This window comes from Struthio camelus, chromosome 11 (assembly GCF_040807025.1).
Source record: "Struthio camelus isolate bStrCam1 chromosome 11, bStrCam1.hap1, whole genome shotgun sequence".
Lineage (NCBI taxonomy): Eukaryota > Metazoa > Chordata > Aves > Struthioniformes > Struthionidae > Struthio > Struthio camelus.
Window position 1 is genome coordinate 11,029,795 of NC_090952.1, and position 106,628 is coordinate 11,136,422.

The 106,628-nt window shown below is 36.3% G+C and overlaps 2 protein-coding genes across 16 annotated transcripts; one reads left to right on the forward strand and one right to left on the reverse strand.

Moving 5' to 3' along the window:
• Positions 1–6,005: 6,005 nt before the first annotated feature.
• Positions 6,006–43,905, reverse strand: XIAP (X-linked inhibitor of apoptosis). 8 transcript variants are annotated; one of them, XM_068957779.1, is made up of 7 exons: positions 43,520–43,905; positions 13,857–14,748; positions 12,219–12,318; positions 10,242–10,320; positions 9,547–9,580; positions 8,004–8,207; positions 6,006–6,565 (listed from the first exon to the last, which is right to left on the reverse strand). In XM_068957779.1, exons 2-7 carry the CDS (start codon positions 14,713–14,715, stop codon positions 6,372–6,374), a joined length of 1,470 nt encoding a protein of 489 aa, XP_068813880.1. In that variant the 5' UTR covers positions 14,716–14,748; positions 43,520–43,905; the 3' UTR covers positions 6,006–6,371. The 8 variants fall into 8 exon arrangements, with proteins under 8 accessions (XP_068813880.1, XP_068813874.1, XP_068813877.1 ...); XM_068957773.1 differs by lacking the exon at positions 43,520–43,905 and adding an exon at positions 32,731–32,781; XM_068957776.1 differs by lacking the exon at positions 43,520–43,905 and adding an exon at positions 28,992–29,104.
• Positions 43,901–106,064, forward strand: THOC2 (THO complex subunit 2). Of its 8 annotated transcripts, none has more exons than XM_068957765.1 (40): positions 43,901–44,127; positions 50,731–50,789; positions 53,319–53,410; positions 56,844–56,895; positions 58,987–59,057; positions 60,669–60,790; positions 61,365–61,498; positions 62,628–62,794; positions 63,352–63,444; positions 65,942–66,097; positions 69,621–69,793; positions 69,943–70,138; positions 71,999–72,040; positions 73,910–73,951; positions 75,836–75,966; positions 76,066–76,167; positions 78,197–78,281; positions 79,201–79,294; positions 79,805–79,885; positions 80,129–80,225; positions 82,067–82,184; positions 83,002–83,181; positions 84,144–84,308; positions 84,993–85,268; positions 86,266–86,407; positions 89,349–89,506; positions 91,019–91,147; positions 91,718–91,849; positions 91,931–92,115; positions 92,820–93,004; positions 93,323–93,425; positions 93,808–94,244; positions 95,108–95,166; positions 96,593–96,709; positions 100,556–100,693; positions 101,035–101,104; positions 101,183–101,340; positions 101,979–102,055; positions 102,152–102,199; positions 105,195–106,064. In XM_068957765.1, the coding sequence occupies exons 1-39, from the start codon at positions 43,931–43,933 to the stop codon at positions 102,177–102,179; spliced, it is 5,043 nt and encodes a 1,680-aa protein (XP_068813866.1). In that variant the 5' UTR covers positions 43,901–43,930; the 3' UTR covers positions 102,180–102,199; positions 105,195–106,064. The 8 variants fall into 8 exon arrangements, 7 of the variants coding, with proteins under 7 accessions (XP_068813866.1, XP_068813868.1, XP_068813870.1 ...); XM_068957767.1 differs by having other exon boundaries at positions 96,674–96,709; XM_068957769.1 differs by lacking the exon at positions 65,942–66,097.
• The last annotated feature ends 564 nt before the right edge of the window (positions 106,065–106,628 follow it).

Genomic DNA, 106,628 nt, shown 5'->3' on the forward strand with positions numbered 1-106,628 from the left:
ATTGCTGATTAGGCATAAAGCTCTTTATGAACTTACAAAAAGGCTAAATTATGATGTACAAATGGATGGTCAAATTAACGTTACTTTTGGTACATTATATTTTGCAATGAACCAAAAAAGACATTGGAAGCAACAGGGTTTTTTTTTTTTTTTATGGCTTTTACCCTATCAACAGAGTTCCCATACTGACTGCACAAGGATGTGTGTCCTAACGTCACAAGGATGGTAAAGTCAATCCTAGACTCAGAAGCTAAACTTCTTATGCAAGACTTAAAAGGAAGAGACTATCGTAGTTTGACACCCACTTTTGAAAAGCTCATGTTTAACAGATTAACTATTTGGCTTAAGTGATGAATCTTGTCATACTGTGCAAAAATAAAAAAGTTACATAAGAGAAATTGTGTCAGATTTTTACAGCAAGATTAACTTCGTAAGATTAAAAAGACACAACATATGTAATTTTAAATGCTCTCTGCCTTGGGAATTTCTTGAGTTTAGATTAATTCATTCTCCAAAATTTGCACATGACCATACGCACTTCTAGTAACCTTGACTTCTCAATAATTATTGCAATTATGCTCCTAGATGTTTTCACAGCAGGACCTGCAAAAATGTTTTCATTTTTCAACGGTAAACTTAATTTTGCAATCTAAGAGCAAAATCCTCATTCAAATATCTCTCCAGTACATTTTTAGCAATTTTCACTTAAGAAGTGTTTTACCTCTGCCGTCTTCAGTAGCTGCCCAGGGTGTAAAAGTGTAAAAGTGTAAAGTGTAAAAGGTTGTTTGTTATTATGGGTCATTTATCTCCTTACAGAAAGCCACATAACAAGTGTGTCTTTGTGCAGCAGCGTCAGTACCTCTCTTCTGAGGCGACGTGACACAGTGACATTCACAAAGATGATGAGATATTTTCAGCCACCTGAAGTAGCGTGAAGGCAGGGCAGGGTCACCAGGGATTGTCTTTGTCAAATCTGCAAACTACTCCGGAAAACTTACACACATAAAACACAAATATGGGGATGGGGAAAAAAGTATTCACTCATACTTCAGTTCCATGAGGAAAGATGATCTCACTAGACAGGCTCTTCCCATTCAGCTACACGAGGAAGGGAGTCACCCTTCACCAAACAGGTTCAAGAGTTAAGGACAATCCAGCTGGGTGTCTGAAAAGCCTGGGGTGCAGCCACAGGAGCGATTCCTATCATCCGCTCCGGCCTGCAGTCTTCTCCCCTGGGCTTGCCGATAGGAATCGGTCTCCGATAAAGCAGAGGATGAGAGAGGAGCACTGCTAAACAGCTCTCTGTTCACGTACTGGTCTCTGCAGGAAAGTATCATGAAAGTCAGTGAAACCTACAAGTCCTTTCTTACTCTATAAAGAATTGACCTTCCTTTTGGGTCGGCCATATACATAACATACTGAAACTTGTAAACCTGGAACACACAATAGATTCTCTTCTGAGTAGTTATTCATTATATTATGGCAATATATTATATGACGGCAGAAAATTTCGCTCCTCCTTGTAAAGGTTAATCCTAGTATACAACACTTCAGCTTGAAGTTTCACGTGAATACGGTAATCGGATGTTTGCATTAACCTCTCATCCAGCTATATTTCAATTGTAATAGCCTACTATATTTAAATTTTGATTCATTTTAATAAAAATGAAAATAAAAGCTAACTTTAAAGGCCCACGTCCTAGGTTAACAGAAATGCTTTGGGAACTTTGACCAAGTATTTGCTCTATACCTTCAGGCTGCGCATACAGCCAAAAAAAATTAAACATTTGGGCATGCATTATAGTTACAACTAATCATGCAATATTAAGAAAATGTTTTAAGCATTCTACTTACAAAGGGAAGTTGATCCCAAAAATCCATCATCAATAAAAATCTCTTCATTTTGCAATGGACAAAGTTCGGATCAAGTCCGAAACAAATTAAAGAATATGGACAGTTAAGTCTTGGGAGGGCTCTTCCTACTGGCTCCAGCATTCCATGGAATAAGTCTATATTACATTTCAAGCCCCATACTTCAAGGCACTGAGGAAAAAACCTAAATGTGTAATAAAATGGTTGAATCTATGTTTTTTTCTTTATTTTATCCTTCTGTTGCTGAATTGGGCATGCAACGTCCATGTTTTCTAAAAAGAAAAATTCCAAAATATGTTATGAAAAAGCTGTGGAAAACTCCCATGTATCCATAGCAGCAAATAGTTCTGCCACTGTCAGTAAAATGGAAGAAAGAATAGTTTTACTTAGAAGCCAATAAAAAAAAGCTACTGAATGCTTGAATATATACTGCTGATACCCATATTTGAATATATTCCATAGCTCTTCCTTCCAAGTACCTTTTTTATAAAATCAACTTCCAGGCATCTTTGTCCTCCTACGAATTGCCTTTTAAAAAAAAACTTGTGCTTCTATTCCACTTATTTGCACTCTCCATTTCTACCCCATTAAACATCCAGCTCGGTATCGGTCTCCATGGAATTTCTCCTGTTTCTTTAAGGCACTGACAATCACAGTAATTTGGAAAAAAAAAAAAAAGCAACTTCCTAACTCAAGCTGTCACAATTTGATAACTATGCTAATTATTTTCTCACATTTAGTCTGAATAGAAAACTGTGATGATAGCTTTTGAAAAAGCTAACCTACAGAGCAGTTACTTTGCACTAACAGACTCTTAACCCTTTAATATTCCTAGGAATGATTAAAACTTGAAGTGCTATTGCTGTCTTCTATAATATTTATCTAAACATTATGATAAACTTAACAATTCAGTATACTTTTAAAAAGTTAGGACTATGAAGCTTTAATATGAAGGATTTTACTTACTTGGACATTATTTGGATAATTTGCTTGCTTTCCATTTCCATTTCATAAAAGGTACTGCTTGTAGCCTATTTACTGGCTTTTCTTGAACAGTTTACATACTTTATTTACACCCATAATCACCTCCTTACTAGGAATTAGTTTTGTAAGACAATTCTACACAAAATTTGGTCAATCTCTTTCCTAGAGAGGGCTTTGTCTAGTGCTCATTCCTAAATTTTCAGGATGTAAGTTAGATCCAACCCATTCACATAGTCTCTCTCATATGACTAAGGCCAGGGTTGGGTAATAAACCATCTGCTTAAGCAAGTCAGCAAAACACGGCTTGCACGTAGTAGTTCTGTTAGGCAACGTTAACTAAACAAGCTATTTCAGGCAAGATATACTACCCCACATGCAAACACAGCATACCCATACTCCTCTAATTTCCCTTGAAAATTAAAGAAAATCTTGCCCACCAGTGAAAATGGGAGCTAGAAGCAAACCTACCAGTCTGTATCTGTCCTTTCCCCCCCCCCCCCCAAAAAAAAACCCTGTATGCATAAATTGTCCCAAATACTAAAATCTTTGCAAAGGTAGAAAAAGGCAAAAATAGAAACTTTTCTTAGCAGAATAGGACAGAGAAAAATCTAATATTCATTTTTACAGAAGAGGAAAACAAATGCAAGTGCTGAATTACTTATCAAATTCTAGTCATCACCTATTCCTAAGAACCAAATTCTACCTAATATATTACAAAAGTTAATAAAACTAACATAAGCAGAATATTAATTCATACAGACCCTAGATTTTATTTCTTCTCAATTTAAAATATATTTATTGTCCTTACTAACATTCATTTAAAATTAGTAACAGCTGAATTACAAAACCAAAAAGCAACAGAAAACAACATACTTTTTTTTTTTTGCATGTGAGAATCAAATGTGTTACTCAAGGAACAAATGGATTGCACTTTATTATAAATATTCACAACTTTACAGAAGAGCAACATGTCAGTTTTGTGAATGCTCATAAAAACCACAGCAAATATTAAAAAAATAGACATTAAATTTCTGTATATTGCATTTCAAGGTTTTATCACGTGAAAAATCTATATTCTGTATAAAGTATCAGTAATTAAATATATTATGCAGTGCATCTCCAAGATAAAATTTTTATATACACAGAACATGTATTAGTAGTAGCTCCACAAAATAAGTCAGTCACATAACTGAGTAGAGTGATTGTAAACCAGCTGTACTTAAATACAAAGCTATGTTAACTTTTCAGTTGGAGGATGCAGGATTAGTCTGGTATGAAATATTGTATTAAGTCTTTTAAGGTGACACTAGCTAGAATAGTTCTTAAATTTTTAATTGGAATAATGCAAACTGAGCTGATAGACTGACAAGAGGAAAAAAAAAAAAGAAAGTTTTCTAAAACAACCTGTGGACTAAAGATAAAAGAAAGGATTTTAATGGAGATAAGAGAGTTGAATCTTCTCTTAAAAAAAAAAAAAATCCAGAAGCACCACAAGGTACTAGCAGAAAAATGTATTAGGAAAATGCTAAACATTACAAGCATGAGGGAAAATGCCTCCAAACAATTAACACCTTTTGGTGTTCATAGAGAACTTAAAAACGAGACAGCTCCTTTCACGATCAAGGGCAAAAGGTCCATGAAATCTCCTTCACTTCTGCTGTGTTCTCCTTTAAGCAGTTAAATTAACATATACTTCCGTATACACATGGATTTCTGTGAAAAACTGAAGGTGCACTGAAGCATATTTATACAGGTTAAACAGGCAAATTAAATGAGGAGACAGGAACTATATATCAAAACACAAGCTTATGAAGTATAGGGACAAAAATATAAGGTTAAATTTTCAGCAGCTGGTTTACATATATTCTCTGAATTATGTCACAACTAAAGTTAAAGAATAGGGTAACATTTTCAATCATACATAATATTTTTGTGAAGCTAAAGCCTCAGATACTATATACATGTCAATAAGTAGGTGAATTTTTACAAGTAGCATATACAAGTTTTACATAGTGCCTGATTGCATACACAAGGGAAGGAACAATCACATAAATATAGCTTTACATTACTTGGATTTGCCAAATCAGGTTCATGAGATGAACTTACAGAAGATACATATTTGCCTTCTATTACCAGTTTTTACATACAAAAACTCAATTAAGAAAATAATTTAAAAAATGTTAAAATATACGTACGTAGAGCTGGACAGCAGAAAAATCTAAGTAACGTCATACGATTACATCCCGGAATTAACTGCATTTTTAACGTTTACAGGCAGCATACACAATGAACTTTGGAATGAGTGCTCTGATTAACATGATGACACGCATCAATTAAAATTTCTTTCTTTTGTTAGTCACAGCTACACAGAGGCAATTATGATTTTTTGAAGGTTCAGAGTAGTTTAAAAGGGGTCTTTTAATTATGAAGGTGTTGCTAACTTGTCAGTCCAGAAAGAAAGAAATGAAAATCACAACTAGAGCTATTCCTTTCTGTGTGTTGCTTATGTTTGTTCAGCCTGTTTGTTCATGATTATTTGGAGACTGGTTATAGAAGTTTAAAAACGTAAATATGAATGACATGAAGATAGACATGTTTTAGTGGTAGTACAGGCATGTAATTAAGGATCTAGGAAATACCACTTCTGTTGTTTTTCCAACAACAGAAGTCAGTATAGCAAAAGCTCTTACTGATATTCTAGTAATATAACACTTAAGTTGTGTAAGAGACAAGAATAAAATTAAGAGAAAAATATTAATCCATAATACTAGGCTAGAAGGGGATGAGACAAAACACCCTCTTTGGTGGAAATATAAATAGCATCTTAATGAATCAAAAATAAATGTAACCCCAGAAAATAAATTCAGACATTAAATATTCAGAAGAACAATAAAAATACTATGCTAAAGCAATTTATTTCCTTTCATTAAGATGTTTTTATCCTTGACTCCACAAAAAGTTAACCTACTCTATTTTTGGTAAACGAGAGCTGAGCAAGTGACTATTAACAGAAACACAGCCTATAAATAGATAGCAGAAGAAAAAAAAAAATCTGCTTTTCGCTCAGCACACTTTCTGAAACTTGTCAGTGAAACAAGCAGTGCAGGATTAGCTTCTACTTAATCAGAACACTCAGTTTTCCCATGCCATTTTATGAAAGAATATTTTTTAATTCCTGCATTTTTAGTACATTAACACAATTGTGCACACTCATACAAACAGAAGATCTGAGACTACAGTAACAGTTAATTTAGGTTACAACTTCAATTGAAGTAAAAACACAAAAAACTGAAGAGCAGCAATAAGTAGGCAGTTGAATATGGGTGCTGTAAACAAAACACATCTAGCAGCTTCTGACTGTCAACTCATAGATTTCAAGGTGTTGATTAAAGCTTTATTGTTTACATTATCCCTAAGGTGAGATGCTCCATAAATGTGTGTGCTAGACTGCTGAACACCCAACCGTCTGTGATTGTATTACACATATTTAAAGCAATAAAGCAGGAGACGTTTGCCTAATACATAAAAATTTTCTGTCTTTTTATAATATTTGTACAACACAGAGGGCATTTATCCACTGCTTCAGCACATTCCTTACAAGCAACTAGGTGACCACAGGGAATAAGGACTACTGATATGTCTTTAGCCATGCAGATTTTACAAAGCTTTTCTTCCTGTAAACGTCTCAGCTTCTCTTCAGTACTAAGATCTGAGGAAAAGAAACACATAGAAAGGAATTAACATACTTTATCATAGCATCTAACCTCATTTCTTTTCCTCCCCACACAAGCACTACGTTTTCTTCATAAGATATAGAAGTCACCCCTTTAAAAAGAAAGGGAAAAATACAACAAATAGGAAACTAAGCTGCAACCTGGAATTCCTTGTTCACCATTTTGCATCCCATTACGTCTCCCAGACCAGTACAAGCAATATATGTATATGTGTGTATACGTGCAAGAGCTTAAAATGTCTATGGAATCTAGGATATGCGTATCTCAATCAGGAACCAATCTTTTTAGCCTTCCCACTGACAACTTTCCCAAAACTCATAAAGAAGGTGAAAGAAAAGCTCATTGATACTGGTTAAATAACTTGAATTTCACCTTTCCAGTGAGATTCCTCATTTAATTACCTTCCATGTGATTTCCTTCCACGCATTTTTTTTGAATGTCATACTTCAAGAACTTAAAAAATTGTAATATAGAAAGAACCAATTTTGCATTCTACATTAACTCTATATTATTCTAGTATGGTGTATTTGAAAACACAATCTTCAAAAGGCTTCTCCTCCCACTTGGAAAAAGCTCCCTATAGCCACAAAAATAATGCCTATCTTATTTGAAAATTCTTCGCCCCCCCCCCCCCAATGTCCATTTAAAATCATCTTAAAAAGAGTAGGCTGGTAAGATCTCTGTCTATCATGTCAAACAGATGGCCTGTTCCCTCCCTATGAAATCACCCATACGCATACAAGTCTCCCGAGTCAGAAATCTTTCTACTGGCACAGCGTGTACCACAATGCCTTTCTGAGCATGACTTGTGTATCCTAGCATGGCTGGAATACAAAAAGTTGAAAAGAAACACCACCTAGAAGTACATTATTTCTTACTGACCAAGAAGGAAAATGCTTCTATTTGCTATTACAACTAATATTAATTTTTATACTTGAAAAATCTTAGCAGGGTTACTACATGTTTTCAGGTTGCGTATACTGAATATTTGACAGCATGCTACTAAGCCTATTTTACTTTGCCACCAGAGTTGCCACGTCTGTAGCTTATTTTTAGTTTTTAAAACAACGTGTAATTGTCACAAAAATTATGACTTTTTAATATGTATGATCTTTCCAAGAAGTATGTTAGACTATTACTTCAACAATATACAGTTCTGCAGAATCAGTATTATTCTGTTATTTTGTAGGAGACAGAGTACTTGTAAATGCTAAGCTCAAATATTTTTAACACTTTTTTCCAGCACTTTTTATGTCCAAAAATACTTTATTGAACTTCATGTTACAATATTGTAACTTCACATTAAGCACTGAGTCAGAAGGTAGAAAACTAACTACAGGATATAGTTTAGTTTACAGATTACAGAGCTGTTATGAAAGTATGTATATATGTTTCGTAACTTAAGAAGTTCACCTTTCTCTACTGGGCTTTCATTTGATTCTTCTTCCTTTTTATTTTCCTTCTGAGCACTTATTAAGTCTGCTACTAGATCCTCAACAGACATATAATTTTCTCCAGACACCTGCACTTTCTTTTCCATAATGTTCTTAATCTCAGACAAGCTGAAACCCATGTGTACGGCATTCTGTACCAAACGATTTTGTAAGAGATTATCATCTAAAACAAAGAAGAAAGAAAAAAAACAATTTAACAAGAATCAACTTGAATATCTGACAGTATTCACTAGTCTGAGACACCTCTACAGTATTTAGCCAAGGCAACTACATTTCTGATTTGAGAATTTTGCTAGTTGTAAAAACCGCATTGTAAAAATGCGGAAAACTGCAGATTTGAGATTCCTTCAATACTAGTTTTCCCAGTCTCCCTTAATCATTTATAACATAAAAGTCCTCCTAGATTAGCTATTCAAATCAACTACTTCAACATTTTCAGTGTAACTTCGTAAAAAAAAAGTTGCCTTATTTAAATTAACATCACAAATTTGTAACTGCATGTTAATTGAAATTCATCCAAAATCCCAAGGCACAATAGATACCTAAGTATTTGGTAATGTCACAAAAACTTGTGTCCCCCTGAGGCCCCCCCCCCCCCGAACTTTCATGCATATGGTGAGATAAAAAAATAAACTGAAATTATAAAACCAAAACACAGCACAATAAGCAATCACGAAATGATTTCTGAAGTAAGTCTCTCCATATTAATACACAGGACTACTTCGGGAAACCTTTTTTTAAGTCAGTTGTACCTCCTCCTCCCTTTTTGCAATGGAATTTTTTGAATAAGTTTGTCAGCCGTATGCCTTATTTCCCATTCTTTTGATTGCATGCAAGCAACTAATTTCTTCTTTACTTCATGAAATTGTTCAAAGAGATAAATTTTCTAACCTAATTCTCTCACAGGCAAGCACCGTTTGAGAACTTTCTAAAATAGGTTTTGTGTAACCACCTTTATTAGCAACAGCTGTCATGCCCTATGATGAAGCTGCATGGTTGTCTTCCTGCTTTCCCCTTAAATGTCTTGTCGTTTTATTGTTTCGTATTTGTGAGAAACGTTGCAGGAACCTGTAGTACTAGAACACAAAGCAAGCTATTTGAGCTTTCTCAGCATACTGCCATTTAACAGACTAACTCTTCCTTCCCTCATGAAAAGCAACAACGATTACTTCATGTAGGTGTTCTTTAATATTCATCCCACAGCACTACTAACTCAATACTTGATGCATGCTTATTAGCTATAAAGATAAGTATGCACCCTACTGGTACTTCTTTTATGGTTTACAAGCTTTACTTTATAGTATTTATCTATCCGTGCAACACTACGTTTCCTCTAAAAGAAATAAAATTGCAGTTGTTGAGAAGCAAAGAAAGAGTATCATTCAACAATTTACTTGCCACTCTTTATTTAAAAATGTAAAATGGTTATCTTTGAAATTAACTATTTCCTTTACTATCCATGTAAATATGGGTAGTCCAACATAGATTTTTTAAATGGATACCTTTAGGAAGTACTGTCAATTCAGCAGCTTCTATCTAAAAAAAAAAAAAAAAAAAAAAAAACCAGACAAAATTACAATTCTAGGGAGCACAGAAGGAAAGCTACACAGTTGCAAAGACAGAAAAGAGCTATTTGATCTGTCACTTTATTGAGTATGCCATTATTAAGAACAAATTCAAAAGGGATCAGTGTTTTGTTAGCTGTCTTTCATACTGTTTTACTTAAATTCTCTTTTTAACCCATCCTGGTTATAAATAACATGTATATGATCTTTGCCTACTGAAGAACTCTAAAAAAAACAACAGATTTATTTTTAGTGACTGTATACAAGTCTAACAATGTTCTAACTATCAACAGGAAATAAAAATGATCTATTACACTCAAATCAGGAAATTATCCATTCTTAACCTTTGGATCACAGGCTGCAAAAAGTACCATTTCTTCAGTACTAAATATACAACATATACCAGGTATCCTATCTCTTATCCACAATCTAACTAGGGAGGACTATGAGATCTAACACCCCTGAAAAACAGAACTGAAATATATTTCAGTGTGCTTCCTGTCAATGATAGAAGCAGTATGATGTATGATACTCAGGTGATTAGAAGAGTGACTTCATATGACAATTATATGTTATTAAGGTTTTTTTCTGTTTTCATAAAACAGTATTTGGTTAATAAGCAAAGCACTTACTGTGGGATCGCTGCAGCCATCTCTTAAGTGAACATTATTTATAAATTCTTGTCCCTTTTCTTGTCTCAGAAACCTGCATCTACAAACCAAAGTATTTAGTTATACTAAAGCTGCATAAGCAGCAAACAAAAATTGATTACATGATTTGAAAAGGTTCTATACAATTCCTGCATCATACAGAATCCTTGCTTTGAAATCTTCTCTAACTGTTTAAATGACATTATTGATGTTGATTAAACATTTCTATAAAAACCTTAAGTGAAAAACAATTAATCACTTCAGTCGTATGCATCTCTCTCACGTTTTTAGTGAAATGGAAAGCTAAATAGCTGTTCTCCATGGCATCTGCTGCTACAGGTTTATAAAAGTAAATACTCAAATGAAAGACTAATATTACTTTAAAATGTTGGTTCTTTTAGTTTTTTGTAATCAATGAAAAGCAGTCACGAAAAGCAGTGCCTTAGCCTATTTCTTTTGCCACTTTCCAACCACTGGGCATGGTTCTTCCCTACCAGAAGATTAAGAAATCGCCATGACTTCTTGATAGTAGCTTACTAGCTTCAGCAGTTCATGGACATACATAGCGTTCTATGAGACTCTGAAGCGCTGCTACTGATGCTGATATGTAAAGAAATAAACTCCATGAAAGATAGTTAACGATTTGAAAGGAAGTGATCAAATCTGGCATCATTAAAAAAACATTTAGGAGTAGTGAAATGTAGCAAGAAAATTTGTCTTTTAACCATCCGCAACACCAAGCCAAAAACTTGGAACGGCGTATCATTCAATTGGAAGAGACTAATAATTAAAAGCTGCCTGCATCACTTTTATTTAAAAAAAAAAAAAAAAAAACAAGGACCAGCTATTGCATAAATATTAACTTCCAGAGAATCTTTCACCGCAGAAGACAAGTTTGGCAACTATCACTAAGAGAGATCTTAGTGATCTTAAGAGTTTCTCATCTTTTTATACAAGTAACTAAAACTTTGCACTTGGCCAGTTTTTATTCACCTTTAAGCAGCAACAGCTCTCATACTATTCCTTTTCTTCCTCAAGATTAATTTAGTACGGAACAAGCAGGCTTTCTAAAAATTACTTCTAGGTCTAGAATCCTCATTCCTTTCAAATTATTTAGAAGCATATTTTGAATTCAATACCACTACTGGCTTCTTCAGGTTTGCTTGAACCAAGGCAGAAGTTTAGTCATTTCATATCCCGAAACAAATTAAAAACTTTGGCAAGCTATCAGAATAACAATTAGAATATCTTGTTTGGATAATGAGACAAAATCAGACCTGTATTCACAGAACTTCACTATTCTGCTGGATGAGATGGCAGTAGGTCCAGACACAAAATCTTCTCTGGTCTTTAATAATTCCTACAAACAAGCTATAAATACAATCCTGACTGGCCATAAATATAATACTGGCTTAAAGGTAAAGAATTTTAGAAGTTACTTTTTCACAGCAACCTTTCACCTCTAAAGAGTTAGTTGTGCCTTCAACCTCTTGAGATTTATTTCTCTTTCCCACACACATTAGAAGAACTCTCACCTACCCGTCAAAGATGACATTCAGTTAATGGCCTCTTCTGAGACTGCCAACATATCACTAAAGGATATATTAATGCTTATATGTATAATAGTAGGACTACAGCAAGGTGGAACACACAGAATAACAAAAATAAGGACCCCACGCAAAAACTTCCCTACAAGCTTTTCTTAAGAAGGAAAAACGTAAACCACTGAAGACGACTGTTATGCTTTGGGTGCCTATGTGACAAAAATGAAGGATGAGAAGAGTGAAAAAGGCATGAGAGTAACCAAAAAAAAAAAGTAAGTTCTTTTCATAAAGCTAAACAATGTTAAGCCATAATCAACCTTCTGCAGTCCTTATTAGTAAATTCTGTCATTAAGATATAGTATACTGTAAGTGAGACTCAGACATGCAACAAGAAAATACAGTAAAAATGTGTTACCCAGGAAACCATTTGGCATGTTGATCCCAGGGGTCTTCATTTTCCTTCCACTCTTGCAATCCTCCACCACAGTAGAAGCAAGCAACATGATCACCATTACCTGAGCAAACATCCAAGGAAAAAGTTACATGCTTCTAGTATGCATAAAAATGATTCTTCAACTAAAACTTTACACTGCTAAGAAAAAAGCATTTATTTTAATAATTAGCAACTACAACTGAAAAGAATGGTTTTAAATGAGAACATTATAAATATGACCTGAAACAAACGTTCAGAAAAACCTTGTGCTTAAAAAATTACAAAATAAGATTCATAAAGTGTTTCTGAATTCTATTTCAGCAAGTAATTATACAGATAAAAATAGAATGCTAAAAATATTCTATTATCAGATAGCACATTCCATTGGTAAACGAGCCATTAAGTAGTCTAACAATTTATTTGAAAGAAATTAATGCAACTTTATCTGTCCTCATGACCAGTCTTCTGTTTTCTATTTAAATCACAGTTAAGCAAGAGTGGAAATTATTAATAGAAACACAATTCAAAGAGATGCTTGTATGCCTTTTTGGTCCTCCATTTCACTGTTAAGATTAACAGACTCCACACAGCAGCAACACAACTGGCTGAGAGGACGTCAGAAGAAATTGCATTCTCTCCGTTCTAGCACCGTGCATGCTGCAATCAAAGACTGCATCACAAACTGTTTAGATATCGTGTTTAATGAAATGAGAGAAGGCTTCAAGTATTGCCCATATATCACCCATACAAGAATGTATCAACAGTTTTATTCAGGGCAACAAGTAAAACAAATGGAATCAGATGAGAGTTCTGAAAGCTACTAAGAGTTAAGCCAGTTAAGATGAGAACAAGAGATTATCCTGGATAATCCCCTTTTCTTTGTGACCTAATAATAGTAATACTTTGCACTTGTACAGCATCTTTTGGTCAAGAATTTCAAAGCGCTTTATGTGCAGTTAAACCTAATACAGAGCCATTACAAAGGTGTCAGAGTCTTATTCCAATTCATACACTACATTTCTAAGATTAAAGCCTCTCCCACTCTAGAGTCATTTTCCTCCTAAAGTTTTTACAGTGGGTGATGACAGCATTTGCTCGTTTTAAGTGTTAGGATGCTATGATAATACAAATGCATAATAACCAATTAAAATGGCACACAACTGGACTGTCTTGTTCACAGGCCTGTATACGAACCACAAGTCCATGTTCTGTTTCTTAGACCTGAGCACAATATCTGCAGGACAGCATTTTAATTTTTCTAACGTTAACTTCAATAATTGTCATTGGGAAAGATATCTCAAGAGGGTTTTGCAACAGGCAAGGAGAACACACTTTAAAGTTTTAATGCTAACAAATAATTTGCGGCTAACTTCACATCAAGTAGTTTTAATAGCGAAATATGATATATGTTATTTTGTAAGAGTAAAAATTATGAAAATAACTTCAGGCAAAAAAAGTAGTTTACAGAACAAAGATAAGCAAGTAAAATGACTTTCAACTCTTCACTAAGAGTTAAGTTTTGGCAAGTCATTCAACATTAGAATTACAAAATGCGTACTAAAATCACGTCATATAAAGTTTTTCTTGTAAAAGTATTACCAATTTTCAGATTTGGCTTACCTATGCTATAGAACCCAGCTTTGGCAAGTTGCTCCTTGTTAACAGGGTATCTCCAAGTTAAAAAGGTTTGTATCCGTCTTTCATATTCTGCCATAGATGGATTCCTCGGATACTGCACATCGTTTAGCTCAGCACAGACAGCTTCATTTGGAACGTTTCCAACATCCCGGCCCAGGACAAAAAAGCATTTGGGAAAATGCCTCTTGTGTTCTGACCAAGCTCTATCACTAGGCTCCCAGTTTTTCAGTTTTCCACCACAACAAAAACATTCCACTTGATCACTAACACCTGTATAATAAAGTCCAGCATTAGCTAATTCCTTTGGTGTCAACAGGCCATAAAGGGGCCAGTTATGAAAAGACTTTAATCTAGCTTCTTCACTGCACATTGCAGGGTTTTTAGGATACAAAGTATCTGACATATCCACAACCTGCCTAGTTCTCAAAAGGTAATCAGCTTCGACATTAGATGAGTCATCTAAAGCATAGGAGATGGTTGAATCGCTGGAACAATTTTCAGTTCTACCTTGGCAGTTCTGGACAATAGGATGAATATTATTTTCCAAAAAAGTAGATTCCGTAATAAATTTGCAATTTGGGGAAAGGTTTTTATGTTTTTCAAAGGCAGAATCTCCATACTCCCATCCTTCGATAGTTGCATGACAACTGAAGCACTTCACTTTATCACCTTCTCCAGTATAAACAAAGCCAGCTCGTGCCAGTGCTGATGCAGAAACTGGACAATCAAATGGAAATTTAACAAAAGTTGCCAGTCGGTAGTGTTCCTGTGCCCATTCCTGGTCACAACCAGTGTCTGAAGTGGCACAAGCTTGAGAGTTTTCTGGGCTGTTACACGTCATCTCTTCGTAAGCAGAGTTCGCCTTGCGGATGCCCTAGACAAAGCATATACTTTTTAATTTCACATACAAGAGAACCCATTATACACATATGCAAGTCTGGGAACTGGCTAAACTAAAGTAGCCATCCTTTATGTATTAAAAATGTCTTCTCCTTTTCACTACCATCTCACCCTCCTCCTCTACCCCACAGAATAAATAACAAGGGGCGGGGGGAGAAAGAAAATGGAGTTTCCCACATTACAAAATCTGACCAATAAAAATTTACCTGGAAAACATACAGGTGATATGTTTATAGCTTTAAAAAAAGTGTTCTATTTCTTAACAAACATTATAAGAACAGAATTAACAAATTATTTAGCAAAAGGTCTGAGCAAAGCCCTACAAAAAGGCTTTGAAATCTAAGATATGAGGTAACTGATTTTAATATACTGATCTAAGCCACACCACATTTGCAAGGTTTTACAGCTCAGTTTTGACACTTCAATTTTTTTCCACGACCACCAGGCCCATCTTCAGACCAGTGCCTTAACTGGCCATATCATCATCCAAAAGGAAAAAGCTTTTAGATCTGTTTTTATTTTGTAACGACCTATACCTCAGCCTTCCTTTTAGCAAAGCATCTGATTAATTGAACTAACAGAGGATTCATTGGAGCACTTTACAAAGGCACTGTGGTCTACTTTTAAGATCAGTACCCTGTCTGCATGCTCTGTCAAAAGTACTAGTTCCCTTGCCTCTGCTGGCACCTCAGCTTTTCTTCTCCCTCCTTCCTGCAGGGAGCTCGTTAGCCCTACCACCCGTCCCACGTTCCTGTTTCTGCCTACACTTTGCCAGTATGAATACTGCTAGCCCTGCCCTCCTGGGCCAGAGGGCTAAGGCTGTGCAAAACAGTGAAAAGAGCCCCTTCTTTCATAAGGATGAGAGAAAGCAACTTGGTTCCCACTGGCCATGTGCAAGAACCACAAACTGACAGAGTCATGACCTTCATCCCAAGATGGATAAAGTCGGAGCACAATAAAAGCTCATATCTTGTTCTGACAAGTGCAGTGATACTAATATTTATTTTCTTAGGTCTCACGTAAAATGCAGGCTACTACTGACAGGCATCTCAAGCTTACTCCTTTATTAAGTGGTAAAAAAAAAAAATTATGAGACTGCCCAAATAAACTCCATTAGTACAAAACAATAATTAATCACTTAGCAAAAAAAAAATGCATATAAGGAAGAACAGAAGGTATTTTTCTATTTGAGCGTCTTCCTCAGTTTTCTGTATGAATCCTGAAATACCTCCATTTCCATTCCTCACCTGTATGAGGTAGGCTATCAGGCACACATTTTGCAATGGCAGTAGTGCTATGGAAGTAATAGCACGGAAAGTTGGAAAATTTGGGAAATAGTCTCAAAAACACTAACAGTCAGTCTAAATCAGATCTCTAGCACTGCTTGGAAAATATAACTAGAAAAGATTCATTATTTGCTTATTTGTTTCATTCAACAGAAAGAAACTGCACTCATTTCTCATCTATAAATGCTCCATAGAGTATATGATACAATCAGAAGCATTATTGCTCATATAAAGCACTCAAAAAGTCATGATACTGTAAACCATAAGACTGCCCTAATATTACATAAAATCTTTTATTAAAAACTGCAGTCTGGAAAGAACATGAGGAAAAACATGAACTTTCCAAGACTCTTGATTAACTACAGAATTTGTAGCGAGAACATACCTAATCTTGTGATATTATGATGTGGCTAGAAGTGGATATGAATTTTCCACTGAATGAACCAAAGCACAGGTCTGCAGATACATCCAGACAGAAAGTGAACACACTATAAGTTAGTGCCTTGTGGAAGAAACAAGATCTATTTAACAGCCAGGTCATCTGGGCTGCCTTCTTCTGTTCTTGCCAGGAATATCTTAGCTCAGATATTTTGGGCAAGGTGATACCCATTTTGGCAAGGTGACACAGTCCTTAAAGTTAACTGTCATAACAGTTAGTGCCCAAGAAAGGAAAAAGATACTGTTAATATAGCTAATGCAGCAAGACAGTCAGAAAATCATATTCTGTTACAGAACTACTATTACTTAAGTGTATTACTTTAATCAGTAACATGCTTTACTGACAAAAAAACCCTACATTTCTCAGAAAGATAAATAAATGTAAAGAGATAAAGGCAGCATTGCAAATCAGAACTGTTCCCTGCTATGCACTGCTGAATAGTTTAATCTTCAGTAGGGGAGGATCTCACTTACTCTGGAGGGGTCCAACACAACTTATCAACTGGAATGAAAAATTCAGACACCTAAATTAATTCGGTTGCTTTTCGTTTACAGCACCCTTTGCTCAAGTAAACAAGGTCATGTAACCAATTCTGCCATTGTTTCAGCAAATGCTGCCCAGGTGCAGAGCTTGAACTAGTAAGAGAGAAGAATTTTTTTCAGGTACAAGTCAGACTCAAACTTCTAGAGTTGTGGTTTCTTGTCCTACATACTTTGAAGTCCAAAATATATTTAGAAAAAAAAAAAAAAACGAACATCACACAAGTTTACCATTTAATAACTACAATTTTAAAGTGCTAGATCCTAATCCTAAAAATACTTACAGATATGCTTAGCTAGCTTTACTACCAGTAACGTCATTAAAACCAGCAGATGTCTCGTACCTTTGCTTACTTTTATTCCTGTAAGTGTCTGCAGGATTTAGAGCACAGTCAGGAAACAAATTATAGTTTTAGTTCCTCTCTTAAAGGACATACTAACATTTTTAGCACCTTACAGAACCACTGTTTTGGTAGCAGTGCCATTAAACTGCACAGAAAAAAAAAAGACATAATGCCACATCAAAAACAGCATAAAATACGGAAAACAGTACTACGTTTATTTTAAAAGTTCCAAAAATATGCCCAGCAATAATCTTTGCACTAAGCCAACCACAAATTCTGTAGGCCAATTCCTCTTTTAGCGGTACCACACAAATACATGACATACCAAATCATCACATTCTGTGGTCAAAGGACATTTCTCTTCCTTCAATAGCTTCCAAGCTACCAGTGATTTATTTGAAAGAGCATAGAGCGCTTACAGGACAGCCCAAGACTAGATGCAAAACTAGCATCTGATCCTGAGACTTTTCACCAGAAAATTTCATATCCCTTTAAGTAGTTCCAGCTGCAAAAGTATTGCAATGCAGTCCCTCCATTTGAGGGAAAATACTTAGATGAACATCTAAATAACTTGTAATTGGTGGAGCTTCACTAAAAAAAAAAAAAAAAAAAAAAGGCCCACTGCTACTTATGCCATTACTGGTCTGTGTTCTATATCAGTAAGATATATAAAGCAAAACAAAAACTGGCCATCAGTATCATATGCACTTAACACTTATCATTCTACAAAAACATCTTCCATGTTGTCAGTGGTTTTGGTCAAAGATTTCAGTTCAATGCTCCATCACCAAAAAAAAAACAAACTTAATCCTTTATGACAGCTGCATTCACTCAAACAAAAGTGCTCACCCTTGAGATAGTTAAAAACATAAAAATGAAACAAAAAAACCACCTTAAAAAAAAACTTAACTCTGAAGACATCTAAAACCCAGTATGCCTTAATTCGGCTATGAGTTTTGTTCTCACTCCTCCTTCTGCTCAACACCTGCATTAACATTGATTAAACTTTCTGTAAGATCAGCACAGACGTTAAAATTACATTTGCTTATATAATACCAGACTTAGCTGCCACAGGAAGAGCAAGATCTTTTTTAAAGTGCAGGAGGGGGAGGGGGGGGGAAGTACTGTGCATGGCAGGATTACTGCATCCTTTGCCAAAATGACACAGATAATTAACCAATAAGCAGGCTGAGAAAACATCATGTTAGAGAACCAGCATGTTTACTTTATGTAATCATAGATACGTGACTACACTTCTCAGTACCAGCTTTAATTATTTGTGTAAGTCATTTAGAGAGTAATGTAATGACTTACAGCGTGCTTTTCTGTTTAAGGTTTTTAGTTTTTTTTTAAAGAGCTTAGCAAATTAGAAAACAGCTGTTGAATAAAATAAATCGACAGACTCACAAATCTGACCTAGATGACTGTTTTGACTTTTGAAGGGCAAAATCAGTAATTACACGTAGCAATATGAAAACTGTTACACTACATGTACTTATATATGGAAAATTAACAATTTTTATAATACAAATTTAAAAGTTCATGTTTATTTCTTTTTAAAGTCTTACTTTAAATCCTCGAGCACTGTTTCCGTGAAGATCTCAAATGACCTTATGAGATTATCATTACTACTACGGGGCATTCATAAAATAATTTCACCCATATAGCCTTCGCTGCACACTAATTTTCTTTTTCGCGTGCCTAAAATATTTTCCATTAGAAGACTAACAAAGCCTACTTTGCATCTTTCAAAGCTCAGAAACTCCGTTCCAACATGTATGTTGAAAAAACAAAACAAATGCGTATGCTTTGAATGTACGAATAGCAGCATCTTTATTTCTATTTTACTCACAGAGAAACAAGTTGGGAAACAGTGCATAAAACACAACCCACCCCACTGAATAGGATTTGTATATATTAAATTTTTGGTTTATATTTATTTTGAAATCAGAATAGTGCAGCATAATGCCTCTCTTTTTAGTCTCGGCATACAAAACAACTGATGCAAATCACAGATGATCTACTCAGTCATTCTCCGACCTTAGTGAAAGAAGTAAAATCTAATCGGATTAGGGTTCAAGTATGACAGATCTCAAGAATTCACTGGAGACACAGAGGTCCTCCCTTGGTTTCTGTTTCTTTTTTCCATACATGTTATTTGGTGACCATATACTCCAATGATAAGTATGATATATCAAGTTACAAAATAAACAGTTAAGAGATAAAATTAATTATGCCTATATTTCTGATAAGCTACCTACGTGTTCTACTTCAAGCACCACTTTTTAAAGCACTGCATTAACATAACTCATCTTTAAATTATTCCATTCTGGGAAAAATAAAGTCTGATATGGCAGTAAACGTATTGAAGGCAGAAAGTTCTTTCTTGTTATAGCTTTATGCTGGCTTCCCATACATTGTATGTTTTTATAAACTGAAAAATTAAGAGTTACACAATCAATGGAACACATGGAAGTTCCACTCACTCGCACGCTAAAGGTAAAAGAAAGACTTAATCCAGCTATTCTCAATCCATAGATCAGACTATGGGAGCTCGGTCTCACCGTAGTTCTCATCAGCTGCATGATTTCAAGATCAGCATTGTTCTCTGCATGGTATGCTGATCAGCAGGGGAAAAAAATAAAATACATTCATATGCACCAGGTTTGAATTTGATTACAACATTAACGCAGTTGCTTACAGTAAGTCATAATTTTCCATAAGCTAAATAATATATTACTACTAAAACAGTTTGAACAAATTTTCTATCTTGAGTAAAGCCCAGATTATTCAATGCCCTCTGTCGGGGGTATCTCCGATTCATATTCATGCTGCAGCATCAAGCTTAGGTCCTACAGTACTTCTAGACTCTTTCACTGAAATTTCTCCCCCCGCCCACAGACATCAGAAAATTCATGAAACTTGATCAGACATTTCTCATTAAAGAAGCTGAAAATCTTGAGAAATGGTATTTGAAGTAATTGGCAAATATCTACTTTTCAGAGAATTTCATTCCAAGGACTCAATTTCTTTTAAAACAGGCTGACTTTCAGAATGCCTATAAATACATAAAGTTCACTTGTGCATTTTCTCCTCTTCCCCTGAAATAACTTATCATCTTGAAAAATATGGGCAGGAGAACTCTAAATATCACTGCTTATATATGACAAACTTTACTAACAGATATAACACTATGAATTTTAAACTATTATACAAATTGAGTTATTTCATTGGTCCTCTTGGTATTTCTTAGGAAGATGTGCGTGTTTTAATGACACTAAGGAATTGAGAAGGAAAGACTTGGGGAAACACACAGAGAGCTAACAGGAAAGGATGAAGATCAAAGATTGAACCAAAGTATTAGGATGGAAATTATATTCAATTAACTGACATATTATTTTTCAGTTTTATCATTTCAGCTAACTGTGACTAATTTTAATTAACTGTGAGTGCTAGATAAAAATAAACCAGTAGAACTACCTAACATTCTGCATTACCTTCAACTGCAACAGAAATTACACAACGCCTAACCACAAACTGCAGCAGTATCTAAAGCAGGCAAAACCTCTAGGTTCTGTATTGAAACAGTTAGAACAACTGAGGGAAAATATGATTGTAAATAAACATTGATAAAGTGTTCTGAATCAACAATGCAGTCACTCAAAACATCAAGACTAATATCTTTATTCTTTCAAAAAGTATTACTTTTCTACAGTGCTATCAAAACTTTATGCACCGTGTTTACCAAAGGAGCATTAAAAAAAGCATGTCCCCAACACAATGCTAATTAAAATACACGTCTGCCACATTTAGATTCTGTAGATATAAGCAATCTGTCTAGATCCTCACAATCAAAATAGCATGAAAAGCACACAGCAAAATATCAATAATTAGTATTGATAAAAGGTCCAACCACCACAAATCATTTTTTAACATGAAATATCTATTTTAAATTATATCGACTACATTATATAATCTTGATCTTGCAGCAAAAAGATTCAAGCATCATTCTAGAAGCCCCTCTAACACACCTCTCAATACGGCAATGACAGAAGCAGGACAAACTGCTCATAGGTATCAGCCAGCCTTTACTATGCTCCATTCACATCATGAAGCCCTTTCATTATGGCATCTCCTCTAACACACCCGTTTTACATCTCTCAGTGTTGTTTTATCTAAGAGAAAAAGCCATTCATAGTTTAACATTAATATAATCTGTTAAGCAGCAAGCCAAGCAATTTGTTTGTGCAAGCTTCTGCTTTAAATACATTAATTATTTCTATTTCAAACCTCTGTTAAAAGTAACCAAAGTATAAGATTAAAACCAGACAGTTGCTTAGTAATCAGATTTCTACACACTTGTTAACATTTACCTTACAAATTTGTGGGAATAATAATTAAGAACAGTATCTTGCACCGTAACAGCATGCAGACAAACATTAACTGCAGAAGAAAAATAACTAAAGTAAGATCAATTTGGAACAGTTTATTGCTGTGAAACAAAAATTAAAGATAGTAAGCAGCAAACTAACATGCAACACAAGACTTCATAATACATACCAGTACCAAGTCAGTTCAGGGAATAGACTTTATGTGTATAGAAGTTATTTGAGCTTTTCTACATTTAGATTTAATTAATCCCATACTAATTAAAAATAGAAGAGCCACAAATTTTAAAGTTAGTCTTCACTCGTACTACTTAGGAGGGTTTTTTTTTTTTTTAAACATTTTTCCCCCACTATTATTGAACCACTACATGTCTTCTTATATATGCAGTGAAGAAACAAAGCCTATTTCAGCCTGAAACACTTTCAGAAGCCAAGTTTAATCCTGCTTTTAAATAGCTGAAATTTTTTCCACAAGACACCTCTCACTTTCCAGCTCCAGTATCAATTCACAGAGTCAATTGATTAAGTTTCAATAGAAAAAATAAAGACAAACATTTTAAGTAAAAAATTTATAAGCATATAAGTAAGAACTTACTCAAAAGGCAAAAAAATGTAAACTGTGGTTTTGCAAGTGGAACATTTAAATTGAGATTTAAAAATATTAACAGGTATGATTTTATGTCAAAATATGATATCATCACGTTACCAAGAACTGAGATGCTTCAAAGTAAAAGAACTGCTTTTTCTCTCTCAAGTATATTTTATTAGACACGGTTATTCCCATCCTTAATCCTAAATCAGATCGGCATTATAAGGAGTTATTTTTAATTCTTCTCCTTTTCCACACGACAAGCATGGCAGTAACCTTCAAGTCAGATACATACTTGCACTGCCTCACGTTCCTGACCAAAGGGTACATTAAGCAGGGAGCTGCTACTACTTGACATGCTCACTATGAGAGCAATGTTAGTGTTTATTGTTGACTTGATTTTGAAATGTGAGAGTGGTGCAGCAAGTAAATATCAAACAGAACATATTGTACCAGCTGACACACTGATTATGCATATGTCACTTCAGTGAGGTTCTCTTCGCGCCTGCTCAACTGCAATTAGATCAAGGAGGACACGATACTAACTGAGAATGTATTTATTAAGCCTTATACTTACATTTTCAGTTAGTAAGCCTTATAACATATAAAGCATAGGATTTATTTAAATAGTATTTACAAATCTTAGCATATTTACATTTAAGTATCAACAGCTATTTTAAGAAGTATTTTGTTTGGAGAGAGTGCTTTATTTATAAAATGGCTATGCGGTTACACAAAGCCCTCTGATTCAGTACCAAATCTTACATAAATGTATCAACAACACGACTTTCACTTTCTAGGGAGGAATGAGTCTAGCAAAGCTTTATTTGCCTGTTTTTCAAACAGGTCCTACTCAGCTTCCCATCAAGGTTTAATGTGATAACAAGTCAGTCAGTCAGCTGCTCAAGGTTATAGAAGATTATGAGATCCTCCTACTACTTGACATTAGCCACAAGGATTTTTACATTCTCGCCGTGAATCTCAGAAATAAATATAAGCAGGCCAACAGAAACGTATCATTTTGAGACTGATTTTCACAGGATATTTTTCTTCAGGAATAAATCATATGGGTATGGGATAAAGCAATAAAAGTGAAGAATGAATTCATAGCGGTGCTCTGAGTAGGTAAAAAGCAGGACAAATTTCTACCTGCCAAAGGCAAATATTTGCATTCGTCAGCTTGCAAGATAAATGTCTTGAGAAGAATTTTAGCTACATGTATGAGGAAGAAAGAGTAAATATCAGCTGCTATAGAAAAAAACAGCATGACCTAGACGAAGCATAAGTACGAGGTCCTACAGAGATGTCAGAAGACAAAGAGAAGACACATCCAATTACAGTCCTTAATGAACGTGTCATCCAAAGTTACCAAGGAAGAGGAGTGAAGGACGGTCTGGAGAAAACTATTTTAAACCCTCCTGCACCTTGCTAGTGTCTATCTACCACACAGTAAAATATGGGAGAGAGGTTGGCATTTTAATTAGGACAGGAAAAATCCTTTCTAAAGCAGAGGTTTAGACATGACAGTTGCTGCCACAGAAATTAGCTGCCTACAGATGACAGTACTTAAAAATAAGGCAGAGAAGAAAAAAATCCACCAAAACCCAAACCTCAGGCCTACTTAAAAACAGCTAGAAAGAGAGACTAAAGGGGAAAGTCAAGAGCAGGAGACAGAATAATTGCTAGCACTAAGAGCACAAGGTTTCAAATAACTATAGATCAAAACAAAACAAAAAAGGAGTAGGTATCCTTCAGTCTCAAATTTGTCTGGCAGTTCCACTAGGATGAATGTTTTATTGGTGGCATAAGCAGGAATATAATGAAATACTTTTCATTAAAGCCATTGTATTCTAGCAGATCATATAGAGGTCTATGATTTAGCCACCAATTTTTAATTAGAAATTCACTTGATTTGTGCCATAAATGTTTAACAACATACTGTAGGGACTGTTCGTAGGTGAATCCTATGGAAAGGATAATTTTAACATTTCTGGATTTTTTTCCCCACTTTGAAAAATCAGCCCATTAGTTTTTCCATCCTCTTTCCCCCTCCCCTACCAAGAACTATATTTGCTTAAATATTTTACTGTTCCCTCCCTTATAAAATGCTTCTTACAGCAGTGCTGGCAAAAATACATTTCAAATTTTTTTACTACAACAGAACTGTTGTACAAAGGGAAAACAAAAAATATCAACGTTTTTCAAATGATTCTTTCTTTTTGTACTAACCATATTTTAGAAGTAGAATTCAAATGAGTCTGAGTTTTAATTTGTTTTTATGTTTTACTTCAGAACATTTAACTCCTTAACTATGGTATTGTAAACGAGAGTTTGATTTAGCTTCAAATTCTACCTCAAAAGAAACTGGGATTAAACTTCCTGAACCTTCCCCTTTAATAGAAAACAGCTTAGAAGCTGTATTTAATACAATTTGAAACTATCTTCCACCCATGAAAGCCTACCCACACATATGTTTTGGGGGCTGACTTGTTTTTTAATGACACTACTGTAAATTAATGTAATCAATGCTAGCAGCTTCCAAAATGTGCTAAAAAGACTGCAGCTCTTTATAAAGCTACCATAAAATTCCTTAAGGAAAAGGATACATGCAGCTCAGCTACAACAAAACAATTTAAACAGCAAGCTATGCAGCTCCTACCCATGTAAAAGTGGAAATCACAAGCTAATTTCATCAACGATGAAGGAGATGAGCTACATATAACTGAAATACAAAAAAGCATAGTTCTGTGATTATAAAGTGTATCACTACAAAAATGCAACCTCTGAAAGTTGAGCTACTGCTCTTTTTGTTAAGAGGCGAAAAACTATCATTCAAGGGGAGTGCATTAAGTAAAATTGCCAATGCTGAAAAATATCTAGCAAAAATTGCAGTGCATTGGGATGCACCAGCTCCCGATCCTTTTACTGTTTAGTTACAAATCATTCCAGCTTTGCACTAAAGAAAAAAACGGAGAAAAGAGGACAGCTTTCATCAAGGAGATATAGTGAAATGGGACTTCAGCTATAGAAAAGTGATTAATGCCACAGGAAAAATGCTAGATCATCTGGATTCTAAAGAAAATAGTAAGTTATAAAGCTACAGAAGCACACGGAGCCTGTGATATCCTGCATTATCCATTCGTACAAACAGCTCATTTCCCTCACAACTACTACTTCTGAGCATGCGAGTACAACGCCAGTTCGCTCATCATTCACAGTAGTTTAACGGTAGCCTGACAGAGAAGCAGCATTGTAATAACTTCTTGCATCGTTATCATGAAAGCTTCTCCATTAATAAATGTGGTGTATTTGTGTGTCATTTTTTTAAATTGGATATGTAGAAACACACAAATCTTGTAAATTCAACTTTAAAATGTCTTCAATTATCTTCTATACTTTAACTCGAAGCCTACCAGGAAATTTGGATGACTTGAGGATTAATTCTAATAATAACGTAATATTGTACCAGAGTGATAAATGAAAATTGCACTTGTTGACAACACTTAGCTTTTCTATTTAACAGAACCTCTTCAGAGCATAGAAGGGGAAAAACAAACTGCAAGATATGTGCAGCTTCGTTATACATTTTACATAATATGAGTGACATCGTTCACTATTGAGAATGGCTTCTTAACTTAAACAACAAGATCCCATTAAGCAAGTTTAAAATAGAAGCAGCTCTCTAGTAAAGAAGATTTTGGATAGTCTTCAAGTCCCAAATTAACAAGGGAGGCAGACAGGTTCTCTTGCAACAATTTTCTGTTGTAGGCTTGCAGTATTACAACTTCCATTTCTAAAAAAGGAAACGCTCCCAAAATTAGATATGAAGAAACTCCCTTTATGAAATGGGCTACTGTCCTTCCTCACCCACTCAAAACTACAGCAACACATGGAGCACTAAAGGTCTTATTGTTGTTATCAGCTTGACAGCTAAACAAAGATAAAAAAGGCAGGAAGAAATATTCCGTCACACAGTTACAGCAGATTCGCTATTACGAATTATCACCAACTCCTCCAGCATTTTGGGTCCTGAAGGACAATCCAATTCAAATTTTGTGCCATGTCTTCTGCAGTCTTAACATACCTTCTACTTTCATGCACAACTAGATTTTTTTTTTCCCTGAGGTTCAAAAATTCTTCTGTTTCTGGGGGGAGGAAGGACAGGGGAGAGTGCATCAGCAGACAGAAGAAGATCCAATGATTCAGCCTTCTCTTTTCCTTCCCAGTAAATTCTGTATTAGATTATGAACTGGATTTCCTGAAACTCTTCCTCTTCCTGAAGCTGTCTCTTTCCCACCCTGGGAAAAGGATAGCAACAGACATATTGAATCACTGTTATGGGCATACAGATGCCTGAAATGAAATCCTTCAACTCCAAAAAGTTAGATATGAACACACGTTTGCTAACTGTTCTGATAACAAATGATAAGCCTGCCTCATACCAGTGGGAGCAGTCAAAAAAGCCTACAGAACTTCTTTCACTTTTGCTGCTGGTTACAAAGGGCAAGGTCAGAGGAGTCACAGAACTATCATTTAACTTGTTTCTTTTCCCTCCCTCCTGGCCAATGCCATAGGTGCACAGTTTTCTAGGAAAGAAGTACTTGGGTACTCTTTGAAGGGCCTCAAGAAAACTGCAAAGCATTCAGGTAGATGGCAATAGGAAGCACTTAGGAAAAATCAAAAATATCCAAATAAAAGCTTAACTGAGCAAATCCACCACTTGAAATTTTGTTTTTCTTGGAGCCTGTAACTTTGTCTTCCATGTTATGTAGCAACTTAGTTCACGATGCACAGAATAAATTAAGTAAAGTCTATCCTACTTGCCTTTATTACGATACTGAATAAAAAATGTATTTGACATTTGTCTTGATTAAAAAAAAGTTTGTTTTTTTCCCCAGTCGGTTGTTTTCCCTTCCAGATTGGTCTCGTGTAGGAAGGTCTTGTAGTTTCTGATTGTTTGGAAAACAAAATATTTCCACCTAGCTATATGAAGTATTAAAATCATATTATGAGTTTAGGGTAATCAAAGGATAATAATACAGTACTGTAAAGTTATCTAAAACCAGTTTCAAGAGCAAATCTAGACTTTTAGAAAATGCAGGTTTAAGAAGACAGTTTAAGAAACAGAAATCATCAAGACCTAAAACAGTTCTTACATCCGTTTATATGGCATCATGAAGGCTATGAGCATCGCACAGACAATACTACAGAAATGGAAATATACTAAGCGTTAAGAGAAAAATATTAGCATGAAGATTTAACAGTTATACAAAAGAGCACTGTAAAAGACGTCTGCCAGTACTCACTGACCAAGAGGATTAATTTCCAACTAAGACAAATAATGGAATCTGTATTAAGAAAGGCTACCAGTGACAAAAAATGTGAAGATATTAGAGAGAAATACAATGGAAATAGACAACACAAACAACGGAAAATTGCTTGAATTAAAGTTTGAATTACAACTGAAAAAAATTCAAATCATGAATGAACAATTTTTCTGCAGAAAACCTGAATGAAGTTTCATCTTTATGAACAAAAACCAGGAAAAGCCTCCGAGAAAGAGATGAGTTTAAAAAAGTGGGTAAGGGAAGAGGAGACAAGGTAGTTTTCATATTTGTCAAAAGAATCAATAAGGACCACAAAATTGCATGTTATCATAAATGATTCTTCCTTACTTATGTAAAGGAAACACAACATTATATGTTCTATTTAGAGAAAAGTCATTTGTGCAACCTTAGGCAGATAGTTCTCTGACTTCACATTTTAACCATGATTTTAACTGTCTCAAAACACAGTCTCCGAAAAGGCAGTCATTCAGTTGCCAAGACTGCAGATGACAAGTTGCCTTGCCTTTGCTCCATTAAAATAGGGACACTCTTACACATCAAAAGACAACCCCTGGCCAACAGACTTTGTCAGATCTGTAAAACCTCAGGAGGTTTAACAGACCTCACAGACTTTTTCATTAGAAAAGTAGGAGTCTTGGTACACTAGCACTTTATATGTGCTTATTTTGATTGCCCCACAATAACACCGAATTTTGCAGGTCTTTCTAAGAAGTATCTGCACTACTGTAAAGCAATGCAGGTACTTAAGAAAAAAGAAAAGAAAGAACAGCTCGATGGCAGCACGAGTGTCACGAAACCTCGGCGCAGCTCCAGCAGGCAGGGCGGCACCCCCGAGCGAGCCCTTCCCTGCACGGCTCCCAGGGAGCCCCAGGGAGCAGGGCAAAGCAGAGGCCAACGGTAGAAGCCAGACACGGCCGCACCTGCGGGCGAGGCCCGGCCCGGTCAGTGTCGCGGCCCGCTTCCAAGACCCGCTGGGCGGCCAGGGCAGGCCCGGCCCGGCCCGGCCCGGCCGCGCTCCCAGGCCTTCGGGCACACGACGGAAGGGCGCGGCCCGCCCCCATGGCGACGCCGCGCGGGCAGCGGCGCCCCCGGGGATCGCGGCACCGTGTGCGTGAGGGGCCGGTGGTCCGCGGGCAGCGCGGCGGCAGCCGGCGCCCCTGCCCCCGCGCCGGGAGCCCAGCCGAGCTGGCCCGGGCAGCCGCCAGAGCGGGCAGCCGGGAGTCTGCCTCGGCCGCTGCCGCGCCGACCTGGCAACTCAACTCTACTCACCTCGCCTCGCCTCGCCGCGCCGCGCCGCGCCGCGTCCCCTCCCCGGCCAGCACCGGCTCCGTGAACAGCTCAGCAGCAAGGACCGAGAAAATGGCGGCTCCCAGCAGCCTCTGCGGCCCGCGCTCGGCGGCAGAGGGGAGCAGCGCCCCCAGGCGGGCTCGTGGGCGCGCGGCAGCCCCGCGCCCGCGGGCGGCGGGTGGCACCTACCGGCGGCAGCTGGGCAGCGCCGGGCCGGGCCGGGCCGGGCCGGGCCGGGGGCTCCCTCTCTCGCTTAAGCTTCTCGAGCAGCCCCTGCACCTCACTCTGTCCTGTCCAGGTGCTTTCTGCTTTGGATCTCGCTAAAACCAGCGCTCTCATCCTTCGTGCCCGCTGTTAACTGCTTTTTCTGACTCAAATCTGTCAAATATGCAGGAATGGAGTGGGAAGGAGAGTTCCCCGCTCACGTTTTGGCTGGGCCCTTCCAAGCCTCACAGATGCTGTCACCAGCCTACTCACAATAAACTCACAAGTTGGATATAAATAAAGCGTGGCTAATTAAGACTGTGGTTGCTATTTTTGATAGGATCATGAAGAGTCATCCTATAGGGAAGGATGGCATGAAAGTGCAAGGATTTATTTATTTTGAAATCCATAGATCATTCTTAATTGGTTGCACAAGGGAGCTGAGAAGTAATCTGCTAGATGCTGATCTTTTAAGTATTCACTGAACATATGAGATGCCTACTGAAGATACTTAGCAGAGTTTGCACTGTTATAACTGTTTCTTAATGTCTAATAATAAATCATGAATATTGAAACATAGGTAATATGAAAGCACAGGTAGTGCTACCTATTAAGTTTGCCAAAGACTTGTCTTTTCCAGACTGCTTTTTCTGTAGCTATTAAACCTGTCAAATTTCATATATCCGGACCAGAATTTCCCAAGTCAGATAGATGCCTCAGGCTATTTTCTTCAGTAGTTGTAACCAAAATCATTTAATCATTTCCAAGACTAAGACTGTTGTTTTGCAATATTAAAACATTCCATTAACTTTTTTTTTTCAGAAACTCGATTGCCCTCATGGTTGATGCAGCAAATTTAATGTAGCCAAAATAGTTGGCTTTATGTAGGAGACATACTTTCTGCTATCCTCAACAAAAGCCAACTAATTTGAGAAATGTTCTCACACTTTGGTGCTTTCCCATCGTGCATACACTCAGTAGAGACTTAATTTTAACTTTTGTATCTTATGCCTCTGAAGATTTAGGGCAGAGCGACTGGGAAAAATTCAGAGGCAATGAATCTAATTACATAACATGCAAGAATGCCTCGCGATTCCAGGGCTTAGACCGAAAGCCCTTTTGGATAGGGATTGTTTCTCACTTCATGTTGTCCAGCATTAACTGAGAGACCCCAATTTTGCTTGAAGCTTCCAGTTACTACAAGTAACAACAGTAACTTCCGTTATTATAAGTAATGAAATCTTAGCAGAATCCTTTTGGTTAGTTAGAAAAAATCATAATGAGTATTCAGTAATCAGTAACAGTATAAAATTTGCTTTGATAAGACTTCTGGTCCAGAAAAAGAATAACCCCAAAACTAAAATATTACATTTACTGATAGTAGCCTAATGGTAATTCTGAGCCTATAAGAAAGAAAGAAACAAAGAGAAAAAGAAAGAAAGAGGGAAAGAAAAAAGAAAGAGAAGAAAAGGAAAGAAAGGAAAGAAGGAAGAAATGGAAGGAAAGGAAGGAAGGGAAAGAAAGGAAGAACAGAAGGAAGAGAAGGAAGGAAGAAAGAAAGGAAGAAAGAAAAAGAAAAAAAAGAAAAAGAAAAAGACTTCCCTGGACTAAAGGAAAAAATGGTTCAAAAGGTCTGAGGCTGTACTCATAAAAACAATCACGTAAGATATTACTGCTGATAGATTCTAGTTAACATTTCTCTATTAAGACAAAAATTTGATCGCAGTCCTATAAACTTTTTGTAGTTTGATACTGCAAAGATGTGCAAAGTTTGCATAATTTTAGGCAAAGTAATCTATTTAGCTTACAATATAACTGAAGTCTTGTAGTTCTAACATTTCTTGTTCTGCAAAAATAAAATTTACAGTGGTTCTTGAAAATAATTGCATCATTAGACCTGACTCTATATTTTTGTCATCCAGTGAGGTTACCATGGCACACAGTCCCTGATGAGAATAAATAATTTTTACAGTCCCCTAATTTTAATCTTTTGGCTTCTTCTAAGGGCTTTGGCACTTTTCTTAATTTGAAATCTTCAGAGTCATCTGTATAGAGTAAAAACAAGAAATGGAGTGATTTTTAAACAAGAAAACCACCTGTACTGAAAACGCAGGTCACTGTTCTGGGAAATACTATAAAATATAAGTATTTCAGGGATTTCTTTAATATAAATAGAAATGACCCCAAGAAATATTCTAGGAAAAAGATTGCTTTAGACACACAATTGTGTGAAAATTTATAAAGCACACCTCTTAAATAGTTTAAATCTCTCTCTCTTCTATAATGTATGCACATACCATTTTTATTTTTCATTTGTACTCTGTACTTCCTTAAAATAAATCAAACAAGAGTAAAAGGCTCAAGCATTGCAGGCACTATTTGCGCAAGCCAGACATAACTTGGTTACCTAAAAAATTCTGGTATGATAATCATACACAGTCACCTATCTGCTAAACAGTTCTATTTCAGTAGTAGAAATTCACATCAATCGAAACTCACCTCACATCAGTCCAAAGTAAGGTTATTTCATGATCTTTGATATATTATGACACAGTAAGATATTAGTACCTTAATATTGCAATGTGAACATGAATATTTAGTCTTATAAATATCCTTGTCATGCCTCATTGGTAATAGTTTTATCAGCAATGATTTTCACAAATGTCACTGCTTTGCTGAGGTTTTCATACTTTTCTGAACAAAACAGATTGTTTTAGAGGTCACAAGGTGCTTTTACTGTGGCCCATTTACAGGTTTTGATCTCTAAATCAAAGCCTAAAAAAAAAAAGAAAAACTGTAACATGAGTAACTAGAAGAATTGGAAGATAAGAAATCATAATGGAAAAAAAAAATTCCACAATAAAGACAGTAATGCTCCTAAAATGTTTATTTTCTATGAAAGCTAGTTGTTTTCTGGTAAGTTTAACCAACTTAAATTTTAGTTTGAAGTAAAATTTCAAATTAGTCAACTGCACTGTAGGCCAAAACTAGTAATGCCTTTGGCAACCTAACAACATTAGAACTAATAGTATTAAGGTACTTTTCACTGTAGATGAAATTGTAAAATGTTAGCTTTGGCCTACAGTACAATTTACTGACTTTCTATAGCGGTAGTCTCATTGGGCTTTTTTGCATGGTTTTTTGACTAGAGAGTAATTCCAGTTGTCCTTAGATTAGTTTATTTATCTTTGTCTTACTCTTGTATTTTACTCTGAGATGAATTGAGAAAAAAAGAATTGAAATTTTACAGATATGAAAATAACTTTTAGTGAGATAAAGAAAATCTTCTTACGGTGTGGCCATGTATGGCTGCCCTAGGTACCTGCATGCTGACCATATAGGTTTTTTTTTTTTTTTAGCCCATATGCAATTTATGCCATGGATAAGTGACAAAACAAGCAAGTTAGGTTGAAAATTGGATGCTATGTAGCATAAATGGTGATACCTTACATACTGTTCTCCCAAACCCAGTTTTGCACATCACAATGGGATATTACTGGCTCATTTACTCCGTATCAGGGAAGTAACTTACATTAGGTATTATTGCATTAAGGTTGATGTTATTCATCCTCTTGTTTAAATTGATGTTCTTCATTGAAAATCCCATTTAAAAAAGGTACCTGCAAGGCAAATGAGGAATCTCAAGGTGGATCTGCAAATGGTGGTTTTGGCTGGATCTTATTTGAAGAGGTATGTTTGCTTAATGAAGGAGTAATGCTTAGATACAGAAAGAGGAAAAGGAGCACCACTGCATGTGCTTGACCCTAAGGGAAGTCCAATAGGTGTTTTTGGGGGGATTTTATGCTAATTGAAAAAGATTTGAAGCCCTAACTAAAAAGATTCTTTGGATTTTGATTTCTGCTTGTTATTTGTTCCTCATGAACATGAACATTTTGTAATGTGGACAACTATGGCTGTTGGGAATGCTACAGATCATTTCATGTAAAGATGACCCAATATCCTCTGGGGAGAGAGGAAGTTGATAACATTTCTAGACTAATTTGATGTATCTTTAACTAACATTACTAGTAAAAAATACATTAAAATTCCTTTTAAAATTACTATTATAAATCCTTAAATAAATTATTTTGGAACAATGTGGAGAATTTTAATGAAATGTTACACAACTTTATGAAATTCAACAAGGACAAACGCTGTTAAGGTGGGGGCAATGCCTGGGCTCTCAGCAGGGACAGATACACAAACTCAAGAACACTATGGCCAATACTGAGTGTTTATTACCTCTACACCTAAGCAGAGGTTCCCCAACAATTTCCTGATCAAGGCATTAATGGAGCAGGAGAGTCCTTGGCACCGCCGAGTGTCGGTCCAAGGCAAGGAACCCCGGGGGGGCACTACATGAGTTTTTATGGACTACATACATGCACAATAAGCATAGTGAGCTCATCGCAAATCTCAATTCAAAGCCTAGGTGTAGCGCCACACTGGCATGGGCTCAGCTGCCTGACTATGGGTCAGCATGCCCTGAAGAAACTCCTTTTCCCATGGAACGGTCTGGCTGGCTTCCATTGCCTATCTCCTCAACATTCTTCCACATTTACCTGTACAAATGCAAACTCCCGCACCTGGAAAGGAACAACCCCTTGCAACAATACACACTGGGGACTGACTGCCTGGAGAGCAACTCTGCTGAAAAGGACCCGGGATCTTGGTAGACAGCAGTGGACATGAGCCAGCAGCATCCCCTGGCAGCAAAGAAGGCCAGCAGCACCCTGGGCTGTACAAACAGGAGCAGAGCACCTACTGATCGAGAGAAGTGATCACCCCCCTTCACTCAGCACTCATTAGACCACATCTAGAAGACTGCATCCAGTGTTGGGGCCCCAAGTACAAGGAAGGTGTCGATCAACTGGACTGAGGTCAGCGCTCCTGGACCAGCAGGATGGTTGGGGGTGGCCAAGGGAATGGCACTTGGCCTGGAGAAGAGATGGCTTTGAGGGGATCTAAAAGCAGCCTTCCAATACCTGTAAGGAGGTTGCCAAGGAAGCAGAGCCAGGCTCTTCGCAGCACTGCATGGTGGAAGGATAAGAGCCAATGGACATAACTTGAAACCACAGGTTCCTACTGGGTATAAGGAAAAGATTTTCACCATGAGGACAGTCGAACAGTCTCCATCCTTGAAAGCTTTCATGACCAGACTGGATAAAGACCGATCTGATCTCATGGCTGACCCTGCGGAAGGCTAGATTAGATGATCTTCTAAGGTCTCCTCCAACCTGAGCTATTCTATGATTTTAAAACACAACAAATTATTGAAAACTGAAAAATCAAATAATACCAGACACTAACCTCTTTGAAATATTGTTTTTAACACAATCATGTTACAGATTTTAATTAGCTTGAAGCTTTTCGAGTCAGATAAATATAAATTAGACTTAGCAAACAGTTCATTGACATGAAGCTTTTGATCAATAATGGGTCATGAGTCATGGAGGTTCATATGGGAATCTCTGTTTGTTGACGTATTCGCCAAGAAATTAATGCAACTTCTTATTCCCTACTAATCCCATTGACATAGGCATTGTAAAGCCCATTGTGATTGTGATGACCCTAAAATGCTAACATTAATTGGTCCATTACCATCAGGTTAATGAACAGAGTGAAAAAAGCTGTGCAATGCAGAGCTAGAATTTCAGAGATGTAGTAGAGAAAGAAAATCAATCAAACAAAAAAATGGAGACAAGCATGAGAGAAACAGTAAAAGAACGATGGAGAAAGGAAAGGTCCAAATGACAGAACGGTGGCATGACATGAAACATTTTCTCATGAGTATGACAATAAAAAATTGTCTGTTTTACCCATGCATTCAATGTTTCTGCTGCCCCAGGAGGAAGAGATGCAGTGGTTTGATGGGAACACAAAAGCTTTGCATTTTTATGCTGTTCCACAGAAAATCAAATCTGACTCTCTCTTCCAGATGAGTTTGAATGGGACAACAGAAAGAAGAGGAACGCTATGGTTGACAAGCATCTCCCTTTTATTTGATCACTGTGGTCATTCATTCTTCCCACATGTCTTGTTGATGATGTCCAAAAATTGTTTTATGTGGGGGAAACTCAAGAGGGTTGTCCAGATCTTAGCAGGCAAACTTTCCTGTAATTCACAAATCCTTTGCCTCATAGGTAGAAGGTTAAAAGAGATAGTCGCATATCAAAGGCAGGTGTATTTTATACATACATACATACATATATATATATATATATATATATATATAGACTTTGAACTCTAGTTGGAATCAAAATACCGGAAGAAGAAGAAAAAGCAGAACAGAAAAACAATGGACAAAGTGCTACCAGAGTACTTTCTAGTTTGGGACCAAGAATGAGGGATCACGGTTGACAGTTTCAGAAGTAGCTTATTTGAGTGCCTGATGGTCTGCAAACCCCAAGCTTAGGAATTCAGGTTTTCTCTTACATGATTATCATTAGTCACAGACACACTTCCCTGTTAACATACTTGATATCTGGGGTACACAACCCAAGTGAGTGTGTGGACCATGCTGATAATGTCTTATCAGCTTTAGGATTTACCTTCAAACCTTCATATTCTCTTGATGCACTAGTACTCTTACCTCCCACAATAAAATGGCATGAGGTAACTGTGTCCCAACTTTTACTTCCTCGTACGTGTCACTGGGTAAGTGCCTGTGAACTTCAGTAACAGTCAACCCAGTCAGCTACCGCAAGCTGCAGTTACTGCCCATCCACTGATAAGCAGTCTGTTGTTTGCAGACTTTGCCTCCCTATCCTTCCTGTATCATCAATACCCAGCCAACCCTGAGAAGATGCTACAGTCATCTGGAGTTTTCTCTGGACACATCCCAGACAAGAGATGGGCAAAAGCACAAACTGTAAGCGACCGCTTCCTTGCAGATGCTTAGACACCAGCAAATGCTGCCTGGCTCTCCTACCACCAAATGGCCACTGCCACAGAGCTGCTCTGCCGGACCCTTCATACACACAACTGCAGACTAGTTATGTGCTGAAGTCAGCAAATGAATTTTGTCAGCAAAGTGCAGTTAAGTCAAATACAATTTATTGTGGGATGTATGTAACCCAAAAGCCATAATGATGGAGGCCTGTCCTGAAGACTATCCAACTATTCTGACTCATTGCATGAGCTGTGAGCAAGTTCAGGAATACCTGCTTTACAAGTTGTACTCTACCTTTCTGCATTAGTGAACTCAGGTAATGCTGCAAGTCTCTAAATTGCACTGCCAGTGAACCTGTCACTGCTCACCTTATAAAACATGCAAAATTCCTAGTTTTGTTCATATTTTCACACATACTTTGATATAGCACTTGCTAGGAAGGTGTAGGCACCAGAAAAGAAAAAAAAAGCTTCTTAATAGCATTCATCATTTTTCCATTGTGCCTCCATTCTTGAAGGCAGGCAAAGGGGAATCATTATTGCTCTTAATGGTTGCAGCACAGGCTTGGAGCATAGTGCCTCAAAACAGCTCGTGTCTCCATCCTTCAAATAACTCACATCAGTAACTGACTTGCAGACCTCCACTTCAATTGACTATTGGTGAGACTGGGAACTGTGCAAGCGAACTGTGTAGACGAGAGCTTAATTTGTATTTCTGCTTTCCATTCTTCATCAGCAGGTGCATCAACATAAACAGAATCAAAAAGTTAAGAAGAAGAATGATGCTGTTCCAAATCCTTGACCAGAATGCTTCCAGGCCAACAGGGTTTGGAACCTGAACCTAAATCTGTGGCTGACTCTTGCCTACATTTGGAATTGGGTAAGAAAGACAAACAATAAACAGTGCTCACTGAAACATTCCTGCTTTCTGTGTGCTGAAAACAAACCAACTTTTCTCAAACAGCATGTTTCTCCACAACCAATTACCTTAATCTGAATTCTAGAAATGTAGAATTTATTTTATACGTTAGGATGATGAAGTAATACTTTGTTTAGCTATGAAAAAAACAAAAGTTATAAGATTTATCTGGCAATCACTTACCTGAGAACATTTCTCCTTTCAATTACTTAGCTTAACAGAAACAGCCGGTACTAGCTAATGTTTACGATTGTTACTTGTCTAAACAGCACTGACCAAATGGAAATTGTTTGGAATATGTGGAAACATGCCTTCTTTGTACCATTTTTCTTCTATGTGAGAGCTTAGGAAATGTCCCCACAAAAGAAACAATCACCAAAAATGACAGATTTCAAGAAACAGCATACATTTTAGGAATTTAGAGTAAGATAATTCTTAAAGATACATAATATAAAATCTAAGTATTAAAGGACATTTTAGTCCAAATAGCCACTCTTGCATGTCTACACAAGAAAAGTAACGCGGTCAGCTGATGTTTACCCCTCAGACCAGGTAGTAAAGTTGTGCCTGGTCACATGCATATATACAGTAGGATAATACACAGGAAATGAGCTGTTCAGATACATTCTGCTTTTGTACATTTGCAGCTCTCATAACTGGTGTCTGCAGTATTTATTTAGAAAAATCAAGAATAAATATACTTCCATAAAACTAAACTGACATTAACACTAATTTTTTGCTAATTCCATGTGCTTGCTGGGTAATATACTATAACCTTGAAATCCTTATAGTTGCATTTAAGCTAAAAAACTTCCAACTGCTATCCAATTGTTATCATAATGCCCACTGAGGCGTGTTCTCTATTGTAGTTGGGGTAAAACATTCAGATTGCTTCTTACTCAGGCAGGAAGCACAGCAGGTGACTTACGACTGTGGTGTGACATCCTGCAGCTTTGCAGCCTTTGTGATTTTTCTCTCTTTTCAAAATTTTATTTTATCCAAACTTTTAGAAATGTCAATTTCTAAAAATAACCAAAGGAATCAAAAGCAAAAAAAAAAAACCTCTGAAGCAAATAAATATTTTCATTGAAATGCAAATCTATCAATTTTCGAAATGAGAGAAAACACTACCTTAGCCTTTAACAAGGGTGTTTGACTCTTTTATAGGCATCCTAGGATGCCTATGTGCTTTTTCAAGCACACTAAAGCCTCCTGAAGAGATAGAGAACAAACCAAAAGGTTGTTGTGTAGAAATAAAATATATATCTCACTTTTGAACCCAGTAATTTGTCACACTTCAGATAATAACAGTTATTACTGACAAAGATATGCATCACATAAGCAAGTATAAAACAAACTCAAATATGATTTTTTAGCCTAGGAGTGAGAGCTATTCTGTGCCAATAACATATTTATCTCAAGATGAACAGGTGCATAGTTATTTTCAAAATGTTTTGCTTGGCCTGTAAGTAGAGCTTATCAATGGCCACCAGAAGTCCTTTACAGCCTAAACTATTCTATGATTCTATGGACTCTGAAAGCTGTAAAAAGTGTAAATGACTAAGCAAGGAGGAAACATATAACAGCTAAACTATCTGCAAGAGAAATTCAGGAAGGCTCTTCTAGCTAAAAGTTCTCTATTATATGACAGGGTGGAGAAGCTGGAAGCAGTTAGACTATCAGAGCAGGAATACCTCCACAGGAAGAAAGAGGATTGTGTCAAGATGCTACAGAAATTCTTCAAGGAGCATGGACAAATTTTATTTTGCTTTCTAAACAGGTGATGATCCACATATCCTTCTAATGATAAAGTTATGTTTCTTTATATCTATATGAAATGAGAGGAGATGTGTGAGAAGCTGGAGAGATGAGACTTGGAAAGTCATAGGGAAAAAACAGCAGTACTCAGAATGAAGTACGATTAGTTACTGCAACTATTGTAGCACGAGCACATACAGGAGTTATTTCGGAGGAATGAAAATCAGATCTGAAGATAAAGGGTATATGGAAAAAGGAGTAGAAGCAGAAAATTTTGTCAAAGCTTTCATTTATACAGGCAAGAGAAGCAGAAGGAAATAGAGTATACTGAATTGTGCTAATTCATATCAGTAATAAAAACTAAGCTACAAAAATCTCTCAACCCTGTAAACATAATGCCCACCTAAAATATATTTTAGCCAAGCGTTGGAAAGCTTCTCTGAGGTCCCTTATAAAGATCTATATCTGTTTATTGTCTCATATCTATCTTACACTGGAAAAATACAACAGCATCAGTAAAATTAATGGAAACAATGGAAAACAGACTGAGTCCGGAATAAATATCTCTCTAAAACACAAGTATATTTGGAGTCATACTTTTATACATGCTCTCCATTCCTTTTTGGATGATGTAGTTCTAAAGGTGAAATTGGAAATATGTAGTCCTCCATTTGATAATCATTTCCGGAAAAAGATTTCACTTCCTGTGGACTTACAAGGAAAGTGTTTAATAATACACTACCTATAATTATTTAATAGTCCAAATTCCTTTTATTAACAACCCGAAAAGAATAATTTGGAATTGAGAATTACAATGTGTTGAAAAGTATAAATAATTTTGAGCTACAAATCAATACTATTACATACAAAATGAAACGTAATGCATAAGGACTTGACTTTGCAAACCTTTATATAAGGGAAAAACTTAACTCATGTCTAGTCTGTGCAAGTCTCAGCAGGTAAAATTACTCATCAGCATAAATTTTCACAAGAATAAGCTCTAAATGGATTGTAAATAACTGACAAAGTATTTACCACACAAAAGAACTCCCATATATCAGCACTCATAGCTAATATGTTTCCTTTACTGTAAAAGTTGTACCACTCATCACAATTTAATTATATCATTTAGTTAGTATAAATAAAATATACAGACAATATAGTAAATACAGCAATGCTGATTTGGTAAAATTGTTTGATAATCATTTATTGTAATTTAATCTCAGGTCTAATTATTCCATAAGTATTTAAGTATTAATGAACCATTTAATTAATAGCCCAATTCTTACAATAATGACACACTTTCACTGAATCACTGTTGAATGGTTGATGTAAAACACTCTTCTAGCTTTTCTAAAATTCGTTTCAGTGACATTCTCATTGTGAAGCTCTAGAAGCCATGAAACCACATAAAACTCTCATCCTAAAACTACGAAGCTATATCACACTTTAATTATACTTTAACTGTATATAGTCTAAGATTCAGCACTCCAAATATATTTGTAGGTTTAAAGATGTAGGCAGGTGCCTGCTAGGTAAACGTATCTAAATGGGGTAATTGTAACAGACCCATTGAAACCCATGGGAGCCAGGCATCTAACCTACTTTTGTAAAATCTTTTTATGGGCCCAGTTGCATCTTTAATATCTTTGAAAGTCTGCCCTCATATTATTAACTATCATGATCACTAGTTAAACTGTAAACAGTATACAATGCCACTCATTAATTAGGGCTACATGGCAACCTACTACTGTAGGAGGCCCAGACCCACAGGCCAAAGCTACAAAAATCCACAGACTTTAAGCTAGTAAAAATGTAAGTAAATTGGCACTGTATGAAGTAAACATTTAAATATACGTGTGTGTGTGTGTGTGTGTGTGTGTGAGAGAGAGAGAGAGAGAGAGAGAGAGAGAGAGAACACAATGTTCTTTAAAAATAAGTTAATTAGCTCTGGCCAAGAGAGAAGACAGACTATTTCTAGAGAAATTGCTGTCAATGATGGTAGAGAGAGCTAAGTATTTGCAGAAGCAGTCAGTATTTTGCAAGACTATGCAACATTGAACAGTTAAGTAATCTCTATATCTGGATCATTTGTATACCTAACTGAAAACCTAATTCAATTGTGTGAGCACATATTTGGGTTCACAATATTTTAATTTGTTTCTGTTAGCTTTCTCCTTGTCAAATTACAAACTCCAACTAAAAGAAAAGCTGGAGTTTTGCAATGTATAGTTGTGAAACTGTTGCTGCAGTGTTTTCATTATCATATGAAGACAAACATCCCAGTGTTATAATGAAAATAAACATGAAGTTGCTATATTGACCTGAAATGACTTTTCGCATACATATAATAAGGTAATCTTGATATTAAAGTGATTATCTTCCAGCAAGAAACATATCAGCAAGTGTAAGTACATGCTTTTCACAGATTTTATAGAATATTAGTTATTACTGTAATATACTCAATTATATTTTCAAATTGTTTCTGTCGCATGAATATTTATATTGCATGTAATGGCTACCTTCATATTCAGCTTGTTCCAGTGTTAGCATTATACTTCACAAAATAAGTAGTTTAGTTTCCTTGAATAAACTTGGGATTTAACCTTTCTGTTGCTGCAGTGACTAGACTGCTTTATTCTTCTGTATTTCCTCACTAACCTCCTTTCATCCTCATCATGAAATTAAAACTTCACATTTGCAAATGTGCAGCTCAAATTCAACGTGCAGCTGTTCTTCAGTTTTATCACGTTCATGAAATGATTTATATCCCAATAGAACCATGTACAAGACTGAGAAGGCAGACAAAATAAAGACTTTACAACTGACAGGTAAGAGGAATTTATGGAAGACTAACCATGTGTGCTGCCTGAGCAAATTAAATATTTCTTAACTCACATATCCCAATTAACAATCAAAATAAATTAAGAACGGCTTTGAGAAACTTGCAGAGAAGAATAACACACAGTGAGACGGGCACATGTATTGGGGATGATCATCAGAGGAGAACATCCATACAGCTGTTTACATTTTTACATCTGTAATTAAGAGGACACACCAAGTGAAAAAAGATCAAGTTTCAAACATAGTACAATATATCACTGATATTTTGAATTCCATTGAAGGCCATAACAGAATAAATACAAAATACTTCTGTGGAAAGCGGTGGCAGAGTGCAAAACACTTAAATAGTACATTTCACTTCTTAAATGGTATGTTGTTGCTACTGTAAATAATGACCTCACTAGCTCAAACCACATGATTAAAATATATGCTTAAATTGATGCCCTATAATCAATTAGGGAAGTGTGTACTTGCAGGTTTGGGGTTCACTGTTGTATCTTATTTCATACAAAAATTACCTTAGAAAGATGTTACGTTAGTGTGACTGTGGTAGGAATGCCAGAGGAAGGGTAATATACACTAAGAAGCAGTTTCGATTTTTCACAATCATTTTCACATAACACTTAAAAAAATTATTAAAATAATTTACCATATTTACTAACTTAATGAATTTAGTCAATAACATAATCTATTAAAATAATTTGCCCTGACTTGTCAGGGAGTAATGAAAATTATTTTAGTCTTCACAATATTATCCAAATTGTTATTGAAAATTTGTTTTGATCATTTATTGGTAGAAATGTTGTGCCAAAAGAGGAAGAAAATCTGCTTTTTATTTTGGAAGAAAAACCCTCTTCATCTTGCAGCATGGTTCACAAAGGATGTGGGGAGAGCTCATCAACATGGACAAGGGTCTCTGAATTTTGAGTGATTATAGGATTATAATGTTTTGAAGCTCCACATATTTACAACAACTGAAGACATGTGCACACTCACACAGACACACTGATTCCACGAAGACTTTCCAAATACACTGAATTTTAAAAGCAAGCAAAATACCCTGAAATACTAGTTGAGTGGCACATAACCTTCAGGTGCACTAGGCTCTGAAAAGTCATACCTAAATTTTAAGTCTATTTTCCTTAAATCCTTTCCTTTAAATGCTTTCCTTTACTTTTGTGCATCAGCTCTCAGAGGGTCAGTTAGTCTAACTCCCCTTTTTTCACTTGTGCAACACACCTACACAAAGCTATGCGCTGCTCACATAATGTTTCGCTTTGAGTCCCTGTGAATTAGAGGAAGAAGTTTCTTACGAGGAAGGCCACATCCCAGAAGTGGTGATATGTTTTCAATCTAGCTTTACTGGAGGAGCGGATCAATAGACATAAGCGTATAACCTACTTGTACTCCGTGTTAGTTACTGTCACTCTCATGTACTGTCTCCTTCCTTCTGGAAAGCACTGACACCAACCCACAGGTTGTGCACAACTAAAGGGTCAGGAATGTTTTCTGGGCGGTGAACAGAGATGCAAAGCAAAGTGGGAGCAGTTAGTAGCTTTATTCCTGTTCTAGAATCTAAATTTTTTTTTGAAGAAAAATTCTTACTGCTTGCAAATAACGCATCTGGAATCTGAATTCCGAGGCTAAGATTTGAAAAGTAAAAGAACTGTTACAACTGTTCTTCAATGAGCTTGGAATACAGATTACATACCGTGTCACATTTGCATAAAACACGTTTAACATGCTCAAACGATCTCACTTGGTGTGTTTCCCGCCTCGGCCGGTTAAAAAAAAATACTCGAATTCGCACTATTGTTACAGATGTGTGGACCGAGAGCCGCACAGTGAGGTCATAACCCAGTCGGAGGGCTGACTGTTTGCTGCGCAGCCCGTTATAAATTTAAATTACCTGAGGAGGTTCCTCGAACACGCGCAGGTTTTAACCTGCGCGTTGGGTGCGGGGCAGCCGGGAGTCGGTTACCGCCGCGCAGAGGCGAGGCGAGGCGAGGCGAGGCGGGCGCGCGCGGGAGAGCGTCACTCTCCCGACGGGCGGGCGGGCGCTGGGGCCGGTGTGTGGCGTGTGCTTGGGGCCACTCGCTCGGCATCAAGGCAGCGCGGCACCGCCCGCAGACAGTTCCTGGGTGGAGCTAAAGCTGGGCGGTAGCGGGTCGGCCTGCGGCTCGGAGCGCTGCTAGCGGCTCGGCTTTAGAAGGGAGCGAGGAGGGTACACCGGGGACGCCGCCGCCGCGGTATTTAGGGGGCGGTGGCGGCGGCGGCGGTTGAGGCGGCGGCCGCGCGGGGGGAGGGGGAGGGGCGGGCCATGGAACGGCGCGCGCCGTCTCCCAGGGTGCCGCGGGCCCGCGTCCCGTCATGCCTCGCGGGCCGCTCCGTCCCCTCTGACCCGAGCCCGTCGCTCCCCCATCCGGGCTCTCGGCGCCACACGGGGAAGATGGCGACGGCGGCGGCGCTCCCTGCCGAGTGGATAAAGAACTGGGAGAAAGCGGGCAAGAGCGAGTTGTGAGTGCGGGGTCTCGACGGAGGAGGGCGGGAGGGAGGCCGGCGCGGGAGGCTGGGTGAGGGGGTGAGGAGGTGGGAGCGGGCGGGGAGGACGCAACTCGCTGTGCCCTCGTCGTCGGGCCGTAGAGGCGAAACCCTGGTCGGGCGGTGGGCCCAGACCGCCTTTCCGTCCACCTCGGCCGCTTTTGTCGCTCCCTAACGATCTCCGCCGAAACTCGGCCCCGTCGCTGCCAGCTAGGCCTAGTTCTTCTGGCTGCCGTTGCCCGGGCCCGAGCGCCCCCTTCCTGCCTCTGGGTCGGGTTTATCGGGTGTCGGGTGCCTTCTGCTCAGCCGGGCCCGTGGAGGTAAGATGGAGCCTGATGTTTCCTTGCCTCGCTGGCTTCTCAAAGTTGACCTTTTCGGTCGAGGTCTCGACCCCTGTCCCTGCTTTCTCCTCTCCGAGGTGTTTAGCGCTGTCTGCTTTGATCCGGGCTAGGTAGGATCAGCTAGTCCTCCCCACTTATCCTGCAGGGCAATGTTTGTGCTCTAAAGGGTCTCCTCTTAGCTTCCCAAATCCATCCAGGTGTGGTAGGGACTTTACCGTTCAGGGTCTTGAATATTTCTGTCTTGAGCAATTTCTAAGCTAGCAGGCGGACTGAATGTGCTATGTGTTATGTTTCGGGAGGTTATCTACCAGTTTCTCAAATTTAAATTAATGTGTTAGCTTGGATGTGGGTGCCCAGTTTCCTATCTATATATTTGAAAAAAATTTCTCATATTAATTTTCCATTCGCTTGTGCTTTTTATTGTAACAAAAAGTTTGAAATAAAGATATTTGGGAATCATTTTATGAGTAAGACTTTTTAATAGTCTTTCCTTTATTATTTCTTTTTGTTCCTATATATTAAAAGATTGTGCAGCTGTGGTAATCTCTGTGCATGGAAGAAAAGAAAAGGTAGTGAGGTACAGAATAGGAAACATAGAGGCTCCCTACTGAAAAAAAAAAAAAGTTCTACCTCCATTTTTATAGTGAAAAGTCCCCCCCCCCCCCCCTGCTTTTTTTGGCCATGTTGTTATTGTCCTTGAACGGTCCTAAAGCAATAATCGTGTTAGCACATCAGGTTACATGTTTTGGTATATATTATGAATAATAAAAGGCCAAGGAAGAGGTGTACTGTAACTACATTTATGACAATGATAAAGTATTCAGGAGCCCACAAACAAAGATGAGGCTCACATTGCTTTTTTTAATCTCCTTCTGCTTAAGATTATATGGCAATAGCTGAATTTGTATCCAACTGAGCAATGTTTGTGATAAGCACTGAGGCCTTTTTAATGAACTTACTTTAGAAACTTCTATATGAATAACAAAGACTAAAATGTACAAATATATACTAATTGATACCTTTTGAAAATGCACAAGTGGCAATAATAAAATATAAAATATTGTCTTTTTACATAAAATGTTGCTATTTTTTTTTCCTGTTGTGATACTTAAACCATTTTTGCCCAAAGAAGTCATATATGCTTACAACTTTTGTAACTTGCATGATTACTGAGTTTGTATGAAACTTGCACGTGGAGAGAAGTTTCACAATTGACCGTGTAATGGTTGCTGCGTTTTTTGAGTTCTCAGAACTTTGCTGTGGGAAGAAGGGCAAGTTAGCTTAATTTTTGATCATGATAAAGCCTTTTATGATTCTCCTCTCCCCCTAAGGCAGTATTTCTTAAATGTGACTGGGAGGAAAATATTCTAGTTTGCTGTGGGGCCAATAAAACAAAATGATAGGTTAAGTTCCTATGTATGTGGCGTTTCCAGTTGATTTGCTTTCCAAAAGGAAGAGTGCTATTTTTTAAATATTCGTAACAATTAAAGAAGGAACAAAAGCAGTATTTCATGTTTTTCTTTGAATTATCTACGAATCTCCCCAAAATATAAATCGGGTATTCTGCAAAAGGCATGGTGGGGAGGAGAAGGCCATAAATGGACAAAACGGAGAGTTGTAGCAAATACGGGCTTTGCAAAAAAACTTGGAATTTCATTTTCTATATGGAGGCCTGCTCTAATAAAGCCAATGCACAAAGTCATCCATTCCCTCTTGTATGGATATCTGTTTTTAAAACTGGTAGGCTTAGTCACCGAGAGTCAAATACCAAACTTCACTGAAAGTCAAAGATTGCAGAAGAAAACTTATTGTAAGTAGAAAGAAAAGATTAGGTTATATGGGAAAATACCTATTTACTGGTATATAAAATGACTTATGGGATCTGATCAGATCAGCCCAAGATTGTATTTTGAGAGTTAGTAGTTACCTAAATAAAACCTAATTTTATGTATTAGGGAACGTGAAGATTGCTGTATTGAGAGAAGTAAATGGTAGTGTCTTTATCTAACACTTCAACTTCCGCTGTGGTTAATAATGAGTGCTTAAGATGATCTATGTTTTCTTACGTGATCTTGTGTAGTAGGGTGATGATCAGCCTATGTCCTAAAGCATGTAGGATTTGTAATGTTGCTGTAATCTGTAGGAGTTGCAATTCTTTAAGAGAAAAAACTGCTTGTTTATCAAACAAAACAACACACAGTGAAGTTTTAAATCCAGTAATGAAGTCACTTTTAAAATAACGATTTATCTATTTTTTTGAAGTATTATGAAAAATACCAACTTGAGTTTTGCTCATGTGATCATTATGTCAGCATAAGACCTTATTGTCCAAAAACTGGAGGATAAGGGTTTTTTTTCGCATATCCTTAGCGTCGTTATGTGGGTTAGTAAGGCAGCGTAATTAGAACCTAAGCAGTAGTGACTATAGACTTCATAGAAACTTCTTTTAGAGCCCTTATTCATAACTGTACACACGTTTAATTAGCTCAGCTACTAGTGTGTAATATCTAATACATATATAAAAATGCACATTTTATTCTAGGTTCAACTGTTCTAAGTAAGGTCGTTACCAAAGCCAGACATTGGTCAGGATGTGGTGCTCTTATATGTCTCTCATTTTCTTCAGATTCATCTCTATCGATATACACTTCGAATTATGTATATTTGTTTTTCTACTGCCAAATACTGTGCACAGATTGTGCTGCAATCTGTGTGCTGCTGCTTAGTGTGTTGATTAGTCTGTTGTAGTCCTATCTGTGTATCTGTATACTCTGCACTTAATTTTTACGTTCCTCTAGTAAGGAGCTTACCTTGTTCTTTGTATAGTGTCTGCCACAATAAGATGCTGGCCTGTGACTATAGCCCATACATACTTGATAATACTCCTATACTGATGAAAAACTTAGAGTGATGCCTTTACTTCTTTTGTGATAGACTTGAACATATCAAGGAGCCTTCAAGGGAGAAGTATGGCTTTAATAATTTACGTGGCTGGCAGTTTATGTAATATGTTAAGCTTCAAGATAAACTGAAGGAGCTTAACATTCTGTGAATGTGAAATTTTGAGACTCAATCTTGCAAGCGCTCTGGATGTGTTTGTTACTTTACTTGCATAAGGAATACCATAGTATTAAGTAGGAGATGAAGGACTGGGAGTCAGGACATGTAGCGTTTAGGAAAATGGGATTTAGTTGTAGTTGTGCCATCCTGACTGTAAAATGCAATTGCTCGTGCTTTATCTCAACAAAAGACCTACCCACATCAGTTAAACTATGCATATACTTAAATATTTGCAGGCACATGCACTTTGTGATAACTACTGCCATATACTGTGTGTAGGAGTATAGTTGAGAATATAGGACATTGCATATGAATTGGAAGCCTTGGGTTCGGTTTCTGGCTCTGCTGTGTTTTATGACTGTTCAACAGTCCTTAAGAATCTATCTTCATTATTTAAAAAAAAAAAAAAAAAAAAAAAAAGCTATCCCATCTTAATCCAAAACTAATTTCATTTTCACCCCTTGGTTTTTCAGAAGTGATTCTGATTTTATATTTTTTAATTTATTTTTACTTTCTAGCTTATTTTTTTTAATTTTATTTCAAATTTATTACATTTTTACAGTGAAATGAAGGGAGGTAGGTTGTAGTAGAACAGGAGAGTTACTTATCCATCCTAAACTTGCAGTAATGAAATACAGGATTAGAGTAATAAATGTTTCAAGAGAACTTTTAATGTTTGTATTTGTTGAACTGAAAAGTAGGCCTAATAAATTTTCATGGGCATTGTTTAAGTGGAGAAGTGTTGTAGTGGCCTTTTCTTGAGTTTATTAATCATACTAATACTGACGCTTTTATTCTGATGAAAGAGCAACAACTTTAATTAAAGATGTACTCAGTTGAGACTAGAAGAATTACTCTAATGGTTTATTGGTATTGGAAGGGAGTGCTTCTACCTTGTCTTCATTCCTCATGGTTCCCTTTAATCTGGTGCTTATCTGATCTCCTGGTAAGCTGATCCAACTTGCAAAGTTGGCAAAAAAAACCAAAAAACAAAAAACAAAAAACTTGCTTTTTGATCAGTTTTATGCCAGGTTTGTCAGGTTATTTAACTGACACAATGGCTAGAGCTGTATGGCCGAGAAGGGAGGGAAGGAAGAGATGAAGTATAAATGAAATTGTCCCTTTGTGCAGCAACAAGCTATTAAATCAGCTCGGCTGCACTGCCTGACAGCACCTTCAGGAAAGGTCATCCTGTCTGGAGAAAGAGCATCTATCTGGAAGAACAAGAGCACAATTATATTAATTTAGATCCAGATAGAACCAGCACCTTCTTTTCTTACTAGCAAAATTTCCCATGTAGACCCTCACTCAATGAAAATAAGTACTTTTTAAAATTTTAATAATTTAAGAGGTTTTAATGGTAAATAAAAGCAGATTGTCTTACACACTGATCTTCAGCATGGTTTCTTGATAAGATTCAAGTCTGTTTGATCGACGTAAAGTAGTATGAAGTTGATTTTTACTGTTCTGGTATTGTTGAAATGGGAATTGGAAGAAGCTAAAACTCACTTTGTATTGGATATACTTAAGTGATCTCTTCAGTCCAAGCAGCCCATGTGGTTGCTGATGTAGCTTGTTTGATGACATTACCTTATGACATAGGGGTCAAATTGTGTGTCTCGGTGGATATTTTTGTAGGATTTCCACTTTGCTGCTATTTATATGAAGCACTTAGAAATGATCGCATATAGGATAACCCCTTCATGGAGGGATAGTAATTAAAACGTAAGAAAATCTGCCTTAGACCAAATTGGTATGTTCTTTGCTGATAGCTGAAAATGTCTATTATTGGAGGAGGTGGGAAGAAGAGAGAGAGAGAAAACTAGCATATTCACCATTAGTGGAAAAATAAAATAAATTATCCATTCCTCTATTTTGACATGTCTGTTCTCGTTATGTCTAAATATATTGTATTCTGTTCAATAGTATTAAGAATGCCTTGGGTATACCATCACTTTTTATCGCACTGGTATATTTCTACTGATTGCATTTTATTTGCATGTCAAATTGTCCATATTCCCCTTGTCTTTAAAGGGTGTATATATACCTTGTAATTGCTAAATATAATCCTTTGACTGGTGGAACAGCTGTTTGGCCCTGATAGAGGTAATAATCTGTATAGGATGCAAATAAAATGGTAACTGATTGCTATAGAATCCTTTTTTATAATTACTTGTTAAGCATCTATAATAATTATACATGCGTGCTGTGTAAGAGAATGCTGTTAAATTTCTTACATGGGAAAACTGTAGCCTTACCTTACATAGTATCCGAGCTGCGTGACATCCCTGTCCTCAGTGTCTACAGATCATATTTCATCCAAAAATTTTTTTTATATATGAAACAATTTTGATTGAAAATTTGCAAGGGTGATGGACACTCTTGGGATATATATTGATGGCTATAATAGTATAGGTATATATTTACCTTTTTTGAATACTGCTGCTTTTAGATGTGAAAAAAACATTTTTAGTGTCTCACTTGTACAGGAAAAAGGTTAAGGGGGAGAGAATCTCTGTAGCTTGGAAGGATATCCCTTTAGAAAACTTCAGTGTAGTGTATTTAGAATTTTTTTTTTTTTTACATATGGGTAATTTGATTGAAGGAGACCTCAGAAGTGGCTATAGGATATAAACACGACTGGTCTTCCCAGCCTACAGTGAGTTCTTTTAGTGATTAGAGTATGCACTTACCAGTAAACTTCTGTCTTTTCCATGCTAAGACTGTGCATCAAGGAATCATGCACATGGTTTAATGTTAAATCTGTAGGCCAGAGTTTGAAAATGGTCAGAAGTCGTATAGACAAGCATTTGCTTATTGGCTAACAGTAGGCTAATGTTAGCACTTTCATGCCTCCTTTAATATCCTTACATTACCTTGTTTTTTCACTTTTCTGTGCTTAAACAAGAGCAATGCGAGGAAGCGTAACTTTTGTAAGTATAAAGGTGCTATTTTGTATATTGTAAACTGGGAGTCCCGTATTTCTTTGCTGTGTAACCTCTCTGAATTAATGTTTACTCTATGAGAATTAAAATGCAGACAGGCACTTAAACTGCCCAAGTTTAAAGTTATTTTAGCCAGGAAAGAAAGCACCAAAACAGAGGTGTGTGGAGGACTGTTTTTGTGCTTTTTTACATTTTTGATTAAAATTATATAAATGCAATTTCTTCCTTTACAGTTTGCAACTATGCCGTGCTCTCAGTGAAAACAAAAGCCATGATAATATGGGTTTCAGAGGTAAGATTTTTTTTCTGTTTGTTTTGTGGTTTTTATCAAACAAAAATAATATAGAAACAATTGATTTAAGACTGCAAGAGCTGGGCCTGTTCAGCCTGGAGAAGAGAAGACTGAGAGGCGATCTCATCAACGTGTGCAAGTATCTGAAGGGGGAGTGTCAAGAGGATGAGGCCAGCCTCTTCTCCATGGTGCCCAGCAACAGGACAAGAGGCAACGGGCAGAAACTGAACCACAGGAAGTTCCCTCTGAACCTGAGAAAAAACTTCTTCACTGTGAGGGTGACAGAGCATTGGAACAGGTTGCCCAGAGAGGTAGTGGAGTCTCCTTCCCTGGAGATATTCAAAACCCGTCTGGACGTGATCCTGGGCAATATGCTCTAGGTGACCCTGCTTGAGCAGGGAGGTTGGACTAGATGATCTCCAGAGGTCCCTTCCAACCTAAACGATTCTGTGATTATAGTGTCTCTGCATGTATTTGCTTGGAATGGTCATATGCAGTGACAATTAATGCACCTTAATGGAGAATACTGTAAATAGCAAGACAACGCAAACACCCACAGCGAGGTTTGTCTTCAGATGTCCAGTTGAGAGAGGTTCTCAGACAGTAACAAACAGTGGTGGAGTCGTCCATTATCAGCTCTGTTCTGTGGAAAATGCAATTCTACTTTGTGAACTCAACATACAACGAGGCATATGGAAGACTTAACTGTTTACCACTTTGTGAAAAGCTAGATTTTATTCTGAAAGCAAGTTATGTGTAGAAACCATTGATGTATGCAAATATAACTATCTACTACAGAAAGTAATTTTTTTAAAGAGTATCTGAGTTACAGACTTAATTTCTTCTTTATTAGTGAAATGCATCACTATCTTTAAGTTTTTGAAATTTTTACTTTAAGAAATCTTCTAAGTTTAAAAGAAAAATAATTTTAACTTGCTATGCAGAATCCATTGGAAGAAAAATTTTCATATGGTTTTAAGATGGCAAAACAGCTCTGCTGTTCAAGTGTTGTCTTGGGTTCTTGCTAAAATAGTCATAATGGGCAACTATAATAGTAGGGAAGATAAGTTATATTGAAATGATTTAGCATATAAGTAACATTACTGAAGAGGAAGCATCTGTTGCTCAACAAAGCAAAATCTGCTCTTACCAAAGCTTTCTAAGAATGGTCATCAGATGGTCTTTATTCTAGACGAAGGATGACCAATTTTTATATGCTGTTTTCTTTTTCTGGGCCTTGCTGCAAAGATCTAACAGATCCTGTGGGAATGACTGTACGCTCAGTGGTCTCTTTTTGAGGAATTAATAGAGGATAAAAGTGGTTGAGGTACTTCAGGTAATGGAAAAACCCTGAAAATATGGGTGATCTGGGGTAAAGTACAGAGACGTGGACTGCTAAGAATTTGAGTTCACGTGACCTGGCTCCTAATCTGTAAGACTGCACTGGCACTTGCACAGTGCTGCCTTGCCCTTTAGTTCCAGAAGATGTTTTGCTGAAGCATAGTATGCCACAAGTTTATGAAGGCAGGTCAGGTTTGGCAGTGTGCTTGCGTAACAAACTCTCCACCAGATGGAGACCACTCTTGCAGAGACATGTATGAGGCTATATTTGTGACTAGTTTGGTTTCATCATAAATTATTAAAGTGGGTACACAGCCCAGAACTACTTTGAAGTAGTATGAGTATGATTTACATAAAATGGATGCCTGAACCAATCCTGCTGGATCCAAGCCTTGAGGAATTAGCATAACCTGTCCAAATTTTAAAATGACTTACTTTTAATGGCAGCTGTGGTTGTCTGTCGCCACCAAGTTACTGAGTACATGAGGTTTTTGTGTTTTTCATATACTCCAACGTATAATGACATTGCAGGCTATTACTTAAGAACGGTTCTTTACAAGTTTACCATAGCTGTTTTTGCAACCTCTGTATTTAACATTCCAAGATTTTTCTCAAATGCAGTATTTCTGTTCCATGGAGCAGTGAAGATCTCATCAGTTTAATGCAAGCTTTTGTAAGACAACATTCTTCAGTTATAGAAGACTTTTCTCAAGAAATCCTTGTTGGGCCCTTTTTTCTCTCACTTAATCTTACTTTCTCCGAGAGAAATGGGCTTTGAAATCAAATATATTGTGGGATATGATTAAGGAGAAATACTATAATAAAATATGATGTTTATGTGGATCACAAGTTAAAAGTTTGGGTTTTGTGTTTGTTTATTTTTTTAACTATTAGGACTCAAGTTTTTATGCTCAGGGCTCTTGTAATTTTTCATCCTATTTTGCTGTTCCATAAAATCTCTCAGGGAAGTGGATCATCTTTTACCATCTGCCTGTATGATGTCTTAGACATTGCAGTTCAAATTCTATCTGGCAGTAGCAATAAAAACTATCCCTTTCATTGTGAGGAGAAGCATATCATCTTTACTTGTGAGTGTTTGAAGTCTACAACATTATTGTAGATATTGCTTTAAAAGTTAAATGAAAGATTACCCGACATGTTCCTTAATCATCCATCATCTTTCAACAGATATCCAACAGGCTTTGTATGAGCTTGCATATCACGTTGTAAGAGGAAACCTAAAGCATGATCAAGCTTCTAATGTTCTTGGTGATGTTATAGTAAGTATAAATTTTGAGTAATTGTGTACTTATTAAATTTTTTAGTCTCCTGTGAAAGTCTGAATAAAAATCAAGCAGGGCAATAGTCAACAGGCTTGGTTTTTCATATCTAACACGATATTGTTAATGTAAAGTCATCTTTCTTCACTTGCATGCAATTGAAATATGTAAGTGGTCACGTTTTCTATTTAATTCCCACTTCTTGGGGAGGAATAAATATGTTAATTTTACCATAAGTTGCAAACTAAATTTTTTAATGGGTCTATGGAGACTGAGATTTTTTCATACATGCTAAAATAGATTTCACTTGTTATTGCAGTGTGAATGCAATGCCACCTACTGGTTTTTCTAATGACGTCCATTTCTTACAATGTAACTGTGTTTGTCTACCATTTTACTACTGAAATGCAAGTCCTGTGACATCTTTTTCTAATTGCTCCAATGCCTTATTTTAAAAGGTGATTATTCAAAGTATTCTTAGAAAAAAGTAGGGAAAAGCATATTTTTCTCTGAACTTCCAAGATTACCAAAATGTTGAGTGTATTTAAAAAAAAAAAAATTGTTTAAACTAATTTTTTCAGGAAAAAAAGTAGCTTTTATAAAATGTTTGCCTGTTCTTTATCAGTTCTTAGATTAAATATCTGTAGAACATTAAGTAGAAAAATAGCTATTGCAGAAGTCTTTTCTGGGATAACTTTTTTAAGTTTTCAAACTTCAGCCTTGTCTTCTCTCAAAACCAATGCAGAATTACCCCTTGCTCTTGGGATAGTATCTGATAATGTTTGATCTCTAGTTCCTGGAGGACATTTTAATATAATTGATTGGTGCCTGGGAAAGTGTAATTTACTATACAGGCTGATGCTGCTCCTCAGACAGAAAGTTCCGTTGTGCTAGAGAAAATACGCTCCAGTCTGCTGCATTGTGGGTTTTTTGTATGTAGTTGCTTCACTTTTAACTATTCTATCCTATAGAGGAAAGAATCAATAATCCAAGTGATGGTTTGAAAATGATTCTTGAATTGAAATCTTTCTTAATTTTGCCATTTGAATGTGTAGCAAATAAACTTTGACATTTATTGTTTTTAGACTGAGGGTTGCTGGAAGTAGGAGAACTGGATGAGTTCTTCTTGCCTTCTTGTGGATGGGTGGGCCCCCCCGGGGGGGGGCTTAGTTTTGGAAAAAAGTTGGTTTTATGATTTTTTTCTTTTTTTACTGTGTTGTCAAATTATGTTTAAAGAAGATTAATTGCTTACTTGGATTTCAAAGTTGTCAACAAAACATTGTGTTGCATTATATTTGGAATATTTAGTCAGCTTATTTTGTAATGGTTAATATTCCTGTGGTTCTTTTCAATTAAAATGTCCATATGTTTTAGTTTAAATGGGTTTTTTTTGAATTCATTTTTTTTAGTTGAATTATTTCACTTAATTGTTTTAGACTGACTCTCTCTGAAATAATGTTCATATGTAAAGCTCTAGCAGTTGACGCCTAATATTTGCACAACTGCGTGAGTATTTACACGCATAACTTTTTTTCCTTGATTTGTAAAATTATTCATGATTTTCTCCAATGGAAAATTCATGTTAGCAGTACCTGTATTCCTAATGTCTGCAATACTAGGCAGTTAAGAAATGTGGTATCTGCTTTATATAAACGAAAATTATTTAAAGGCAGTTTAATTCTGAAAAACTTGCGTTAGTGCTGACCGATTTAATCGGGAGGAAGCTGGATAAAACTATTCAGAGAGAATTGGAGGAGAAGAAAATGGAAGCTTTAGCTTTCCAGTGCTTTATCAAAGTTAGAGAGGTATATTTGATTTCATTGTTGACACGGGTAGTAGTCAATAGTCTCTTACAGTTTTATTTAGTTAGTTGTAAGCAGAGAAGAGTATCATATTGATACTGCAACACTTGACTGTAAATAACGTACTAAGATAGCTGGAAATCATATGCTAGAGTTAAGTGTCTTTGCTGGAATTCTTTTAAGATTTTCTAAAGCTAAGACCAAATGATATTAATGGAAAGAAAATGGTGAAAAAGTGAAGTAAGGAGCAAGTACTTTAGGAATATCTTAACGAGTCGTAATGGTGAACACATTTACCAATTTGTGTAATTCCCTTGTCCAGTTTAAGTTTACGCTTATAGGCATCACAGAGAACAACAATTGAACCATTGTATATAATAGCAAGTAAATCAAGGATTCCAGAAGAGAACTGCAACTTGTCCAACTATAAACAAGTGTGCATTAAATCAGTTTAGATTACTTTTTCGAAGTGTTGTGACATGGTCAATTCATTTAACTGTTGGAAATGTTTCAAGCAGATAGGATTGAAACTTTTGTGATGCTTGCATTCTCCTGTTGCCAGAGGCAGTACTTTAGCACAAATATAGTCCTGCGTGATGACAAATCTGTAAGTTTTCTTAGTTTCTTTCATATGCCTAGAATATGAGCTAATCCTTTAATGCTTTGCATTGGTATATTTATTGTAGAAGAATACTGGATACTTGAAGTTGCAGGAAGAAAAATAAGTTCTCAGCACCGTGCTATATGTTTTTTGGTTAAAAGTTTAACTATTCATTTGTAATTTAAGGAAAGCCTATTACTGGTTTGATGCCAGGTTTAATACTATGAATCTGTCCCCCTTACCTTGTATGTTAAGGGGGAGATATTCTGAGGTAGGATGCTATTTTTAGGGTAACTGCTAGTTGAAGTCTTTTTCCTAACCATACTTAAATGAGCAGTCTGTGTAAGAGTAATTGTAATTCTGTAATTGTAATGTGTGCAAAATAAGTGGTTGTGTATGTGAGTATAGAAAGATGGATGTGCTTGTTATAGGGAACAAAACTCAAGTTTGCATTAATAACATGATAGTTATTTTACAGCCTTGGAGTTTGGACATTTAAGATCTCATTATCATTGTATCTGTTATTGACATATGCAAAGAGATGTATGCATCAAGCTGTGTAGGAAATAATTGCAAATTCTTAGAGTCTAGACTTTTTACTTTGGTGTTCCAGAATGTGAAAAAAAGCCCTTTGGTAGGGGAGTGCTGTATGTTTCTTTTTTCTTTTTCTTTTTTAAAATAGGTGCACACTTGTGTCTTTCTTTCCACAACTCGTAAGCAAATGTGGAGAACTTGTTTCTTGAAGTTGATTGCAATATACCTATAGAAGCACCTGAAACTGTGACTAGTGATAGAAGTACCCTTTCAGGTTTTAACAGCCTAAAATGCATATGCAAATTCTTCTAGCCTGAGATTATTTCGGGTGTTAGTCAATATTTGAACTGCTCCCTTTACTTTATAGACATTATTAATTAATTTAAACTTTTTTGATCAAGGATGTGTTTATTTGATGCAATTGAATAAGGATTTTCTATATCTAGATACTGGGATTTCTGCCTTTACTATATGTGATCTTCTCTTTCCTTGTTAGGAATTTCGGGAAGACATGCCCTCCATCTTAGCTGATGTATTCTGCATATTGGGTAAGTTGTGTTCCCTCCCTTTCAGCATTGGGACAAATCTGTAGAAGTGTGTTTTATGCATTTGCTTGTTGACTTCTTCAGGCAATCTCTTTACATCTATGAAGCATGATTTCCCTTTACAAAACCTGTTTTGATTCTTTCACAATGTATCTATATCTTAATTCTTAATGTCTTTTAATTCTACTTTTTTCTATTACAGTTTCTGTATGTTTACCTATGTAAAGGTAGTGGGGATTCATCTGCCAAGAGAAGCTCAAGGAGCTAGCTTGTAAGAATGCTGAGTGTTAGCGAATGTAATCAGTGCCTTACTGTAATAACTTTTATATACTTAGGAGAATGGTTATCTAATTAGTAGATGGATCTTTTGTTCTCAGAATGCGTTTTGCAAATATTTTGTTTGCATAGTCATTGTTAGTGAAGTGGAGCTTGTACTAATTGACCGAAATCTCGAGGCAGCTGGCACTGTTTGCGAAGTTATGATCTGTGAACTGAGAAAGCTTTAAGGATCTGTAGTTCTTACTCTGGTAGTAACCTTTGGTGGGTTTTATGTTGTAAAATGTTGAACTACAGCTGCTTTTTCCTCATGCTTTTAGAACTTTAATCCTGCGTACTTATTTCTTGCTAGGTCATACTCTTAACTACTTGCAATCCATGTCCTGTTGTCTCTCTCTTTAGTCTTTTCAACAAACTTCCAAAAATTAATTTGACAGGCCATTTGTCACAGACTGTCCTGTATACTGAAGGAGACTGGGGTTCCCTAGAAAAAATTATGAGCGTGTGTTGTGAGGGCATATGCACAGAGAGACTCAAGTTTGCACGTGCATCCTCAGTTCTGTATCATCTAATGAATGAATTTGACTTTGTTTCATTCTGTGTACTTGTCACTTTGTTCTAAAATCAGTTTTTGTAGTGGTGTTAGACTGATACTCTTCTGATTTTTCAGCTGATGTAGAAAACTTAGATCAGTTATTGCTTGAGCTACTGGTAACTTGAAGTAGTAGGACTATATTTGCCCTTTTCTGCAAACTGGTACGTGGTCAAATGCCCTGCCTCTACCAGGAGCAGAAGAATGGTATGAGGAGCTAGGTTTCAAACTCTGGGGACAAATGGCATTGAGATGCGTTTTTGGCTGTTTTTCCTGAACTGCCTCGTCCCCTCTAACGTGTCTTACTACTTTATCTCCTAACCTACGGATCTTTTTCTAGTGTGCTCTTTCAGCCAGTGTGTCTCAGTGCATCAGAATTTTTATTCTTGTCTTTATCCGCTCATCCATGTTTCCTAGACTAACTTTTTTCTGAAGATTCTTCATGGCCAAGAAGCTTGGGTGCTAGGGTCCAGACATCTGGCAAGTCTGCTAACTGGTTTTCTCTGGTATCCAGTCACTTCCCAGGCTCCCTACATCACTAGGCTCCAGTCTGTTTGGGGGTCTACTCAGTGTTTTTTTTTCTTTTTTGGACGTTTTCTCCTTAGCTCTAACTTGTGTGTGTGTTTTGGGTTTTTTGTTTCTTTGTTGTAAGAGAGGCATGCTTAATTGGCCATTGTTTTATGGCCTCTTTCCCCACAGAAGTGAGTTGCCATGAATTGCTTTTAGTAGTTGACAATTCAAAGAAGAATGGAAACATGGAGTTAAAGCTGGTAAAAGAGTGCAGACCAGGCAGTAAACAGTAGTTAATCTGAAGAGAGAAAAGATACTAGAATATCGTTACAGTAAAGATAGGATTGTTTTTTACAATTCATGTTTCTTTCATTTCCTGTTATAACAGATTCTTAATCCTTGCCATAAGCCTCATTCTGACAAGAAGGGCAAGAAAAATGATCGTTGTGGCATTCCTCTAGTGTGTCAGGTCTACCTTTACGTGAGACTTACAGATGTGTAAGAATTGTCATCAAAATATGATGTAGCTGGAATGTGGCAGGGAGCTAGCATGTTGTAAACTGCTTTACACTGTGACATTGTTAGCAGTTATTGGAATAGTTATAAAAGGATGAAACTTCTAAATTCTGTGAAGATGTCTGAGAGGAAAACTTCAAAAGTACTGATTTTTTTTTTTTTCTCTCCTCCTTTCTCTTCCCTGTCTTCCTCTGTTTTAGATATTGAAACAAGTTGTTTAGAAGAAAAAAGTAAGAGGGATCATTTTACCCAGTTGGTATTAGCCTGTTTGGTAAGTTGCATTTATAGTTTTACCTAGCCAAAAAAAAACCACCTATATTTAAATCTGACAATGGGAGAGTTTGAGTGCTTTTTTTTTTTTTTTTGAAAGCTATTACTGTATGCTTTAATATACCACTTAATTTAGAATTAATTTAAATATTATGATTTTTACAGAATATTATAATTTTTACAGATTTTTAGAAATAAATACAGTTTTTACTTTAATATTAAAAAATACCTTGTTACCTATTTTTAAATTATTTATACATTTGGATGCTTGTTTCTATTGTCTGTAAGAAATGGTGCAAACTGAGCAATCTTCAGTCTTCCAATTAAGCAAGCATCAGAGTGGTAGACTGTCTCATCAGACAGGCAAATCTTTGGGTTCTTCATGTTTATGTTTTAATGCAAATAAGTTCTTGAACTTGCTACTTTATCATTGCATAAAATGATCTGTTAATTAGTTTCAGAGGGAAAAAAATTTACGGTTTGTCATTGATAACTGTGGTTATGACAGCATTCAAATTACTGTGTGTTTGATAATCTTTTATTGCAGTCGTTCTGTTTCTGCATATGGATTGGAAAAATTTCAGAAAGGACTATCAGACTTTTCATTTTTATCTTCTGTGTTGCATTTACAGTTTGGGTAGGAAGATGTCTTTGGGAAGTGTTAGCTTTATCCATCAAAGAAAAATAAACTGGTTATGCATTCATTTCTTTTTTCACTGTTCTAGCTGTTGTCCCTGAGGTTAAATAAAAATTAAAGATGCAGCCCAGCTTGTGGGAAAACTTTACTTGTCACACATACTTGGAAAGCATTCATTTTTTGTTTTAGTATTATAATAATATGGACCAGCAATTTAATCTAGATGAAGACTATGAGCTGCAAAGCTGCTTGTGTTAGAATAGTGCATTTAGATTGCTTCTACTTTTAACCCTATCCAAAGCATCTGATAGCTTTCAGAAGTTCTGTGACCAAAGAGGCAAACTTGTCCTTTCTTTTTTTTTTCGTTTTCTATCTGTTTTAACTGATCTAATAAGAGTACTTTCTACATATCTTTTTCTCACATCTTTAAAGCGTTGCAGTAGACTTACAGTATAGTAGTATAGCTGTCCCTTTATTTTGAGAGAACTTAACTTCCTCCCCCCCCAGTTCAACAGAAATTTTGCTTCTAAAGTATGTTTCCATTTGGGCTTCTTGTTCATGCAACCTTCTCTATCTTTAGAAGTGATACTCTTCATTGTGTAGAGTAAGCTTTAGTTGTAGGAAACTTGCCTTTGTAAATACGAAGTTTTTGTGGTAAAACTGGAAAATCCCTGGATCCTAGGCAATGTAGACTTGGTAACCCATAATTTAGATCATAAAGCATGTTTATTCAAGGTGTTCTGCTGGTATAAAACGCACACTTTTAAAATCTAATTTCAGTTAAGTAGGTTCCCCCTCCCCCTCCAGTTTGGGCCACTTCAGTGGTGGAAACAGAATGCATGTAGTATGATGGTATATCATTGTGTGTGAACCTCCTTTTTCATTAACATACCTATGTAGCCCAAAATCGAGGTTAGGTGCCTCCTAGGTTTGTGTAATTGAGAAATCTGATGCATGTTTTTGGTGTTTTTATAGTATCTTGTATCTGACACTGTCCTAAAGGAGCGCTTAGATCCAGAAACATTGGAGTCATTAGGACTTATCAAGCAGTCTCAACAGTTCAATCAGAAATCTGTTAAAATAAAGACAAAATTATTGTAAGTTTTGGGGTATGTTTTTTTTTGGGGGGTGGGGGTGGAGGTAGGAAGGGATGGTACTCTAGTCTAATAACTGTTAATAATATTTGCTAAAATAACATTAAGTATTTTATTTAAAGAAATATTACAGACTTTCAGAAAAGTGTTGTATGTGTATATTTGTTTGCCTCTGTGTCTGGAGTTTCAGTCTCAATATCCAAGAACAACATTTTAAATTAAAATAGGTCCTCAGAACGCAATCTGGTAAAGTGCTGAGCACTTTTCCAGCAAAGCATGCAAGAGCGAGCTTTATTAGTAAGTAGAGCTGTAATCTTACTTTTAAATGGCCTGCCTTTGAAATTAAAGGAGAGCTGGATTTGTTTGGAGAATGCTAGCTACCTTGCAAGTGTTTAAAGGAGGCGTGTTGTACTGCATCTTTTAATTTATGCAATAGTGGAAACAAATTACAGGTTCTTAAAAATATATTTAAAATCGACAGTTTGTATACAAAGTTAATATTGATAGCATCAATAGGCATCACTGTAGAAATATATTCAACTGTATATCCAATTAATTTTTTTTTTTTTACTTGCAGTTATAAGCAACAGAAGTTTAATTTGTTAAGAGAGGAGAATGAAGGTTATGCAAAACTGATTGCAGAACTGGGGCAAGACTTATCTGGAAATATCACTAGTGATTTAATCCTTGAAAATATCAAATCTTTAATAGGTAAGGAATATGCTGAAGAAATACGGATATAGAGGTTTTCCTACATAGTCTTGTGAACTACAGAAAGTGACTCTATGCTGCTCCTTGAGGTTGTTTGTGGATCAAATATTAGGTGATGCAAGCACATCCTCTGGTAGTAATACATTATATTGTAGACCATCTTTGACGCAATTATAAAATTTGGAAGCTCCTATTTCTATAGAAAAATAATTTTGACACTGTTGTGTAGTTTAATCTAGATACTGAGTTTGTAGTACAGCCCCATGTATGCCAGCTATGACCTATTCATTTCAATAGGTATTCCAGAATAAGATTATTGAGGATGCACTATTCATCTCTTAGTGTCTCTTAGAATGTAGCAAAGTAATCTTTTTTCCATTTTAAGGTACTCAATTCAATGCATGAGTCGTCTTGTATTCTTAAAGAAGTTGAATAAGTGATATCTAATGAAGTGGCATGAGTTCTCTTTTGTGGGTTGTCCGTATTACTACTTATTGCTTCTGGGGTTTTACTGGAAAAGGTTAGATAACAACATGAAAAATGTTGGCTTAAATTGATCTAAATCCATACTCGCTCTTAAAGGAAAAGTGCTCACTTCTGTCCTCCTTTCTTCCCCCAGAATTAACAAACCCTTCTTCCTAATGCTAGCGGTAATACTGAATTGATGGGACAGTGCAAACAGCTAGATTAGAGTCTAGCTGCAAACCAAGAATACTTCTTGGATATAAGACAATTAATTTCCTGCTGGATGACTTTTGTGGCTGTGTGAATGTGAGTGCTAGCACAAGCGGAGAAGAAGCTGTCCATCCCTTTTGGTGACAGAATTGGGATTAGTGAGATTTAGGTTTTAGTTGTTAACTGGAAATTACAGTCTTAAACCAACATCTTTCATTTAATCTGAATTGAAAATCCTGTTCAGTTTCATTGCCTTGTTCAATTTTAGGCATGATACATGTCAAAATGATTGGTACTGTATTTGCAGCTTGTCTAGATTATTTTGCTTTAGATGACTGTTTTGTGTTGAAATTGAGCACGGAATTAACCTTAATTAATGCCTTTATTGTAGTAACAGAATGAAAGTGAAAAATAGCTATGTTCAGCTTTTCTGTTGTATGTTCTTCTCCACTAGGATGTTTTAACCTTGATCCGAACAGAGTTTTGGATATAATTCTAGAAGTTTATGAGTGCAGGCCTGAGTATGATGATTTCTTTGTACCACTGATAGAGTCCTACATGTACATGTGTGAACCTCAGACTCTTTGCCATATCCTTGGGTTCAAATTCAAATTTTATCAGGTAATGTATTTTTGTTCTGAAGCTTTGTTTTTGGTGGCTGTTCATACTCATTGTTGAAATGAAGTGATAATAGGTCTTTGCTGCAGGGTTGTTTATGGGTTTTTATTGTTTTTTGCATGTGTGTGTGTGTATATATATTTTTTTAAACACAGAAATTAGTTTAGGTCTTAAAAGCAACAATTTCATGGTTTCGAATGGAAGTCTAACATTTAGTGGGGAAAATTGTCTGCTAAGGTGTCATGGTTGACACTTGATACAGCACTCGAGCTTGCTTAAGTGTAGGAATAGGAATTGTGTACAAGCACCATAAGGTGTGGAGATAACTGAATCTTTGTTTCTAAAACTTCTCATTCTGTATTCCAGTTTAGTCTAATAATGAGGCAATATTGCATAGCAATAGCAGTAGCACTTAAGTAACATGGTAGGAGAACTGTGGGAATGTGTTTCCTCTCAACTTCAGATAGTTTAGTGCGTTTTGTTTTGTTTCATAACCTGCTGTGGTGGCTTCTGTGCTTCCCTCCCCCCGCCCTAAAGTTTGTGGTCTTGTCTTTTTTTAGGATCCAAGTGGTGAGACACCTTCTTCTTTATACAGAGTTGCTGCTGTCCTTTTGCAACACAATCTCATTGATTTGGAAGATCTTTATGTTCACGTAAGTGCCAGTGCTACTCTGTCAAATGCCAAAAGTCAGAAAATAACTTAAAGCCAGATTTTGTCATTCCTAGAGCTTAAGCCTCAGGGAATATCTTGTAATACCTGTATATGTAGATTCACGTGTGTTAAATTTCTCAGTGCTTACTAAGGCCACATATTTAAACAAACACATACTGAAATATGAATGCTGATGTGATGTCTTTGAATTATCCGTGAAGTATCACCAAATCTTTTACAAGTAACATACAAATAGCTTATGTTTTAACTTTACATACAATTTTTAAATGCCCAAATAGCTTTCCTTAAGAGCTAGACCCTGTGAGCTTTGTAAGTTCAATTTATAGGAAAAAGTAATAGAACAGTCAGCCTCTAGCACTCTAAGTTTAATAATAGATGCCTTCCAGAATTTGAAGGGTTACTCAAGATTATGTAAAAGTTAAAAACAAACAAACAAACCCCCTAATTCTACCGATAAGAATTCTGACCCTTTGTTAGGTTGAAAGGAAAAACTGCCTATCACACTCGGATTTAATCTGAGAAGGATTATTCTCTCTAGTCTGGCACTCTTATCACCCAAGCAACATACCAGTTTGACAGTTGGCAAACAGAATGTTACGCTTACCAAAGTATTTCACGTTATACACCAGTCTGTTAAATTTCAGAATATCAAAAGATATTTTAGGAGGTTTAAATCTTCCACTGAAATCGAGGAAATGACCTCTAATGACAGCTATAGAAATCCTGGAACATAGTCCTCGTGCCATTAATTTGCCTGGCAGTCAATAGCAGTTGTCATCTGACTTGTCAATTACTGGCTCTGGCTTTGTGGTGGTTTTGTTGTTTGTGGGGTGGTGGTGGTGTTTAAGAGTGTCGGGTGGAGCGGGAGTGGGAGTGCATGTGTGCAGCTTTCAGATGATCAGTGTGGAGTCAAACTGCATGACAATAGCATGAGATAAAAGCATGACAATAATGCTGTAAGTTAAAGAATGTTAGTAAGGTTATGAAATGAATGCTCAGACTCTGATTTAAGGTGGCCTGTGTAACCTCAACTTAGACCTGTGTAAATCTGTATGTGCGTTATGATGATCTCATGGCTAGAATGTTCCCAGTATTCATTTATGCTGCCTGCTTGTGTTATGCTGGTTCTTAGTCTGCTTTTCCTTTTTCTTTTGTTCCAGAGTTTCCCTGCTAGTCTATGGTCTTATCTTTTGACTTCATATTTATTCTCCAGCCTCTCTACTTCCATTTTTTTGTTCTAATATTTTCTTCTCTGTTCAGTCAGACTTAATTTCACTTGCTATGGGAGTTTCAAGAAAATTACTGTTGTGTAGGTGTTCAGTCTTAGGTGGCATATATTGTGCAGATTCTATACTGGATCAGCTGTCAGGACTGCGGAGAAAGCTAGTGCTTTACATAAAGAATTTTGGCCTCATGTTAGGAGAGGGGAGGAGCCTGAAGTGGGTATGGGTGTATGTGTACATACCTGTACATAGATATGTATGCATGTATATCTATTAGAAAAAAAAGTTCTTCCTTGTCCTCAATTTCTACAAAGTCCAGAAATTGCAGTATCTTTTCTCTGAAGAAGTTGATGCTTAGTCTCTCCTTGTTCTACTGTCAGTTGTTTTGGTGGGAGAAAAAACATAACAAGGGAAGCTTTTTTTTTTTAAACAAATAGAAGAAAATATTAGTGTATAAAGAGGTCAAAACTCTGTAGTTAGTTATTTGCAGTTCAAGTTTAACTATGACTTCAGAAGCAAAATCTGAATGAAACTGAAGCTTAGTTCTGTCAGGGGAAAAAAAAATCTTCTCTTGACTCACAGTTTAAACGCCCGTGTATAGGGTTATCCTCCTCAGGCTGTTCATTGTCAAGTACAAGACTCTGCTGAGGTTTTATCATAAATCAATATTAAGTATCATCTTACTAAAGCACATATATATAGCACTTTTTTAAAGGAATAGATGATATTTAACCCACAGCAATCTACTGATAAACTGGAAGCACTGGTGAACTTTTAATGGTATTTCTTAAAACAGAGTGAAATCAAAATGTGTATCTAAGCTGGTTACCTGGTTTTCCTTAGTGATGAAATTGTTTTTGCAGTTAGATGTGCTAGTGAAAATATATGAAGGTCTTGAATATTCACTTTGCTTTAAGGTGTTGAATTTCGTAAATGGTATCATCAAATATGTGTGTAGTTGTAACCGTGTGGCTAAAGATTAGTTTTAAATTGGCCAGGGCATAGGGCTTATGCAGCTAATGGTTATGAGGAAAACATACAATATTATTCCTCAGCTGTTCTTTATTTCAGAATGGTTTGATAATAGCGTATTTCCTTTTGGAATGATGGTGGCAAGGAAAGGAACCTTCTATGGAATAAGTTTATCTGACTAGCATAAGGAAGGACATAAGTTCGTCTTGGAGCTCAGGTGATCAAAAGTAGCTGTAGGTCACTTAAATTTTCAGAAATAATGTGTATGTTCTGTCATCTTAGCTTCTTCCAGGAGATAATGCCATCATTGAGGAACACAAGCGAGAGATAGTAGAAGCTAAGCAAATTGTCAGAAAACTTACGATGGTTGTCTTGTCCTCTGAAAAGACTGAAGAAAAAGAGAAGGAAAAAGAAAAGGAGGAGGAAAAAACTGAAAAGGTGTGTGTGTGTGGTGTATACAGTTTTTTTTTTTTTCAGTAAAACCTAACATAGCAAGTACTATGAAAACATTTTCGTATTTGTTAGAAATACAGATATACAAGTATATCTCCACTTCTCCCAGCATTCTTGTCTGTCTTTTGATGGCACTTCCTTTATGGTGGATATGCTTCATCTCCAAAGATGTGTGATTTGTTATGGATTTCAATTAACAACTTCAATTTTAAATTCTTGGTTCTGTGGCTAACTCACTTCATCCTTCCTTTTGACTTTTATCGGCTCCAGTATGTCCTAGCACTTATATGCTGTACAAACGTCTAACAACCACGCTTTCTAGGACTTCTTATAGTAGAATCCTAGTTGACTTCTTAAAGAAGCAGACATAGTAAGAGCATGTTCTTTATTTCCCTCAGTCTAGAATTGAAAATTTTGCCATGCTTGTGTAACTATCCTGCATTGTGAAAAAGATTTTCTTTGTACAGTAGTCTGCTGTGCTTTCCACTTCATCTGTTCCTTTGTATATGTAAGTGGATACTTTTTATTAAAGTGCTACTATGTCAGATCTCTTTTCCAATGCATCGTTCATGTTGCCCTGGGTCTAATTTGCTACAGTGTGTTCAAGCCTTACTTTAAAACAAGATCATTTAATTTCTGGGGAGCTTTTCTGTGGTGCTGTTCGTTTGAGTGTCTTGAGTGCTACCCAATGTCTTATTTTCACAGGTATTTTTAAAATGAAAGCTTGTTATTTGCATGTTGTAAGTGGGGGTGCTAAGGCACAGAGTGTGTATGTGGGGGAAATCCATCAATCTTGACAGCTTCTATTCTTAATTTTCCTTATGTTCCTAGATTTGTTGTGCGCATCTGTCTGCTCGTTCCCATTTGTTGTACCCCACCTGGGCTTAGTCCATCTCTGACCTTCCTTCCTCCTTCCATTTTTCTAGCCTAGCTTGAAAAATCTAATTTCATTCTCTTCCCTCAGGTAGCTGATGCAGTCACTGCTCTTTGGCTCTCAACTCCAGTCACATCTGCTGCTTAAGCTGGTTCTTTTCACTAGCTTTAAGTTTCTGACCTCCCTCCTACTCCTTAGATCAATATGCCTTTTTCCTGTACCACACTGTTTCGAACCGTTTTTATACAGTAAGATTGGGCAGCTTGGTACTGTTTGAAATATGCGGGTCACAATATTCTGATGGAAAACTTAGATTTTGGTGAGAAGTGGGGAGCATATATATTGCAAGTAATATGAGAAAAATTAGAATGTTTTCTGTCGCTAAGTTTTAGAATTAAGAACTGGGGAATTCTAGGTTTTAGCAGAAACTGCAGCGTTTTTCTGAGATTACGATGGCAAATAATGAAGTCTGTGCCTGCATGATGAGAAAATAGAGAGCTGTACTTAACAATCAAAACCAATTTCTAGGACCCTTTAGGTGCCGAGTTATGGAATGCATGCCCTTTCTTGAAAGGTTTGCTTCTGTATTAGCATTTTAATATGTGATCAGCTATGCAATTCATAGTGATTGATAGAGTAATTGTATCTAAAAGCTGTTGACAGTTTCAGTTTGAATACTTTGTAAGCTGTATGCAGTTTTAACATACAACTTTTGATGTAATACCATGAAAAAATGCCTGGATAAGGTAGAAAAAAATGCTGAACCATTATTGGCTTAACCTTTTAAAATCCATGTAATGCTGTCTCTTGTGATTAAAACTTATTATTTTGCTGTGACTCTGTAATATAAATAGGTTAGTGTTAGCAAATGCATCTACTCTTGCCTTTTGAGATGCGTTTAACATAACCAAATAATAGTGAAAACAGGAGGAGGGGGGAATCAGATTTTTGAGAGATCACAGAAAACAGCAGTGTAAGTAGATCTGACCACAAGTCCAAAGTGACTCTTCTGTGCTATGCGTGCTTTCACTAATGGAGAGCATGTTCCAGAAGAGCCTGCTTACCTAAAGGGAGGGACAATCAAGCAGGGTGTACGTGTGAGCAGTGACTGCTTTGGAGATGTAATAGCCTATTAACACAGGAGTTCCGGAAAGACTGTGCGTTTAGATATGCGGATTCAACTAAAGTTAGTGATCACTCAAAAATGCAATTTGATGTTTAGTATCAAACCGTAACTAGAGTGTTCATACCAATTGCCTGATTATGACTTGATTTTTCTGTAATAATAAACTTATTTTAATTATATTGCACTGTGGATTTCAAGCTTCCTATTTATGTTGCACAAGTAAAGTTTTTAGAAACTTCAATAAAGAATCAGCGTACCCTTTTGTTCACGTGGTATATATTGACTTAAAAGAACAATCCGTGGGATCAGAGGAACTTGCAAAGTGCTACATAACAAGGTTCCTATGCATTTTAAAAGTTTTATAATTTGTGGTAAAATAAGATTGGCACATGCACTTCTGTTCCCTTTTATATGTATTTAATCTTTTAGAGGCTGATCTTGTTCTGATATGCATATGTATCTTTTTCCTAAGGAAATGATGACACTTTGTTTTCATTACTACATGATTTCAACATTAATATTGAATTGATCTATGCATGTTTCTGTTCTGAAACTATAATACAGTGCCATGCAAAAGAAAGCTTTGAAAATAGAAAACCATCTATCAGAAAAAATACAGCTGCCAGTGCTATAAAGTAGTTTGAAAAAGGAAAAAATATCCACATGAACCTTAGAACCTCAAGTATCTTCTTTTGTCTGTGTTTCGTTTTTGTTCTTACCAGTCTATCTTGTCCATTTGCATCATTTAAATTAAAAATTTTCTTGTCACCTTAAAATAGTTAATGAAATATTTTATCCTAGATTTGGTAATCCTCCCTTCCTCAATGTAAAAATTATCTTAGCATTGTAGTTGCATACAGATAGATTGAAGCCAGTCTTCTCCTCCTTTAGTCACTTACTGATAGACTTTATGGGGGAACAGGAAAAAACCATTTATAGCAGTGCAGTGTATCAATACCATGACCCTGCAAAAATGCTTCAAGACACAATCTTAACTGTAAACTCCTATTCCCTCTTCTACTTAATTTGCGAATTGGGCTATTTGGAAAACTTCTGGTAGACTTACCTTTAGGATTATATTATTCTAGAATAGGTACTAATATGAAAATTATGGTACGCAGCAATCTATAAGAGACAGATCTTAAAATCTGGTTCTTATAAAATAAATTCTTTAAATGCAAGAAAAACGTACATCTTTAAATCCAGATGAAAGCACAATGCAAAGTATTTTTTAAATACTTGCTTTTGTCTTACAGCTTATTTCTTTACATAACACTTTATGTTACAGGTTTGCTTCTACTTGGATTGATCTGTTGTTATTGAAGTGTGCTTATTGTACATGTCTGGCTGATTTTTGTTTTACTTTTTTTTAATTAATGTATCGTTACATAGCTGCAATAACGTTAGTTTTATCTCCAGCTTTAAGTTACAGCTGCATTCTGATTAAGAGGAAATATTAGCAAGACGTTGTGAAAGCACTTCTTTACTAGCTGTTTGTTGTCTTGCAGCCACCTGATAATCAAAAGCTTGGTTTATTGGAAGCTTTATTAAAAATTGGTGATTGGCAGCATGCACAAAGTATTATGGATCAGATGCCTCCATTTTATGCTACTTCACACAAGCCTATTGCGATTGCCCTTTGCCAGCTTGTACATGTGACAATTGAACCTCTGTATCGCAGGTAAAGTAAAAATTAGAATTCTGTTGCTGAGTGTGGGAAAACTACATAACACTTTTAAACATAAATTCACTCGTAAGCTTGATCATATTAACACTTTTCAAAGATTTTCACATCTGCTTCATGTGAAACTCTGTTCATCTTATTTCCAGAGTTGGAGTACCTAAAGGGGCTAAAGGGTCACCAATTCCTTCTTTGCCAAACAAGAGAGCACCAAAACAAGCAGACAGTTTTGAAGACTTGAGAAAGGAAGTGTTCAACATGCTTTGTTACCTTGGTCCTCATCTTTCCCATGATCCCATTTTATTCGCAAAAGTGGTGCGCCTCGGAAAAGCATTTATGAAAGAGGTTGGTAGCAGAAGAACAGTTTGTCTGAATTTAGGAAATATCCAGATCCTTCTGATGTCAGAAAATGGTATTGATTCTTATTAAATATGTATATATCCAAGTACTGGAACATAAGGAACTGAAAAATTAAAATAAGAATCTCCAAATTCTTACAGCATTTTTTGTCAGGTATGGATGCTTTTATGAAAAGCTTAAGCATATTAGGTTTATAACCAGTAACATATAGCAATAACTAATTTCTCATTAAAGTCTTCATATTGCCTCTACTTACAGACCACCTTTATTGTACTATTTTTGCAACGTTCTCCTTATATAGATTTTTTTTTTTTTTTTTAAATGAAGGTATGATATTAATTGCATGGAAACTTTTGCATTTTTAGAGTGACCCTGAAGGCAGTGGGGAACAGTAACCTGATACAGAGCCAGTACTCTAAAACTGTTCTTTAATTTCACCTGTTAGGTTAAATAGGCTATGTTGCATCTTTTTAATTAGTGGGGTGTCCCTGTTGTTCCAGTTAAAATGCTACTAATTTTGAACTTGTATCAGTGACAAGTATACGCTCTCTGGAGGTCACTAATGATGAGTTCAATGTGGAAATCTAAGATACTATATAAAGCCTAAAGTAGCAGGCTTTAAAAATAAAATGACCCCTTGAGGTTTGTTATTGTTTTTGACTATAACTTTCCTATGTAAATGTTGAAGGATAGGTAGTTATTGCATATTGAGCTCCCTAAAATGTAATCAGTTGCTCAAATTGAGGCCAGTGAATTCTTTCCTGCTGTGTTTTTTTTTTTTTTTTTTGGCAGTATGGTGTTTGACTAGCAATTCTTATTTATTCTCTTCCCCCCCCCCCCCCCCCCAGAAGTAGTAAGGTTTTAAAAAAAAAAAAAAAAAAAGTGGTTGGGTTTTTGTGTGTGTGTGGTTTTTTTTTTTTTTTAATAGCAGTTTGGACAGACTCTGGAATTTATAGTCCTTGGAATAAAACATCTTCATTGTTACTTTAAAAAAAAAAAAAAAAACTTGAAAATCACTAATTCCTGTTTTCTAGCCCTTTATTATAATTTTTAACAGCAAAACAATTGAAGAGATGTGTTGGTTGATCTAATTATATTGGGAGGGGTGCTGCAGTTTTATAACATTTCTCATAAAGTATCTTCAGTTTTGACTACTGCTAGTATTGGAATGTTCAAAACTTGTATTCTAAACGTACCACCTGAGTGGACGCTCTTGTATCCAGCTGTGCTTGGTGATGCAGAACTAAAAACACAGGTGCATCTTGGGACTGAAGATATTTCTTGTCAAGCTTCTGGATTTGGGGCGAGTGAGTTTGGTCTAACTCAAAGTTACAAGATGCAATGATCAGGTGACAGAAGTTACACTAAGTTTGTTTTCCAAGTACTGGTTGCAGTCATGTCATGGTAACTTTGAGCATTTCCTCTTTCACCTACTTCCTCACTGTTGTGGGAAATGTAATTTCTTAGCATCTTTATCAGAGCTATGAGATTTCCTGGTGTCTGATTTTCCTACTTCCATAGCACACTTACTTCTTGCTGACCTGTGAGAAGACTGGTATTTGAATGATATAGAATTTTGCATTGACAATACAGTTAATTTCGAAATTATAACTTCAAGGGTGTAACTTAGTTTACTGCTGTCAGCAGACTCTCAGGACAACTCTGTAATTAAGCTCTAATTACTGAAGGTTTTTCAGAAAGTTCTTGTTTCTTTGTGGGCACTTAAAGTAAAAGGCAAGTTACTTTATTTTTAGGAGTATTGTATAGTTTTATTTTAAATACACAAGTATGATAGCTTAATGTGTTTATGACAAGAATGAGCAACATCTTAGCTATTTGCTTTAGGTTGGAACTGCGAAGAAATTCATCAGTGACGGAGTGGTTAAGGTAACATAGGGAAAGTTCTTTTTAATGCACTGTTGCCATCAGCTTGTTTATATAGTAATAAAAGTTACGTTTAACACATAGAAACATTTATTACTGGAGGTGATTTGACTGTAAGCTAACCCGTACAGTAGTTTAAAAGTTAGTCTACTAACATTGCACTGCAGCTTTTGTGCTCAAGTGTAACTTTAAAATATTGTGCACTTACTGCTGTGTAGGCTTAATGTGCTTTTCATGGTGAGTGGAACAAGAAGAGAGAAAAGGAGTAAATTGATAATAAGAACTAAAAGTTTCAGTGGGTTTTATTGTGAGGGAAAGCTGGACATATAGTTGATAGCTGTACTTGATAATTGGATTGCAAGTCCTGTTCTTTTTAAAGAAGTTAAATGCTGGATATGGCTTCTCTCTTCAGTAAGAGAATTCAATATGTTCTATATAATAAAACATTTCCTTGATATTTTTCTTTTTACACTTTTCAGCAAAAACAGTAGGAGGGCACTATATATTTAAGCAATGCATTTCATATATGTTTGAAATTGAGGGGGGGAAAAAGCCAACCCTACTCTTTGTGTTAATTCTGCTCGTGGTGATAATTAAAAGCTCCAGAATACATTAATATTTTTGTCTCTAGAAGTTCTTGAGAAATGTAATAGTACCTACTGGTTTACCCGAGAATTTGTGTGGCTAGTATGTTTTTTTTTTTTTTCCCTGTTGCTTACGAGCAATAAATATTATCAACTCTAAATGTTGCGCTTTGATTATTATGCCAGAAACTTCAAATTAGTATTGCAGCAGAGCACAGTGTTACTGTTGCTGAATTGCTCGGCATATGGAAGTTCAGGCATTTTCTCTACCGTAGTGGGCCACAAGATACCGTTCTGGATGATGCATTTGTTGAGCTTTTCAGGGATTTGGGGGGGGAGACCAGAACTCTTATCAGCAAAATAATCCCATGAGCCATGCATATTGCTGAGAATAATCTAATCCAGTGTGCATTACCTTAGAAGCTGTTAAGGCTGTTGGAACAAAAATACTTATTCCAGCAGGATGGCAATCTGTCTTCAGATTGTTAGCATGTTCTAAATATGTGATTTAATTTCATTTGGTGTATATGTTGCAATGTTTTCTAGAATGAACACAAATATTAGAGTGTACGGTGTTGGTATCTACTTAGGAATTTAACTAGATTCAAAAAAATCACTTGAAATCTTGGCCAAGTGGGTAGTTTGATTGCAGGAGAACCAGGATTTCATATTTGTATGCGCTAGATAATTTTTTTAATATTCTTGGATAGGTATTAGTGAAGTGACATAACATTTGAAGTCTGACTTCCTCTTTTTTTTTTCCCCCCAACTAGTTTAGCTGACTGTGGGTTTCGGTTTTCCATGAATTGCATTTTTTTTTCTAGAAGAATTATAAAAAGCGTTCATGTGCTGGAATCTTAGGTGCATTACAAGGTGCATTTTAAAACTTTATCTGGGGTTTGCAACTGCTACATGACGTAGTGGATAAAAGACAGTATGTATTCATGAGGCTTAGTTTTGTCCAGTATAAAGTTCAGAGATGATAAAGGCAGATATTAAGAGACCTAGGTGGAGGAGAAAGAGCCTTTATCTGAATAGGTGGGAGCATTGCAGCATGTGGAGCTGGGAGAAAGCAAACTGCAGCAGACAGTGCTAATGAGGGTTGGTGAGGATGTGTGCAGCTTTGTAGGTGCCCTTCCACTCGCTAGGCCTGCAATGGTTTTATTGCTAACCGATCTGAAAATTAAACATCTACTAGGCATGTGGCCCTTCAGAGTCATGCTTTTACTGAGGTAGTTTTGTTCTGAAACTGTTAATTCTATACTTAACATGACTGTCTTTGTTACAGTTTCAGTCTGATGGAAGCAAACAAGAAGATAAAGAGAAAATGGTGAGTTTCTTGAAGGCTCTCAACCTGAAGATTAACATAGTATTTCTAATAAAACTAGCGCTTGTTCACTGACAGAGTTGTACTGTTTTGGCCATAAAATATTCTAGTGATCTCGTTCCTCCTGCGCAGTGCTTTTACTATTAGTTCAGTAAGATAACAATCTTTTTTTATTCAAGGAGCTCAACCTGTGAAATGTTCTCAATTTTCCTTTTCCTGTCTTTTGAGGAAAGAGTTTATTTTGGAGGAAGAAGTTTTATTTTAGGTTGCGAGACCTAATGTTTAATAACTGTTCAATTCTTTTTGAATTTTACTCTTTAGCAAATGCTTGCTAAAGACTTCTTGTTGTGGTTTTATAGGCAAGTTTGAGGCAGTCACAATTTATTGTTGTGTCCTTTTTTTTCCCCAAATTCCTCAAACTTAGTCTTGTTGTTTTATCCTAGTGTATTCTACTTATTTGTTCAGAATCAGCGAGTCTACCCTCGTTCTGTAACTATACTGCCTTGGTGGCAGCTTGCATCCTAAAGAATCACTGGGGAAAGTGTAGAGAAAAGGAAATTGAAAGTGGAAGAAGTACTTACAGTACAATGGCTAATGTTTCATTAAAATTTGACCAATTCAAGATTAGCCACCACCAAACTTCAGTGCCCAAATGAGATCTAATTTATAAAAACAAGTATTTATTTGTCTTAGTATGAAGTCTGCACGGTTTCCAACAGGTCCTTATTACTCCTGTGTCCTACTTGTCATGATTTCCTGACTTCCTGAAGGTTTGCAGAGAAAATAAAATTTTTGAACTGTTCCTAAAAGCACCAAGACTAAATCTGAGTCACTCTTCAATTTGATCAGTGTTACTTAAGATTTCAGAGAACTTGGCTAATGTCATCTATAGTTCTGTTAAGATCTCTCGGCCTACAGATGAGTCTGAGTCATGCAGTCTTTCACAGATCACTGCTTTTTCAGAGGTGGTGTTGATCCCGCTCTTATTGACCTCTGTGAAGGCTTGACTTTCAGCAGCGAGAGACTGCCAAGCAGTTCATAAACTGGTCATTCCTGACTAGGAAAAAACTGCCGCTTAATGCAGAGTTCATAATTGTCAGGGAGTTGACTGTTGGACCTGATCTTTCTGTGGTTAAGCCATTTGTAGAGAAATCTCAGCTGGAGACATTGGCAACTGCTGATCCTTCCTCATGCATGGAAGCGCAAATTGTGTGCTGACTTAAACAAAAAACTGTTTCCTTCCCCCCCCCCCCCCCCAGTGTTTACAGAATACAAAGTAGGATGGTGATATCATATGAATATGGCAAAATATGTTGTGAGGTGTGTGTGTGTGGCTTTTCATGTTTTGTTTTGTTTTTTCCCTCCTATCAATGTTCTGACAAAGCCCAAGGGGAAAGAAGTGTTTTAAGAAGGGGGGGGGGGGGAACAGCATACAGAAAGCATGTCACTGTGTCTTGGGAACAGGTATAATGCTTTCAAGTTTTAATCTGGGATGTTGAAAACTGAGGCAATGGCGAGAAATATTTGAATGTGTTGAAAGCGGTTTTCAAAATCCTTTTTTTCTTATGTACTTCATGCAAGTCCACCCCATATACATTTTTCTTATGAGTTCTTTGAAGCTATGAATGCAGCCTGGTGAAAATTTCAGCTATTTCCTACAAACATTTTATATATAGGCAAATACTACACTGACGCAGCATATGTAGTCCATGAATTAGCTAGCAACGAAAGTTTATGATGGGAGGTATTTTAAGTCCTTTTAGATTTTTCTTTTTGTTCAGGAAGTCATAAATTAAACATCTTAGTATACTAATACAATACAAATTGATCTCAAATTTATGCATGTTATTGCTTCTGATACTTTTTTTTTAATTGCCTTTATCTCAGGAGATTTTATTTAGCTGTTTGTTGAGTATTACCGATCAAGTGTTGCTTCCATCTCTTTCTTTGATGGACTGCAATGCATGCATGTCTGAAGAATTGTGGGGAATGTTCAAAACTTTTCCATACCAGTACCGGTGAGTAGAATAGTTTTTATTTCCACTTTTTGGAAGTAGTCTCTCTTAAATTGTCAGTACAAAAAATAATTTTCATTTTTCTGCTTCTAATCTTTCAAGGTATCGTCTTTACGGACAATGGAAGAACGAAACATACAATAGTCACCCGCTTTTAGTGAAAGTTAAAGCTCAAACCATAGATCGAGCCAAATATATCATGAAGTAAGTTGCCAAATTCCATAGGTAACTATCAGTTATGACATACCATGTTTCATGTTTCCAAAGGATGAAAAAGCTTGAGAAAAGCACTCCCTTCTTAGGCTCAGTTAGTTCATTAAATGCTTTATGAACAAGAATTATCAATGCACTATGGTTAAAAACTGTCATAAGTAGTGGTACGCACTAGTCTGTCATCAGCGAGGGTGTTTCATCTGTGAAGAGCAAGTCTAGTTAAATTCTTTAACCTTTTCTGTGGGTATGTGGTTGCTGATAAATTGCCTTTCTTAAAGAAATGTGTTAGTGCAAAATTTTTTTCTTTGGGCGTGGAGACCATTTAATCTCAACGATCTCAAATCTTTTATTCTAAGCACATTTGTTATCACAGTTTCTGTAGGTTTCACAGTAGGACAGTTTTCTTCGAAGTTGAATTGAATGGAATGATTTATTCTCATTTTCACGTGGGCTGACAACAATTTTAGATTTACGTCAAATATAATGCTTCTCCTACATCATTGTCAGGGATTTGGATTCTCCGTTTTTTGCATAGTTTGGACCAAAAATTAAATGCTGTGTTTTTCTAATATAGATAATTAGAACCTTTTACATAGTCAAAACAGAGTAATTGTTACCAGGTAAAAGTTTTTGGATTTGCAGATGTGAAAGCTAGGTGGGATTATGAATCTCTCTTATGACTTCCTGCATAGCTAGCATAGACCAGAAAAGTTTACGTTCCTTTACTTGTACCGTAGACTTTTTCTGAGACTAACTCGAACAATGCAGTTCTCCAAAATCCATGTTAAGTACCAAAGTCATCTTGCAGACTCAGTTGCAGACAACTTTCTCAAGTTGGAACTATATGTCGGAACCAGAAATAGAACATAATCTCCTTCCAGGCTTCTACTCAGACCACTTGATAGCTGGCAAAATATCTTAATGTTTTGAGAGTTAAAAGTTGTGCTTTCAAGTTAAAATGCATTGGGATTAAATTGAGAATGTCTGGAGGAGGGGGAAAAAAAGCTCATGATATTGCACTTTAAATACAGTATGATTAAGTAGTCACTGTAACAGAGTATCACAATATGAATTTCAGTACAAAAGGAATTTTCCAGAAAGTATTGTTTAATTAAGGCTTAGTGGTGTTAACTTGAAACAAACTACGTTTTTTCTTTGTGCTTGATTGTTTTGTTTTTTCTTTAAACTATGAGGCTTTTTCCCCCTAAAGTAGGAGTGTTGCAGGTGTGTTTCTTTTAACTGTAGGTACCATGCTTTCTCTTGATTAGGCTTTGTATTTGGTTTTTGGTATAGGCAATTTACATGACAGAATTGATCATTTTAGAACATGCAGCAAGAAATTCTGAATTCTACAGTAAATTCTGCTTTCCTAGAAGTTTTTGACAAATTACTAGGAATTTTGGTGGTATAATGTTACAAGCACTGGAACAGAAATTGTATGTGTGAGTTATGGACTGGAAATAAGCTAAAACTGTCAAGTGTCACAGTTATACTTTAATATATTCAGTTTACTTTTGTACATTGACTTAAGATCTACTGTTAAGCTTGTATCTTTAGTAGGGAATACTGCTGAAGTGAAACCCAATGACACTGGTATTGTTTTTCATTGAACAGAACCCAACAAATGTAAAAATAACTGAGCTGTGGTTAAACTAAATTTGCAGGAGAGCCTAGAAGCATGATATGCTATCTTCAGATATGGTATAGGTCCCACTGGCAGTTTCTGACTGGAAAGTACTCCAAGTTGAAAATAGAATACAGTCCAGGGTAACATGGGGATGGATGATTGTTTTATTTGCTTGTACCTGCTGAATGTCATAGGGTTATGATTCATACTCCGAGAGGAGTATTATTACTATGCTTCGATTTCTTAAAAAAAAACCAAAAAACAAAAAAAACACCTCACTAGTGAGGATTTAATCTGTGCAACTGATAAAGGTGTTTCTTTGTGGGAACTAACCTGTTTTTCTAGGATTCTGATAGTTTGTCTATTGCAATAAAACATGTTCTCTTTTTCCAGGCGTCTAACAAAGGAAAATGTGAAACCCTCTGGAAGACAAATTGGAAAACTCAGCCACAGCAATCCTACAATTTTATTTGATTATGTATGTAGTTATATGTATTTGAATGCTACTTGGTCCTGTGTGTAGATATTTAAGTATAGGAAAGAACCTGCAGTCTTGATGAGGGGGCAATTCTAAAATCAGTATTTTTGACTCTTTTGATAACAGTTTTAAAGTATGATAATTCTGTAATAGCGCAGAAACACAGATCTGAGATGTTAAATATGATGGTAGCTCTTGGATAACCACATAACTACCCTGAAAATTTAATCTCCTTTTGTGTAGGAGTAAAACTTAATTTGAGATAGCTGAGGTGAGACTCAAAGGCACACAATTATTGTGCTGATCATATAAATTCAAGTTAGGCTGCTGTGGGCAGTTGTGCATGTGTATGTTGAAGATAGCTTTATACATCAGGTCCTCTAGGTGGAAAGTTAACTACAAGATTGGGGATGGTTTTCAAGATTGCTTGGTATTATAAAATGCCTCATAACCGCAGAAGTGCGTTGATGGATCTCCACCTTATTTACAGATGTGATTTGTGATTATTTGTTAGTTAGTCTTTAGATGCTACTTCAAAAACTTTTATCTATAATATACCAGTAAGAATATTCTGAAATTGGACTAATACAGAATATTTTTATTCTCTTTCATATTACTAAATGAAAATGAAGACCTGGGTTATTTTTGTAGTGTTTTTTTTTTTTATTATAATAAACAGCAACAGACACTTACTGCTAAGCTTTAGGTATTTTGAAAAGTGACTGTCTTTTTCTGTTCTTAGGGAAACATATCAATGAAATGTTTCTGTGATTTTTATTTTGTGATAGTTTGAAAACTCAAGCTATTTCATTTTAAAGAAAAATGTTAATACAAACTGTGGTTTACTAGTTTAATTTACTATGTGAAAGTTATGGAATACTGTTCCTGTTCACCTGAATGCATCTTTTGTAACTTTCAGATTTTATCACAAATACAGAAGTATGATAACTTAATAACTCCAGTTGTTGATTCACTGAAATACCTCACTTCACTGAATTATGATGTCTTGGCCTGTATCCTTTTATGTGGAGTAATATATCTGATAACTGGTACTAATATGTTTGCGGTTCTAGCTGAATTCCAGATTATATCTGCTGTCCTTCAGTAAATACTGTTTTCTTTTTGTTACTGCTTTTTGCTAGAAATATTTTCGTAAGGTTTGCAAGTACCTTGCCCGCTTCCTGAGTTACAGAGCTTCTCTCTCTTTATTTACTCTTTTCCCGCTTTGACACTATGAAAATTATATCTTGCTTTTAAGCTATTATACTGTTTTCGCTCTGTTTTGGAATACATAGTAATCCTGTAAATAGTGAGGTAAGACGTGCTTTTTATGTTGCCATTTCTTTTGTGACTTTTATATTGTTATTAATGTCACAACTGTGTGTTAGTGGATCGCCTGTATTGAGCTTTCTGTACTTGCATATTACATTCATATATTACAAATTCTGAAGCTAGAAAAATGAATTCATATGGCTTTTATTTTGACAAATTGAGGAAAAATATTCTCTTTAACTCCACTAAAGACTGTATTATTGAAGCCCTGGCAAATCCCGAAAAGGAGAGAATGAAGCATGATGACACCACAATCTCAAGCTGGCTGCAGAGTTAGTGTTTTTATTTTATTACATTCATTTTAAAAATATTTCACCTTTCCTATGGTCTGTCATACTTTGATCTACTAGTTAACTTTTCAAACAAAGCGAAGAGATGGTAAGTTTAATTAGTAGGAAAAGATCTTTCCTTGTAGGGCAAAATATATATTATTGACTTTCCACATGTTTGATTAATACTTATTTTATGTTTAATACTGCATGAGGTTCCATCACAGCTGTTTCTCCTTGCTTTAGGTCTGGCTAGCTTTTGTGGTGCAGTTTTCCGAAAGTACCCAATTGAACTTGCTGGTCTACTTCAATATGTAGCAAACCAACTGAAAGCTGGGAAAAGGCAAGTTTCTCACAATTATTCTGTATAAACTCTATTTTCATAAAGTGAAATGAATGTTTTGGATGTTTCTTTTGCTGATACAAGGGCACTATAGGGGCACTATTTAGAGTAGTTACTCTACCAGTGGTAAAAATCTACTTTTATTGTCCAGAAGTTTAAGACATTAAATCAGTAGAAAGAATAATATACTTACTGGATTTTCCTCTAATTGTATAGTTGTGGCATATTTTTGTACTGTTTTTATCTGTGATATATTTTTGATACCACTTTTCTTAACCAACCACATAGGAAAAAAAAACCCAACCCTGCCTGTTGGGAATACTATCATTGAAACTACTGTACATTATTTAAAAAAGAAGTATCTGTGATAGCAGAGGGTGTGATTTGTTACAGTTTTTAGTTTACTCTTTCTCACAATGTCTTCCCTGCAGAAGTGTCTTTAACGTTTTTGTTATCTTAAAGGCTTTGATTTGATGACCATTGAATTGCTCCATGATACATCAATATTAATCACTTATTCAGAACTTTAAAACGAACTTTGCAATCTGAATCTTCCTTTTTCCTTCTGTTATCCTTCCCCATCATCACTTAGTATTACTGCTTTCTCTTTCTTTTGTTTATTTTGAATGGATGATTTTTATCATATAGGTGAGTATTGATTTATATGTTCTATTATGAATTCCCGTATGCTTGCTGAAAGGCAGCTTACCAATGGAGATAATGCAGCGTGTTATTTTAGGGTATTCATGTTGAGAAATCTAGTCTTTCCCTTCCCTGCCATGTAGACACTCAGTCTCATGTGCTCCCCGTCCTTAATTTTTGTTTTCTGATGATGGTACAATCACATTGAGCTACAGAAGAAAGGTAAGTAATGTTTCTTGTCTTTCCTCAGTATTAAGTAGTAAGGATTTAAGTATTCTGAAAAAATTAAATTAGTTGTAATGTTCAGCTTAATATTTGGGGTGGTGAAATTAAAGTGGATTTAGCAGCGTGGCGTGTTCCATAGGACTGAAGTATTTTATTTAGAGTTTATATTGGAATTGTACAGATCCTAAACAGAAAATATATTTGTGGCTGGAAAAACAAGCAAGCAAACAAAATAAAACATTTAGATATTTTTATTACTCATATTTATAAGTGTAAAGTTTTGTTTTGGAGGGTATAGGTCAACACTTTTTTAATAGGTCAAAAATTTCAGAAGTTACTACAAAATATTGCTAATTTGAATGATCATGGTGTAATTTGCTAGACTTCAGTTGAGGAGAAGTTATTGCTCTTTAGAGTTCAGGGGGTGATTATTGCAGTGCTTTGTGCTTTCTGTGCTTTAAGTCAGTGTTTTCTGAGTTCAAAATAAGCTTGTAGAATAATTTTACCAGTAAATTTCCAAGGTTGTATACTGTTCTGGAACATGGAGGACAAAAAAAGGTGTTGGGGGGGGGGGGGGAGTTTCCCAGATAATTCCATGTTTATTGTAGATGAGATAGCAGTATAGGTAGATACAGTGTGAAGCAAGTAGAAGCAATATAAAGGAACAGTGACATTTTTATGATTAATGTGTTGATACTTTAATGGCGCTACACTCACTATTGCTTCCAAAAACAGTGTGATACTGCTTCTCCCATGGGATTCTGAAATCCGGCTATTGAAGGCCTATTCTGCTTTTACGTATTAGCTTTTTACCTGCAGGAAAGAAGCCATTGTGTGCTCAACATAATAGCTAGATCTTAATTGGTGTAAAAGAAAATGGTTTAGTGTGCATCATAGCGTTGTGTACTGAATATCATAGCTTCTTTCTCTTACACAAGTTTTCTTTTTCGACTCCATTTTTGTTTTCTGTGCAGCTTTGATTTGCTTATTTTAAAAGAGGTGGTACAAAAAATGGCTGGGATAGAAATTACTGAAGAAATGACAATGGAACAATTGGAAGCCATGACTGGTGGAGAACAGCTAAAAGCTGAGGTGTGTTCATGTTAATTTAATTAGTAACTTAATGATAGCTGTTGCTTGCTAGTGGTGTTTCTGAGTTCAGATTCATGAATTCTGGCAACACAGTTGTAAAAGGGGCTACTGCTTTCATTGCACAGCTGCCTGCTTCAGTGAACTTAGGGGCCTTGCAGACAGGCAGCCAAAACAAAGTGTGCGTGAGCCATAGTTGCTGTGCTTCACAGTATCCCATATTAATGGAAACAGCCTTCGTTATCCAATGTTATCATATGACAGGCTGCAAATTATGGTAGCCAGTATAGTAGTCCTGTTACTGCAGGTCTTGCTCTGAGAGTAACGACTCTGAGGGCAGTAACACTTAAACCATCTTAGCAGTTAAATCTCCTTTTAGTTTTTGCATCAAAGACCTTGTGTATTTTCTCTAAGGAGTTGAGTACCTCTAATTGGAACTAAACTCTGAAGTTTCTCTATTAAACAGAGACTTAGAACAGATGCCAGCAAATTTAGGTCTAAAATGCAGTGTCGTGTAGTCTAGGATGCTTTTCGCTTACTGTGACCTTACTATTGCTCTATACATGGATACAGAAAGGATTCTGGGAGAGATGTGGGTATTGAAATGTCTCTCTTCACTGTACTGTTTAGAGGACTAACTGCATACAAGACTGATTATTTCTGATTCTTAAATACATAAATCATAGTATTAGATCCAGGGAGAAATTTTTATTGACAGACAGAGGATTGTCTATATGTAATTCCTCAGTCAGAAGCATATACAGGTTTCTATTTATGATGCGCTATTTCTAAGGTTAGGGAGTTTGTCTCTACTATGCAGGGTGGATACTTTGGCCAAATCAGGAACACAAAAAAATCTTCTCAGAGATTGAAGGATGCGTTGTTGGACCATGATCTTGCCCTTCCACTCTGCCTACTTATGGCTCAACAGAGAAATGGTGTGATCTTCCAAGAGGGAGGGGAAAAACATCTGAAGCTTGTGGGAAAACTGTATGATCAGGCAAGTAAAAGCATGTTTGCATGCATTTGTAAGAACCCTTTCTTTGATAAATTCTGGTATATTGACACAGTAGGTAAGAATCTGGAAAATCGGTTGCAGTGATGTCACTTAATAAGTTGACATAGATGTGCATTTCCCTGTGACAGAGTGCAGTCCAGGTCTTGTCTCTCTAATGTATGGATTGAAATGGCTCAATTTGCGTAATAGGGTTTGAAAGAATTTGGAGTTTGGTTTTGGTGTGACTTTTGTTCCCCCGCCCCTCTCCACCCAGGTATTTTGTTCCTAAGTTGCTATTTTAGAGTCAACTGCAGATAACCGTTCAACAACAGATGATATGGTAATGACTGTACAAAACTAAGAAAAATGCAGTTGAAGATAAGTATTTGCAAGATAAGACTTTTGACTTGTTGTCCATGTAAAGTAAGATGTCTGGCTCTTTTAGGAAACACCAGTTACTGCTTTGCATAAACTTCTGATGATTTGTTATTTCCTTTAATTGACCTCCAAGTGAAAGATTTAAATGTCCTTTTTTGTAAGAAATGCAACATTTGGTTTGTGTTTTCCCCCACCCCCACCCCCCCGAGTCGACTATTCTGATCTTGTTTTGTTAAAGAAACTTCATCTTCTTTCTTTTTCAAGAAGCGACCTGAATTTCCTTTTCCCATTCTCCTCCTTAGAAAATGCGTGTTTGTTCCGTTGTAATGGAACAGAATGCTCTTAGTTCTGCTGACTTTTGTGGGGCTCTTTTTTTAGGTACGGGTGGGGTTGAGTCAGCATTGAGTGACAGAAGTATGTGGTATGGAAAACTTGATATCTTTTTTCCCCCCATCAGGGGAAAAAAGTGTTTATTTAGAGAATAACAATTTCTTACTGTAATGTGTGTTGTTCAAAAAAAAATTTTTTTTTAAGCCCTCTCTACCTTCACTTCTTAACTGTCTTGTAACTTTATCTTTTACATACAGTGCCATGACACCCTGGTACAGTTTGGTGGATTTTTAGCATCTAATCTAAGCACGGAGGATTACATTAAGCGAGTGCCTTCTATTGATGTTCTTTGTAATGAGTTTCACACACCTCATGATGCTGCATTTTTCCTTTCAAGACCCATGTATGCACACCATATTTCAGTAAGTAAAACTCTTCTCTTTGTCTCCTTTTAGAGTTGTGAATTGTGTTTTATGACTGTATGTTAGAGTCTTTGAAAGTTTGATTGCTAAGTAAACCTTGCAGAAGCTCTATCTTTATCAAGAGTTAAGGGGGGAAAATAAGCTGTGGACTGCAACAAAGACTATGCTGTATTTTTATAGAAACTATGTCCCGCTCTTCAACTTCTGCACAACTGAGAGAAGTTGTATCCAATAAAGTCATCTCTTCTGTTATTTGGGAAATGACAAGAAGTTCTCTCTTTCTTCCTGGAAACGTATAAGTTTTGGCAGATGCTTTAGATACATTTTTGCTGAGGAGGAAAGTGTTGCAGCTGCAGACAGGTGTGGCAGGTCAGAAAGTGTGAGGAATTTACCCCTGACTCTAGGATGTTGTTAAAAATTGACAGCAATTTTTAGTTGGTATTGTAAAATGCTTTCCTATAACAGATGAATTGGAAGAAGATAGCAGCATCAATGAAGAAAGATCAAATCTGTCCAGTATAGATGAATACTAAAAGTTCTGTGGGACATTTTTAGTGTTTTATGTACACAAATAAAATTTCTTATGTAAAGTCTTATGTAGAAGGATTTTTGAGAAGTTACGTGGTATTTTGTTTGTATGTGTACAAAGATTACAGATTTTTATTTCTCATTTTTAATCCACAGTCAAAGTATGATGAACTAAAAAAAGCTGAGAAGGGAAACAAACAGCAGCACAAAGTTCACAAATACATTACATCATGTGAGCTGGTCATGGCTCCTGTTCATGATGCTGTGATCTCTCTGCACCTTCCCAAGGTTTGGGATGACATCAGTCCTCAGTTTTATGCTACATTCTGGTCTCTGACAATGTATGACCTTGCTGTCCCACATAGTAGCTATGACAGAGAAGTCAATAAACTTAAAGTCCAGATGAAAGCCATAGATGACAATCAGGAAATGGTACGTTTATATAATGTTATGTTCCAGTTTTAGCTATTTAACCTTGAAAGTCTTTTTAAAGTGAAATCTTATATTAGATAACTGTAACCTCATATAAACAACTGCCTGTGTACTTGTACCATCTCATGGCAGTCTCTTTCAAAATGACATTCTACAGACTTGCTTACTCCTTTTTGGTTAGTGGTGGATGTTTGTACAGCTAATAGGAAAGGATTAAAAATTATGCAAATAATGTTTTTATATGTGCTGCTTATTGCTGAGGAAGAGAATGAAGGAAACACGGTATCTGCTTGCTCTGATACTGTTACTGATTGTAGTCGCAGGGAAAGTTCTGTCCCTGCTGGCATACAAGCTGTACACACATCGCTTTGTAATTTTTTTCTGTGTTCTAAATTTTGCTTTCTTTCATAGAGTAAGGTAGTTTGTGTGGTATTGTATGTGGTTGTGGCTTTTATCTGTTTTCGAGCTAGAAATATATGACAAATCAGCTACTAATTTGCTGTATTTAAATGATTGCAAATTCAGGTACCGTGTTGAATTAAATCACTTGGGTAGCTGCTATCTCACCTATTTTTTGTAAATATATTTTTGGATTAAGCTAGCCGAAGTCAAAGCATTTTAATTCTGAATAAGCGGGTCCATTCAGAGAAGCTTAGTATAACCTAATTCTTCCATTCTCATTTCTCACATTCACTGATTTTTTGGATTGACTCTTTCTGAGAATTCCCATATTAAAAATGCCATGGCTTCACTACATGAAAATTACTAGATAATCTGTGATTTGGGAAACAGTCTTTGCCTCTGTCTATATTCTAGTTTAGCTGTTTGTTTTTTATCTTGATTTTACTCATTCAGAGTTCATGGGTAAAATCAGGTGGTTACTAGAGCAGTGTACTATTGAGTGAGATAGAAAGCTTTTCAAATATTCTTTAGTGTTATCAGGGATTTATCTATAGCAAATGTTAGTATATTAAATGAATTCTGTTGACATTTATAGCCTCCAAATAAAAAGAAAAAAGAAAAAGAACGTTGTACAGCTCTTCAGGACAAGCTTCTTGAGGAAGAGAAGAAACAGTTGGAGCATGTGCAAAGGGTTCTGCAGAGACTGAAACTGGAGAAGGATAACTGGCTTCTGGCAAGTGAGTATGTAGGGAAAAACTATTTTTGTAGTCATCCTTGTCCCCAGGACTAAAAGCTCATCTAATCTGAGGCTCGATAGACTGATATTCTAAATGTTGGTTTCAGAATTTGATCTCGTATGTTGAGCCCTATTAACAAGATGAGACACATTACCTTCAGGCAGGAAAAGTTTTCCCTCAAATATTGAGTAGTTGATTTTCAGGGAGATGTTTTATTTGCTCCTTGCAGTGTCGAGACCCTCTCAGTACTGCACTTATTTTAAAAATAATATGAGATTGACCAGTTGAGTGGAAGGTTTAATTACAAAATGGCTTGCTGTTTAGGACAAAACTAAGTCAGAATAACTAATTGTTGTATTGCAAGGAATAGGCATGTGTAGATTAAAATCCTGATGAGTGGTCTGAATTAACTTTGTTTTGGAGTGCTGTGATTAGAGTGCGCATTCGGAGTTACATGCTGTTATTCGAACAGTAACATAAACCCTGTTCCAAAGACAATAGTAGTATTGTTTCATTTTGTTTTGCTATTAGGCTGACACATCACAAGTTCTGCCCCTTGCTTATCTGAGTTTCTTTTCTGTGACAGAACATCTATAACTTTTCATGCTTTTGAAGAATTCTCAGAACTGATTAGTGTGGTTAATCTGAAGTGTTTTTCTCTAGTCAGTTTTCTTTGGAAGAATTTTTGTTTTAGTGAATTTTCCCTGATCCTAGCTGAGAAGGTTGCTTCTGTTGTGATGGTGCAGCAGTTACTTCCGTGGCAGGTGGTCTTAAGCTTTAGCTGCTGTCATTCAGTTAAGTTCTAGGGCCACTGCAGCTATTTTGTACTTCAGTTTGTGAACTGCCCGAGGTTCAGTGTTCCTTTTTGTTCCTTAACAAAAGCTAACAGAGGAGTGCAAGGTCTGATGTCTGCGATAACTACCGTTCTCTTTTCAGGGTTCTTGTGTGCTTCAGATAACTTATTAAATCTCCTCAGATCTGTCTTAAGAGTGGCACCGCTGTTGTATCTCACACAGGGGGTATTCATTGCAAAGGGTTATGTAATAATAATCATTAGGGTTTTCTGTTGTTTTGTTATTGTATTGCTCAGGTCAAAGCTTGAGATAAAGACCACTGGTGACTTCTGATATGTCTTAAGTAAAATGGGTGTGTACACACACACACAAAAACCCCTTTTAAGAGGGGGAATTTACTTTTCATCAGCTCTACTTCTTTTTGTTAAGAGATTTCAGCTTGTAACTGGGAATAGTTCATCTGTCGCAAGGCGCCTAACGTAATCCTGTGGAAAAACAATTCGTTGTCCAGCTGATGTAAGATGTGCATTAACTGATAAACATTGTTGAACTGAGAAAGGTTATTCCCTATAAATATTTAGTGTAGTGTCACTGAGAACTAGTTAGCTATGTGAAACTAGCTAAATTACTAGCTGAAAAACAACTGGCTCTTTGAAGCGTAGTCTGGAAAAGACTGATAAATGCTTTGTTACAGAAGCACCTAAAAGCATGTAGAAAACTGCTTGTGTAGATATGATCTGTATATAACCATGTACTCCTAATACTACTGATTTGGGAAGGGGGATAGACCTTCTTGTTGTCATCAGTTTGCACATTGAAACAAGTCATCTGTGGTCTTGCTATATAAGGAAATTGAGTAGCACATCTACTGTAGTAGTAGTAGTTCTGCAATAACAGTATTTTTTTTTTATTTGTTTTGGTTCAACCCCCCCCCCCCCCCCGACCAGCTTCTTTTGTGTGAGTAGCTGCATTGCTAACAGAGCAGGATAACTTTTACAGAATAAAACAGACTTTAGTTTGTTAATTTTCAAAAACATTCCAAAAACTGTAGCTAATCTGAGTATGACTGCTTGCTTATTTAACTTACAGACAACTGTGTAAGTTTTAATTCAAAAGTGTATCAGGTATGGCTGTCTAGACTACATTAAAAATGGTTAAGTGTTGGCTTTAACCTATGAGGGATAGATACTAAAATTTAATAAAATGAATCTACAATTTTTAGTTAAGTAAAAGTTGTTAAACCTTTCTTGAACAGGTTTTATTTCATGAGCCTCATGGAATCAGAGCAAATAATTTCTGGCTCTTAAGAGCTGTGCCCTGCAGCCTGTGCAGAATCGCAGTGCAGTAATGGCAGTTGCTGTCATAAGGATCACGCCTGCTCTTCCTCTGAAGGCTTACCTTCTTAGTTTTCAGTTTTGTGCTTCCTTCCATATGCTTATTTTCTTTCTACCTTCCTTCTGTGCTGCACAGCCCTCTCAACTTGTTAACAAGCCCGCTCTTGTTAACTGAGCAAGAGCTGCCGTAGGGCTAGTTTGGATGTGTGTTTGGCTGGCGGGTCAAATGGTACAGCTAACTGTGGAGCTTCCACTCAGTGGCAGAATGGAACTCTCGCAAAACGAAGCCTGGGTAGCTAAATTATTGCTCCGTTTCTTCTTAACTGGTCGGCGGATGGGGGGAAGAAACCAGTGTTAAGGGGCTGTGCACAAACAGCATGTTATCTTCCTAAGGCAACTGAGCTGAAAGTTAGTCCTGTCTAGAAAGGTGAAAATAGGGGTCCTAGAAGAAATAGGAAACTTTGTTCCTTTGGCTAATGCACAGAACCCGAATAGTCGAAGTAACTTATCAAAGTTGTTCTGAGTTCATTTTTTCCTCCATTGAGAAACAGAAAAGATTCCCAATAAGGCAAAGGATTTGCTGTCACCTCATTTCTACCACTCACCTCTTTCTTAAATCACTAAAAAGCATATTTTGACTCTTGTCCAGGAGTAGCAGAGCTATGTCTACAATATAAACTGGCTAATGTAGGATAATACACTTCTGGAATATGGAAGTACGATATAGAACTTCTTGGAGAAAAGAGTGGTTAAATGTTGTCCCATTAATTTACTGTCTTTTTTTTCCCTCTTAATTTCTTTTTATTTTTGAAGAGTCTACCAAAAATGAGACTATCACAAAATTTCTGCAGTTATGTATATTTCCTCGCTGTATTTTTTCGGCAATCGATGCGGTTTATTGTGCACACTTTGTAGAACTGGTGCATCAGCAGAAAACACCCAACTTCTCCACGCTTCTCTGTTATGATAGAGTAAGTAGCTAGAACAGTATATATATATATTTAATTATGTTTTGAAAGTATTTTCTGTGGTGGTTTTCCCCCCTGCCCTGCTTTGAAGAGATCTCAACAAAATCATTACCTATGTTTAATTCTAGAATCTACATGGCAATCAGAAGTTCCCTTTTGAGCTTAGGATTGTACAAACTAAGCTTTCCTAGAGCTTCAGAGGATTATCTTTCCAAAAACCTTTTTTCCTGAGTCATCCTAACGTGGATAGTTTCAGAGCGGAGTAATTTATATGTATTATAGGTTAGTGATCCACGTCTCGGCAGTCGCAGGAGTCAGATTCAGGTTTTGCAACCTTTCTATGGTTTGCGTTTCTGTGATCTCATCTACCCTCCCGTTCCAACTCTGTGCCCTGCTACTCTAGTAGCAACTTTCTTATGCTTCCCCCAACAAGCATCATCCTTTGGAGTCAAGTGTACAGTACTGCAGAGATGGGACAAATTTCTATCACTGCTGAGGCGTGGGAAGGGGCAGATATGGTGCTATAGTGAATACTTTTGATAGCAGCAGCAGCCTGACTTTCTGGGTCAAACAGAGCAGTTGGAAGAGGTGTTGGCTGTTCAGACTGTTATCGCTATTTGCATAGCCATTCTTTTTCTTCTGTGGAGGAAAAAGGGTTGAATGAGGAAGAATGGAGGATGGATTCAGCTCTAACAGTACCGACTTGACTATACAGTTCTAGGATACCAGAACCATTCTGGCACCTAATTTAGCTCTTTAATAGCAACAATTTAGCAAGTCATCTGTACAGTTATAACAGATTGGACTGTGAGCTTTGATTAGAGGGATTTGTTTGGAGCTGTACTGTAAAAATTATGGTGGAGACTGTGCTCATATGACCATCGAGTTAAAAATTGGTGTGGTTTCCTTTTGAGATATGATTTTTGAAGTAGGTATCCACTTTGATTTTGTGGGTCTAAAATGGCATTCTTAAATCTTCAGTCCACGTTCTATGTGACGAAAGTAGGGATTTGTTTCTGTTGTACAGTTGACTGCCTGATTAAACATGTGCAGTCAGGAGAAAAAAAAAAATCCTTTACATCAACTTTCTTAGGTGTTTATTTCTACCTGCTCAACCAAACACTTAATTTTAAAACAAAGCAGTTATATGCCGCTGAAGATGCACTTTAAGTATGGAAAACTGAACATCACCAGCAGCTTTATGTGGCTTTTAGATGCCGGGTTAATTATAAAGGACTGACAGTTGGGATGGAAAAGAAGTCTTGAAAGCAAACTAAGAATTTTCTATTTGATAAAGAGTTTAAGTAGATAATAGACAAGACTGCCTTTCTTATTTGGTTCATCAAACTAGCCACAGTTTCCAGATATTTCTGTTTTCTGAATTCTATTATATTTAGAAACTAGCTTTTAACAGCTGCTTAGACTAGAGGAAATTTAAATTTCCTCATGGCTCATGTTCCTTTGTAATTCAGTAAACTGAGCAAGTCAAAACTAACTTTCTATTCTTATTCTTAGGTTTTCTCTGATATTATATATACAGTAGCAAGTTGCACTGAAAATGAAGCTAGTAGATATGGCAGGTTTTTATGCTGTATGCTGGAGACCGTGACTAGATGGCACAGTGACAGAGTCATATATGAAAAGGTATGTAAAGCTGTTAAAACATCTTTGCTCATGAAGAGTTAAACAATGTCCACTTGTATAAGCAGGGCCAATAAAAATGGATTTAGTGAAAACTAAATGTGAATTTTTCTGGTATTCTGATTCTAGAATTGAGTTTCTGTAACTTATATAGTTTTGATAGAAATAATTTTGTATAGCTTCAGAAGTAAAAACTTGTATTTCTGATTCCTCTTAGTTTGTCATGAAGATAATTTGGGGAGCATAAAGAGACTCTCCTAATTCTCCCTGCAGAAGTTAGCTAAATTGCAAAGAATCTTTTCATTCTCTAAGCCACAAGTTAATATTTCAATATATAGAAGTTTTTCCTCTGTGTGTGTGTGTGTCTGTCTCTCTCTTTCTCTCTCTCTCTCTCTCTCTCTCTTTTCTTTTTTTTTTTTTTTGTCGAACATATTTGTGCAAGTCTTGTAAAGAGCAATCATGTTTTAGTCTTCAGCAGAATTGGTGATAATGTTGTTATTAACTTTTTTGGGAAGCGTGAAAATAACATTTCGGCGAAAGACATGCGTTTTTCTTCCTCTTATGCTTATGTAGGAATGTGGCAACTACCCAGGCTTCCTCACTATATTACGGGCAACTGGATTTGATGGTGGAAATAAAGCTGATCAATTGGATTATGAGAATTTTAGACATGTGGTACACAAATGGCACTATAAGTTAACTAAGGTAAATATGGATGCTGAAGAGTTCATGTTTGTGGAAGTATTAATGGAAAAAAATCTTGATTGGGTTTAATTTGTATTCCAGGCTTCTGTGCACTGCCTTGAAACAGGTGAATATACACATATCAGAAATATCCTGATTGTGCTGACCAAAATCCTTCCGTGGTATCCAAAAGTATTGAACCTGGGCCAAGCCTTGGAAAGAAGAGTACATAAGATATGTCAGGAAGAGAAAGAGAAGAGACCTGATCTATATGCGTTGGCTATGGGGTAACAACACCTTACTTTAAGAAAGTGATTAGACGTGGATCATGAGAGGCTTCTAAAGACTTGGAACTTTACAGTCCTAACACATTTTGATTTTTACCTTATCACAGAAGATTTCGCTATCCTGCATCTCAGGGCTGGCAGTGTGAATGAAAACTTTGAGTTCGTGCTGGATGATCGTTAATTGCCTTTACAAGACTCTAGTAAAGCACACTTAGTAGTAAAGAATTCCACTCATAAGAGCTTAACTTAGTTTTATAGAAATAGTATAGCAACAAGTAGACAGGAAGGAGAGTAAAATGAAGCAAGCTGAGCGCATAGGTTTTCGGTCAAAGTTTGTACAGTTCTAAAATGTTAAACTAAAATGCTTAATTATGTTTTACATTTTTCTGTGGCGAACGCAGAATCATCCATCTGTGCTGGACGGCCCGTTCAGGTTGCCATAACAGTTGAAGTTTTGTCAAAAGGTTGTTTGTGTGTGTTTGGGCAGAGGAGGAAGGGGAGAGATTGGAGAGGGTTGGGAGGTGAGGGAGTTTTGGTTTTGCTGTTTTGTTTTTGTTTTTGGAGGTGATTGAAGGGGCAAGAAACAGCATATCATTTGGGGAAAATTGTGGAATAACAGATGAACTGTTATGTTAAATCATTTTAAATTCAACCCATGTTTTGCTTTATGTTTGTGCATATTTAACAATCTGTGCGACTTGCAGCTATTCTGGGCAGTTGAAAAGTAGGAAGCCTTACATGGTACCTGAAAATGAATTTCACCACAAAGACCCACCTGCCAGGAATGCTGTAGCTGCAACAGTACAAAATGGGCCAGGTGGTGCTGGGATGCCTACATCTCTCTCAATAAATACAGCTAAACTGGAAGAAAGCACTGCTGAGGAGACTGGTAAACCTCTGCTTTCTTTTTTTTTTTTTTTTTTTTTTTTTTAAGAATTCTTATAAACAACTTCCTGAAAATTTGAATTGTTAAACTGAAAAGAAAAATCTGAAATGTGATACTAAATAGGACCAATATATGTTCTTTAAAATATACACTTGCAGTGGATTTTGAGAGAGGGTGTTCTGCATTATTAGTGACTTATTTAATTGTCAGTTACAATTGATCTGGCATGAACAAATTGAGATTTTGTTTTATTTTAATTGGTGAGTTCTATATTCACTTGTTGAAACAAGTTTTTTTTTTTTTTTTAATCTTTTTAAACAGATAAACTAAAGGAGAAATCTCAGGGTGCTGTGAAAGTTATTAATAAAGCTGTCAATGCTACACCAAAGGTGACAACAAGCAATGGAAACAGTGCTTCTAATAGGTGAGAAACTTGATCTCTTCAACATTCCCCACTTATTTTCTTCCAAACCCTAAGGTTGTATTTGAAAGTGACCTGACTTTCTTTTTTGTTTTCATGTTCCATATAACTTGTTGTTTCCATTTCTTCACTGTTTAATAAACAGATTATTTCAAAATATGCAGCTGTACTAAGCAGACGCTCTTGTTAAGTGCATTTTACTTCAACTAAACAAAAATGAAATAAATTAGAACACTTGTTTTTGGCTGTTCTGATAAAGTCACGGCAAAAAAGCTGACTGACTGCTGATGTGTTCAGGATATATCAAATCATCGGAAGTAAAACTTGTGTGACAAAACTGAAGCTGGTTTTGTATGCATACTAATTGGCCTTTTTTTTTATGCAGCAAAATTATTAAAGAAAAAGATGATAAAGAAAAAGGTGGGAAGGAAAAAGATAAAGAAAAAAAAGAAAAGACTCCAGCTGCCACTCCAGAGACCAAGGCACTCGGGAAGGATGGAAAAGATAAACCAAAGGAAGAACGGGCAAATAAAGATGATAAAGCAAGAGAGATCAAGGAGAAAACGCCAAAATCGGACAAGGAGAAGGAAAAAGCCAAGAAAGAAGAAAAAACTTCAAAAGAAGAAAAATTGAAGACAGTTGTTACCAACATTGAGTCAAAGTCAGCTGCAGAAAAGGAGAGAGAAAAGGAGCCGTCCAGAGAAAGAGATGTAGCGAAGGATATGAAATCCAAGGAAAATGCTAAAGGAGGAGAAAAGATGCCAGTAGCTGGGTCCTTGAAGTCACCTGTTCCCCGATCAGAAACGTCAGAATCTGAAAGGGGTAAGTTTGTGCGTGTGTAGGCGATGCCTTTAGAAAAATCACTAAATGTCAAAAAACACTAGGGATGGTAAGAAAGAATGGCCACGTAGTAGTATTTAGCATTGGCTTTTAAATAGCTTAGTGCCTAAAAGGGGCCATTCAGGATCTCTCCAAAAGGCAAACTATGTGAATGTGTGAACTTCCCAAGTCTTTAAGTGCTCGCTTTCATATAGTCTATCAACTTGCAATTATTTATACTGATATTTTGAACACCTTCAGTATAATTCTAAATGCTTTATGATAATGTATTACTATAACTGAGGCCTTCTACAGTTTGCCAAAAGTTAATGCAAAAATCTTCAAGGGTATTACCTTGGCAGTTTCATCATAAACTTTGAATTGAAAGGAAACGGGAGATATGGGCCTTTTTGCCCTTTAGAAGGGGTAGAGGAAGCTTTTTAAGTTCCTTCCTTATTAAGGATTAACAAGTCCTCAGTGTTGATATTTTAAGTTCTTGTAATCTGAGGCTAATGTTGAGGTATATACTTGATGTTCTATTTGTTGCCCACCAAGTAAAGTGGGGTTGGAGTGCTTTATATTTGGTTCACCTTTTCAGAGTCTTCATAGCAACTTTGGGAGTTAGATATGGACTTATTTTAAATGAAATTTTGAACAGAGCAGACTTTTGTAGCACAGTTTCTTCATGTTTTGCTTTTTTCCTGCAAACTTGTATAAACAGAATCAAGTTACGCTGCTCTTGCTAGATTCCTTAGTGGTAAAACTTAGAATTCTAACTTGAATTCTTTTGGTACACTAGAAAGCCATATTGTTGGATTCTCTTCTTTTACATGTATTTTAATAACGCTATCGTTCTTTTCCTTCAGAACAAAAACGCCGCAAAGTTGATACCCATTCTTCTCCGTCACATTCCTCAACAGTAAAGGTTAGTATAGCCTGAGGAAGGCAGCGTCCATGTTAGGCTCACAAGTTTGGGATGCCAGTATCCGACTTCCTTCAAGTTTTGTGCCAAGTATACACTGGAACCACTGGAGGTTTTATATTGCATTAGAAAATGCATTCCTTTTCTTTATTGGTGGACTGTCTTTTTTCTCTAAAAATATTTTTAATTAACCAAAATAAAGCTTCAAGGACCTAGCACAAATTTTGTAAATAGTTTTGGAAATTGCAAGAGAATTTTTACACAGAAGTGCCTCATTGTTTTAAGCAGTCAGTTTTTTTGGAGTGCAATGGTAGCTACAAGCAAATGAGTCTTTGCAGCAGAGTGGAGCATATTTTTCTGCACTTCTATTGAAGAATCTATAGCACTGAAGACTCCTGGATGATACGGGATGTACAATACCTCTGAATTCATCAGGCTTCTTGATGAGCATCATACCGATACGTGCCTTCTAAGGAGGAGTCTTGAGAGGCGTTCCATTTTAAAGTCTCCTTGGTGATCAGTTCTCCTGTAGTTGTGTATATTCAGTGAGCATGCAGCTTCTGTTGTTACCTTCCCTTCGAGGTTTGTTTATTTCCAATGGGTTCCCACCATGTTGAGCCCTGCGTTACGATAAAACCAGATGTGGCAACCAAGCCTACTGTCCAGCAAAGAGAAACCCCAAGCATTCAAGCGCAGCACAAAACCGTGGGTGTAGCCTACTTGAAGACTCAGGGTAGCCAATCCTTGCTCCATATTTATTTTATTTCTAAACCATCTCTATGTTCATGGAATCTTTGAATTTGCAGTACGTTGAACGTTTAAAACTGTAAGTTACTAATATTTCATCAAGAGCACTGTGATGGATTATGTGGGCTTTTAAACTTCACCATCTTACCAACTGTAGAACAAGCTTTTCTTTTTGTTTCTTCTTTTTTCAAAGATTACGTCTCTTTCTGTAGGATTTACTTGAAAGATTTAGACTAACTTCGGAGAACTCAAAAATAGCTGTAGTTAATTTTGAGGAAACAGGTGACTGAATCTTTTTTATTTGTTTTTATAAATGGCAATGTAAAGTCATTCTAGAGTGACTTCTACCACGTTTAACTGAAAGTGGAGAAGATTGGTTTAAATTTTTTTTTTAAGCCTGTATTTCACCTGTGTTCAATTCACTTGTATTTAGAATTAATTTTTTTTCTTTTATATTTTGCAGAAATCTTAGTGGGAGATTAGACTTTCAATATTTTATGAAAAGTTAGATTAAACAAATTTTGTAGTTTGCATATTTTTATTGGTATCATTGGGTGTAGGGCATAGGTATGACTTTTTTTTTCTTCCTTTTTTTAAAAATTACTGTAGTTCCTAGCTTTGTTCAGTGTAAAGTATTAACATAAGATCTATTTCAGAAGGAGTAGCTGTTTTTTGTTTCGAGGGTCCGGCCGTGCTTCCCAAAGTTCCTCTGGTTTCTGAAAACTATTCCAGCTTACGTGTCATCTCCGTTCATTTTCTACAGGACAACCTCAGCGAACTCAAGGACTCTTCAGCAAAGGTTTGAATCTTTTAGAAACACCCAGAGATTACTCTTGTGTTTTGTTGCGGACAAAACTTATTCTTGGTTTTGTGGCAAACTCTATCGGAAAATTCAAATTCCATTCCTGTAAATGCTAAGGTAGCAATAGGGTGGGCTGGGGTGGATTTTTTTCCCCAGCTTTGTTTTGTGGTTTTTTTTTTTCCTTCCTGGTATACAGAACTCCTGTGCTGTGCTATCCATGAGGGCCCACTTTTGCTTGCAGGTCTGTGACAGGGGGAATTTGTTGTGTGGAAGCAGCCTAAAGAATGCCTCTGGAAATTACCATTCTCTCAATATTTTTCAGAGATTTTATTTCGTAGTTGACAATTTTACCTTCAGTTTCAGTTTGTAGGAAGAAATAAAAAAGCACAACTGTCAGTGCTGTCTTTGCTTTACTCATTTGGAAATTAGTAAACAAAATTGTGTACCTGAATAGTCGATTCAAAAAGCAAAAAGGGCTGGCTATTTGGGTGTTCTGTACCAGCTCAGTATCTTTTCTGGTCCTCTCTGAAGTTCTTAATTATAAAGACATTTTTATAAATTCAAGTGATTTAGATATATATATAAAAAGTCACGTCTTAGAATAGTTGATTGTCTTTTGATACTGATATTTTAGTTATTAAAAAAAGACACACCTCTGGAATATCAGTACTCCTTTCCCCTTACTACTGTTGTATTGTTATGTTCTAACTTCTATGTTAAGTATTGTATTTCTGAGCATCATTGCCAAACTTCTAAATGATCATCTTTGTGTGTTTCCTTCCAGTAAATGCACTTCAGATTCAATGTCTTATGAGACGTATGCTAAAGTTTCCAAGAACTGAGTGAAACTTTAGAATATTGTGATATTTTTAGAAACAAGATTCTGCAACTATCTTGTTGCTTTTCTTTTTTCCTTAGACTTGGCCATATGTGGAGTGGACCCAACAGAATGATATATTTTCCCCTATAAAGTAAATTTAAAAATGCACAGTAGATTTATCACTTCCTATTCTTTGTGCCACACTAATGTTTTAATTGTAGCTCTCCTGTTGTTCAAACAAAAATGTTCAGAACACTTTGTATGTCTTAATTTGAAATAGCTGTGATTTCTGTAATAGGCATTTGCTGATGCCCTTTTAATCGAATCTTTCCAGTACCAGCTGTATCTGTATGTTGGGGAGGCATCCTTTGATTCTCATAATTTACAGCTGATGAGATGATAGCTTCTGTGGATCAAATCCAGATTGTTTCAAAAAATATTCATAAATCACTGTATTTTATTGTAAATATCTTTTGAATTAGTCAAAGAATGTGACTAATTTGAACTAATTTGACTAATTTGAATTTTGAATTTAGAGAACGATAATGTCTTGAACTCGCATCTGTACCAAGTGTGGCATTTGGCAGTCTATATATTCGTTCTCCTTTTCTCCTCTCTTCCCATATTAGTCAAGTTTCAGTTGGTTAATTTAAACTTAACCGAAGTTTAAATTAGTTTTAAAAAAATATTTAACTTAACTAATTATTTTACCTGTCAATCCACTGGCATAGTAATCAATCAGGCAGTGGAGCTATTTGTAATTAAATCGTCAAAAAGGGTTTGAACTTTTAGAGTTAACTATAATATGTTCTTATAGATGTAGTTAGTGTATTGCAGTTTTGTGACTTTCATCGATTTATTGTTTGTGAAGTGCTTATTTTTTCCGACCCTTATTTACTCCCTTCTAAATGCTGTTTTCTACTGTGTCTTTCTTAATTAACTAATTTTCATCCTTTAGTGCCATTTTAACCTACTTAAGGCACTTTTTGATCATGTTGCCTGTGTATCATGTAAGACAAGCTAAGTACTCTTTACTTCTGTGTACTTGTTTGGGGAAAGGATGTGATATTCACAAGCCTGTAAGAGACTTGAGTTCAGCTTTCATTGAAAGTTCATAGTGGTCAAGTGCTTCTGTATGCTTACAGGCTTGCTTTCTTCCTGTTTTAGCTTGGTTTTTGGGCCAGACCACTGAAGCATTGTTTGATGGTGCAGGTTGTAGAATGAATGTTGAGCTGGGTTTGCGTTATTCTTTCTTTGGCCTTTGCCCAAATTACACAACACAGGCATATCCCAAATTTGGTGTGGTTTCAGCTGGCAGCATTTCTAGAAGCCAAATGATAAAGCCTGGCAAGCTAGATCCAGCCTTTCCTTGTAGAGGACAAAACAGTGCAGTTTTCCACAACTCTGAATTGGGACAGTGGATGAGCAGTGCAGTCTTTCATGGAAGACCGTGTGGACGTAAAGAACAGAAAAGGAGGAAAGCAGAGTTAAGTCTTTGCTTTCTTAATGTAGAAGGCATCTGTGGAAGACAGCTAAATAGGGCTGCATAGAGAAACCATGCCTGCAAGTCACTGCAAACAGTTGATAACGAACAAGCGGGTGAGGATAAATTTGCCTGTAGAATAAAGATAGAAACAAGAAAAGATAAGTGAAGGGAAAAGAGCAGAAAGAAGAGAAGTATCTGGTGAAAGGAATACTGAAGGCTCAGCCTTTGACATAGGAGGGTAGCAAAGTACCAGTAAGTAGCAAAAGGCAAAGGGACCCAAGATACTGTCATTGTGGTGTATTTGTTGTTGTTGGTTGTGTGTTTTTTAAACATAAGACCAGTGACCTGAACTTTTGGCAAGTTGAACATTTTCAAAAACTGAAGAGGGGTAGGATTAACATGATTAAAAGAATAAAATTATTTGAAACCCTGTTTGATTTTGTTAGTTTAAGTGATTTCTGTATTGTTTTAAACTAGTCTTGCACTTGCCTCTTTCTGTGATGTCCTTTTCTGTAAGATGCCTTTCTAACAGAAAGGTAGAGAACACCTCAATGAAAAATGAGACAAAATTGATAGCTTATAGGACTGGAAAAAAGCTTAAGTATACTGATTTAAATCTGTGTTGCTATAATTTAAGTGTCTAAAATACCAGTAAATGCTGTTTTTCATTTAAAATGGACTTTTTTTTTGTATTTATGAAAAGTGTTTTTTAAATTTGATTATTAAAAAGTTGTATTGAAATACAGAATTAGTTACTATAAAGTGATGATGTGCAAAACACGCACTACCTTACGCATAGACATAGCAGCTTTTGAACTTTGTCAAGTGCTGAACTTGACGCTACTGTGATGTGTTTTCTCTTCCCCTCCCAGCTTCCCCACCTCCCCCCCCACCAAATGTTTAGTTTCAAAGGTAAATGTTTTTATATACTAGTGTTTTTTACAAAGCTTATTAAGATTGGTCAGAAAGAGGAGTGGAATAATAGGCTAGATTGCAGAGCAAACATGACTCTCTTCTAGTTTCAGCTACTTTAATCATTTAAAAGTTAGGGTTTACTGTTGAATTCTATATTATTTCAACTGAAAAAAAAAAAAACATTCTTCAAAGTATTAGCTTAAATGCTTTTTGGATTAAGATTATTATTTAAAAATTGGAACCTGTTTAAGAAACTGATTTCATTCATTCCAGGCAGAATTGCAAGTGCTAAGTCAGTCCAGGAATCTGCACATCCTATATCAATAGTACTGCTTTGATGTATCAAACAATACTGGTAAACAACTTTGTGTGTATGCAGTATAAGTGTTTCAGTTAAGTGAGAGGGTTCTTGAATTTTCAGTGTTAAGAAAACGATATTACAGATTAAATTGTTGGTGAGCAGTTTGAAAGCATCTTCGATTTTATTTATTTATTTGTTGCTAGTGTAGTACTAATACTTAATTTTGTTCTTTGAGCTAGATCTGGTACAATAGAGTAAAATTTTCATTTACACATTTAGAAATAGATATTAATTCTCAATGATATTGCCTTAATTTAACAGCACTACATTAACCACACTACTCCAACACTGTCCAAGAGTAAGGAGAGAGAAGTGGAGAAGAAAGATTTGGACAAGTCAAGGGAAAGATCAAGAGAGAGAGAGAAGAAAGATGAAAAGGACAGGAAAGATCGAAAAAGGGTTGGTGAAATTTTTATGAATTAGTTTAGAAAGTTGTTAAATACTTGGAAAGCTCTCTATTCAAAACTCTTGCAGTAATAATTTGTGGTATAACCTATCAAAGCAGAAGTTACCCAAATGAGGGTGGGTGTTTTAATTTTATTCTGTTAATGTTTCAAAGGTCAGTTCACGTTTATACCTTCTAAATCATTACTCTTCAAAACCAATCTCCAGAAGCTTTAAATAGTATGTAATAACTCACTTACCTTTTAAATATTCAAAAAATAAGTTCTTTAAGTAGTATTATAAGTAGGGTGCTACTTCAGTCTGCTAACATTTGCAATAATTGTATTTGGTATTAGGATCATTCAAACAGTGACCGGGAGGTGCCACAGGATTCAACTAAACGACGCAAAGAGGAAAATGGGACAAGTATGTACTTTTTTTGTGGGGGTGTGTTACGTTTTTTAATTGTTGTTGTGATTCACAATATTCCTGTTGTGTTTTTAGCTGGTTCTTCAAAACATAGTAAAAGTGAAAGTCCCTCTGATTCCCCTCGCTCAAATGAAAAAGAGAAAGAGAAGAACAAATCAAAATCTTCAGGTAAAGAAAAAGGTGATTCAATCAAAGCAGAGAAGATGGAGAAGAGCTCATCTGGTAGCAAAAAGGTAAAATAAGCTAGCCTCATTTTCTGTTCTCTATAAACGATTTAGCTGATTGTTTTTCTTACATTTTGTTACCTGTTTATAGCCTAAATTAAAAAGACATGCTGTGAATGTGTAGGAAAATGTTCTGGAATTTCTGGTATCTTGTGGCTCTACATATTTCAGCAGTCATCCTGACTGGATACGTTAGAGGAATAGTTATTTTTGGTGTTAGCCAGGAAAATTCAGAAGTTATGGGAGAGTATTCAAAACCTGAAGTGTATTTGCAGACTAGCTGGGGGAGCAAATATGTAAAAGTAGAGTTTATTTACATATAAACCGATCTGCTCGTTTTCATGTGTTAAGTGCATGTCAGCACAGCTTTTTTGTGGAACTAGAGCAGTATCCTATAACCATATTTGTAAAAGACCAAACAATAGTGCCTAGCTGTTATAACTCTTTAGTGATAGACATTATCATAAAACTGTAAGATGAAGTTACAAAAATCTCAGATCATAGAATATGATTACTTTCACTCTGTCAGTTTTCTTTAGCTAAAATCACTGTGGCCAGTTATAATTTTAAATGTGCATAATCCCTCTAGTCAGACTGTACAATGTATGCCATAATAAACCATTTCCCATATGTGTATTTTTGCAAAGGAATCAAGACATGATAAAGAAAAAACAGAAAAGAAAGAAAAACGAGACAGCACTGGAGGGAAAGAAGAAAAGAAACAATATCCTTTTAACACAATCATTTCAGATAAATACTGAAAAGTAGCTTCATTTCATTATTTGTAGTAAGATGTATTTGTCCTTAATGTTTAATCTACTCATAAATCTTCAGACAAGCACAGATAATGAAGAATGTTCCAGTCAAGGTAAAATTTTTATGCTTTGCTTTATTTGACTGATAGCTCCTATAGCCGCTATAGGCTGGTGTAGTATACGAACAGCCTGAGTGTGAAAGGAACTATACGTGTTTTTTCAGTTCTAGCTCAGGGAGAATTTTCTGCGTCCTCAGTGTAGGGATTGACTAGATCTTCAAGCCTGTTTTGCAAGTGCCAAACAAAAGAGAGAAAACGAGGTGTAAACAATGTGTGGGGCATGGTTGTGCGTTTGGTACTTGTTCTAAGAAGGTGGATAAAAAAACCCAAAACCGACAATAAACCACTGAATCCTCGTAGCCTTCAGGCTAGGTAGTCTACCTGTTAACTGAGAGTGTCTTGTGTATGTATTGGAAACTTTAATTAAAAGTTGTCCTATAGTGGTAAGTTAGTTCATTGTCTGTTTAGTCTTTGACCTCTTCCTCTTCACATCTGATCAGATAACAAAGGAATGAATGTAAAGAAACAGAATACATTACAGAATGTAAAGAAATTTCAAACTGTATATTTTGATATGTGTCTGTATATTTTGTACATTCAGATATGTGGAGACTAAAACTGAGATTTATGAGGGTGCTCCCCTCCTCCCCTCTTTGCATATAGTCAGTTTAGGAGTCTCCAAACAATTAATTTTCAGTTACTTGGGAAGCACAGGAGAGTGCTGCACTGCACTTAAAATTAGTTCAGCTGACCTACTTAACCTGTAAGTCAACACATCGCTACCAGTCTTTCTTCACAGAGCAATGGACAATTTTACATTCTGTGAACTGTGTGTATGTGGTTGGGAAAATATGAAAGTGACTGTTCAAAAAATATAGAAAGACAGAGCTGCTTCTCTCTTTCTCTGTTTGCAAATTGTCTTGGTGCTTTATAATTTGTCATGTTTGTTCTTTATTTAGAAATGATGAATTATTTCTGTGAAAAACTTTGGTAGATTCTGTAAGCACTCAAAGTGAACACAAGGAGAAATGAAGTGGAAACAGTTTGGGTTTTTTTGCACATTTTTTGAAGGTTGAAATGTCTGCTTTCTCAGAGTAATATTGTTCTGACTACTGTACAATATATAAGCTAGGCAGAGCTTGGAAGGAGACTTCTTTGTTAGTTAAAACGATACAGTTGGGGAGGAGGGAGGAGATGAGATTATGTGTACAAGTCCTTGTTTACATCTCAGATCTTGCAGAAGGATTAACGCTGCTGAAAACCTGTCTTTGTTTTCATGACTATATTGGCTGGTCTAAAAAAAGATGCTACCTTTCACAAAACGACTTGCTGTGAATCCCATTTAAAGATAAAATCTTTTTACTGTGAAAGTGGTGAAATAGTGCAACTGCCTGGAGGGGTTGTGGAGCCTCCATCCCTGAGGATATTCAGAATCCGACTGGACGTGGTCTTGAGCGACCTGCTCTAGATAATCCTGCCTTTGAGCAGTGGAGGTGGACTAGATGATCTCTAAAGGTCCCTTTCAACCTCAATGATTTTATGATTCAATTGCATGGATATCCTGCTTTGAGAACCAGAATATTTATACTTAAGGGGATACTTATGGCAAAACTTACTGGAGAGATTATTAGCTGTGGACTCCCCAACTAATGCCACTTGTAGCAGCGCTGCTTGCAGCAGGTGACAGAGAAAGAGATCTTGACACAGTCCCATGTTCATCTGTTTTGCATCTGACAGCTTCATTAAAACAAAGACCAAATCGGAAAGGTGAAGTGCTTTGTTGTTGGGAATTCTTTTTCAAGAGACCTACAGGTGCTAATGTGGCTTATGTAAAACACTTGCAAAGGAATGTTTTGAAAAGGTCTCCTACCGGAGAATTGCAGCAGTATCTGTGCTTTGCTCGGGTCAGAAAACAAACAAAACCAAAACAATTGGGACAAAACTTGTAGTGGGATAGCAAAGGCTTCTTCCTTTGGATCAGAAATATAATGATGCAGGAAAGCTGCTTTCTCTTTTTTCCAATATGCAGCTGTGGTATGGGAAGAAACTTACTGAAATTTTCTGATCATCTGGAAATGTCTTCTGAAGATGATCTTTACAGTTGGATTGTTGCCCCAAAGAGCAATGGGGAATTGTTGAAAAAGGATCTTGAGAGTTTCAACTGTTGACGTGGATTGCTCAGCCACTGAAGCCAAGGGCAAATGTGTGGAGGGGTTTTTGGGTAACAAATGTCATACTGATACCTTGAGCTCCTTAGTGTGGGTATTAGTGGAAGAGAAAAAGAATAAGAGTTGGAGTTATTGATTCTTAGTATTACTGCTGCTTTATCATCTTGAAAGAACAGAAGATGCTTCTGTGAATAACTTCCAAATTGAATGACTGGGAGCAGTCCTCTGGAAAAAAAAAAAAACTCATGGAATTTGTTGGACTCTGTGTCCAACAGAGCCATTATTTCCTGGTCTCTGTGGATTGATCCCAGGTTTATTCATTTCTTTTGTGACTATTTCATGATTTAAGGAAACAAGTGCTTAGGTAAATGTCAGTTGCAGTCAAATTCACATCCAGTTATTACATGAGCTAAACTGGAGCATCTGGCATTAAAATACTGATACTCCCCCATAATTTGCATAGTGAAGTATAAAAAATGATTTTCATAGCAACATGGTTTTGAAATCGAATGTTCCTGTGTGCCTGTTTGTTAATTTTGTATAACGTTCTTAATGTACACCACCTGATTGACTGCATTTATTTTTCTTCTCTAGTTTAGAGATACTAACGTTTTGAGGGTGGTTGTACTTCTAAATCAGCTTTTACTTTGACAAGTGACTACATTTATTTTTGTCTTTAAGTTAGTATTTCACCACTTACAGCACAGTGCTTACATTAATATAGCTCTTGTTATAGAGTAAACTAGAGTTAATGAAAGAGTGACTAATTAAAGTTTTGTTTTCTCCTCATTCTTTGAATTGAGTGGAATAAAATGCTGAGTTGTGAGGCTAGTACTTCTTTGAATGACATCTAATTGCAATGTTGTATGCCTTCATTGCAGGTGAAACTGAAATGGGAAGATATCCAGCTGTGACCAGAAATGTATTTTCCAGAGTATAGCTTGCACAGAAATTTGTGAATGAAGAGGACCCATCTGCATCTCCTTAAATTATTCAGTTCTCTGCTTTATTTCCCCCATGCTGAAGATTTAATTGTTGAGTTGTACATTACTGTATTTTAACTTGTTGCTTAGTTTCTTACACATTTATTTTCAGTACCTGGCTGAAAGTGTTACCTATTCCATATTTTAGCACAATGTGCTGCAAACAAACAGTTGCCATAGTGCAAATGAGGTTTCATGTGTACAGAGTTCCACTTTAGGTTGTCTAAATACTGCCTGAGTTTAGTAATTCTTTCAATCTGAAATGCATTCTTTTAGATGTTTGAAAACCACAAATAAACAGTTATTGAACCTTTTTGAATTTACCTCATTTAAACTCAGTTTTTATTTATTACTTGGCCTGTTTTTAATATCAGTGACTAAAAAAACCAAGTGGGAGCACTGTTTTCATGCAATGCTTAGGGATTATTTGTATATTATGTGTACAACGTTGACTTGTTTTAAAAAAAAAAAAAAAAAAAAAAAGAAACAAAGAACGAACCCTATCCCTTGCACCCTGCCCTAAACCTGTGCTCAGTTGTCCCTTGCCACACCTTTTGTTTGTCATGATGTTTTTAGATTAATTGGAACTGCTCTCTTCAAAACTGAAATAAATGAAATTTCAATTACAGCTACAGGAGCTTTGTATCGCTGAACTTTAGTCTGAAAAGTTTCACAATGACATTTTTAAGAAAAAAAACAAAAGAATTTTTTTATCTGCTGAATTCTACCAGTGTAACCTTTTTTCTAAATAAACAATAGTTTTCTCAATGGGTCGTAAATCATTGTGTGTGTGTGTGGTCGCTTTATTAGTTCACACGTGTTCTTACAAAAAGAATGTGTTAATGGATGTAGGAATTGCGTGAGGGTGTTTTGTCTTTGTTATGAATAAGTCCTCTGTACTTGCTTGCTGATCAGATGCATCTTCAAAGGGTCCGAATTATACAATATGCCAACAACCCAAGCATATCCGCCTAGCGTAGAGACACAGATGTGTATCACGCTTTTAACTGTGGTTTCAAGAAGGACTGAGGGTTTGACTTCTTCATTCAGTCAAGTTTAGTCTTCTCTTGAGGCATTTGTCCCTGATACAAAGCTCATTTAAAATCTTGGACACTCTTTCTAGATTTTCTAATCTAGCTAAATTAGACAGACTTAGGGTCCCTTTAAAGTTTCTTCTAATCTGAGCAATCTTAAAGATGTTTTTTACATTTGCAGCATTAGACTGAGAAGGAGTCTGAAGTCCTCTTTTTACCTGATTGAAGCTGTACTTAAATTAGTATGAAATAAAGAACAAGTAAATACAAACGTTGTTGACTCTGTACTGCCCTTAAT

Excerpts from the sequence above, each read along its gene's own strand:
- XIAP (XM_068957773.1), bottom strand. The coding sequence starts at position 32,766 with ATGAATAACATCAACCTTAATGCAATAATACCTAAT. Across the intron at positions 12,319-13,856 it reads AGCTGGGTTCTATAGCATAG|GTAATGGTGATCATGTTGCT; the intron begins GTAAGCCAAATC and ends ATGTTTGCTCAG. Across the intron at positions 8,208-9,546 it reads ATTGACAGTACTTCCTAAAG|ATGATAATCTCTTACAAAAT; the intron begins GTATCCATTTAA and ends TCTTTGTTTTAG.
- THOC2 (XM_068957765.1), top strand. The coding sequence starts at position 43,931 with ATGGAACGGCGCGCGCCGTCTCCCAGGGTGCCGCGGGCCCGCGTCCCG. Across the intron at positions 61,499-62,627 it reads AAATATCAAATCTTTAATAG|GATGTTTTAACCTTGATCCG; the intron begins GTAAGGAATATG and ends CTTCTCCACTAG. Across the intron at positions 82,185-83,001 it reads GAGAACAGCTAAAAGCTGAG|GGTGGATACTTTGGCCAAAT; the intron begins GTGTGTTCATGT and ends TCTACTATGCAG.